Raw genomic sequence first — 124,837 nt, 5'->3', positions numbered from 1 at the left:
CTCTTACCCTAACCCTTACCCTAACCCTAACCCTAACCCTTACCCTAACCCTACCCTTACCCTTACCCTTACCCTTACCCTAACCCTTACCCTAACCCTAACCCTAACCCTAACCCTTACCCTACCCTAACCCTACCCTAACCCTAACCCTTACCCTACCCTAACCCTAACCCTAACCCTTACCCTACCCTACCCTTACCCCCTTACCCTAACCCTTACCCTTACCCTAACCCTAACCCTAACCCTAACCCTAACCCTTACCCTTACCCTAACCCTTACCCTTACCCTAACCCTAACCCTTACCCTTACCCTTACCCTAACCCTAACCCTAACCCTTACCCCTAACCCTAACCCTTACCCTAACCCTAACCCTAACCCTTACCCTTACCCTAACCCTAACCCTTACCCTAACCCTTACCCTTACCCTTACCCTAACCCTTACCCTTACCCTTACCCTAACCCTACCCTAACCCTAACCCTAACCCTTACCCTAACCCTTACCCTTACCCTAACCCTAACCCTTACCCCTAACCCTTACCCTAACCCTAACCCTAACCCTAACCCCTAACCCTAACCCTTACCCTAACCCTTACCCTTACCCTAACCCTAACCCTAACCCTAACCCTAACCCTAACCCCTAACCCTTACCCTAACCCTAACCCTAACCCTTACCCCTAACCCTAACCCTAACCCTAACCCTTACCCTAACCCTTACCCTAACCCTTACCCTAACCCTAACCCTTACCCTTACCCTAACCCTAACCCTAACCCTTACCCTAACCCTAACCCTTACCCTTACCCTTACCCTAACCCTTACCCTAACCCTAACCCTAACCCTAACCCTAACCCTAACCCTAACCCTAACCCTAACCCTTACCCTTACCCTACCCTACCCTTACCCCTTACCCTAACCCTTACCCTAACCCTTACCCTAACCCTAACCCTACCCTAACCCTTACCCCTAACCCTAACCCTTACCCTTACCCTAACCCTAACCCCTAACCCTAACCCTAACCCTAACCCTAACCCTAACCCTTACCCTAACCCTAACCCTTACCCTTACCCTAACCCTTACCCTAACCCTAACCCTAACCCTAACCCTAACCCTAACCCTAACCCTAACCCTAACCCTAACCCTTACCCTTACCCTAACCCTAACCCTAACCCTTACCCTAACCCTTACCCTAACCCTTACCCTAACCCTTACCCTTACCCTAACCCTAACCCTAACCCTAACCCTTACCCTTACCCTTACCCTTACCCTACCCTTACCCTAACCCTAACCCTAACCCTTACCCCTAACCCTAACCCTAACCCTAACCCTTACCCTAACCCTAACCCTTACCCTTACCCTAACCCTAACCCTTACCCCTAACCCTAACCCTAACCCTACCCTAACCCTTACCCTTACCCTAACCCAACCCTAACCCTAACCCTTACCCTAACCCTTACCCTAACCCTAACCCTAACCCTTACCCTAACCCTAACCCTAACCCTAACCCTAACCCTAACCCTTACCCTAACCCTTACCCTTACCCTAACCCTAACCCTTACCCTAACCCTTACCCTAACCCTACCCTTACCCTTACCCTTACCCTAACCCTAACCCTAACCCTAACCCTAACCCTTACCCTAACCCTAACCCTAACCCTAACCCTAACCCTTACCCTAACCCTAACCCTTACCCTTACCCTAACCCTAACCCTTACCCTAACCCTAACCCTAACCCTAACCCTAACCCTTACCCTAACCCTAACCCTTACCCTAACCCTAACCCTAACCCTTACCCTAACCCTAACCCTAACCCTAACCCTTACCCTAACCCTAACCCTAACCCAACCCTAACCCTTACCCTAACCCTAACCCTTACCCTTACCCTACCCTAACCCTAACCCTAACCCTTACCCTACCCTACCCTAACCCTAACCCTAACCCCTAACCCTTACCCTAACCCTAACCCTAACCCTAACCCTAACCCTAACCCTTACCCTTACCCTTACCCTAACCCTAACCCTAACCCTTACCCTAACCCTAACCCTAACCCTAACCCTAACCCTAACCCTTACCCTAACCCTAACCCTTACCCTTACCCTAACCCTAACCCTAACCCTTACCCTAACCCTTACCCAGTCTGACCGAGTCCACCCCTGAACAGCGTCTCCTGAGCCCTGCTTTGTGCCCTGGGCCGCGTCATGTCCCCTAGCCCAATCTACCTTACTAAACCTACCCACTAAGCCTATAAATTGCCTAAACCTACCCACCTTAAGCCTAAACCTACCCGTCTACACCTAATGGAGCCTAAACCTACCCACCTACAACCAATTGGAGCCTAAACCTACCCACCTAAGCCTACTGGAACCTAAACCTACCCATCTAAACCTATTGGAACCTAAACCTACCCATCTAAACCTAATTGGAACCCAAACTCACTTACTAAATGAACTCCGGAGCGGATAGTTGGGGTCTTGATGGTTCCCGCCGTGGGGGATGGATGGAGAGTGCATCGACCCTTCCACCCTTCGGGGATGGTCGGGTCAAAACCCTTAACCTACCCTTACCCTAACCCTAACCCTAACCCTTACCCTAACCCTAACCCTAACCCTACCCTTGCCCTAACCCTAACCCTAACCCTCTAATTTTTAATTCTAATACTTATTCTCTAACCCAAACCCCTTATTCTAAACCTACCCATTTTAACCCTTATGCCTAAACTTACCCTAATTAATCTCTATGCCTTAAACTCACTCCCCAACTCATCCCACCCCAATTTTGATTCAATATTAGCCCCTCAATAATATAAAATTTAAATCACAATCACCCTGCTCCATGATACTCTGCTGCTTTCCTTTTGAGTTGCCTTTTGACCACATTGAATATTTAGTTTACAGACGGGAACATCACGTCGTGCGATCGAGAATTTATGACGAGCGTTTATGGAGTCGTGTCTGGCCTGAATTCCAACTCCCCCACTTCTTTCTGCTTGTGACGGTCAGGTTTCCATGTCTTTTAATTACTTTATACATTAATTTGTTTTCAACTGCGTATTAAGAACGAAGGTGATCGAGACTGGAGATTGATGGAGTGATGTGTAAACAATGGGCATGTATTACTACTCCTCTTCTCTCCAGGGCGGATAGTGGGGGTCTGGACGGTTCCCGCCAGGGGGGATGGATGGAGCGTGCATCGACCCTTCCACCCCTTGCGGATGGTCGGGTCAAAACCCTCACCTACCCTAACCCCTACCCTACCCTAACCCTAACCCCTTCAATTACAGGGTTACAGGTGAATGTCATGTTCATAAAAATGCATATATTGACAATTTTCTTCCCTTTGAATTTTTCACAAAGTGTTACGGATAATTAATTGCTATAACACAGGTTTTATATAGCGCTTTTCACGGTACCCCAAGACTCTTTACAAAAACAAAAGAAAAAACAGCAGTACAGAGTAGATAGGAAATTAACAAGAAAGGATGTAAAATGTTTTTTTCAGGTGTAAGTGATCTTGAAGAGATGGTTTTTGAGATGACGTTTGAAAGACGGCAGTGAATCAGAATTTCGGATGGCCAGCGGGATGGACTTCTAGAGGGTAGGGGCGGCAAAGGCTCTGTCACCTATTGTGCGGTATTTGGTCCCGATGATGGGGGTGAGGGTGTTTGAGTCGGTGGAGCGACACTGATATTCGGTGAGTGAATGGGGCGATGGAGGTCTGTCAGGTAAGAAGGGGCAAGGCTGTTTAGGAAGTTGTAGGTGGTGAAGAAAATCTTGAAATGTATGCATCTAACCCTAACCCTAACCCTTACCCATGTTAAAAATGCCCTCTGGCAGACAAGTTTGACCAAATTGCCAACTTTGATTTAGAGCTGCTAAATTGTTGAAATAAATAGTAACTTTCGTGAGGAAAAAAAATTAGGTTGCAGACCCTGCCAGGCCATAAATAAATCATTACAAAACAGAACTGCAATAAACTGACCTCCGGTGGACAACGGTGACATTACGTGTAGATAAAAAATGTATTCAAAGCTGCTGAATTGTTGGAATGTGAGGAAAATTAGCAACGTCATTAGCAAACACACCGATGTGTTTAAGTCACTGCCAGCCCATAAATAACATGAGAAAACAGAAGGTTTCAGGCCATACAGAGTCACCGAGGGCCAGACTGTGGCACACATTTGTTCAGCGGAGTGAGTGTGAGTGAAAGAGCGAGAGACTTCAAATAAGTTAGTTATTCATTTATTTAACACAAAAGGCAGATTCAAGATGAAAAATAAATAAATACAAAGCAGAAAATAAACAAAACGGCATCAAAGAAACATATAAAGGTTAAGTAGAAATTAAAGTCAAACAATCACAGGCTCTTTTCTTCAACACAATAAAACACAGAAGAAAATACAGTTAGCTTTAAATAATAACTTATTCTTCATAAGCCCTGTTCGCTTTAAACCACACTTATACTGTGAATTATAAATGGAAAATAAAATGTAGGTTAACGTGTCAATCAGTCAATTTTTCAAACTTCAGTGAAAATAAAATAAAATTAGAGCAGTTTGATAACCTTAAGACAAAAAACTCTGCTTCACCCACTGAGGCTGAAGTGGCTGTGCTGTGATGCCCCCTGCTCGTTGGACTAAAACCTAATTTAATTTTAAATAAAAGGGGACTGGAAGGAAGAAAGGAAGCAATACAGTACATTAGAGAAGGAGAGAACACGGAGATGAAAGTAGGGATGGAGGAAAAGAAAAAAAAAGAAAAAATATAGGAGCAATGGCAAAAAGAAAGGGCTGAAAGACATGAAAAAGAATGGAAGGAAAGAGAAAAGAAAAGCAATAAAATAAATACAAGTTTGTCAACTCACACAGGGAAACCACATCAAGTCCAGTCCGTGAAATCCAGTCCATATTTTGCTGCCGTTTCTGGACACATGAAAACACATGAAGTGAAAATTAACTTGACTTTATCGTCACAACGACGACAAACAAACATTCAAACACATTAACATTTACTCAAAAAGATCAAGATTTCAAATAACTCACAAATGCCCTTGTAAACTTATCGTTTGCCGCCGTCGTTAGCGTTACCCAGAGTGCACCACGTGGAGGTGACAGTCGGACTTGCACTCCTTTTTTTTTTTTTTTTTAAATCATTCATAATATTACAGAGAAGAGAAACCCAACAATTCACACAATGAGCAAGCAATCGTGGCAACAGTGGAGAGAAAAAACTCCCTTTTAACAGGAAGAAATCTCTGGCAGAACCAGACTCAAAGTGTGCAGCCGTCTGCCTCGACCGGTTGGGGATAATGGGAGGGGGACAGAAAGGACAAGAGGAGGTAACTTTTGTTAGTCAGTGGTTTTGGTTGGACGACCACAAGGAGGCCATTTTGTGCAGTTCATGTTGGTTTTTTTTCCAGATTCTTGAGTTCCGTTCCTCCAGGTTTTGAATCCACTGATCCCATTTCCTCAAAGATCATCATGCAGATCCATCCATTTTCCAAGAGTAGATTCACTGAGGTGAATCAATTCATCCATTTGCTGCATCATCGTGTTGACAAAGTTGTCCAGAAAGTTACTTTTGCATTTTCAAGCCATGATTCCAGTTTGTCCATCCTTGTGAGCAGATTTTTGTTTTGCCGTCACGTTTGGAGAGTTCCGTCCAATCAGAGTTATCAATTCTCCGACACCTGCACCCGTTTACTGTCAACTAAGTTTTGCTAAGTGTACACATTTGTGTAACAACGACAACACAGGAAGATGAAACGACAGAACAAAGTAGAAGTGCATATTGACACAAAAAAAAAACACTCATCTTGTTTTGACAGCCGGTGTTCAGAGTTCGTCTAAGTTGTCCAGGACGTAGGAAGTCCACCAAGTGTTAGGGTCTCAATTCTGGAACAGATTAGGAAAAACAAAACTGAAAAGCAGTAGCAAAGCGTCATTGATGTCAAAAGGAGTCTAATATACTCACCACTGTAGGTTCTTGTGTAGTGGAAGTGGTTAACGAGCTCTGCAGAACTCTGATAACCTGTGCACCTGAACCAGGTGTTTTGGGGATAACTAACTAAGGTTAGCTAACCCTAACCCCCTAATTTGTTCCTGGTTGCAGAAAACGGCCCCTTGCCAAAAACTGGTGTAAAAATATCTTAATATTTATTTCCACTTTAAATGAGTCAGTCTTTTGAAGCTACTTCATCCTGAACTATGCATATCAAATATTAATATTTTTAAAATGTGAACCTTTTAAAAATAATATTTTTAAAAGGTTAACCTTTTAAAGGCCATATTGTTTATGCAACTACACTGTTTTTATTGGGGAAAAAAGAACTACAATAACTTTTGATTCTGATGCATTCTTATTTTTTGCAATGTCAGATTTTTCTAAAAACAGTCTCCTACAAAAATATTGTTCATATTTTTTTCAACTTTAAATTGTCACTCTTTTAACGCTACTTCAGACAGATATACTCATCAAATACTATTTTTAAAATTCTAACCCTTTAAAGGCCATAATGTTTATGCAACTCTTTAAATCAACAAAAAAACTACAATCCTTTCCAATCAATCATAAAATACCTTTCAAGGACTATTTATTATTATCAGGCCCCGAGATGGGTCAGTGATTGGTAGAAACATTGATTTTGATGCATTGTTAGTTTCTGTAGTGGCAGATGCAATTTAATAATCTTGTGATATGATGGATTTTGAATCGTCTCCTTCTATAAGCAAACTTTTTTCCAACTAAATAATTATTACCCTGTTTTGTTTTAAGATAAATAAACAAGAATAGGTTCAACCTGAACAAATATTTATTTTGCAAAAACGACCCTGAATGATGAAGACTGAAATATGAACGTTGAATATGAAACATGGGGCAGTTGGGTGTGTTGTTGGAGATGGGGAGAAAGGAAAACAGAGATGGTGAGTGAGTGCATCATGGGTGACTGAGCGAGCAAGTGAGGGAGCGAGCGAGTGAGAGTGAGTGAGTGAGTGACTGAGTGAGTGAGTGAGCGAGTGAGCGAGCGAGAGTGAGCGAGCGAGCGTGACTGTGAGTGAACGAGCGAGATTTGGAGTCTCTGCTCCACCTGAGCTGAACTCTCACATTCACAAATGAACTCACTCACCATCTCCATCTTTTCCCTTCTCCCCCATCTCCAACAACACACCAAACTGCCCCATGTTTCATATTCAATGTTCATATTTAAGTGTTCATCATTCAGTGTCCTTTGCAAAATAAATGTTTTTTCAGGTTCAAACTATTATTGTATTTATTTATCTTAAAACAAAACCAGGTTATAATTGGGTTAGTAGGAAAAAAATGTTTTACTTGTAGTCGGAGACCGATTCAAAATCCATCATATATCACAAAATAAGATTACATTGGATCTGCTACTACAAACAACTAATAATGCATCAAAATCAATGTTTCTACTAGTCACTGACCCATCTCAGGGTCTAACAACCAAATATTCCTTAAACCACACCAAACATTTCATTTCAAAAATGAAATAAACTTGAACCCTGAGTCTGTTTATATATCAAAAAACAACCTGTGTTTGAATCGTATTCAGTGCTTTGTGACTAAAGGGATTTTTGTACACTTCAAAAATAATGGAAAAACTAAATAATGAAAAGGGACGAGAGCAGCAGCAAACAAGTAACAATACTCATCTTCTTCTGACAGTTGGTGTTCAGATGTTCAAAGTTGTGCTGGACGTCAGAAATCCACCAAGCCTTGGGTCTCCATCCTTGAACAGATTAGGAAAAACGAAACTGAAAAGCAGCATCAAACAGTCACTGATGTCCAAAGGAATCTGATACACTCACCACTGCAGGTTCTTCTTGTGCAGTGGGAGTCACCGGCCAGATCAGGGAAGAGGCGACTGTAGGGTAGAATGTCCACCAAGCACCACCTCGAGGTCGATCATGTTGGGTCTCCCTTCTGGAACAGATTAGGAAAAACAAACAGATAAAAGTGACAAAAGCAGCAGCAAAACAACAATTAACAATACTCATCCTCTTCCGACAGCTGGGGTTCAGAGTTCTTCAAAGTTGTCCAGAACGTAGGAAGTCCACCAAGCGTAGGGTCTCCATTCTGAAACAGATTAGGAAAAACAAAACTGAAAAGCAGTATCAAACTGTCACTGATGCCCAAAGGAATCTGATATACTCACAACTGGAGGTTCTTGTGTTGTAGGAGTCACCGATGAGATCAGGGAAGAGGCGACTGTAGACGAAAGTAGAGGTCAACAACGACGAAGCAAACACAAATAAGAAATATCACCATACTCCTCTTCCGACAGTCTGTGTTCAGTCAATATGCATATCAAATATTAATATTTTTTAAATGTTAACCTTTTAAAGGCCATATTGTTTATGCAACTACACTGTTTTTATTGGGAAAAAAGAACTACAATAACTTTTGATTCTGATGCATTCTTATTTTTTGCAATGTCAGATTTTTCTAAAAACATTCTCCTACAAAAATATTGTTCATATTTTTTTCAACTTTAAATTGTCACTCATTTAACACTACTTCAGACTGAGATATACTCATCAAATAATATTTTTAAAATTCTAACCCTTTAAAGGCCATAATGTTTATGCAACTCTTTAAATCAACAAAAAAACTACAATCCTTTCCAATCAATCATAAAATACCTTTCAAGGACTATTTATTATTATCAGGCCCTGAGATGGGTCAGTGATTGGAAGAAACATTGATTTTGATGCATTGTTAGTTTCTGTAGTGGCAGATGCAATTTAATAATCTTGTGATATGATGGATTTTGAATCGTCTCCTTATATAAGCAAACTTGTTTTCCTACTAAATAATTATTACCCTGTTTTGTTTTAAGATAAATAAACAAGAATAGGTTCAACCTGAAAAAATATTTATTTTGCAAAGACGACCCTGAATGATGAAGACTGAAATATAAACGTTGAATATGAAACATGGGGCAGTTGGGTGTGTTGTTGGAGATGGGGAGAAAGGAAAAGAGATGGTGAGTGAGTGCATCATGTGTGACTAAGTGAGGGAGTGAGGGAGCGAGTGAGCGAGCGAGCGAGAGTGAGTGAGTGACTGAGTGAGCGAGAGTGAGCGAGCGAGAGAGCGAGATTTGGAGTCTCTGCTCCACCTGAGCTGAACTCTCACATTCACACATGATGCACTCACTCACCATCTCCATCTTTTCCCCATCTCCAACAACACACCAAACTGCCCCATGTTTCATATTCAATGTTCATATTTAAGTGTTCATCATTCAGTGTCCTTTGCAAAATAAATGTTTTTTCAGGTTCATACTATTATTGTAAGTTTATTTATCTTAAAACAAAACCAGGCTATGATTGGGTTAGTAGGAAAAAATGTTTTACTTGTAGTCGGAGACCGATTCAAAATCCATCATATATCACAAAATCAGATTAGATTGGATCTGCTACTACCAAAAACTAATAATGCATCAAAATCAATGTTTCTACTAATCACTGACCCATCTCAGGGTCTAATAAACAAGCAAATATTCCTTGAAAACCTTTGTAAACCTCATTTGTACAAACACCAAAAATGACACCAAAGAACACCACACAAATCAATCACCGGCCCAAACCTGTTTGACTTGAGGGGCCCCTCTACACACACCTTTGAAATCCTTTCATTGTTTCTAAACCACACCAAACATTTCATTTCAAAAATGAAACAAACGTGAACCCTGAGACTGTTTTTATATCAAAAAACAACCTGTGTTTGAACCGTATTCAGTGCTTTGTGACTATAGTGTACACTTAAAAAAAATTTAAAAACTAAATAATGAAAAGAGACGAGAGCAGCAGCAAACAACAATACTCATCTTCTGACAGTCGGTGTTCAGATGTTCAAAGTTGTCCAGGACGTCAGAAGTCCACCAAGCCTTGGGTCTCCATTCTGGAACAGATTAGAGAAAAAAAAAACTGAAAAGCAGTATCAAACTGTCATTGATGTACAAAGGAATCTGATATACTCGCCACTGTAGGTTCTTCTTGTGCAGTGGGAGTCACCGATGAGATCAGGGAAGAGGCGACTGCAGACGAAAGTAGACAACAACATTGACTCAAACAAAAATAACAAATATCACTATACTCATCCTCTGACAGCCAGTGGTCGAAGTTGTCCAGGACTTTCCACCAAGCACTGCCTCGAGGTCAACCATGTTGGGTCTCCATTCTGGAACAGATTTAGAAAAACAAACAAATGAAAAGAGACAAAAGGAACGGCAAACTACCAACAATACTCATCCTCTTCTGACAGCCGGTGTTCAGAGTTCATTGAAGTTGTCCAGGAATTTCCACCAAGCACCGCCTCGGGGGTCGACCATGTTGGGTCTCCATTCTGGAACAGATTAGGAAAAACAAACAAATGAATAGAGACCAAAGCGGCGGCAAACAACTACACCCAACAATACTCATCCTCTTCCGACAGTCGGTGTTCAGAGTTCGTCGAAGTTGTCCAAGACGTCGGAAGTCCACAACGCCTTGAGTCTCCATTCTGAAAGAGATTAGGAAAAACGAAACAGAAAAACAGTACCAAACTGTCATTTATGTCCAAAGGAATCTGATATACTCACCACTGTAGGTTCTTGTGCAGTGGGAGTCACCGACCAGATCAGGAAAGAGGCGACTGTAGACGAAAATAGAAGTCAACTTTGTCCCAAGAGGTAACTTCATTTAGTCAGTGTTTTTGGTTGGAGGACCACAAGGAGTCCATTTTGTGCAGTTAATGTTGGTTTTTTGTTTTGCTGTGGCAGCAATTTGATGTTTGAACAGTGTATTTGTGTGTGTCTGCACAGTTGCAGTGGGTTTTTGTAAGTTGAAAAGTGATTTTTGAAAAGAAACCCTAAAACCTGAAAAGAAAGTTCAGAGTCCTTCATTGACCGTTTCACCCCGAGAAAAGAAATCTCCATTGTGTTGATTTTTTTGTTTTTCCATCAGATTCATGTGCTCCGTTCCTCCAGGTTTTGAATCCACCGATCCCATATCCTCAAAGATCATCATGCAGATCCATCCATCCATTTTCCAAGAGTAGATTCACTGAGGTGAATGAATTCCTCCATTTGCTGCATCATCGCATTGACAAAGTTGTCCAGAAAGTTAATTTTGCATTTCCAGGCCATGATTCTATTTTGTCCATCCTTGTGATCAGATTTCTGTTTTGCCGTCACGTTTTGAGAGTTCCATCCAATCCGAGTTATCCAATCCTCCGAGACCCTGCATCTGTTTACTGCCAAGTGAGATTTGTTAAGTGTACATATTTGTGTAACAACGACAACACAGGAAGAGGAAACAAAAGACAGACGAAAGTATTAGAGTACATTGACACAAACAAAAAAACAACACTCATCTTGTTTTGACAGCCGGTGTTCAGAGTTTGTCTAAGTTGTCCAGGACGTCAGAAGTCCACCAATCGTTTCAAGGGTCTCAATTCTGGAACAGATTAGGTAAAACAAAACTGAAACGCAGCATCAAACTGTCATTCATGTCCAAAGGAGTCTAATATACTCACCACTGTAGGTTCTTGTGTAGTGGAAGTCACCGACCAGATCAGCTCTGCAGAACTCTGATAACAAGCTGTTCACCTGAACCAGGTGTTTTCGGGATAACTAACTAAGGTTAGCTAACCCCAACCCCCTAATTTGTTCCTCGGCCCCTTGTCAAAAACTGCTGTAAAAATATCTATTTTTTCCCACTTTAAATGAGTGAGTCATTTGAAGCTACTTCATTCTGAAATATGCATATCAAATATTTTTTGAAATTTTAACCTTTAAAAGGCCATATTGTTTACGCAACTACACTGTTTTTATTGGGAAAAAAATTACAATAACTTTTGATTTCGATGCATTCTTATTTTTTGCAATGTCAGATTTTTCTAAAAACAGTCTGCTATAAAAATATTGTTCATATTTTTTTCAACTTTAAATTGTCACTCTTTTAAAGCTACTTCAGACTGAGATATACTCATCAAATAATATTTTTAAAATTCTAACCCTTTAAAGGCCATAATGTTTATGCAACTCCACTCTGTTTTTTGTTTTGGTTTTTTAAATAAAAAAAAAATAAAAAAAACTAGAATAATTTCCAATCAATCATAAAATACCTTTCAAGGAATATTTTTTTATTATTATCAGGCACTGAGATGGATCAGTGATTGGTAGAAACATTGAGTTTGATGCATTGTTAGTTTCTGTAGCGGCAGATGCAATTTAATAATTTTATCTTGTGATATGATGGAGTTTGAAACTTCTACTATAAGCAAACATTTTTTTCCCCTACTAAATAATTATTACCCCGTTTTGTTTTAAGATAAATAAACATACGAGAATAGATTCAACCTGAAATAATATTTATTTTGCAAAGAAGGACACTGAATGATGAAGACTGAAATATGAACATTGAATATGAAACATGGGGCAGTTAGGTGTGTTGTTGGAGATGGGGAGAAGGGAAAAGATGGAGATGGTGAGTGAGTGCATCATGTGCGACTGAGCGAGCGAGAGTGAGTGAGTGAGTGAGTGACTGAGTGAGCGAGCGAGTGAGCGAGCGCGAGTCACTGTGAGTGAGTGAGCGAGATTTGGAGTCTCTGCTCCACCTGAGCTGGACTCTCACATTCGCACATGATGAACTCACTCGCCATCTCCATCTTTCCCTTCTCACCATCTCCAACAACACACCTAACTGCCCCATGTTTCATATTCAATGTTCATATTTAAATGTTTATCATTCAGTGTCCTTTGCAAAATAAATGTTTTTTCAGGTTCAAACTATTATTGTATGTTTATTTATCTTAAAACAAAACCGGGGAATAATTGGGTTAGTAGGAAAAAAAACATTTTACTTGTAGTCAAAGACCGATTCAAAATCCATCATATATCACATAATAAGATTACATTGGATCTGCTACTACAAACAACTAACAATGCATCAAAATCAATGTTTCTACTAATCACTGACCCATCTCAGGGTCTAATAACAACCAAATATTCCTTGAAATGTATTTTATGATTGTAATTGGAAATTATTTTGGCACTGCAAAAAAAATAGCAGTGCTTCAAAATAAATGTTTCTGCCAACCACTGACCCATCTTAAGGCCTTATAATAATCATTATCAAATTTTCCTTTAAATGTATCTTATGGCAGTTATTGTATTTTTTTTTTTTTCAATTAAAAAAACTGCCTCGAGGAACAAATTAGGGAGTTCTTAAAAAAAAAAAAAAGGAACTCCTGAGGGTTAATAAGATAAGGAAAGTGCAGACCAAACATTTCACTTGCCATGTGCTGCCTCCTATCTGTTGCTGCTGCTGCTGCTGCTGCAGGTGTGAGGACTGAAAAATTAAAGGGTTTTAATTAAATTAATCTCTAAATTAAGAACATTGTTGCCAAAAATGTTAAGTCTATTTAAACAAGCCAATGTCAACAGGCTAACTGAAACGCTAACAAACTAAAAGCTAATTCGCTAACATACAAATGCTAACATGCTAACAAACAAAAAGCTAATGGGATGACATAAGTGCTAACATGCAAAACAAAAAGTTAATGGGCTTACACAAATGCTAACATGCGACAGTCAGGACTTAAACTCAACCCAAGGGTTAGGGTTGAGTTTAAGTCCTGACTTGGGTTTGTCTTAACCCAAGTTAAGACAAAATAAAACATTAACGGCCTAACATTCAAAAGGCTAATAGACTGACATAAATGCTAACAATCATAAAGCTAATGGGCTAAGATGCTTTCATAAAAAAACTAATGGGCTAACTCATGCTAAAAGGTGACAGTCAGGAAATAAAATCAACCCAAGACAAAGTCAAGAGCAAACAAAAATCCAAATGACTGACCATGGCTGTGAGTCATGGCTGAGAATGAAGCACGGCTGAGTGTTACTGGTACGACGACAACAAGAAGACTAACACTGGTGAACTGAGTGGAGGCAATCACAGTAACATGCAGCAGGTGAGTTAGAGGGAAACCAGGGAAAGGGGTTTCTCTGGCCAACCTGCAGGGGCAAAGACAAGCTGACACACCCACTGACACACCCACCCACTGACAGACACACCCACTCATGCAGCCATTTAACAGGAGGGGAGGGGGCGAGCACCAACATGACTTTTAAATGCATTTAAATCTTTTATTTCATGTATTAATTCAGTTAACATCTGCTAAACAAACATGATTGTTTGTGTTGACTTAATGCTTTTCTTTAATGTTGATGATATTCACTTATCTTGAGTTGTCCAAACATAATTTTTGTAAAGTCAACATAACTTTATAAAAAGAGCAGAAAAAACATCCATAACTGATAAAAATACAACCTATGCACAACCTACACTGTAAAAAATGCTCAAAACATTAAAACTCCACTGTAAAAAACACTGTTCAGATGACCACACTGATGCTGCATACACACTGACAACACTGATGCTGTATTCACTGATCGCTGTTTTTATTTATGGTTGCATTTGGTCAGAGTGCCCACTGGTGAACAAAACTAACATTACACATAAACTGTGATTTACAGAAAATTTGAGATTAAATTCTTACTCTTTGAAGAAGTGTGGAACTATATTAATTAGAATAAACACAGAAATGGTTAATCTTTGACACTGCCCTCCTGTGGGCAAACCATGACATACCATGGTATGTTTGATCCAGTGCTACTACAGTATTTACACTGAGCTGCATTGAAATACAGTCACTGGAGAATGACAATGAGTATTTAACGTCCACTAAAGTCTTATCACTTATGGTGCTGGTAAAGAATTAAATGATAAAACTTGAATTATTACAGAAATATGTGTCACAAACTTTTTGACACTGTTTTACCATCTTTAGTCAAATGTTTCAAAGTCAAAATCTTTTTTATTTTAGACAAAAGACACTGTTTTCTTCACTTTTAAGTTATCACAAAGCATTATGGGTAATGGATTGGTTCACATGATGGAACAGCTTCCTGGTGAACCAATGTGTTTTTACAAAGAGGGTCACATTTGATTTATGGATGCTGAATTCTTTAGACTGCCCTCTGGTGGACAAACGTGTCATTACATGAAAGGTTAAATGTGATTTATGGCTGTTAAATTGGATGGTTAATTATTTAGACTACCCTCCAGTGGACAAAAGTGTTACTACAAGTAAGGTCAAATTTGATTTATGGATGGTTAATTATTTAGACTGCCATCTGGTGGACGAACATGTAATTACATGTAAGGTTAAATCTGATTATTGGCTGAGAAATTATTCAAACTGCTCTCTCGTGGACAAACGTGTCATTAGAAGTAAGGTCAAATCAGGTTTATCGCTGCTGGATTCTTCAGACTTGCCCTTCGGTGGACAAAAGTGTTACTACAAGTAAGGAGAAATTTGATTTATGGATGCTAAATGATTTAGACTGCCCTCCAGTGGAGAAAAGTGTTACTACAAGTAAGGTCAAATTTGATTTATGGATGGTTAATTATTTAGACTGCCCTCTGGTGGACGAACATGTAATTACATGTAAGGTTAAATCTGATTATTGGCTGAGAAATTATTCAAACTGCTCTCTAGTGGACAAACGTGTCATTAGAAGTAAGGTCAAATCAGGTTTATCGCTGCTGGATTCTCCAGACTGCCCTCCGGTGGACAAATGTGTTTTTACATGTTACATGTTTTTACACGTTTGTCAATTTTTTTTTCAAAAAAATTAGATTTTTCAAATTTTGTCTTTAGAAAAAATCAAAATGAATGTTTAATCTGAATCAGGTGTTTTTTTGGAGTAGGGCAACATCTAAATCATGGCATGGCCACGTTCCCTGAGGACCAGGGTTGGGAAACACTGCATTAATGTGACTTTCTGGGTTGTTTTTTCTCTCACAGAAACTGGTACGTGTTGAATCTGCTTTGATGTGTGTTAAACTGTACTGTATTAGCATTTTTTACAGTCCTGCTTATATTTAGTCAGGGTAAATATTTTATCAACCAAATCCAATGAAGTGGAAACTTTACTCATCATAAGGGAAGCTGGATTTTGCCTGACGAGGATCTTAAACACTTGCTCTGCTTCATCCACAGAGTCATTGTTGTGTTTGCAAAAATAAAGCAGACACATTGAAATTCACAAGAGCAGCCACAGTCAGATCTCTCTGGGGCTAAAAAATAAATAAATAAATAAAATGATTCGGTCTAACGAGCTGAAACAAAAGGGGACTTTATTGCGCAACAGTTGGACAGCAAACAAAAGAGGCGACTTAGGAAGGAACTCACTTTGAGATTCAGCACGTCTGGTTTCTGTGAGTCGACACAAACGGAGAAAATCCAGCTTATTCTGACAGAAAGTGTCCACCGCAAACATTATGACCTACGAGTGCTTCCGCTTTGTACTCGCTCACTAAGAACATTCACTCAACAGTCATCGATTTTTATGAGTTATTTCTGCTTTATCCTACAGTACATCAACGATTATATTAGTTGTCTTTCTGCTTGTATAAACATAGAAGCTTTACACAGGGAATATGCATAATTTATATGTGTATTTATATGTATATAAGATTTTCCAATACCCTGAAAAGAATCATGCTAAAACAGCCATTCTTTGTACTGTATTGTTGCTTTGAAATATACGAGAATGCCATTAATATTGCAGCTATTTTACCCTCGACTCCATTGCTGATTTGGAATCTTTCACAACACATATTGGCAGAGGAGGAAAAGTCAGGTCAATATGACTTGACTTCTGACCAGGGTCAATATAATATTTGAATATTTGAACTCTTTTGAACTTTGAGATTAGAGCTGAAACAATTAATTGATTACTAAATTACTCGTCAACTATTTTGATAACCGATTAATCGGTTTTTCATGATGAAATCAAGATTTTTGACTGTTTTAGCTTCTTACATGTATATTAAATGAATATTTTCATTTCAAGGTCACACAGAGTGGTCCTGTTGCACATATATGTTAGTTATGGAGGTCTACTTACAAACATTAACTTCTTTTTATGGTCCAAAACCTCCTAGTTGCTGTAAACGAGCCGATAGAAATCTCTCTTTTCTGACGCTGTCTTGTGGGTTAGAAGACAGAGTGTGTTGTGATTGGCCAGCCAGTCCAGAGCCTTCTCAACTGTCTTGTGATTGGCCAATACCTGGAAGTGACATAATTAGCACACCCACTCTCAGAAGCGCAGCTCCCCCCTCTGGAACGGTGGATGCACTGCTACTCATTATCAAAACATTGTTTTAACAGTGTTTAAAAATAGCTTCTTCACGACTCCCCGCCTCAGTCCCTTTTATGACTTTGACCCGGAGTCAGACCCAGAGTCAGAAGACACTGTCGCTTGTGAAACACCTCCACAACGGACATTATTCTTCTTCTGCGGTTCAATGTACGCAACCGGATGTGCCCGGACTAGTGCCCGGAGCAGGAGGATCTGCTGTTCAGGAGAACCGCTGTTTACGTAACCGGAAGGTTTTTTTCCGAGATCTCGCTGAGCCCGAGATTACAATAAAACACAGTTTCGAAACACAGTTTGTTTCGAAACTTCAGGGCTTTGTAAACAAGGTAATGACGCAGATACACACTAAAAAACTTCCGGTCTAGGTCCGCTTTAAAAACTGAATAATTTTGGTTTGTGGACAAAGACATGCAAGAACATCGTCATTTCCAGGTTTGACAAACACTGATCGACCTTTTTTGAACATTTTCTGACATATTATGGACCAAACGATGAATCCATGAATCGAGAAAATGATCGTTAGTTGCAGCTCCATTTGAGATAACTGTCGACACTGGTTTATACCAAGTCAGCTAACAGCTAAATATAAATACACTCACAACAAAGAAGAAATGTTGCATGATCTTACACAATTTTCCTCCGTTCCGCGGGCAATGCGACACTGTAAAAGACGACCCAATGCTTTTCAATGCTTCACATCATCTCAGTTTAAAGGACAACACAGAAGACTGTTGTGTGGAAAAAAAAAGCTACATATAAGTTAGCATTTAATCTTCCGTATCACAACTGCGGCAAGTTTATTATTTATCCACACATCACCAGACCAAAAACAACTGTCCCTTCATATATCAAAGAAAATTAAAAAAAAAAATGGAGGCACAAATATACGATAATCTCAGATGTCTTTCTGTCATTTTTTAAATGTATACATGCCCTCATGCTGTGGACGCTGAAAAACAACAATCCTACACTTATCGTATGACTACAGAGCAAAAAATATAAATACATTAGCTGCATACTTGAATACTTTATATAATATAATCCATCTACAATATGTACACAAAAACTGAACGGACACACACACACACAGCAAGTCCTTATTAAATAAATAAATCAATAAATATAACAAGTACAATATTCAACAGATAAGTCTTTGCAAATACGTTAATATTGTTGTCCATTGTCGCTGCAATATAAGAGATTACAGCTGATGGAAGGATTGTGCTTGATAATGACACAACTACACACTGTACAGATTGTTTTAGAGAATGAAAGCAACGGTCATCTGCACCATAATATCTGCACCATACTTCCAAATGAGAACAATTCACTCGATTGACCTCGATGCTACATCCATGTGTGGTCTGGTTTTAAGTCGCTGTTGAATAATTTCTTAACCACTTCTACTTGAAGGCATTTTTTTTCAGCTCTCAAAGTCTTCAGGACGCTGAAGAAGAGGTGGTACGATATACTCAATAACAAAGGAATAATGTCATTTAAAAAAAACTGAACCAAGTAAATAATGGAAAAGTGTTGTTTAAGACAAATCGATAACACTTAGGGTGAATTCCAATTCCTTGCTTAACCCTCGATCTCAAAAATGTGCGCTCCCTTTAGTGCAAGTGCTGTCCCGATTCTCAGGAAAATTGCGTTGAGGGGCAAGTTTAAGGGCTGTAACGCCCTCAATATTGAGATTTTCCGAGACCACCCTTGGGAGCAAGGGCTACCCAGAATGCATTACGTGTTTTGAAAAAGCACCGAAACGAGTACGCTAAAAATTAAGTATTTTCTTTGTTAATAGAGATATAAAAATGATGAAAACCATTGTATTATCTTACTTTAGGCCCATATTATGGATTACTGACGTCATTGTTGCGTAACATTTATTTTTATTTTACGATCTTTTGTCAATAGCCGGCCGGTACAGACAAGCGATCGTTTGTTATGGTTTACTTTTCAATAAGTCGTGGTGTGTGGTAACTGTCAGCTGAATATTTGTATGAGTATCATCTTATAACTAACTGACAACCTAATAACTTGACTGACAAACGGATCGTAATAAATAATCCTGACGTAAATGTGTTCTTCTTCTTCTTCTTTTTTGGAGTTGACAGACTGGACGCAGCTTTGGCGTTATTCTGCCCCCTACAGTCTAAAGACATATCTGCATTTAAGGGGTAGCCCATTTCTAAGTGACAAAATAACCCTCAACACTTGGTTTTGAGGCCAGTTAAGGTTAAGGGTTGGGCTTGAGGGTTAAGATAGGAATTGGAATTGGCCCTGAGACTGCTGTTTTTGATTTCTTAAAGGTCAAGTGTTTCATAATTAAAAGTGTGGTGGTGGTTGGTTGAGCTGCTTTGGCGGAGGTCTGCGCACTCCGAGTGCTTTTCTAGTTGTACTTGCTTCCCAAAGGAGCAATACGCGCTTTCACGTCAGAGTCTCCAAAAGTCTATAATAAGACCAGGAAAGGTCTCTAGATTTGTCTCCGCCAAGGAGGTTGTGTTTTGGTTGGAGTTTGCTTGTCTGTCTGTTAGCAACATAACTCGAAAAGTCACCGACGTGGCCGTGATCTGTAGATGCTATCACTGGTTACAACACTCGCTGTCTGACCCTGACGCGCCGGCAGCGTGTATTTTGTAGGCACTGAGCTGCCTTGGCGAAAGGTCTGCGCTCTCCGGGTGCTTTTCTAGTTTGAACAAGAGTCACTAGAGGGGTCTGAATACTCGCTAAATATAGAAACAAAGTCGCTAAACTAGCAACACTGAACTGTGTCCCACCAATCAGCGGTCTTCAGCACACAGCCCCGCCCCTTTGAAGGTACTGGTAATTTGAAAAGGTTACTTCTTTCAGGGAAAGTTTGGGGTCAAAATGATTTGGGGTAACTTCAGTGTGAACACGCCAATGTTTTTTTTTTTTTAATCCAGAGTAAATTAGTACTTGTGTTAACCCTATGTGAAGCAAGCCCCTTTGGCTAAAGGTTGGTCACACTTTAGATTAGGGAACACATATTCACCATTAACTAGGTGCTTACTAACATGCCTATAAGTAGCACACTAGCCCTTTATTAGTAATTATTTAGCATGCATTAACAGCTTATGTAGGAAAAATCTTAATTCATGTCATAATAGAGGTAGAATAAGGTTATGTAGAATAAAGTGTAATATATGCTTAATAATTACTTATAAAGGGCTAGTACACAACTTATATATGTTAGTAAGCACCAAGTTAATGGTTAATATGTGTTCCCTCATCTTAAGTGTTACCAAAAGGTTTATTCTAAGGCTATATTTATTATTTTTTCCTAATGTAATCATACAAACATATTTATGGGTAGTATATTACATTTCTGAAAAATAACTAAAATAGTTAAACTCAAAAGTTAATTTTAGTTTGGTGAGTTGACTTCCCGGTGAATTTCTTCCATTTCTGCTCCTTTTAAACCTTTCAGATGGTAATTATTCATTTATTCACAAGTGGGAAAAACTGCGTCCTTTGTTTATACTGAATTTGCTCGTAGATGCATTTTCACATTTTTTAGCATATTCAGCATATACCTGCTATTGTCTGGCTTCAATGCAAGACTAATCGCTACCATTGTGACCTCAATTAACTGGTAAATGATTTGATTACTTTCAGGAAACTTATCAGGACATTTATGTGCAGATAAGTAGAAAGTAAAGACCTGTAATATAAAGTGTTAGGGCTGAATATATATATAATCACAGTGGTGACATACTGACAGACACCACAGTTTAACTGAATACAGATGAACCTTCAGTTCACTTCATGCCTTGATTTTCTGAATCTCTCACAAGTTGAGTCTGCTGTCCAGATGTTTGTGTGTCCGTGTCCTCACTTTAACCACATTGTTGTGTCCACCTCAAAGAATCTCACTTCACCAGGCACAGTTCAGACTGCTTCGTCGCTGCAGAAGTCTGCTTCGAGCAAAGTTCACGAAGCCGCTCAGAGGGGAGCGTCCTCCTCCCGACAGCTGCAGAGAACCTAGTGAAAATTACTGACATGACACTTGACGTCGTCCAAGCTCAGCACTGTTCCCTGGTCGGTGTTGTTGTGCTTCTTATCGGAGCAGCGACACAGTTTGTACTTTATCACCTGAGAAGAACCAGAGCAGTGAAGGTCACCAACAACTTACAACACATTTAATGCGCACAGCTTATGTACACATGTGAAGAAGCCCTGTGGTTCCCAAACTCACTTCCCAAACTCGTACCCCTTCAGACATTTGAAATAAAATCTCACATCAAATAATTAGTCATTTATTTCTCAATAATAGATTTTTGTTTTTGAGAAATCTAATGCAAGGTTTGTCTGAATTATGTCTCTGCCAGTTTTTTGTTTTCTTTGTCTTTGGGAATCACTGGTGTAGCCTCTAATATAAATAACCACAAATTTGTATGGTATTCCTGTATTAAAATGTTTTGTTATCCACTTAAAGCTGTAATGCAGGGAATGGAGAGGTGTCAGTGTCTGGGTAGTTACTCAAACTTCCTCATGGGGGCGACAGAAGTTCCACACTGGAGCTTAAACTCGCTCAATGAACTATTCAGTTTAATTTTCTGTAAGTTTAATTTCAACATTAGGGTCAAAGTTTTGTAGGATCAGTTATCTTTACATCTTTACTGATGAAAAATGTTCTGAAAAATCCCTCCAGATTGTGAAAATTCCCAGGATAATCCCAGCAGACGTGATCCCATTATTCTCAGTGGCAGCTAAAACTCTGTGTGATGTAAATTAATTACATGTATGTACTGCATGTAAGGTAAGTAAGAGTATAAGTAATATTGCACATTATCTGTTTGTTTTTATTTAATTTTTTATTTATTTAAGATATGATAGTCCTTTAGCAAGACAGTAAAGATAATAAATAATAAACATACATTTACAAGAAAGTACATAGAAAGATATTAACAATAAGACAATACAAAAGTAAAAAACTACAAGAACAATGTACATTGTTCTTGTAGTTTTATAGTTTAAATTGTTTTTTTTCAGTTAGTTAATGTCTTTTGTCTCACTCCTATTACCGAGTTGTATAATGTTTTTATTTCATGTTTTATTCACTATATTTGCTTTGGGTTGAAGCAAATAAAGATGTTACGAGCAAATAAAGTGACTTGCATCTCGTTTTTCGTCGTACTTTGTGAGAGAAGTCTCACCTCGTAAAAGTAGTCAAACAGCTCCAGAATGGTGAGTATGCTTGCTCCAATAAAGAGTCCCATCTGACCACCGATATCACCTGGGATACAAACAAATGGAATATAAGACAAGAGAGTATTTGATCATGAAGTTATCTTATTATTCAGTAATAATAACAATAATAATAATATTGTACCTAAAAGTCCAGCCACTTCATAAGCCTTCTTTTGTTCAATCGTCTCGTAGTTGAGAGCCTCAAAAAATATGTCTAAAACCAGGATATTCTCCCTGGTGAGGAAAGAAAACAAGTCAGTCACAACATTAATGTTCATTTTTATAACTATACAATTCAGTTATTACTATTTATTAAGAAACACTTAATATCTATTTATAGGTGGATATAATTTTAATGGAATAAACACAATTTAGTAATTGTAAACATGGTTGTAAACACTGTAACTGTAAAACTGGTAAGTTAAAGGTGCCATATGTAAGAATGTGGCCAAAAACGGTTACTACATTCAAATTCAAAATACCGAGGTCTTTTAGGTTTCATTTTCTGACGTAACTGGCAACCCGTGGTTGCTCGGCAGCTGAGACTCTACTGACTGCAATGATTGGTAAACGGCGGTAGGTGGCGCCACATGCCAAAACATGATTTCAAAACATAAACATGATTTGCAGTCTGCAAAATATTCTTTTTAATGCAAATATTTTGTTTGTATTGTTGTTGGTGAGTTCAGTTTGTTATATGAACATTATTCCTGAGTCTCTGTGACATATTAGGAGGATTTTTATGGCCAGTTGCTTTAGATTTATTACATAATGCACCTTTAATTTTCCTGAAAAAAAAAATTGGATTTAAAAAAAAATGTGAACTTATCTATAAATACTTATATGGTTAGTGGAAACCTAATTAAAAACAAAACGGTAATAATCTCTATTTATTTATATCTGACCTTTCAAGACCCACCTGCAGTACCCTTGTGGTCCACTGGGGGGCTGCGGCCCACTCTTTGGGCATCACATTTTCACACAATTCGGATAGTTACTAGTCTACTCACTACTTACTTAATGTATTGCTCAGATTTGTTGTATTTCTTGGCGAGATATTTGGCCGAGGCCTTGCTGGGGATCTTGACAAAGGACAACTCTTTGTTGTATCTGGTCATGTTGCACGGCGTCTCACAGACACAGAAGTCGTTGTCTCTTTCCACCAGGAAATCTGGAGGGAAAGAAAAATTACCTTTGACCCTTTGACCTTTGGAACAGCTCAGTGTTGCTGTGAAGATTTTAATGCATGTGTGTGTGAGCACATGTTTGCGGTTTCTGGCATGAATCAGTTCTTCAGAGACGATGGACGGAGACTTTCTTACCGAGAGCTGGGTCGGCACATTCTTTGTACAACTCGGGGGTGCAGTACGGAGCATCGCCTGCAGCCAAAGCAACACAAGCTCATATCAGTCAATTTATTCATGATTGTTGTAACTCTGACTTGAGGTATAGACGCCATTTTGGCCATTTTGGCAGGAAGCAGCACTGTTTAAATCCATAGAGATATAAAACTGGCAGAATACCAGTGCCAAAGTCTTTGATTTGTTGTTTTAGCAATACTATAATGACCATATAGTACACTCTTAGAAATAAAAGTGCTAAGTAGAACCATATAAGGTTCTTCGGCTTGTCCTCATAGGAGAAACCCTTTTTGGCTCCAGGTAGAACCTTTATAAAAAGGTTCCACCTGGAACCCTTTTGGAGGGTTCCACCAAGAACCCCTTTAAAACCCTTTATTCAGGAAAGGGGTTTTAAAGGGTTCTCTGGATCAAAATGGTTCTTCCTGGAACCATTAGTGTTACCAAGAACCCTTGCAAAACCCTTTCTTCGGGAAAGGGATTTTCAGAAGCAAATGGTTCAAAGTAGAACCTCAGCCCTCGTAGAAGAACCCTTTTGGAACCCTTATTTCTAAGAGTGTATTATTATTTCTCAATAATTTGGAAAACATCCTGGAAAAAACTGGAAAGACAGCTTGAAACTGGCACTGTTGCCATTCATTTACGTAAAGCTTTTCCTGCCAACATGGTGGTGTAAACAAACCGAGTCCAGAGCCTGTGGCCCTCTGCTATTTCTGTATGTTCTCTGTTCCCTTCTCTGTTTGTTTTTGTGTTTTTTTTAAATTAATAGTTTTTATTGCAAACTATACATCGTTCTATATAAAAACAAACAGTTTTATTTTGAAATTCTATATATTATTGTCACAGATTTTGAAATATCATGAGCTCGACTTGAGGTGTGTGTGTGTGTGTGTGTGTGTGTGTGTGTGTGTGTGTGTGTGTGTGTGTGTGTGTGTGTGTGTGTGTTCCTACCAGGCATGTGCACCATGCGACAGTTGCAGTTGTCCACCAGGTAGCGCGTTTCACAGTCGATGCGACACGCCGTGATGCTGTAGCTGTCAAAGAAGTCTGAATCCATGGGCGTCACCTTGCAGTCGCCCCACGGTGGCGGCAGATATATCAGCTGCGATATGACGACACGTCATTAAAAGATCGTCGTTAAAACAATGGAAATCTTGTCTTTGTGCGTTCATCAAATGATCCAACAAACTACAGATTTGAGTTTTATTGCATTTTGACAAAATATACCAACTTTTCTGCAAACTTTTTTCCTATTTACCTCAGCTTTCCTCGGGTTTTAGTCGTAAATAACTGTTATGAAAACATGAATAAATCATGAATTACTGTTTCCGATATTTTAAACTCAGGAACTTTATATGAAATAATACATTTGTTTTATTGTGATGTTTAAAAAACAAAGAAAAACGGCAAATTTCAATACAACAGTGAATAAAATTAAATGCTTCGTCAGTCGAAAGCAGTATAATCTGCCAGATGTGGAGAAATTAATCTTACAAATAATAATAAAAATTCAGCTTTTTTCTCAACTAGAGACGAGTTTTAAAATAGACTTGTGACTTTAAAAGATAATGGCTGTTAATAAATTACCAAGTAAGTTAGAAGCAAGTTACAACTCCAACGTTGACCTATAATCCACTGCTGTCAATTATTTTAATGATCATGTCTTCATCAAGTCAATTAATCAACTCATATTCACATTTTCTGAAGCACATTACAAACAAGAATCCTCTCATTTGAAGTCATTAGAGTGTTTCATTCTCTTACATGTTAGGGAAGTCATTCTAACCATTTGGATTAATGATCATAATTTCATTATGCTTGGCTTTTGGATTATTATTTGGACAAAATTCCACACAAAATTGTGTTTGTACCCTTTGCTCTTGGCAGGAAACAAATGTCTGGAACCCTGGTGCCACTCCGAACCCGAGCTGGTCGATGAAGGACGGCTCATCCTGACTGTGGATCTGAACTTTGACCCCGGCTTCAAACGACGTCTCATCTGCAGGAAGATGAAGGCGGTGAGATCGGTGTGCGACACAAAGTGAAAGCTTATTTCTCTAGTGAGTCCAGACACTTGGAAGAGGGTTTTTTTTTTCTCCTCTGAGTTTCACACTCTGAGGGATTAACTCACACACACACACACACACACACATATACACACTGCTGGAGTGTGACACATAATCAGCTCTGAGTTGGAGTAAATGATGGCCCGTTCACCTGTTTCTCCCCACACTGGCAGATATTCATCTTGCTGAATGTCCAGCATGAGCTCCAGTCCATTACCCATACCTCCCTTGGTGGTGATGAGGGCAGAGCGTCCATCACCTGCTGCATTAAAGGTGTAACACTTCCCATAGCGAGTGAAGACCTGCGGTGACACACGAGACATTTTATTGACATTTTTTCCTGAAACACAAAAACAGTACGATTTTGACATATTTGAGCCTCCATTAATTAAACGAAACCATTCGAAACAGAAGAAATGGTTCAAAGGTCATTTGTAAAGTTGTCTTTTTGGTTTGGAATGAAAATCCACATCCAAAATGTGGTTTGAACAGAAGCATAAAATAGCTTTAAATACAGCACTTACAGTAAATATAATTATTTCTTTCCACTGTGGTATGAAATTACCAGAGATTAAGCGCCGTCTCATCACGTTAGTGAGCTTAACAGCGAGGATCCACTAGGGGTCAGTGTTTGTCTCTGATATATGCATTTATGTGTGTGAGTGAGTGTGTGTGTATATATATATATATATATATATATTAAAAAAAAGATTACATGGAAGAAAGGAGCGTGATTGGCAGAAAGAGAGGAGAGATGAGGAGAAAGAAAGAAAGAAAGAAAGAAAGAAAGAAAGAAAGAAAGAAAGAAAGAAAGAAAGCCAGCATGAGTTGATGGAGATTGACTGAATGCCCTTTATTGCACTTATAATGACTCTGATGTTACCATGGCGACCAACGCATCCCAGCCAGGAATAATGTATCCTTAGCTAAAGAGATGTCAAGACACCGATTGTCAGATTGGAGCTGTGTGTAAGGAAAAATGTAAATCACAAAAGCCCACGTGACATTTTCATGCAGACCATAAATAGACGGAAACCTAATTAATATGGAGATTTTCTTTAGCGGAGAATTAATCTCGCTTTAGAGCTTTTAGTGAGTGAGTGAGTGAGCGGAAGGGCCGTTTGGAGCAGGCTATTTTTCAACACGACGTCACAAAATATCATCATATCTACGGTTTGAAAATAAACAACAACAAAACAAAACAAACAAACAAGCAAACAAAAACAACCGCAGACAGAGTTTGGCTTCTGCCAAGGGCAGTTTAAACATTTCAGTCATCCATCACGAGAAGTCAGTTGATGCAAACATCAATCTGAGCGGAGAGGGGGGGGGGGGGGGGGCAAAAACATTCTGCACTATCAAGAAAGGCGAATGAAAGGCAAGACAGGTCTCAAATCACAGAGGGAATAATAAGAGGATTGTTTGTAGGGCGGCGCGGTGGAGTCGTGGTTTGAAATGGTGCCTCGTGGGCAGCAATGGGGTTTCAGTTTGATCTCCAGGTCTGACAAGGTTCCTTCCACAGTCCAAAGACATGTAAACTGGGGGTTAGTTATTACAGTAGTACAGAATTGCCTTTTTAAAGAAGCACCAATATTTGACTGAATGTACCTCTTGGGTCATTCTTTTGAAAAATCCCACTAATTTCTAAATGTCAATTTCCAAACTTTTGGTTTTTTTTACAATCAGAGTTTCATTTCCTGGTCCGATTTCAGTGATTTCAGTGAACACACAACCTTCAAGTTGAAAGACGACTTGCTAAAGTCGCACTAAGCAAGACTTCACGCTGCTGTACCGTGAAGTCAGAGTTTAACCATTAGAAAGACGACAAATTATGTAACATACAGGACCTGATTAGAATAAAACTATCTAAGGTTTCTAATCCGTCCAGAGGACAGATTTAGGGTGAATTCCAATTCCTATCTTAACCCTCAATCTCAAAAATGTGCGCTCCCTCTAGTGCAAGTGCTGTCCCGATTCTCAGAAAAATTAAGTTGAGGGGCAAGTTTTAGGGCTGCATCGCCCTCAATGTTGACATTTTTTTCTGAGACCACCCTTGGGAGCAAGGGCTACCCCTAACCCTCATAATGCATTGCGTGTTTTCACATAACAAAGATGGCGCCGAAAGCGGCGAAACGATTACACTACAAATTAAGTATTTTCTTTGTTAATAGAGATATAAAAATGATGAAAACCATTGTATTATCTTAGTTTAGGCCCATATTATGGATTACTGACATCATTGTTGCGTAACATTTATTTTTATTTTACGATCTTTTATCAATAGCCGGCCGGTGCGGACAAGTGATCGTTTGCTATGGTTTACCTTTCAATAAGCCGTGGTGTGTGGTAACTGTCAGCTGAATATGTCCATGGTTGTGGTATTTGTATGAGTATCATCTTATAACTAACTGACAACCTAATAACTTGACTGACAAACGGATCGTAATAAATAATCCTGACGTAAATGTGTCCTTCTTCTTCTTTTTTGGAGTTGAAAGACTTGACGCAGCTTTGGCGTTATTCTGCCCCCTACAGTCTGAAGACGTATCTGCATTTAAGGGGTGTCCCATTTCTAAGTGACAAAATAACCCTCAACACTTGGTTTTGAGGGCCAGTTAAGATTAAGGGTTGAGCTTGAGGGTTAAGATAGGAATTGGAATTGGCCCCAAATCTATGTATGGTCATAAATGTGGCCACATGGATTCTCAAGAACGTAAAACCATGTCAGAAGTTCTGCCATGCTCCACACCAGGTGCTGTTTTCTCTTCATTAAAACCTCTCCTCCCACACCTTTCTCACATCATAATTAAGAGCGAGGGGCTGCTGCCCGCCAACTCCTTCTATAACTTCCCCGAAAGCCGACGTTCGCGCCCACCCAGCGTTTCTATTATTATCTGATCTAATGTTATCAACCTGCTGCAGGTGGCCTTCTCTGCACAGTCAACCACATGTGATGTTGACAGCATGTGAAGCCCGGGGGGTTAAAGTAACATCTGTAGGAGGAAACCCAGCTGTCACGGAAGACGCCGCCCTGTCTCCGTGAATGAAAGCATAAATGTGTCAAATCATACAGCGCCTGCACTTGCTGTCGCGTCATAAATAAACCAATCCTTACAGTACATAGAATGTAAAGTGACATAAAACGTGCGTCCTTTGAACGATACGCAGATGTGAAGGTGACGTTAGGTCAGAGTACTAATAGTTAATGGTGTAACAGAGGTAGGAATTAAAAAAAAACATTTATCATGCATAATGCACACGCACACACGGCACGGTACATATACTGCAGCTGCATGTTCTGTTTGTCATGATGAATGAATAAATAATTGCCTACATATGGAAAATGTTACCCTACAGTAAGAGACACAAGCAGAGGCGATTCTAGAGTCTGTAGGGGCCCTAAGCAAAAATTCCCAGGGGGCCCTTCCAACCAGTGTTCATCACCATTATCAAGTGAGTTCAAAATATATATTTTTTTCCCCGAAATGAATGAAATAACATGGAAAACATTGTAATTAAAAATTATGTGAACATATACATGTAAAGAACAATAAAATACTGTAAATAGCTTTTAAAAAACTATATAAACTTAGTAAAAAAATACATTACACTGTAAAGAACCCACATTATAAAACAATATAAATATATAGAACAATAAGTACTGTAAATAACTGAAAAAAAAACATATAAATTAAGTAATAAAAAAGATATGCATTACACTGTAAATAATCCTCTTCATTTTCCAACTTGCAGAACGATAACTTCCCACAGGTTAAAGTGAGGTGGGGCCTCTTTAGGGAGGTTTCTACTGAGATGTCATTGCAAATAGCCCATTGTTTTTTAAGGGGGACGGGGAGGCGGCTGGTCACTGCACATTTCAGTAAAAACAGCCCTCACGCTCCGAGTGTCGGGAGTTGCCTGCCTTGCCGGTTCACAATCTGCGCCTCTGGACACAAGGGACGATAAACGGTCAAATAAGTGTCACAAAGTACAAAAATGGCCTGTTTAGCTGTGAAATATGACACATGCAGTATAATCTTCACACTGTTGTAGAGGTAAATAAAAAAGCAAACCAATCCCCCCCCCTCTTTTTTCCCCCCACTGAAATCAATACGTTACTCATGAACTGCTGTTTGCACACAGGCTGTAATCTTCAGAGCGACGTGATCAATAAAAGCTGCCACTCACACACAATTTCCCCATGTATTGAAAAGCACTCAACAGCGATGCGCCGCGCCGCCACTAATCAGTATGCGCGTCGCTATGCAGATCATGTTTTCAGAGCAACACTTGATTCTGAAAGAATATCTAAATCACAAATCCGTGCACTTTGCCATCCATTTAACAAGGTCTTAATACAGTTCTGCAAACTGCGAGCTACTAAAAGACGTCTCAGCAGGGTAAGTTCAATCCATTAGTGCTCTGTTGTTTTACGGGGGACGGTTTCAGAGACTTTAAAGCTGTCTGGGGGAAAGTGCAGACACTTTGACTGTTATTATGGCTCCTGTTGAAATGCACGTCACAGAGGAAGCTGCTGCGATGTAAATGCAACAGCAAGTTGGCGTAAAAAAAAAACATCCACAATTGTTGCGTTCTGTTGTGTGTGTGTGTGTGTGTGTTATGTCATTTAGGACTGTAATTCAACAAGGATTTTTTATCTGACCGCTGGAAAAATGGAAAATTTCACACTTTACTGAGTACCTTCATACATGAATTCACACTCTGAACATGAAGGGATTAATATTAATAAGAAGTATGCAGCCATGTTAGTGGGCAGAGGTGGGGAAAAACTCAGAATATTGAGCTACTGCTCAAGTTCTGTGCTTATGCTTCAAGGCAATTTTAGTGGTGTTTTTCTTACATTTTGATTTGGATAAAATAATTGACAGCACACGTAGATACACACAGATATGACATATTTACATGTCATATCTGTGTGTCAATCATGGGTGTCAGATTATCTTGGCCAAATGATGTAAGTGTGAGGGATTAACAGACACAAAGTCTCCCCGATTTCAAATCAGTATTAAACACATGTCATGATGTACAGTGATTGAGGATGTAATATTCTATCTATCTATCTATCTATCTATCTATCTATCTATCTATCTATCTATTAGCTTAAAGTTAGCTGAAAGAAGACATTGCTAGCTAAGAGAATACATTGCTATCTATCTATCTCGGGGGCCGCCATTGGCTCGCGGGGCCGCACTTTGAGAACCAATGCTCTAATGTGTGACCTGCTGCTAACAAGGGTGATGTTTGTGTGAGTGGAGTCAAACCTATGCAGCTCCGCACCACTGTAAAAAATGTATCACAGTAAATCTCGTAAATCTCACACATGATTTCAGCACAAATGCTAAAAAAAAACTCCGGCCACCCACTCCTCTACTCACTTCTGAATGAAACGTTGACTCACCACACTAATTGGAAGAGAAGAAGAGAAAATACAAACTATACGCAGCGACTGAAAAAACCAGAGGCACATTGTGTGAGTGTGTGTGTGTGTTTGTGTAATAATGATGACGTGGAATCAAACCCCGAGTCAGTGTTGTCTAAACTAAAGTTGAGATGAGAGGAGGGCAAATATACGTAGAGAAGAAACTGCAGGACTCCTCAAAGAGCATGGATCAATGAAAACTGCTTTTCTCAATTAGAGAGACGAGACAAAAAGACCAAAAACACCACTTTGATCCTGACTGAAATACTTGGATTGTTTGACGTTGGAAACATCAGCTGGCGTTTCCTTAAGCCAGGGGTCTCAAACTCAAATGACCTGGGGGCCAATGCGCATTTATTGTGGTCAAGAGGGGGCCGGCCTAGAGAACAAAAAGTTCAACTGTTCAAAATATTACATCATGATATCACACGTATACTTAATAATACTATTTATGATGCAAAATTAATGTGTTAATATCAAAAACAGACATTTATTTTAAATTACATTAATAACAGCGTGGACAACCGTAATTAAAATTCGTACCAGGAGCCATTTCGGTCACTGCCATTCGTGGCTCGGGCCCTAACAAGTGTATTTATATATGTAATTGAATGTTGTATATGATACATTTAATAATGGGATAATTATGACCAAATGTCTTATAATTACTATTAAAATAAACATTGCTAGCAAACATATATTATATTCTATCCCCTCGCTGGCAGCTGTGCCTCAGCTACACACTGTGTTTAAAAGACGGTGAGGTTGTGGGTGATGTTTTCATTATAACATGATATTAAGTGGGGGGCCGCATGTAATCAGTTGGGGGGCCGCATGTGGCCGCCAGTTTGAGACCCCTGCCTTAAGCCCAATGTATACTCCTGCATAAAGTGCTCTACGTAGGTTATGCAGAGCCCTCTGCGTCGATGGAGAGCCTGTAGGAGAGAGCCTCTGCGTCGTCTCCAACTGCACAAAATGTTTTTTAAGCGTCCGTCACTCAGTCAAGGGACAACGGAGACGGCAAGGGCTGCGATTGGTCCTCAGGACAGGCTGAGATAACGCTACTCTTTGCCGGCCACTGTGCGCACCGAGCGTCCACAGTGGCGGAGCTGATCACCGCCGACAACATCGCTGCCAAACTATAAATACGTCATATCTTAAGCACTTAAGAACAACCTTGCGTATCGACCCCTACTGATCGGGCAGGAAAGTGCAGTGCGTATCCGTTACCACGACGAAGAAGTATGAAGGCTCGCGGGGTCTCCGTGGTTACGCAGTCGGAGAAGTATAATGTGGCCTTTATACAGCGCCATCATGAGGTCAAAACTGTGGTTCATCCATTATTTGAAATAATGACCAACGATGTGCAAACATAATGGAATTGTGATTAATCAGGTGAAGTGTTTTCTTTCGTCAATCGTTAAAAGTAGTATTCAGATTATTCAGCCTCTTGAATGTGAATATTTTCATGACATATTCTGACAGTGTAACAAAGACATCATTAAAATTGAATACTTTTGGTTTGTGGACAAAATAAGACGTTCAAGAACATCATCATTTCGAGTCCATATTTTTCAACAATTTCTGATTTCTGAACAATCTGATTATAAAAATGATGAAAAACTCAAGATGACCTTTGTAATTCCTCTTGTGCTACTGCTTCTTCTTATTCTGTGAACACATCTATTTAGTTATTTGATTCTAAAGAGTCAGTACTCTGAAAATTGCTGCTTTACTCGTCACTAGTCACTAGTGTGTCTGTTTGTGTCGCGTATTAAACGACGTCACGGCGGTTTCATGCAGCTGCGCTACGATGACTCCTCCCACGTTGAGGAGCTACTATAGAAATGGAAAACGATACCAAACCGGGTAGAGTCGAACTGTGCGACTGAGTCTTGCTGGAACTGTATAGTGGAAAAGCACCGTAAGACCCTGCAGTCTCTGACTTTGCATTTCATAATCATGTTTGTGAGAAGCCAAAACTTGTGATTAAAATACGAATGTGGAGTCCTTCTGAACGTCCAAGTTTGTTTTTCGCAGAAGAAACCACCTCTAAAAGTTTTCATGGCTTCGCCGTCTTGGTGTTTTCAGCCGTAGTTGCTGTTGTGTGAAGCTGTGTCTCGTTTTACTCACGCTGTGTGCTTCTTCTGCCTTTCCTGCTCAGCCTGGAGGCTTTATCCCAAAAAGAGTAAATTGTGTATCAGTTTTTTGGGGAAGTGTCCTGTATCGATCATAAATGTAAAGAAGCAGAACTACTCCTTCTCCCTCCAAAGTCAAATTAATGAGTGAGCATTGATCAAGATCAAGTGGAGCTCATCGACTCGTGGACGACAGCATGGTGCAGCACAGGCTTGTGCAAACTCCACTGTAATGGTGAAGTGTGGATGGCACGTCCTCCTGATGTTGTTTGCCATCAAGAAGAAAGCAGGCGATGTTCGCCAAAACTTTCCCAGCGCTTGAGGAAATTGGGTGTTAAAACCCATTTAAATGTTAGAACTCAATATGCTATCATCGGTCTCTCTCCAACCTCGACCTGCTGCTTTATAGATAAAATATCATAAAACCTCCTGCAGCGTTGTGAGGGGAATTTCTTTTTTTTTTTAATCTGTCATATATTTGGGTTTTAAAACCTCCAGCTACCACACAATAAAAAAAAAATAATAATTCTTACCCTCCTACATTTTCTTCCTCCCTGGTCTGAGTTGCACTTGTTCCCTAGTGCCTCCTGAACTATGATGTTGTTTCCTCAGTGGACTCCTCTGCCTCTCCTGCCACACTACCTCACCCGCCCTTGCTTCATTTGATGAATATTTCACAGGCCAGTGGAGACAGTTCTTCTCCTCCTCTCTCATCTTATTCCCAGACACGGGGCACACACTCTCAGTACCTATCACCCTCAGAGTCTATGGCATCATCGCTGAGGAGGGCTGAGGAGTAACTCAGGGAGACCAGGAGAGAGTGCGTAGCATATCATATGAAGAGAGAAAAAAAATGGGACGTGTGCATTCACTGAGGTTATAAATGCCTCAAAGGGCTGCCTGTAAATCAGAACAATGCTGATCACTGCAGGGTATATTGAGAAAAAAAAAAACCCAGGTTAAATCAGGATCAGGTGTGCATTGAAATACTTTATGGAGCAGGGTAGATCCATTATTTTCTGGAGCATTGTTTTTTACTGTATTGCTTAAAATCCTCTTCACACCCTGATTGTAACCAATTTATTAATGCATTGTCACAAAAATCAAAAAAACAACATTCTCTCCTTACTGACATTTGTTTTAACAATGTTTAAAAATAATTTCCTCGAGACAGTCCCTTTTATGACTTTGACCCAGAGTCAGACCCAGAGTCAGAAGACACTGTCGCTCATGAAACACCTCCACAACGGACGTTATTCTTCTTCTGCGGTTCAATGTACGCAACCGGATGTGCCCGGACTAGTGCCCGGAGCAGGACGATCTGCTGTTCAGGAGAACCGCTGTTTACGTAACCGGACCAGGTTTTTTCAGAGATCTCGCTGAGCCCGAGATAGAAAACACAGCGTTCTCAGCAGTGGCTGAACTGTTTGTTTTGAACCTTCAGGGCTTCTTCAACAAGGTAATGACGCAGATACACACTAAAAAACAGCGTTAATTGGAACTTCAGGTCTACGTCCGCTTTAGTGCATTGTCACAAAAAAAAAACCCCAACATCCAATCATATTGAATGGCCCAAATTAATTAATTGGATCCATCAAACTGCCATCTGCCCCACCTTCCCGCCTAGGCGTGCACCCCTCTTCGTGTGCTAATCGTGCACGCTCATCTGTGCTCGTTGCGTGTTCCTAAGCACTGGAGGCGGAGCTTCAGAGGTCTGAAGAAAGGCGCTTGGACTCTTTCAAATTCAAAATGTAGCGTGCTCTAACTGGGACGATTAGTCGCTCAATTTTGACATTCTACATAATTAATAGTTGATATCATTAGTGATGCTGTATAATGTCAAACATTCTCAGAATCCATCTGTTTCTCCAAATGTGACGGGTAAATGATTTCCCTTAAAATTGTTAATGTCTACAGGAAATACCATAAGCTGCAATAAATAACATCGTTTAGAAGGGAAATGTCTCCTTGGTGGAATCATTACCCACTCTGACGTCTTAAATATCAAGAATCTCCAGCTACAATCACATGTTTAAATGTATTTCTGACAGGTATAATTATCTCTGCTGTGTTACAGTATATAAAGTAGGACAATAAAGAGTAACTCAATGTTCCTCATCCTAAAACTTGCATTTAGTGTAAACACAACAGAAACACCTGTTTTATTAAGTAGAGAAATATCATTTTAAGCCGAAATGTGTACTTCTATCATCTGTATTGCAAATCATTGGCAATTTGACAGACATTTCTATGACAGCGATGCTAATATTATTGGGTTGCGGTGACATTTGAATGAAAAATAATATATAATTGCAGCTCTGCTGAAAGGCCACTTTATTTGAAAGTGGCACCATCTTTTCGTGCCATTTAGACAAAATTCTTGAGCGGTAGAAATTTTGAAATCAGCGGTGAATAAAAGAGCGATGTCCTCTGAGAAAAAATGGTTGGCGAGTCACAGCAGAACAACATAATAACTGATCATGTAGTGGCAGAAGAGCCGGCGGGGGAAACTCTCTCCCTCTCAGGACAACTAATTGTTGGTTTGCAATCTCTCTGGTGGATGGTCTTGCAGTAGCTACACACCAACAGCCTGGGGGAATGTAGCCTGTAATTCCTCCCACCTATAACTGTTATTCTCTCGGAGGAGAGAGGAGACGAAGGGGTTCTCTCTTTTTTTTTCTGAAAACCTGCTTTAAAACTGAAAAATGACACTTTTAAAATTCCTCCAGGGCAGAATGTTCCCGGTGAATAATGGACATGGTCATGTGAGGTTTGGATGGGCAATATAAATGTCTTAAAACGGCGGCGTCGCATTCATTTAACGGCTTTTCAGCGTTTTACAGAGGCTCTGCCAGTTAGCAGATGCCTGCTTAGTCAACCTGTAAGAGAACAGAGAAAGAGAAGACTATGTTTAGATGATAAATAGCTGCTCAAAGGGAGTAGATAAACCTTTTTTTTCTTTTTCTTTTTCTTAAATGTGGCTGTGCTATACTGTATGGCATTGGCATATTATCAACACTGAAACTGAATTACTCACTCTACCGCACCAAAGTCCATAGAGAAAATCAAAATTTCTACATCGATGCACGCAGGAGTTGTTCCATCCATTGCTTCATGTCACTTTCCAGTCATGAAACTGAGGAACAGTAGCAACTATATTGTTTCATAGACATCACAGATTTAAGCAGGTGTAGACAGTCTTTAGTTAAAGCTCACATAGAGTGGTCCTGTTGCACATATATGTTAGTTATGGAGGTCTACTTACATACATTAACTTATTTTTATGGTCAAAAACCTCCTTGTTGCTGTAAACGAGCCGATATAAATCTCTCTTTTCTGACGCTGTCCTCAGTCGCGATATTTCAGACATAAATCTCTCACCCAGAAGACAGAGTGTGTTGTGATTGGCCAGCCAGCGTAGAGCCTACCCAACTGTCTTGTGATTGGCCAATACCCGAAGGAGTGACATATTCAGCACATCCGCTCTCAGAAGCGCAGCTCCCCCCTCTGGAACGGTGGATGCACTGCTCCCCATTATCAAAACATTGTTTTAACAATGTTTAAAAATAGCTTCTTCACGACTCCCTGCCTCAGTCCCTTTTATGACTTTGACCCAGAGTCAGACCCAGAGTCAGAAGACACTGTCGCTTGTGAAACACCTCCACAACGGACGTTATTCTTCTTCTGCGGTTCAATGTACGCAACCAGATGTGCCTGGACTAGTGCCCGGAGCAGGAGGATCTGCTGTTCAGGATAAATGCTGTTTGCGTAACCGAACCAGGTTTTTTCAGAGATCTCGCTGAGCCCTAGATTACAATAAAACACAGCGTTCTCAGCAATGGCTGAACTGTTTGTTTTGAAACTTCAGGGCTCCGTAAACAAGGTAATGATGCAGATACACACCAAAAAAACAGCGTTAATTGGAAATTCCGGTCTAGGTCCGCTTTAAGTGGCTAAAAGTCAGTGACAATAATATGCCAATACCTCATATACATCCACACTTTAAAAGCACTAAAACATTCACCATCAGGCAGTTATACGATGGAGTTATGGCTCACAACTTGCAAACCCCTTCTTTCCTCATCTTCCCCTTGAGCCCAGATATGCGACAGGACCATATGGGACGACGTTAAAACCTCCGCTGCCTGCCCTTTTTCGCTGTTGTTGTCTCAGGCATCACGGTCGACTACAAATCTCCTGCCTGCCCACGTGAGTGTGTGCCAACCATGTTGAAAGCCCACGTTACAACAGAGACTGAGACAGAGACTGAGAGCCAGCAGCCTGCTGTAACTCCAGTGTGTACCATTCACTTGTGTGGGACAGCTGAGCAAAACATTGAAGGACAAATAGCCCCCAGGCCGTGTCAGAGGCGCAGAGGCCTGACCACAGCTGAGGGTGTTTGAAGATGCAGACATCAGAGCTAACTACGATTAAATCCTCCTGTGTTGAGTGTGTGACCACAGCGTTTCACAATGTAGAGTCAGACAGCTACAGTGTTGCTTTGGCAATGTTTCAAAGACAACACGGTATAGAATCTGACTGACATGGCTGGTGGTGCCCTGAGACTTTGCAAACACCTATGCGAAACCAACCAAGCAAACTCTGGTCCGTGCGGAATAAGTGGGTCTTGGTTCGCTTGGTTCGGGAAATTCAATCAGAATATCCAACGAATCAAAGACAGGAAGTGAGGGTAGTCTGCTGCCTCACCTGCTGCTCATACTAGGCAGCTTCTTGTAAACAATCAGGCTGAAGGGGATGGATTTCCGTTTTCGGTCCTGGCCAATCGCTGAGCCGGGTTTTCCTTCTTCCTCGTGCTTTTATTCTCCATGGTCAGTGTTTTTTTTGGGGCTGTATTACCCCAAAACTAGCACTAACCAGGGAAAATAAAAGCATGAGGAAGACAACTCAACTTTTAACTGCGGGACATTGTCTCGGTTATCTGGTGTGTAAGTGACTGGAAAAGCCTCCGAAAGTGATCATAAGTTAAACATCCATATGATTCTGTGTTTATCAAAAAAAGCAGCGTGTAGGAAGTGATTGTTTTATGTCAGGACAGACAGAGGCAGCGTGTTCAGTGTGTCATCTCAGGGTGTCAGGGATAAAAATATATCCTTTTTTTTTCTCCCATAAGTGTGGCCATATAGTGACTCATCACAGGAGCCCCTTAAACATAAAAAAATATGGACGTCAGTCTGCGCTACCTCATGTAATTAACCATCAGGTCCTCAGCGGGGTGATGGAAGGCCAGAGCAAAGGCTGTGTGAACATCTGCTTCTTCTTCATTTGGAAAAAACATGATTTTTTTTAATCACATCAAAGTCATATCCAAGAGAAAACTAATTAACTTAAATTGACTTGTACATATCTGGAACAAGTTAACTTATAAGTTATTTGTTTAAACCTGTAGAGCTGAGACAGAGAACTTATGCCTTCACAGAGACAATGTTGTTGAGTTTTGATATATATATGAATATATCATATATAGAGTTATATATTATAATATTCCTTGAAGCCAAAACACATGTGAAAAATAACCATTTTAGACGAACACCTCTACTTGCCTGACCCTTATATTTGAGTCCCAGCTCGAAAATGACATGCCCAAACTAAAGTATATCTCTGCACTTACAAGCTCTTTGTGAATTATGTTTTCTTTACATGTGAAATGTATGTTCTGGTTACTGTGGGAACATGGAACTGCACGACAACAGCCTCCGTAAAGCAAGACCCTTGCTTTAAGTAATAACAACAATAATAATAATAATAATGCATTATATTTGGAGGTGCCTTTCATGACACTCAAGGTCGCTCAAGTACAGCATACGTATTGTATAAGAGGCTTATTCTAAGGATACAAAAACCAAAGCAAATATACATTCTGACAAACATTATAATTATGATTATGGGAAGCAAATTAATTTTTTTGCCAATGGGCCGTCCTAAAATGTTACAACATATGACCTTTTTAAATGTTATAACCCATTATAGCAAATCATTGAAAGAGGTTATCTAAACGTAAACGTGGCGTCACACGCGTCTATTTCCAGTCAGTCGTCATGGAAACATGTCATGCGTTAACGTGCTTTAACCTATTGCACAGAACTAATTAGCATATTACTAAATAGAAGATCGATAATAATCCAGCCCTATTAGTGACGTTACGGAAAAAACGCATGTAAACGCGCGTTTACCTTTTATATATATGTATATATATATATATATGAATGAACTACCGTTAAAAAGTTTGAGGTCAATTAAGGACACAGAAATGTCATTATTTTTGAAGGAAAAGCACTTTTTTCAATGAATATAACATTAAGTGAATCATAAATACACTCTGTACATTGTTAATGTCGTAAAAAACTATTCTAGCTGCAAACGTCTGGTTTATAATGTAATATGTACATAGGTGTATAGAGGCCCATTTCCAGTGTTCTAATGGTACATTGTGTTTGCTAACCATGTTAGAAAGCTATTGGATGATTAGAAAACCCTTGTGCAATGATGTTAGCACAGCTGAAAACAGTTTTGCTGATTCTTTGACGAAAGGGCAGAATGATTCTTTTGAATAAAAATCATTATTTGTAATCTTGTCAATGTCTTGACTATATTTTCTATTCATTTTGCAACTCTTGTGATGAATAAAAGTGTGACTTTTAATGGAAAACGCAAAGAAAATTGTATAGGTGACCCCAAACTTTTGAATGATATGATACTGTACTTTGAGCAGTATATGAACAAAGCAGCTCACACTGCAGTCATCCAGCCCCCGATGATGACAGGTCATTTCCGTCCATTTTAAATTAGTCCCGAGAGTCAGATGATTGCACGTCCATCTGGCCGCAGGGAGACCGGGGACAAAAAGGTTCGCCGTGAATTACACATGATTAACTGAAATTGCAGGAGTTCCACCTCGAGCGCATAACGAGTACGTACAGTTTACGTGCGCGTGCACAGAGAGAGGACGGTCTCTATATCAGCCGAGATGTTTGTACCTATCTTTTGTTCAGTCTCCTTGGTGCATGTCTAATCATATGCAGAGTGTAATAATGAGCTGTGTCACCCTGCAGCAGGAGGAGGGGAGAGAATTCATTTAGGAAAGCCACAAGCCTGTCACCCTGCATTTCACCTGACTTGAACTCAGGCCTCCTGAAATTCACTTTGTTCTCATGATTTACGCCGAGTCAACTCGATTACATCTTCACTCACTTAATGAAATACTGTGTCATGCCTACGTTCATTTTAATTACATTCTCTGAATATGTCATCTGAAAAAAAATAGATGAGAATCCACAACAAGCTTTGTTTTGATGCCAAGACGACTACGTATAACATGGGTTTTTAACCCTTAAAGGTACGCACCAAGAAAAAAGCAAAAGCATTTTTTATTATTTTATTTTAATTACTTATGATAACAATAACGTGAAATTAGCCCCTACAGTATTTCAGATACAGGCCTCTACCAAACGGTTGAGACGTCTGTTCATAATAAACCTGGTTTGCAGAATTCATAAAGTACAACATTCAGAACAAGTGACATTAAAGGTGCCATATGTAAGAATGTGGCCAAAAACAGTTACTACATTCAAATTCAAAATACAGAGGTCTTTTAGGTTTTCGTTTTCTGATGTCACTGGCAACCCGTGGTTGCTCGGCAGCCTAGACTCTACTGACTGCAATGATTGGTAGACGGCGGTAGGTGGCGCCACATGTCAAAACATGATTTCAAAACATAAACATGATTTGCAGTCTGCAAAAGATTTTTTTTAATGCAAATATTTTGTCTGTACTGTTGTTGTTGGTGAGTTCAGTTTGTTATATGAACATTATTCCTGAGTCTCTGTGACATATTAGGAGCATTTTAAGTATTTATTTATTACACAATGCACCTTTAAGTGTTAGTGAGTTCAGCTTGATGCATTATTCAATGAGATACAGTGACTTAAATTGTGGTCGACCAAATGGTTGAGTAGTAATATGAAGACGATTCACTGATCTGTTCTACTCGTCACAACAATGCAATGATGAAGAAGCAAGAGCAGGGATTTATTTTATCAGACCAAAGATGATGTAAAGCTCTCACTGAAAAGTGATTCAATACAGCTTTTCTTTCAAAATTGATAGTTAAACTGTATCCCTGGAGCTTTGTTTTTGAATGAAAACACCATTTTTAACTTCTCAACTACAAATACCCACAAGCATTTTTGCTTAATATAGCCCATGTCTGTGATCCAGAGCAGAATTTAAAAAAAACAAAAACAGAGTTGTTTGAAAGCCTGGAAATGCTCACCTCCCATTTGTTGGGAGACAAGAGGAGTCAGAGAGCGTCTTATAGGAAAGAAGCTGCATAAATAAGTCAGACACACGCGACGATGTTCTGTGTAGAGATGAGAACCCATAAAGGATGTATGGACATATGGTTATGTCAGAGAATAACAGTTACACACACACACACGCACAGATGCACAACAGGGACACAGGGTGACGGATGGTGCCATGACATACATGCATCTCCATTCCCCTCTGGACAGAAACTCACACATACACACACACAAATACAATACAGTACGCTCATGGTCTTGTTGTATAATAGAAGCACTCGCAGATTCATTTTTGGAAATAGTGGCGTGACTCAACACCTGAGTGGCTGCAATGAAGCGCTCCGGTTGTGCAGGATGAACTGAGACCAGCTCTCGTACAGCTGATCTGCTTGTGGTCGTCAGGCTCAAACCGGACGTTTGAAATGTACATGTCAAGACGTACAACACACCTGGATTAGGAGTGGAATTAATTCTGAATTTATACGTTCAGCCAGACTAGAATTGGACGTAAAGCGGCCTGGGCAAACTGCTAATGTGCCACAGTTCTCCTCCCCGGCGTCAACCCAGAAACAAATAGAAGGAGCTCATGAGAAGAGGAATAAGCAGAGGCGCAGCTTGTGAACAGGCAAGGCAGACAACTGCTTGGGGCCCCAAGCCAGTAGGGGGCCCCTGACAGTTGGAGCCTGAGGGCTGTTTTTACTGAAATGTGCAGTGACAAGCCGCCTCCCCGTCCCCCTTAAACAACAATGGGCGATTTACAATGACATCTCAGTAGGAAACCTCCCCAAAGAGGCCCCACCTCACTTTAACCTCTGGTTCTGAAAGTTGGAAAATGAAGAGGATTATTTACAGTGTAACATATCTTTTTTACTAAGTTTATATAGTTTTTTAAAAGCTATTTACAGTATTTTATTGTTCTTACAAGGTTTTTCCATGTTATTTCATTCATTTAGAAAAATAATAATATTTTGAACTCATACATTTTTCGTTGGTGTCAGATTATTTTTAACATAATGGTGATGAACACTGGTTGGAGGGGCCCCCTGGGAATTCTTGCTTAGGGCCCCTACAGACTCTAGAATCGCCTCTGGGAATTAGATCCTTGCTGGGACATTATTTAGACTGACAAGGAGAAAGCAGAAATATGCTCTGTCAGCTTAAAGAATAGGATATTTTAAAGGACTCATATTATACCCTAATTCTCCAAGTTAACCTAGTTCCCTGGTGTCCTAATGAACATGTCTGTGACATGCTTTGGTCAAAATACCTTAAGGATGAAGCACCATAAAGTAAAACGAAACTTAAGAGACAGGAAATGACATCAGCCACAGAGACTACTGGGAGCTATAGCATTTGGAAAAGTGATAATTTACAGGCTCTAGCAGGCACATTGTCGTCATATATAACATGTATCCACTGGACAGATAAATCCTCTGAGGCTGGAAGTTTGTGTAGAACTCTGTGCTGCACCGTGGAGAGTCACAAATATAAGGATTTAAATGATTAAATTTAAGTTGATTTTGCATAATATGGGACCTTTAAAGCTCAGGATGAAGGATGGTGGGAGACGTGCTAAACAGGAAAGTAGGGCTGTTCTATTACAAAACGGAGGCTTTTATTCTGAAAAAAAAATGCTTTTAATGTTGTAATGGTTTGTTTGACTTCCTTCCTAGAATCCCTGGGTTAAATATGCAATAATTTATCATTATTTAAAGGTTAATTCAAAAGGTTCATTTAAGATTTCAAGTTTAAAGCCATTTTTTTTTCTTACGTGCAATAAATTCCATTTGTTTCAAGATACCATTTTAAACATTTTTTTTAAGTCATCGAGCAGCCCTACAAGAAAGTACCTTATACTATCAAGCATAGCAGAGGCAGACACTTACAGTCAATACTTTGATCCCTCACTTAAGAAAACTGCACAAATATCACACTGTAATCATTTTAAACATGTTATTCAAATAAAATTGAGAATAATTGTGTAAAAATTACCCATCACAATCACAATTTCAGTCAAAAATAATCACAATTAGACTTATTCAAAAATCTTTCAGCCCTTTACTTAACATACTATCTGTATCCAGCCTCCATCTCTTGGTTAGTGGCCAATGTGATCACCAGTGGAGAACATCCCAACAGAGCAGAAGGACAAAGTGCTAACCCTCATTAATAAGAAAACATCAAAAGACAGATCTGGGCGCTGCTGGGAAGCGTTTTCCTGCTGTAGCAGAGCACCTTTCCACTGCTGTGCAGCTAACAAAGCCCTGTTTTCATAAAAAATGTCTGTCATTTTCCACAATTCCCAAAATACCACCCGGTAAAGGTGGGATGAAGGTAAATTAATGAATACATTCATGGCAGGGACTCCTGTCACGTTTTGGTGCAGTTTAGAAGACGGGAAATCTGTCAGAAGGGAGGTAAAGAAAAAAAAAACCCTCCTGCGGCGCTTCCCCTGGAGTGAACCTCCTCCATGTGACAAATTTCACACTCCGCTGAGAGAAATCCGCTGAGGCTTTAGATTTCCCGGCCTGTCACACGCTGTTGCTGAATAGCAGGAGATTAATTCTTCCCGCAGATAGCGTGCACGCGAGCAACTCCGACTTTTCAAACATCCCGTCGCCACCTGTGCAATCTCAAAGCGACAACAAGGCCAGATTCAGGCTGCGCGGCTGAGATAACACGCTCGCACAAAGGTCAGCGTTTTGTCAAAAGAGAATCTACCGCTCGTCGGAACGAATCGCGACCGGAGTAACGTATTATGTAGAACATCTGGGTCGTGATCATTTCAAAGAGGAATAATTGCACTTCTCTTGGTACTTCAGTACAGTTATAGTGAACGGTAGCTGTACAATACAATTTTACAATAGTCTAAATGCTGTAATATGTATATATATATTAGGGGTGAAAAAAAAAATTCACATAGGAATCGCAATTCTAATCATCCATGATTCTGAATCGTTTCATATACTTCAAAAAGTCGATTTTTGACAAAAAATTATGGTTTTTTTTTTAAGTTTCCATTTTGAAAAACCACAGAAAACACCACTTTGTGTCATTTGTGTACAGTTTATTTTTGTAACTTCTGGGAGAAAAAGGCAGTTGGCCGAAGCTTTTATTTATGCAATTTATTTTTTTGTGCAGTAAGTACATTTTTATTTGTTTTTAATGAATAAATGTTAACTTTTGTCTTAAGTTTGCCTTTGTGTGATCACATTATCTTATAGAAACTGTATTGTTTTGATGCCATAATTTGCCACTATGCATTGCATTAATTTTTGAATTGAGAACCGTTTGAATCGAGAATCGATTTTGATATATTCGATATAGGGATATATTTTAATTTCAGGTTTTTATGTGATTTCTGTGCACGATATGTTCCGGCCAAATGCATTCTGGGATACACGGCTTTCACCGAGTATACGCTCACGTCACCACCCGACGCATACTTGATAAAACGGGTGGTGCGAGAACACTTACGCAAGTACAGAGAAGTATGGATATTGAAGAAGACAACGGCGATGAACGATGGCGAGGAGGGGCTCTGACATCATCATTTTCCCACAGTTGCGTCTATGTTGTAGGATATGATTCTGTTTCCCAAAGCTAGTGTTTTAGCGCTTCCAAAAATGTCAGTTCCATGTGAATAAAAAGCTCCCGGGATACAAAACTTTTGCCGTTTCACTAGATCTCGTGTTTTCGTTTCTGGCCTGGTTTGCTCAGTCCTCCAGCAGAGGAAGCAGTCAAGCTACATCAGCGATGAGATGATAAGTGTTAAAAGACTTAAAATATGCATTTCTAAACTACACATTAACACCCTCTGGTTATTTAGGATACTTTTTTAAGAGGAGGGGAAGGCAAAGTCTAGTTTGAAAATAAAAGCTTTATTGTAGGGCATCAAAGAATGAGCTTTGTTTAGTGATTCCATTTGGTGTCGTGCACAGGGTTAGAATGAATCACTCCTTTTTCATTGTCTTTGGTCTGTTGGATGGATGTAAGAGTGTGAATTTGGGTGATTCAGATCCAAATCAGTTAGATTATACCCTTTTGTGGACAAAAAACAATTACTTTTATACTTACTTTAAAGGTGCATTATGTAATAAATCTAAAGCAACTGACCATAAAATCCTCCTAATATGTCACAGAGACTCAGGAATAATGTTCATATAACAAACTGAACTCACCAACAACAACAGTACAGACAAAATATTTGCATTAAGAAAATTATTTTGCAGACTGCAAATCATGTTTATGTTTTGAAATCATGTTTTGGCATGTGGCGCCACCTACCGCCATCTACCAATTATTGCAGTCAGTAGAGTCTCAGCTGCCGAGCAACCACGGGTTGCCAGTTAGGTCAGAAAACGAAACCTAAAAGAAAAGTATTTTGAATTTGAATTCATTGAACCGTTTTTGGCCACATTCTTACATATGGCACCTTTAACTGTAGAGGGAACTTGAAAATAGGAAAATATACAAAAAGAAAAAGATGTGAACAGGACTCTTTGTAGTCGTCCACAGTGGTCAGTGACTCTGCTTCACACTGAAGGAGGGGGAATCAAGGCAGAACACTCTTACTGTGTCACCACCAGGTCAATTTTAAGGTGAGTTTAGAGCTGCATTTTGCAAATTGCTTCTGGTTTCTTCTGGTTACAGTTTACATGTGGGCCTGAACTTTCTCAACCTCTGTGCACAACCACAACAAACATAAATAACGTCCAGTTTAAGAGGGACAAAATTTAACATCATTATAAAATAATTGGGGTTTGTCACATTCCTAAATAAATGCATAAAACATTGAATAATTGATGAGGACTTTGTTGATGCAAACTGCACCCATTCACAGCTGCTGTACCGATGCACTCACATTGTGTTTGTGCATAATTCATGCACTGATTCAAATCTGTTTGTGTATAACAGCACGCTGCGGTCACCCAAACGCATCGCGTCGCACCGTTGGAGTCGCAAGATCAAATTCATTCACATTCAAATCTATCTATGTTTTCTGTTTTCAAACGACCTGTTGACTTCAAACTCGATACGATACGATACTATACGATGCGATACGATGCAAAACGATACGATACGATACGATACAATACGATGCGATACGATATGATACGATGCAAAACGACATGTTGCAAAACGATATGATACGATGCGATACGATGCGATATGATACGATATGATGCAAAACAATATGTTGCAAAACGATGCGAGCCCTATTATTGACATTACTGACCACGCAGAACTCAAGCAGTAAAAAATATTCCGACTTATTCTCAAATGTTAAAGTTTTAAAGGTAAATCTCGACATGCTATTACAGCTTTTTTCTCTATACTTCCAGTTTAGATGTGTATATGTGTGTATGTGGTGTGGTCTGGTGTGACCACAGCATTAAGATCTCTGATACACATTTTTAAAGTCAAGCTGAAATTAGATTTAGCCACTCATTTTTACTAAAACTAAAAAATTATTTGCATGATGTGATATTTAATGTATTATTAATAGGATTTTAAATAAGGGAATCCTTGGGGAAATTCTGCTTTGCCTCTGATGGCGGGCGGTTTTTGTGTGTGTGTATGTGTGTGTTTGATTGACAGATACGAGCAGCTCTGGTGCCAGTGGAAAGGACATCGAGGACTAAAAGTTGCTCTCACACGTGTGAAACCTGACATTTTCTCGACATGACCTGCAGGAGTTTAGTTGAACGTGTGAAAGAAAACGTCTGAACCAGTTTAATTAAACACGCTCCAGCCTCCATTGAAACGTCTGTAACGTCCGGCAGAGCGGCTGTGTGAACAGAACATGGACCACGTCTGGGGAAAATGCAAAGCATGTTGAGATTTAAATTTTTTTTTGTCCTCTCTCCTGCAGAGACATTGATCGCCGCTGGTCTCCTGCACTCTGTACCTACAGTACATGCCACCCTGTGCATAAAAGCAAACTTTAGAGTTCCCATGGGGTGAGAACACATTCACCTCGCACTCTGTCTTACAAACACTTCCCCACTCAGGACTGGAGGAAACATATAAAGGTTTCAGGGGTGTGCTTCTCTTTAAAGGGGACACATTATGCAAAATTAACTTTGTAATCATTTTAATCCTTATTTTTGGGACTCTGGAGGCCCTATGAGTCGGCAAAGTGAGAAAAACATGACTCACTCATGTTTTTGTGGTCCGCCTCAGTCTAAGTACAGGAGATAAAACACGCGATGTTCACTTCCGCACTCATTGCTACGTCACAATGAGATATTCCTAGAGTTGTTGTCTCGCGGAGCTCCGCTTTGTCCCTTAAAAAAAACAAAAAACCGAGAGTGCAGACGAGGGCAATAGTATCCGGAAGAGCAGAAGTCCGTGAAACGTTCTATTCTTGGCTGCACGGTGCAGCACAGAGTTCTACACAAACTTCTACACAAATGACAGCAATGTGCTGGCTAGAGTCGGCAAATGATGGCTTTTCCAAATGCTAACTGCTGTTAGCTGCCGGAGCCTTAGTGACGCTGACGTAGTTTCCTGTTTCTCATTTGCATTTAAAGAGACAGGCACTCAAAGGCGAGCATTCTGAACAGGGCTGTTTTGGTAGAGTGCTGTGGTGCTTCATCCTTAAAGTATTTTGACCATGTCACAGACATGTTCGTTAGGACACCAGGGAAATAGGTCAACTTGGAGAAATAGGGTATAATATGAGTCCTTTAAACCTGTTGTTAGTTTGGTTTTTAAATCTTGCACTACATTTTTTTTTTTTTACTTTCATCCTTGAAATTGTTTTCTGTTCCTCTGATCTCACCTTTGTGTTGTTTGTGCACAAACTGTATCTTTGTTAATGCAACACAATAACAAAGTGTTGCTGCAGTGAGAAACACTGCTTACAGCGGCGTGAATGTAGTCGACGTATGTACAGTAGTATGTACAACTGTAATGGAATAAAGGCTGCTGCTGCGACAGTGTGTCTAAATGTCCTTGAGCAAAACTCGGACCACAACTGCTGCATCATCAGTGTGTGAATGTGTGTGCGTGAGGCGTTGTTAAGAGCTCTGAGTGATGGATACGCTAGATTAGAAATTGCTACATAAATACGGGGCCATTTACTCGGAAGCAAATGTATAGCGCCTGCCTGGTTTAGCACCCGTCGTCCATCAAAGAGCAGAGTATGCGGGAAACCGTCCTAAATTGGTGAGTTTTACTTTGAGTCTGATGTTGATTAATTTGCTGTTTAACGCGCTGGAGTTGAGCGGCTAATTTGCTGCGTTTAGTCTGCAAACTTGACGTCGTGACTTATCCAACCTGAACGAATATAACGGTCCATTTTCTCTAATCATCCGATGTGATCTGTCAGCTTCTCCTGCAGGGAAGTCCTTATGCCAGCAGGCGTACAAGAACTTTGTCACCGTGGTTACACAAATAAACACATGGTTTACACTATTGCTCAAAAGTTTGGGGTCGCCTAAACAATTTTTGTTGTGTTTGCCATTAAAAGTCACACTTTTATTCATCAGAAGAGTTGCAAAATGAATAGAAAACATAGTCAAGACATTGACAAGATTAGAAATAACAATTTTTCTTTCGTCAAAGAACCAGCTAAACAGTTTTAAGCTGTGCTAACATCATTGCACAATGGTTTTCAAGGGTTTTCTAATCATCCAATAGCCTTCTAGCGCGATTAGCAAACACAATGTACCATTAGAACACTGGAAATGGGCCTCATACATATTCCATTAAAAACCAGACGTTTGCAGCTAGAATAGTCGTTTACCACATTAAGATAAGATAAGATAAGAAGTCCTTTATTCGTCCCGCAGTGGGGAAATTTACAGTGTTACAGCAGCAAGACAGGGGATCACTCTATACATTAACAATGTATAGAGTGTATTTATGATTGATTTAATGTTATATTCATTGAAAAAAAAGTGCTTTTCCTTCGAAAATGAGGACATTTCTATGTGAGCCCAAACTTTTGAACGGCAGTGTAAGTTGTAAAATGGTTTAGACCAAAAACTACACTGAACAAAAAGATAAACGCAACACTTTTGTATTTGTTCCCATTTTTCATGAACTGAACTCAAAGATCTAAAACATTTTCTATAAAGAAAAAAAACACTATTTTTCCTTTGTCGAGATAATCCATCCCACCTCACAGTTGTGGCATATCAAGATGCAGATTAGACGGCATGAATACTGCACAGGAGTGCTTTAGGCTGGCCACATTAAAAGGCCACTCTGAAATGAGAGATGAGTGATTTTGTGTGTATGGAGAATGTTTTAGATGATTATCAGCTCATGAAAAATGGGAGCAAAAACAAAAGTGTTGCACTTATCTTTTTGTTCAGTGTAAGATTTAGATTTGGGAGATTGGGAATAATTGTAATAATGGGCTAATTCATGCTAGCTGCTGAGAGATGCTGTGGTCTACATCATGCAAATGTCAATCAAAAATGGTTCAAAAGCACATGCCCAAGACCTTCTTCAATGAAAAATCCAGCAAAGGCTGATAAAAAAAGACACTTGTACTTCATTTACACAACCAGTCATGTGAGCGACTCAAAAAACAAAGAATAATCCATCACAACCGTCCTTGTAACACTCGCTTAAGCCAAGAGGATTTTCTCAACGTGGGAGACCACAGACACAACACAGCTTTGTGACTGATTTTCAGTGTTTTAATCTTGAGAAATGACAGACTATAGACGATGCAGTCTAGACGCAGGACCACACACTTGGCGTTCGACTTCAGGGAGGAGATTCCAGGGATTTTGGGATCTCGCATGTTGACTTCAGAATATAAAGAGACTAAACAGAGACAGACTTTTGTGCTGAGAAACGCAAAAAAAAAAAAAAAAAAACTGCGGATGAAGTCATGGCCGAGAAGCCGGAATCAATTTTGTCTTGAACAAGTTACGGTTCTGCGGTTGCAGGCGACTCACTCTCATTGGTTGTTGCAGGTGTTATGCTCACGCCCACAATCGCTGTTCAGGCGTAAACATCTTACGATGTATCTTACTTACTTATGATTTGAAATCGGGAAGACTGTGACGCTTCCAGTGACGTTAAAATTGTTGTCTGTTAATCCCTCACACGACAGATAATCTGTTCAAAATCAGAAGACAACCACAATTGTTGGAAGGACATAAATCTAAGGGGAGATTTTACTTGACTTCTTCTGTCCTTCCACCCTTTTTTAAATTTTTTATTTTAACAATTACTGTCATTGACCACTTGACCACCACAGGTATGATGTATGATTATCAATCTGTATTGTCCCCTACTGGCCAGAATCATTGGTTTGAATATGGGGGAAAACAAATGGATTGATTTGTTAACCTAATACCAATAAAGTACCAAAAAAAGAGTGTGCTCTTCTGTTGCTGTAGTAATCTACTTAAAGGATCCACATGTTTCTAACATATTGAATCAGTCTGGTCATTCTCCTCTGACATCCTCTCATTTTCACTCAGAGAACTGCTGGAAATGTTCTCTCTTCTCTGTAAACCCTACAGATGAGTGTGTATGTACCAGTTTTCTTCTGTGTCTGGATTATGCTCATGTCAAATCCCACAAAGTCAGAAGCTGGGAGAAGAAGTCACACTAACCCCGGATTAGTGTGACTTCTATTCTAATCAATGAGAGCATTTCCACTGGGCGCACTGCGGAACGTCTCAGCAGCGCCCCAGAAGCGGCTCGCCGCGCCGAAGCGCTTTCGATAGGTAGCAGTTCTATTTTTGCCGCTGCTGAACCGCGTAAATTTCAACAGAGCACCAGACAGGAAGTCCGACACAGACTCAAAGGAAATCACTTCCGTCCCCCTTTCAAAATAAAACACAATACGCAGGTCATATAGCCCGTCACAACTTCACGTCAACATTACGTCATGACCGGTGCTACCAGGTCAACAGTCAATTAATCAGAGCGTCTCGGAGTCATAATGTACGACGAGAGACTGATTGTTGAAGTGAAGAAACATAAAATCATTAATGACACCAGATCAACAGTTCTTCCACGTCGGAGAATGAAAAGAAGCTGTGTTGTTGTTGTTGTTTCCTTTATACACACAGTCTATCGCGGGATCTCGCGAACTCGCGTCCGTGCGAGATTATCGCGTGATCTTCCGTGAATACCGCTGGCTCCCAAGGCACCACGCCGCTGCCGTAACGCGGCCGGTGGGGATTGACGCCGGGCAGAGGTCGAAGCAGAACCTGCGTCCAGTGGACATCCGGGATAACTAACCAGACTAAAAAAAAAAACTTATTCTGTCTGTGTCCGTTTGTAAAGCATTCAAACATAAATGGAAGCTGCTGAAAAGGAGGGGAAAAGCATTTCAGACCAAATTTCACACAGAAGTGAGCAATTATTAAACAAAGAACAACTCTGCGACAAATGGATATGAAAACGATTTGCATCTGTAAATGACTGGCTCTAATAAACTATGGCGCCAGATTCTTCTCTACGAAATGACTGTCATGGATTTCAATTCTTTTCTCATCATTAAAAAATCAAATAAAATAAAGGGTGGGCTTTTTTATTTTTTTTAAACCGGTTCATTTCCAAAATCACATCAAGTAGGTAATTTTGGTGAAAAGTAGTGGGTCAAGCCTGTACCACCACTCCACTGGCTGAGGTTGCCATGGTGACAAAAGAGGGGAAAGCAGGAGGCAGCCTCATTTAGACAGATAGTTCCTATAATCCTGAACACGGACGCTATGATATAGGAATTGTTTTCACTCCGCGATGATGCTCCGAGCACGTCTGCGTACGTGTGATCATCATCTTTGACAAAAGACAAAAAGAGAGGACAGAGGAGACAAAGAAGAGGAAGAAAAACAAAGACGCTGCCGTCATCATCCTTGTATAGAGAAACACAGGTAAAGAGGTGCAGCTAATGAGAGGCATTATTCAAGGCGATGGCACCTTTTTATCGAAATGCACAAAGCAATCAAATGATGAGCGCCGTGCTGCTTCACAAATCAGGGAGAAAGCCACGAACGCACATCGGTTTCTCCGGAGCAGCATCTACATATTGACATTTTTGCATGTGAGGCTCTTAATTAAGCCGGGACAACACACACACACACACACTCGGTAAAAACAACAAGGTGAGTTTGAAAGAAAACACATTAGCGACAAGTGTTGTTGTAGCAGCGCTAGCTGACGACTGAGCACGGAGGCAGAGATTCTGGAAACATTAGTTACTGTCCAGTGATGATAGTAATAGATAGTAAAACCTTTTATTTTATTTTTTTTACAAAGAACATTCTCTGTCTGGTTTATTTTAGAAACAAGATGAGCAAGTCCAGCTTGATTTATCGTGTTCTTTACCGTCATTGTCTGTGTGGTGTGATGACTCAGCGAAGAAGGTTTTTGAGGTTTTGTCCTCTGCCTCCATGGATACAAGTCCTGTTGCTTTCGTGTCCATGAGGTCACCTTCATTTCCTCCTGCTTCATTGTAATCATAAATCCTTCAAACTTCCAACTCATTTGAAAATATCTACACACATTTTCTTCTTTGGTTTCGCTGCAAAGCGAGAAAGCAAGAGAGAGAGAGACTATTTGTGTGGTTCTAGAAGAATGAATCTTACTTGTTTTCTTCATACACTCCAAAGATAAGCGGCGCAGCTAAAAGATGAAGGGTCGTCTCCTTAGACGTAGCGTTTGGTGACTCGCGATTGCAGTATTTTCTTGAATTTTATGGGCCCTAAATGGGCCTCCCATCAAGATCAACAGCTGCTTTCAGAAATATCTGCTTTTGAGCGCTTGAATAGTGAAAGATGGGGGACGAGGACCGCTGAGATGCGATCTGTGAAGAAATGCGTATAAAAGCTGCGGTGGATAACGTTTGGTGATGTTGGTGTTATTATTCTGCCTCAGAAACGATGGAACTATAATTCAAGTTATTTGTCCTTTATCTGGAAACCGGCTCTGTCAAGCAAAACTATCAGACCTGACAGAGGGAGAGTTTGTGTGTACTCGTTGTTAATTTCGTCAGGCGAGACTAAATACATGATTAAGACTGCACCGATGTCCTAAAACACTGAAGTGTTTTGGACAAAATAAAAAATAAGATAAAATCTCTCTTTATCTCTCAGCTTTCTCCATCAAAGGAAGTCCCATCTGGAATTCAATGTCTAATGAAATAAAACCGATAAAAGATTTCAAAACTGAACTGGCTGAAAACAAATCCTCTTTTAATACATAGACCCAATCTCTCTGGTTACAATATTTTGGACGAGATGAAATACATGATTATATAATCAAGCTCTGAAACTTACACTTGAATTAGCTTTGAAAAAAGTGGATCTTCTGATTTTTTTTAGCTGTTCAGGCTGACAAAAAACATAAATCTAAATACATCATTAATCTGGATATGGTTAACAATCTGAGTTTTAGGCCTTTAGTCATGACTGAGCCTGAACCCTGAAACAGTATCCAATGATTGTATTATCAAAACCTGCTGTAACGTGACAACAATCGTGGTAACACTGTGAAAACTGACCTCTAATTTAACTTTTACTTAATGGTAGCTCAACAAACTTTAATTGGACTAACTCTCTTTGTCCCAGAATACAAGCAAACTATTTATTGGCCAAATGCCCTGTTTCAGCTTGTTAGCATGAGGCAGTTAGCGGTTTACCTTAAGGCTACTTGTTAGCTACCATCTGTGAACTTTTCAATTATTATTATTATTATTATTATTTAAGGGTTTAATCTCATTATCTGGGAGCGATAGTCTGACTTTGATAAATTTCATTGAGCACCATGTGTACTAAAACATATGATTACAGTAGAACTAAGACACTTATTTATCATTTTATATTAATGTCATGTAGTGACAGTGCGTAAGTACAACATTCACATATCTGTACATTACTTTGTTATTTATATTTTCAGCAACTTTTACTTTTACTCCACTTCATTTAATTTCCTCTAACTGTCTTTGTTACTCGTTACCACCAGATAAAATCAGAAGAAGAAGAGTTGGTATTATGGTCTGTATTTATATAGAGCTTTTCTAGTCTTGATGAACTGTTTTACAACTACAGTTTTCACACATTCACATGCTGCAACATGGGGTTAAGTGTCTTCTTGCTCAAGGACACATATAGACTAGCAGGGCCAGGAATTGAACGCACAACTTTCCAGTCGACAGAGAACTTGAGCTACAATGGCGCAATCCTAAAACCACACTTTTTTTAATACTTTTACTTCTGCAACTTAAGTACATTTTATATATACTTAAGTACAGTAAAGGTCATACACTTTAAGACTTTTACTTAAAGGTGAAGTAAGTAGTTTATAGTGCCATCTAGAGGAGAGGCTGAAATTTACAACAACGAACTGCTCCTCTGCTCACCCCCTCCCTTCCCTGAGCGCTACGGTATCCTCAGCCGACGAAGTGGAGAGAGTGGAGGCGGGACTTCCGCTACAAGTAAAGCGATGCTTGATTTGTTCTCTCGCGTTTGTCCTTACAGGCTCCAGTAGAAACATGGCGTCTCGCTGCTAACAGTGTCTATGCAACCGCGGCCCGCAACCATATTATTTTACATGACTTTTTGAAACACTACGAAAATGAAACAAAAACTATTATACAGCGACTAGACAATGCAGGAGCACATAATGTGTATAAAAAAGTGGATTTTGGGTTATATAAACCCATAAATACTACACAGTGTCCCTTTAAGTAATAAAAAACAGATTTCAACCTCTACACTCTTAGAAATAAGGGTTCCAAAAGGGTTCTTCTACAAGGGCTGAGGTTCTACCTGGAACCATTTGCTTCTGAAAAACCCTTTCCCGAAGAAAGGGTTTTTCAAGGGTTCTTGGTAACATCCAGAGAACCCTTTAAAACCCCTTTCCTGAATAAAGGGTTTAAAAAGGATTCTTGGTGGAACCCTCCAAAAAGGTTCCAGGTAGAACCTTTATAAAAAGGTTCTACCTGGGGCCAAAAAGGGTTCTCCTATGAGGACAAGCCGAAGAACTTTATATGGTTCTACTGAGCACTTTTATTTCTAAGAGTGAACCAAAGTCATTTTCTAGTAAAGATACTCAAGTATCCCTTTAAGGTACTTCATAGATGACTGATTGTGTCTCAATCCTCCTCCATCCTTGCGTATCCAAACCTGAGCGTCTCACTCTGACAAAGATGGCGTTGTTTTGTCTGTCTAACGGATGCCACTCACAGTTATCTCCTCTCGCTGATATCGGTGCATAATTAAAACAACACTGTCCTTAATGAGGTGTCAGAGGTGATAACGCCAGGCAAAGAGCGCTCTTTAAATCACACACTTACACAATCACTCCCTTGTTACCAGGCAACAATAGAGTAATTATGAGAGGCACCGTCAGGCCAAAAGTAATTTTAAAGCATAAAGCCTAATGCTGTGGTTGTTCACTGACCGTCCATAAATAGGTTATTGGCTTCAGTTATTTATTATTTTTAATTAACCTTTTTGCCCACACTTTGCAATTAAAAAAAAATAATAATAATTCTAATCATTTAAAATAATAGCTTTTCAGCTTTTTTTCAAAGTGAATATCACAAACTTTATTAACAAGGAGTGTATGAATGTAAGAACAGAGAAACTGTTTTATTGACTCGAGTGGAAAATTTAGCAACAAAAGGAAACCAGAGATTTTATCTTTAGCAGAAATTACAACGACTTCAAATAAGGGATAATCTTGCACGGATTGATCCGACTGCTCAACACAACTTTAATGCTGCCTTCACATTTTATCCGAATTATGGTAAATACAAGTTTCCCACTGTCATTAAACACATGTCTGAATCAGAGCTGGACATTTAAAGGTTGATTTTATTGATTTTCTACACGTGTGAGGAACAACGTTTGCCACCTTTTATCTGCAGATGAACAAGCAAGAAATTGATTTTGGGCATTAATAATTCATGTTTTTTTGGTGTGTGTTAGTTCGTGTGCATCTATGTGCACATTGAGTTGCTTTTGGGTCAAACTCTGCACATTTATTCCTGCCCTGCAGCTGCTCTTGGTGCATGTGCCTGCGTGTGAGAGATAAAGTGTAAAGCTGCATTAATGCGACCATTTAAACCTAAAGCTACGACGTGTAACTTGTGTCACTGTAGCAAACGCGACACGCCGACAGCTGAGCTGACCGTTTAGAACGACGTCGCCATCTTTTTTTTTTTTTTTAAAGGTAAACTTTGCAAAGAGTTTCTTTAAAGGTCACATAGAGTGGTCCTGTTGCACATATATGTTAGTTATGGAGGTCTACTTACATACATTAACTTGTTTTTATGGTCAAAAACGACGCTGTCCTCAGCCGTGGTGTTTCAGACTGAAATCTCACACGCAGAAGACTGACTGTGTTGTGATTGGCCAGTCAGTATAGAGCCTTCCCAACTGTCTTGTGATTGGCCAATACCCGGAAGTGACATAATTAGCAAACCAGCTCTCAGAAGCACAGCTCCCCCCTCTGAAACGGTGGACGCACTGCTACTCATTATCAAAACATTGTTTTAACAGTGTTTAAAAATAGCTTTGTCACGCCTCCCCGCCGCAGTCCCTTTTATGACTTTGACCTGGAGTCAGAAGACACTGTCGCTCTTGAAACACCTCCACCACGGACGTTCTTCTTCTTCTGCGGTTAGGGTTAGGGGTTTTTCAGAGATCTCGCTGAGCCCGAGATTACAATAGATAAATAAAACACAGCGTCCTCAGCAATGGCTGAACTGTTTGTTTCGAAACTTCAGGGCTTCGAAAATCTACCGTCACTCAAAATAAAAAGGTTGTCAACCCCAAAGTGCCAGTTCCATTGCTGTTTTTATTGGATTTGTTTGTGTATTTTTTGTTCAAGAAAAAAAAACAATCTTTGAGCACTGTAACCTAACCTTAACCTAACCCCAATACAAATCTTAACCCTAAATTTAACCATCAACCACGTCCTGAAGAGGTAACAAATAGTACACAAACACACACACACACATGCACAGAGTAAGACAGAGTGCCTGACAACTCTGCCACGACATCAACTTCAGCTCCGCTCCACTTATCACAGCAGCAAAGACCAACAGGGAGTAAACAATGAAGGCAAAACCACAATCTACCTTTATATACCTGTCATTCTTAACCAGGCCACACAAACACACACACACACACACACACACACACACACACACACGCACACAGACACACAGACACACAGACACACACACACACACACACACACACATAAACTGCAGTGACTGCTGACCTCTATTCTGTGAGCGACACACACTAAGTGCCTGTGGTTATGTATTACCACTGTACTTTTATACTACGATGTAACTCACGTCATATTCAGAAGAAAGCTAGAAATATGATGCACTTAAGCTTAATCAAACACCACACATTGATTTATTGTGTTGTCAAACATAAATTGCATATATATGTTAGTTATGGAGGAATACTTACATATATTAACTTGTTTTTATGGTCAAAAACCTCCTAGTTGCTGTAAACGAGCCAATAGAAATCTCTCGTTTCTGACGCTGTTCCTCAGCCGCGATATTGAGACTGAACTCTCACACCCAGAAGACAGAGTGTGTTGTGATTGGCCAGCCAGCGTAGAGCCTTCTCAACTGTCTTGTGATTGGCCAATACCCAGAAGTGACATATTCAGCACACCAGCTCCCAGAAGCACAGCTCCCCCCTCTGGATCGGTGGATGCATTGCTACTCATTATCAAAACATTGTTTTAACAGTGTTTAAAAATAGCTACGTCACGACTCCCCGCCTCAGTCCCTTTTATGACTTTGACCCAGAGTCAGACCCAGAGTCAGACCCAGAGTCAGAAGACACTGTCGCTCGTGAAACACCTCCACAACGGACGTTATTCTTCTTCTGCGGTTCAATGTACACAACCGGATGTGCCCGGACTAGTGCCCGGAGCAGGAGGATCTGCTGTTCAGGAGAACCGCTGTTTACGTAACCAGAAGGGTTTTTTCAGAGATCTCGCTGAGCCCGAGATTACAATAAAACACATCGTTCTCAGCAGGGGCTGAACTGTTTGTTTTGAACCTTCAGCGCTTCATAAAAGAGGTAATGACGCAGATACACACTATAAAAAAACAGCGTTAATTGGAACTTCCGGTCTAGGTCCACTTTAAACAATAGACCTCCATGATGCTTTTTCCAGGCTTTAGGGGAAAAATATTCATGTTCTGTCTCCTGCTTACTTTGAGCAAAAGGTTTCAACCTTTTTCCCCCCGAATGTTCTGGAATGTTTTCCACCTGGGTCGGATTCAGTTTTAAGAGCCTGCCTCAATGATATGCGCGTTTAGGCGACTTAGTGGAGCGACCCCTTCCCCTCGGGCGCTCGGTATACTTTATGGATATTGGACAGAGCCAGTTTAAACTCACTCCGTCTCCTTCCCTCAAACTTCCACCCAACTTTGCCTTCTCTTTTTTTTTTGTCCATATTGTATTCCGTCTGTGTGATAAAACGTCATAATGATCTTTTTTCGAAACAGAGCGGCATAAAGAATACAAAGAAACACACATATACACAATGTTGATTTTTGGGGGGTTTCCTGCAGACACTTCAGACAGGAAAAAAAAAACCAAGAGAAAGAAATGTTGCCTGGACTGAGGCTGCTGCAGCCCGAGCCGCAGCCATCACTGCTTAACTGATTAGCTTGGTAATTGTGGTGGAAATGCCAGACTGAGGTTGATATAAAAGTGCAAAGGCACATCCAGGAAATACTAATCAGACTCGCGGCTGTTCTCCCACGAGGCTGCTGCTGTTGCCGCGAATGCCACTGCCTCCTCCAGCAGCACTTTATCTGTGTATATTGGTTTGTGTGTGTGTGTGTGTGTGTGTCTCTCTCTGTGTGTGTGTGTGTGTGTGTGTGTGTGTGTGTGTGTGTGTGTGTGTGTGTGTGTGTGTGTGTGTGTGTGTGTGTGTGTCTCTCTCTGTGTGTGTGTGTTTGCACCTCTGTTTGATCGTACTTGCTGGAAATTAAATATCTCCTTTGTTCCCAATAATTTCCCCTCCGACAACCATAAAACCCTTTATTATGACCAGAGTAAATTTGGGCAGGATCTTTCTGCATATTAAAATAAATGACTCATTAAAGCTGTGTCAGACGAAGACATAAGATGGATTCTTTTTTGTTCCGATCTCCTGCTGCTTTTCTCCTTCCACTCCTCATTATAACCTTCATTTTTTTTTCTCTCTCTCAATAACTTGCCCCCAAGGCTCATTTTCCGTCCCTCCCTCTCCACTTCCCGTCACCCCGTTTGTCCTTGTTTCCGAGCGTCTTTTGCGCCTACGGGACATGCAGTCTCCATCCTCACCTGTCATTACAAGTGCTCCCATCTGTCTTTTCTCACTTCTCCCACTGCCCTGCATCCATTTCTACAACCTCGTCGCACACAGAGCCTCCGTCTGGCTGCAGTTTACACACAAACAAAAGGGAGGTTCTGGAGGTGAGTGAATGAAAACTCAGCAGCTTCCTTGCTCTGTTTGTTTGTACTGTGGAAGGACAATTTGATTGTGCAGATTCACTTATCATTCCACTTTTTACAGAGCATTCTCTCTTATAATGCAGGGATATTGTGCACCTGATTTGACAAGCACACACATTTAACCCCGTGAAATTCCAACACGGTACAACAATATTCTGCACCTGCTTATTGCGGCGTTGTATTACAGAAATACCTCATTCATACTGGGAGAACTATTCAAATCCACTCTCCTATGAGATGAAAAGATGTTGATTGAGTCTGACATCATAACATTTGACCTGAATGAGACGAACTAGAATAACTACAAGCCTGTAAGTCACAGACCTGTCAAAAGTACATATTGTATAGTAATATTGTTTTATCTGCTTTTGCATAAATTGAAAAGTTGAAGAAGTGGATTCTACAACTTAAAATAAACACGGACACTAAGTCGGATATTTTAATCACAATTACACCAATAGAAGACAAAGCAAGCGCTTCCTAATGAACCGCCTCACCACATGCCTGTGTATTCAATCACAGCTGCTGCTGTCATGAACGCAGCTCCACATATACGACACTTAACTTAGCCAAGCACTGGAGAAACAATCATCAAATACTTTGCAGAAGAGGGAAATAACTTTCTCTGTTTATCCTCTGTCTGTGTGTGTGTTTGTATACAGGTGAGAGGGAGGATTTGGAACGGTAAGGACCTCGGTAAGGCTTGCGTTTCAATTGAAAATAGTACTTTTACTTGGTAGGCGGAGTGTGTCAGTGTCAGAAAAATATGTAGCATGATGACATAACGGTGTGCCGACAACAACAACACAACAGACAACAACACGACGGTAGACACCACGACGAAAGACAAAAAGATGGAAGACACCACGATTAAAGACAAATATGGAAGACACCATGATGAAAGACAAAAATATGGAAGACACCACGATGAAAGACAACACGATGGACGACGACATCAAAACCGCAATGAAAGACACCACAAAGGGAGACAACGCGACGGAAGACACCACGATGAAAGACGACATGATGGACGACGACATCAACACCGCGACGGAAGACAACGCGATGGAAGACACTACTACGGAAGACAACGCAACAGATGACTACTTCAACACCACGATGGAAGACACCACGATGGGAGACACTACAATGGATGATGACGTGAACGCCCCGATGGTAGACACCATGACGGAAGACAACACAGCAGATGACAACATGACAGAAGGCAACATGACGGACGACGACGTCAAAACTGCGACGGAAGACACCATCACGGAAGACAACACGACTGACAACAACGTCAACACCATGATAGAAGACACCATCACGGAAGACAATACGATGGACGACGACATCAAAACCGCAATGAAAGACACCACAAAGGGAGACAACGCGACGGAAGACACAACAATGAAAGACGACATGATGGACGACGACATCAACACCGCGACGGAAGACAACGCGATGGAAGACACTACTACGGAAGACAACGCAACAGATGACTACTTCAACACCACGATGGAAGACACCACGATGGGAGACACTACAATGGATGATGACGTGAACGCCCCGATGGTAGACACCATGACGGAAGACAACACAGCAGATGACAACATGACGGACGACGACGTCAAAACTGCGATGGAAGACACCATCACGGAAGACAACACGACTGACAACAACGTCAACACCATGATAGAAGACACCATCACGGAAGACAATACGATGGACGACGACATCAAAACCGCAATGAAAGACACCACAAAGGGAGACAACACGACGGAAGACACCACGATGAAAGACAACATGATTGATGACGACATCAACACCCCGACGGAAGACAATGCGATGGAAGACACTACTACGGAAGACAACTCAACAGATGACTACGTCAACACCACGATGGAAGACACCGCGAAAGAAGACACCACGATGGGAGACACTACAACGGACGACGACGTGAACACCGCGACGGTAGACACCATGACGGAAGAAAACACAGCTGACGACAATATCAACACCACAACAGAAGACACCATGACAGAAGACACTGTGACAGAAGACACCACAACCGAAGACAGCACGACGGACACTAACACCGCGATGGAAGACACCACGACGGAGGAAAACACGATGGAAGACACAACGGAAGACAACACGACAGACAGTTATGTCAGCACCGCGATGGAAGACAACACGGTGGATGACAACACGACGGACGACGACATCAACACTGCGACGGAAGACACCACAACGGAAGACACCATGACAGACGCCAACACCGTGATGGAAGACAACACGACGGACGATGATGTCAACACCGCAACAGAAGACACCGTGACGGAAGACACCATGACGGAAGACAACGCGACAGACGACGACGTCAACACCGCAACAGAAGACACCGTGACGGAATACACCATGACAGACGCCAACACTGTGATGGAAGACACCACGACGGAAGACACGACGGAAGACAACACGACGGACGATGATGTCAACACCGCGACGGAAGACACCATGACGGAAGACAACACGACGGACGACGACGTCAACACTGCGATGGAAGACACCACGACGGACGACAACACGACAGACGACGACGTCAACACTGCAATGGAAGACAACGCGACTGACGATGACGAGACAGAAGACAACAATCGTGGCTTTTGTCTCAACAAGACGTGAATCTTTCTATGAGAACAAACTCTGGGCGTTGAAGAAACACCGGTCACAAGGGAGTTCCATTTTTCAGTCGCCCAATCAGCTGACTGTCATGGGTGGAGCCGGTCAAGCTCTTCCCGGACCATAACGTACCATTTTACTCTGGTACCATGAGGAAGGGCACTGAAAAACTTAATAACGTACCAATATCGAACCGAACTGAACAGTTCACTCCGTAGAAACATGGTTATAGAGAAAGACACTGGCAGTTATTTGATAATTACTCTCTACAAGCGGTGATAGACAAAAAATTGGAACTGACAGTTTCATTTGTGTGTTCACATGACCCTGAAAATAAAATCAGATCTCAGTCACTTCAGCCTGGTTGTGTGAAAGTAGCCTATGTCTGCTAGTCCAACCTCTGGAAACACACAATTAGCCAAATCTGAGTCCAGAGGAGCTCGGCGGCAGAACTGCACCATCATTCTTCCTCAGTCTCCTCCTCCTAAACGCTGAGTCACTGTTAGTCTTTGCCAGTCTGCCTCCAATCCAGCCCTTCAGTCACCTGCACTATTCCTCAGGATAAATAAACCATGTGCAGGGCAGTGCAGCTAAACCAGGCTATTTTCAGTCACGCTGCACTTTCTTTGTCCCTCCCCCCTCTTTTGCCTCGGTCGAAAATGTCTTCTTCAAAAGTGTTTCCCCCCTCTCAGGCCTGGGCAAAAAGAGCGTGATTGAGCGCATGACGGATCACTCCAGGAATCAGCTGGAGTCATGGAGATGCTCTGCGTCTGTTCACCCTTGAAAATAAAACTTGGGGCTTTAAAATGTGTTGGGGGGGAAATTGTGTGGATCCTGCAGTAATGCTTATAGTCCATTAGTACACTAAGATGTAAAGGGAGACATTTTTAATGACCCAGATTATCATTTCAACCTTGATTTTCAAAAATTATTCTTATCATCCTGAAAACTCTCCGTAGATGTGTTTCTTTGGCCGTGAGACTGTGCGCCCTCTAATGGTGTGGAATCATTTTAAACGGGGGGTCAAAAATAAAATAAAACCATAAAAAAAGTTTATGTGCATATAAAAAAAAAGAGCGGTAAAACATGTTGTAATGATTAGTAACAAACAGGAGATTTAAATTCTGGGTAAGCAACAGGAGTCTTAGTTAAAAGGGTTTTCAAAAACAGCGGGTGACACCGGGGTAAGCAAAAATAAATGAGATGACATGTTGCAGCCTAAAACATCACAGGGAAAATGGTAACATTTACAAGAATAAATGAACCGGCAAAGAGAGAGAAGACAATAAATACACGAGGGAGTGGACCTAAGACACAGGTGAACTAATCAGGTAAACACAACTGGAGGGAAACTGAACAAATTGGGAGTGAAAAAGTAAACGACTACCTAGACTACAGGAAGTGTGCAGTCATTTATAAATGCCTGGACACATGATATTTTTCCCCCCACAAATGTCACCTCATAGGCTCTGTAAAAACATGACCAGACAACTGAAAACAAGGCCCACAACCAAACAACTGGAACCATAAATATGAAAAAACACTATTTCATTGTAAACTTATATTGCTATTTTCTGGTCTTGGTGACCAGTTAATGCTTCATAAACCATTAAACCGACTCATGCAGCGTCATCGACTGTACATGCAGCACTCTTTTATCAGCAATTGAGGGTCTTTACGCTTCTACAACAGTAATGCACTGTCCCAGCCTCCTGTACGGATGTGAAACATGGAGTATGAAAACTAGCCCTGAGAAGAAAATCTTGGGTATGAGATGGAGCAGCGCTTTCGCTTTACGTTTGAAGAGGCATTTTGACTGTCAGCAATTCAGTCTGCTTACATACAGAAGCGAGCCTTATGTGTAAAAGCCATACATATCGATATGTAACGTCATGAGTACTTTTACCGTAGCCCTACATATCTTCATGCTAACAGATAACAACGCCGACATAATTTCATGCCGTAACATGAAAAACATGTTGTGATAAAAATTGCTGTGTCTAAAACAAGTAAAGTTTATAGCCTATCCATGTGACTCCATGGGCACCATTATTCTCCGACTTCATTTTGGTGAAGTGGGCGTAGGCCGATCAGCCCCGACTTCGCGAGTAGGAGGTCCCACTTTGACAGGCATTCCAGTGCACTTTTTCTAGTTGGAGGTAGGATAAAGTACCACATCAAACTGGTTTGGATGGGCTCTGGGACACAGGATACGTCAAAGTGTCTTTACAAGAGACACCAAGGCAGTGTGTACTGAAGGACCAGACCTCCTTGTACCCACTGAACCCACTGTCCTCACAGAGAAAAAAATTATGTAAAAAAGTCCATCCATCCATCCATTATCTACCGCTTTATCCTCCACTGGAGGGTCGCGGGGGTGATGTGCCTATCTAAGCTGACATTGGGCGATAGGCGGGGTTCACCCTGGACAGTTCTCCAGTCCATCACAGGGCCACATATAGAGACAAACAACCATTCACTCACACTCTCACACCTACGGTCAATTTTGACCAATTCACCTAATCCCCATATCGTATGTTTTTGGACTGTGGGAGGAAGCCGGAGAACCCGGAGAAAACCCAGGCACACACGGGGAGAACATGCAAACTCCTTGCAGAAAGGCACTTGTTCCAAAGTTGTTCCGGGTCTTTTTGCTGCAAAGGCAAGATTGCTAACGACTTCACCAACCGTGGGCCCTGTAAAAAAGTGTCTATAAATAAATGCAGAACCTGAAATGTTTAGCTGGTTAGCTTCAGTGAAAAAAATTAGACAAATCATGCAATCGCAAAAAGGATCATCAATACATACATGAAACGTTTATAACCTACATTTGTTAACTGCATTGGAGTCTTTTTCATCTCTTTAAATCTTGCCTCGTTTGGAGGTTTCACATAATCACTGAACTTTCCTGAGGGAACTGAAGGAATTATGACCTTGACTCGCATTTATACCGCAGTTCCACGCACATATAATACGAGGGTTTAACCTACAGGGAGTTAAAAATGTTTGTCAAAGTCAGTGTTTTAAACTGTACTCGATAAACTTGCACCGGAGCTCTCCTGCTGTGTCTGGCAGTCTCTCTGCTGACAGATGGCTCTCCTGCACAGAATCACTTCCCATTATGAGCCCGGAGTATTCACCTGCTGATCTAATGTAGTTACTCAGCCCCTCAATCAGCGTTTGAAGGTGGTCAGCACTAAAATACCCCTCGTTCAGCAGTGTGAGCCAAATATTAATCTAATCCTCCGCGGTCATGTGTTCATCACAGAGGCGTCGTGGGATGCCGGGGCTGTGTAAGTGTTTTCTGTGGCCTTTTTGTTCTGTTTTTGTGTGTGTTTTTTCTTAAAAATATAGGGAGTGGAGAGAGGAGAGAGGGAGGGGGGGATGTCATGGGATTAAGGAGAACAAAGGGCACAAAAACAAGGGAGGGAAAGAGAAGAGAAAGAAGAGGAGTGAACATGACATGAAAACATAATGAGGACTGCCATGCCTATGGGGACTGATGTGAGGAATGCTCTACACAAGGGTTGAGACAAAGGAGGAATGCAGAAAGCTGCCTGAAAGAGAGAGAGGAGGGAGAAAGAGAGATAGGAGGAAGAGAAACGAGGATAAACACCGTGACCAGGAGGTGACATAACTTTGCTAACTCAGCTCATAGGAGAACGTGACTGATTCAGGAGGCAGTCGTGCTGACCCAGAATCTGCCGGCCGGTGGAGAAGGCGGTGTTGGTGGCTGTGCTTCACATCTGTCGCTTCAGGCCACAAAAGCCCGCAGGAATAAGCAGGCAAAAGAATATCCTTGCCAAGGTAAAAATGGGGCTATTATCTCCCAAGAGTCTGGTTCATTTCCAGCACACAGTGCAGCTGGGATTGTCACAGAGATCTGAGCGCATTGTCACCCTGTGGGTGACTTGTAAGGAGTTCAGGCTGGGGCTAAAGACCATTTTCTACATCAGCTTAACCGCAGTCAACCGGTTAATCAGACACGGAAGTGCACTGGGTTTGCTCGTATCCCCGCTGTCTGTTGACACCCATATGTTAGCGTTCCCAGCTTTAATATCCAGATCTTATTTTCCATATTGTCTGCTAGGGTCCATGTGAGGTCCATTTCCATCATTTGCTAATCTGAAGTTTGAGTTCACACTGACTGCACATGCTCCCTCCAGTCCAGTCCAGTTGGTGAGAAAAGAGCCAACAACCATGGAGACTTTCTTGAGGTTATGTGAGAGAAAAACTTTTATATTAGTAACTCACATTCCTAAAAGCACAAGCTAAACAAACTCAGGACAAGGCCAGAGCTGCAACTCTGTGTAACCCTGGCACACATTATCTGTCTACACAGTGTGCCTCATTTTATCTTTGTTCAACCTAACCCTACCTGAGGACCAATAACTCAAATGCTCAGTCCTCCACCAGGTCGACTGTAGGTATCAGCAGAAGAAGGAGCCAGACACCTTGACCTAACGTCTCTCCACTCTCCTTCTCCTTTTTCGCCAAAACCTTTTAAATACTATAAATCTGGGATTCACAGGCAGACTGACAGAAGACGCCCAACTGTTAACATCTCCTTGTTCGTGTTCGGCATTGTCTCCGTTCTCCTCAGATCTGAGCTGCTTCCAATAAAGCTTTTCAACTTCTACTCATCTCTGACTCCAGAAACCCCATCCTTGGTCTCCTCACCTGATAATCAAATCTGCGCAAAACACCAGAGCCCAAATATTATGTACAACACATCACTCAAACAATACAAGGACATGCAAATGAGGGCAAAACTCCAGGTGAGGATTTGCCATTACGAGTTACCTACAGTATATTAATATAGCAAGTGGCAACCAGTCATGACGTAACTAATAAGGATGTAACATCGCACGGTGAAGCCTCAAGATTTGAAATACGATCCATATAGGTGTGTTTCCTAATGTACTGCCCCGTGGTAGGAGAGATACAGCACCAGTTTTCAACTCAAGTGTTAGTTAGGGGTTAAGCCCAATTTATACTCCTGCGTAAAGTGCTCTGCGTAGGTTACGCAGAGTCCTCTGCGTCGATTGAGAGCCTGTCCGAGCGAGGCTGCTCTGTGCCGGCTCACAGTGAGCACCGAGCGTCCACAGAGGCAGAGCTGATCACCGCCGCCAACGTCACTGTCAAACTATAAATACGTCATATCTTAACACAAACAGCACATGTTTAGACTCTAAATGACCAATTTCTCGCCACAAATTATCTTAAAACTGCATTCCGTGACAGAAAAGTGAGAAACGGCCACTGTTTCAACAACAACAGTCTTTCTCTCTCTTTCTTTCTCGGACGCCATTGCTCACTGTAGCCAAAAGCACAACAACCTTGCGCAGCGACCTCTACTGATCGGGCGGGAAATTGCAGCGCGTATCCGTCACAGTGACGCAGAAGTTTGAAGGCTCGAGGCGTCTCCGTGGTTACGCAGTCATTTAACGCATCACGCAGTCGGAGAAGTATAATGTGGCCTTTAGGGTTAAAAAAAGACTTGTTACAGACGGATGGACTTACCATCAAACAACACTGGGTGTTGCATGCTATCGTAAAGCCTCGTCGCAGCTATTTGATTTACATCACAGCCAAGGTACCAGATTGCTATTATTTACGTGACCACTAGGGGCATCTATTTAAAAAAAAGAATGTAGCTATGGGTGTGGTAATCTGCTGCTGTCGCTGCAAACCACCTGTAGGGAAGTTTGAGCGGTGCCATCCAATCAGACACTGGCGTCCAATTTCCACGTCCATTTTGATCCAAATGTGAACATAATTTAAAAGACTGACATCTGGTTCTATTGAAGAAGACTTGAAACCATTAAGTCCTCAGGAAAATGTTTGCTGACTTAATAAATTAAGTTAGACGTGCAGGCTCATTTTCCCATAGGCTTCCATTCAAATTAAGTTATTTTTGCAACCAACAGAGAAGAAATGTCCACTTTTTATATACAGTCTATGGTTTAAACCTGGATTTATAAAACCTGCTCTGGAAAACAAATCCAACAGCGCGACCTTTTATTAACCTTTATGCATTTATTTCTTGTCAGAGCTACTTTGTCTCTGTGTTATCTCTGTATTGTGCAACGTTGAACTGCAACTTTTCTGCAGCACTTTGAGAAACGAGGCTCGTGACAGTTCACAAACTGTCTCCTAAGTCTCAGGCACAATTCCTGCTTAACTCTGAGCTCCACCGGGGCGCATTCACCTTTTTTATCCAGTCACAACCTGGCACATCCACCCTGAGCCAATTATTCGTGAGCTGTCAGCGTTTTAAAGAAATCCCGTCTCTGCCTGGTCTATACCTCCACCCCTGAAACCACCAGGTCACTTACTGTTAACTGTCCACACAGAAAGCCTTTAAAAAGGTGTCCCAACTCAATGCAACTTTATGTTGTTACAAATACCTGCAATTGCAGTTACTAACATTGATAACACTGAAATAACAGGCAGATTTTCATGACTGTGTTGGTCACTCTGTCCATTTTATTATGCAGCAATAAAAACGACTCAATTGAGATAAACAGACTGAATTTTATCTTATTGGATAAAAAAAAAAGACAAATTCTACTTCCTGCTTGGATTGAGATGCCAAATTGTGTTGTTTTCATCCCGCTATCACAACAAAGACATCTCCAGTGAACAGACTGCAAAGACTTTATTAATACGTACATATCCACCATGTTTGTAAATGATAAATACAAGAAGCGTCTCATGTACACTGATCTGTCTGTTCTCTTGTTTCATCTACGGAATCCTACACACGTGTGTGTGCTGCCGCCTTCATGACACGTGACGGCAGCGATCAAGGAGCAGAAATGATAACACAACTGTCAACGGCGGCGACAGAGCACTGGGAGCTTTGGCAACACATCAATTCCCCAGGTGGAGCTGTCAAAGCCCAGAGTTTGACAAACAAAAGGTGCCAAAGCCTCATCAGACCGAGGGAAGGGAAGCTCGTCAGAGTGAGACTCGCACACTTTATTCTGCACCGCTCTGGTTCACTGGTGGTGAACGGATTTTCTAAATAAGCACCGTTTGCTTGTCTATTAGGGAAATACCTCAGAGTTCAATTAGCAGAGATGACTCTCCTCAAGTGATGAGGGACAGAGGGCGCGTCCCATAATTCACTGATTAACTGTCATTGCCATTTATTTATGATACTAATAATAATACACATACTCACCATTTACTAGGTGCTTACTAGCATGCATATAAGTAGCATGCTAGCCCTTAATTAGTAAATATTAAGCACATATTAACACCTTATGTAGGAAAAATCTTAATTCATGTCATAATAGAGGTAGAATAAGGTGTTAATATGTGCTTAATGATTACTAATAAAGGGCTAGTATGATACTTGTATTTGTTAGTAAGCACCTAGTTAATGGTGAATATGTGTTCCCTAATCTAAAGTGTTACCAAAAATACATACAATACATTTTATTTGTAAGCGCCTGTCAGAGACACATCATATATAAGAACAGACAAAAGTTAAGATAAAACAAAAATGGTTGCCTTCCTGTTGGGTTTGGATCATAATTATTTTTTCTACATGTGCATGTACAATAAACCTGCTGTTCAGGGTGAATTTAAACCTCTCTCAGGTCCAATTTTCAACGCAACCACTTTCAGACGTAAATTCTCACCAGGTCTGATGGGGTCACAAATATCTGTGAGGTTTTAAGCATGGGAAAGCCCTCAAAAATGCAATTTACTTTGAGGAAAAATAATAATAATCTGAAAAAAACTCTTTCAATAAAACGAACAAATTCAACACAGTAGACGGAGTTTAAAAATGACAAATACAGAAAAAGATGGCTGGGGTGATAGTGGGAGGGTGGTCATGTGGGATAGGCATAGTCTGAGTTGGGATTTGAAAGTGGGGTTTGGAAGTTATTGTTCGGATGTGTTGTGGGAGTGTATTCAAGTACACAAAGTACAGGTGTGAGCTCAACCAATCAGATCCAATCACAGGATGGATTTAAAAACTACCACAATATTAAAGGTGCCGTATGTAAGAATGTGGCTAAAAACGGTTACTACATTCAGATTCAAAATACAGAGGTCTTTTAGGTTTTCGTTTTCTGTCATAACTGGCAACCCGTGTTTGCTCGGCAGCTGAGACTCTACTGACTGCAATGATTGGTAGACGGCGGTAGGTGGCGCCACATGCCAAAACATGATTTCAAAACATAAACATGATTTGCAGTCTGCAAAATATTTTTTTCAGTTTGTTATATGAACATTATTCCTGAGTCTCTGTGACATATTAGGAGGATTTTATGGCCAGTTGCTTTAGATTTATTACATAATGCACACGCAAACATGTGCAGTCAGACTCTAAAAAACGTCTTTGTTAACTCAGCAAACTATCATGTCAGTGTGTGTTTGAATGTGTGGTGACAGGAGACGGGTCAAGGACATATTTTAATGCCAGTCCTACTTAAGACAGTGCGGATGACTGAGGACAGATATTAATGCAAGGTCCAAATTGGTCCCATGAGTCTAATTGGACTTCCTGTCAGACTGTTTCATACAGTTATCACTTAACCAGGAAATGTAAATTGCTTCAAGAAACTGAAACTGTGCTTCAAGACTGTTACACCTCTATTAACAAGTTAGAAGTTGAAATTTTAAGGCTTATATTCGTTTGTTGGGAATTTCTTGCGAAGAAAGTGAAAAACTGAAAATCCTCTTTACTCAAAAATATTCTATAGTTGGGGTCATTTCCGTTGTGGTTCTCGGCTAGATTTCAAATTGATTTTAGAATTTATTGCAGACTTTTAAGGCTTTGCTTCCTAAATACCTCTCTGATTTACAGAGCTGGTGCGTGCTCACATCACAGCTGAGCGCTGCACATTACTCAGACTCTCACTTCTACTCCAGTTCACATCTCTTCTAAAAACACATCCCTCAATGCTACACCAGCATTTGTACCGTTCTTGTCGTCATCTTCCATCCTGTATTGTCTGGTTTTTGAGTCTGTATTGGAACTTCTTAGATTGGGTACAATCTGATTCAAGCAACGTTCCTTTGTACTCAGTACAAATACTCAGCTGGAGAGAAAAATATGCAGAATAATTGACATTTATTCTGTAATCCTGTATCAGGAGATGACAAGGTATTGTCATCAAACAATATCAAACTTTTTCCCCACAAAAAGAACGTGATCCCATCGGTTGAGTTAAGCAGGGAATCTGTAGTCTCATCAGAAGCAGCCTGATAGAGTTTCTCTTTTGATCTTTTCCACAAAGAACAGTCAGTTGGGATATACCTCTTTCCTTATTCATCAGGCACTTTGCAATGAAACAATGAAAAGATTAACAATGCATTGCATCAAAGACAATCTTCAAAGGAAGTGCATTTTCCAGTTTTCGGGCGCTGTGCACTGATGTAGATAACAAAGGGGAAGCTGAGAGGAGAGAAATAAAGGCCTTAACCCTCTCCGGGGGAAACACCTCTACGCCGACCACTACGGTCCGACCAAAATGCAATTTCCCGAGCACCACACTGCTCTTCAAAAGAGAAGAGAAATTGCTCTCTCGCAGTGGACACAGTGGTGAAGTGTGAACAGGGACAAGTGGGACGAGAGCACGGCGAGAGGGGAGCGCAGATTGAGAAACAGACTTGGACTTGTGCGCTAAATAAATGAACTATTGCATAAATGATCAAAGCTCATCAAATTAGAGGAAAATACACAGAAAGATCAATACATTGCTTAAGTGTGTTGTGCACACACACACACACAGAAACGACGTGTGAATGAGGTGTTAAAATCCCTGCTCCAGCCAGCAGGGTCAGTGCTGAGTATGGATTATTGCAAGTCTCCGCTTTGCTTATATATCCAAAAAAAAAGAATCACCAGAGTGTCTTAGACATGATTTTAGCTTGATTTAAAGCATGTCGAAGAAGGGAACTGAAAAATGTCCCATGTTCAACACGGAGTCCCCTCTTTGTGGGTGTGTAGCGACACCGAAGTCCCCTATTCTACTGGTTGACAAGTACACACACACGCACACACAAACATAGAAACGAGGTGTTAAAATCCCTGCTCCAGCCAGCAGGGGCACTGCTGAGTTTGGGTTTTAACACTCACACACTTGCAAGTCCCCACTTTGCTAAATATTAAATACAATTCACCAGCGTGTCTGAGACATAACTGTAGCTTGATTTAAAGCATGACAAAGAGAGGACCTGAAAAATGTCCCCCGTTCAACGTGAGTCCCCTCTTTGTGGATGTGTAACGACACCAAAGTCCCCTATTCTACTGGTTCACATGTGCACATATTGAATTCCATTAATGTGGACAGCCTTAACTAAGTGTCATCAATAACCTTAACCATTATCAATTTCATGCCTAATGTCATGTCTTTAAACTAAACTACGATACAAATCTTAACCAGTTCCTCAGAAATGAGTTTCTGCCTCATAAAGAAAGAGCAGGTTTCGGTCTCCATGACGACGACTGGTCCTGACAAGGTCAGTGTTTACGCCAGAAAAGGCAAAATCAAAACATCCTTCATTTGGCTTGTCTTTGTTGCTTTAGTTGGCAAATTTAAAAATGCTTTTTCCCCCCGATCACATGGAAGTAATGACTCTCTGCCTTGAAATACTTGTGTAACTGAATTGAATCAAACTGAACTGCATGGTAAAAACAGGGTTTATGAGCACTACAGTACAGCTACAGACATGGTCCAGACACACAGCAAAAATCAATTTAAATGTTCAATACGAGTGCATTTCTTCTTCTGAATTATTGAAACAGCACGAACCAAAATGTTCAAATGGTCAAATGTCTGGGTTTAGGAGCAGGACGTTATACTCGGCCAACAACATCCACATCATTACACGTCCACAAAGCCACAGCCATATTAACCTCTCACTATAAAAGGGACTTTTTTCTGAGGGCAGGATTTAATATTTTTCCCCTTCTCACTCTGAGGAGAACAAACCAAATGAAAGAAATGCCCTGTTGTGTTGTGAAGGTGAGCTCAAAGGCAATATTGGCTTGTGTAATTATGTCCTTATTTTTTTTTTTTTTTTTCCACAGCAAACATTTGTCACAGTGAGAAAAGCACAGGTGGTAATAACACAGTAAATCACGACAGTGTGCGACAGCATCAGCACCAGCTCATCTGAGTCTGGGTTTATTAGCAATGACGGAATCTGCTTCAGTTTCGAGGTCGGCCTGACCTCATAATCGCAATTTCCGTTTCATTTAACTCCATTTATAATCATTATTGTCTTATTTAAGTCATTCAGCACATCAAGTAAAAGTCTGAGGTGTAAAAGCAGACTTCAGCTGTGGCCTCAACCACATTTATACTCCGTCCTAATGGCTTGTCAGAAAGATTCAATACACTGTACTTCATCTGTAGCTGTCGGACTCTTTTCCCATTAAATGTACTATCTGTGGATTTGTGTCGAGTGCGACGCTGTGAATTATTTTCTCGGAGAGAGATTGTGTCGTGGGATTGTGTGCACCATTATCTTCAGATTCAAGTCTGGCCACAAACACTTTATTTCTGACAAAGGTGAACGGAACAAGTCTTAAGAAGTGTTTTTTGAGAGACCGCGTATAGGCCGGCTCTGACATCAATAGTCGCAGCTCAAAGAGACGTCTGCATGCAATTCATTCATTCATTTATCCTCTGAGTGAGGGTCACAGAGAGGCTGGAGCCAATCCCAGCTGACAAACACTTTTACATTGAAAGAGTGAGCATCATCCTGGACATTTTAAATGTGCGGTATCATGATGGCCTATCAGGATATCATTTTAACTTAAGTTTAGTTCATTTTGTCCGAACTGTGGAACTTTTTTACTTCGACCAGCCTAGAAGTTCACTGGCCCCCAGGTCATTTTGAGTTTGAGGCCCCTAACATAAAGCATTGATGTATTATATGAACTGGATAGAGCACCGCCCCTTCGCTTCTGTTCATTCCTATGAAGCTGCTCACGCAGCGCATATGACAAAAAAGCTATTTGACTTCCACATTTATTTCCAGGTTATGGGGCCCATGTGCAGTAGTGTCCATATAGTACCATATAAAGATCTATAAAAGCCAGTGTCCATGTCTCGAGGTGTCCTGTGGACACTTTTACAGTCGTCTATTTTACTATTGCGTTCAATGGGAAAATTGCTTTTTGGGCTTTTATGGGGTTTTCTGTTGCAGTACCCACAGTGGCCACCATGTAAAAATTGTCTTCAAGGCAGAGGGGGCGGAGCTCTATCCAGTTCATATTATACATCCATGACATAAAGTCATCTTGACAAGAGCTACTGCATCCATGGGGAACTTCCTTTAACCCTCTTATGACCACCAAAGATAATCAGGCCACCTTGATTTATTTAGGTTTTATGGCTGTAGAATTGTCAAAAAAAATTGTTCAATTAGTTATTCGACCGTTTAGACATCTCACATCTTGTCTGTGATTGGACGGTTGTTCCGTGGAAGTCCTGAGGTTCTAATTACAAGCATGGGTGCAAAGATCTATTTCTCTGCTTCCTGGTATCCATTCATCCATCCATCCATCCATCCATCCATCCATCCGTCTTCTACCACTTTATCCTCCACTGTGCCAATCTCAGCTGACATAGCTGTCACACTCTGGACAGATCACCAGTCCCATAGTTTTTGAATTACCTCAATATCACAAATGATAGAAGTGGTAACAGAAGATTTAACCATCATTTCTGGGTGAACGACCGATTTCAAACTACAAATCTCTACATATGATTCCAGTGGAATCAGTCCCTATTTACTACAGTTGTGTTTTCCTCAGTCGTGATTCTTACTTCACCATGGAAGTGAAGGTTTTGCCTTTAACTCAGCAAAGCAAAGGACAGATTTGGATGAAATCTGGATGAGATGTAGGTTATGGCCCAAGGAAGAAATGGTTGGATGGATTTTGGTGGTGATCTGTGTCCAGGAGTGTATTGTCACTGTGGAAAACTGATCTAATTTCTCCGTAGTGGTCAGTAATAGTGCCTCAATTTGAATGTGCTGTTTCCATGTTCTTTTTACATACACTGTCTCCATCTCACAGTCATGTAGATTACAGATAAAAAAGACTAGATATGGGCATTAATTGTGATACTGTGATAGACTGTCAATGTGTCCACTGTAACATGTGACCCTCAAGACATAAAAGCAGTATCGCTAAAGGATGGATTATAAAGGGACAAGAGAGTGATTTAAGAGCAACGCAAGAGCTTCCTTTACTGCAGCAAATGATTCATTAAAAAAAACCTGTAGCTCCGGTTAGCATTAGGTCCATGTTAGCCTGGGGGCAGACTGGCTAACTAGGCTTAAAATAATGTTAAACTATTACCAAGCACAGAAAATCACATCATAACGTTTAGTTTGACTGTGAAACAAAAGAGTCAATGTGTGCAAGTGTTTTGATTTATTCGGACTTTCATTATCCTATTGGTGTCTCATGTTTAACTAGCGTCTCTTGCTGACTTGTCCGTCTTTTATTTTACACGGTGTTTGTGTCTTGTTTCTTGTCGTCTTCCCAGTGTTGCTCATTATCCTCAACTGTGTTCAATCACACCTGCCTCCCTGGTGTATTCAGGGCCTGCACACACAAGAATGATTTAAGGAGTATCCACACAGGACCGACATTTTTGGAAAAGCCCTAAAATGCTATTTTTTGAAAACAGGTAAAGTCAACGAAAAAAAGATGCTAATAAATGCAAGACTAAAATCCATGGACGCATCCATCTTCTACCGATTATCCGAGGTCGGGTCACAGGGGAAGTAGCTTGAGCAGAGAATCCCAGACTTCCCTCTCCCCGGCCACTTCATCCAGCTTTTCTGGGGGAATCCCGAGGCGTTCCCAGGCCAGCCGAGAGACATAGGGTGAATTCTTTGCTTAACCCTCAATCTCAAAAATGCGCAATCCCTCTAGTGCAAGTGCTGTCCGGATTCTCAGAAAAATTAAGTTGAGGGGCAAGTTTAAGGGCTGTATCGCCCTCAATATTGAGATTTTCCGAGACCACCCTTGGGAGCAAGGGCTACCCAGAATGCATTGGATTACTGACGTCATTGTTGTGTAAAAATTATTTTTATTTTATGATCTTTTGTCAATAGCCGGCCGGTGCGGGACAAGCGATCGTTTACTTTTCAATAAGCCGTGGTGTGTGGTAACTGTCAGCTGAATATGTCCGTGGTTGTGGTATTTGTATGAGTATCATCTTATAACTAACTGACAACCTAATAACTTGACTGACAAACGGATCGTAATAAATAATCCTGACGTAAATGTGTTTTTCTTTTTTGGAGTTGACAGACTGGACGCAGCTTTCACGTTATTCTGCCCCCTACAGTCTGAAGACGTATCTGCATTTGAGGGGTGTCCCATTTCTAAGTGACAAAATAACCCTCAACACTTGGTTTTGAGGGCCAGTTAAGATTGAGGGTTGAGCTTGAGGGTTAAGATAGGAATTGGAATTGGCCCATAGTCTCTCCAGCGAGTCCTGGGTCTTCCCCGGGGCCTCCTCCCAGTGGGACATGCCCGGAACACCTCACCAGGGAGGCGTCCAGGAGGCATCCTAACGAGGTGCCCGAGCCACCTCATCTGGCTTCTCTCAATGCGGAGGATCAGCGGTTCTACTCTGAGCCTCTCCCGGGTGACCTATCTCTAAGGGAGAGCTCAGACACCCTGCGGAGGAAACCCATTTCGGCCGCTTGTATCCGCGATCTCGTTCTTTCGGTCACTACCCACAGCTCATGACCATAGGTGAGGATAGGAGCGTAGATCGACCGGTAAATTGAGAGCTTCGACAAGACAAACAGAAAATAGAAAATAATTCAAGTCAAAGAGGAAAACTGTGGAAGGTAAAGGTATATAGGGGAAGTTCAAAGGTTAAGGAACCTGAAAGTTTGGATATAACTTAGAGACTGGAGACATTCAGATGTTCCAATTATAAACTATATGATCAGCTAACAAGTTGGAGATTCTGTCCAAGACTTTTGGAAAGAGTTTTGATTAGGGGAGTAAGCAAAGGTCGGAGTGATGCTTCTCCCAAAAACCAGAAGGTTTGGCAGCCGGGAAGCAGTTATGCAACATGTTTTTGCAGAAATAACGAGGAACTCCAAATAAAATAATAATAATAAACCTAAACAAACAAGACAAAATGTAAATGGATTATTTCTAAAAACTGTTCGTTAAAGTGATAGTTCGGAATTTTGGACATAAGACCTATTTTCCAACTCAGCCGGTGTGATGGAAATTTCATTCAGTTCTTCTAATTGCCGAGTTCGCTGATGCTATGGCTAGCGCAAGTCAATGGTACAAGTTAGCATGACATTAAAAACACTCATACCGACTCCACAGTGCACCTGAGGCAAATCGATTGTAACGGCAGACAATCGGTGTAATCGGTGTAATTTTGATAGAATGTTTGAAATAAAACCAACCTTGCAATTTGAAGGATTTATGTCTCAGCAGCAGCGCGTCATACTTCCGGCAGCGGCGGACTGATGCCGCTGCCAGAAGTATAGTGCTGAGAAAGTAGTCCCTCAAAAATTCATGCGATGCGACGTTCGTTTGGTTTCAAATATTATTCTATCAACACAGACTCGTTCTGAATGTTGTACTTTATGAATTATGCAAACCAGGTTTATTATGACCAGACGTCTCAACCGTTTGGTAGAGGCCTGTATCTGAAATAGTGAAGGGTCTAATTTCACGTTATTGTTATCATAAGTAAATAAAATAAAATAATAAAAAATGCTTTCGCTTTTTTCTCGGTGCGTACCTTAAAGGTGAAGTAAGTAGTTTATAGTGACATCTAGAGGAGAGGCTGAAATGTACAACAACAAACTGCTTCTCTGCTCACCCCCTCCCTTCCCTGAGCGCTACGGTATCCTCAGCCGGTCAAATGTCGTCCTTGTCATTTTTCTCCGTGTCAGCAGATGAGGTTCTAGTGTTTATTCAGACAATGAGAGGGCGAGGACGAGGACGAGGGACAGCTCTTCGTGGACGTGGTAGAGCTGTCAGAGGCCGGCGAGGGAGAGGGCTAGCTACCGCGGCCGTAGCAGACGAAGCGGAGAGAGTGGAGGCGGGACTTCAGCTACAAGTAAAGCAACGCTTGATTTGTTCTCTCGGGTTTGTCCTTACAGGCTCCGGTAGAAACATGGCGTCTCTCTGCTAACAGTGGCTATGCAACAGCGGCCCGCAACCATGTTATTTAACATGACTTTTTGAAACACTACGAAAATGAAACAAAAACTATTATACAGCGATTAGACAATGCAGGAGCACATAATATGTATAAAAAAGTGGATTTTGGGTCATATAAATCCTATGCAGTGTCCCTTTAAAGGGTTAAATAAAGGTTAAATAATAAATAAATAAATACATAAATGAAATTATCTATGTCAAAGCTGTCAGACATGATGTCTGATGACTGACAGACTCAGCATTAATCTCTCCGCTCCACACATAAAAAGACACGCATCTGTTTTGCTATCAAAGATTTCATAAGAGGAAACAAAACAATTGTCCATAAGCAGAAAAATCGCCCTTTAAAGCTGTAAATGACACTGTGACAAGCTCATCTTTGTGTGTATGAATGTGCATTAATGTTCAACTCTTAGATCTACACATGCAACAACAACAGCAACAACAACAACAACATCCACAACTCACTCGCTCCACAGCAGCAGCCACAGATGTGAACTGCAGATAAACGTGAATCTTCCCGTGGGGTGTGTATAGGGTGGGGTGGGGCTAAACTACCATAAAACTTAATCCAATCTATTCAGTGAGGCCTGCTGTGTAGAATGATCAATGTTCAGCTCCAAATTAAAAACCACATCAGAGCCAGTGACTATTGGCAACTGTGTCTGGGTGTGTCAGCGCAGTAACAGCAGGGTTTTATGGTGTGGGCATTAGAGCCAGGGAACTTTTTTTTTTCTGCTGCAGGGGGAAAGTTCCTTGTGCATCAGTCAGTCACACGACATCAGTGGACTGTTTTAATACACTTTGACCAGCTCCTCTGCATCACTACACACATCTCTCCTCCAAAAGTGGTTTAATTTCAAGGGACAATGGCATCCTCGCCTCCCTCCCTGCCTTCCAACTGTTTCTGAAGCAGGAACGTCTTACAATGAGGAGATGAAAAGGTAAAAAACAGGAACAGAGAGCTGTGGGGAGTCAACTAAATAAATAAAAAGCTCAAAACAGTGTTTGATCATAAATTATAGCAAGGACGGTTTGGCACAGATTCAAAACAACACAAACAAGCTCGTAAATGGTTATCACAAAAGGGGGAAGAAAGGAAAATGTTAATGTTGAAGTGTAAATCTGATTTTGCACAGGAGTGGACGTACGTCTGCGCCGCTGAAAATAATAATAATAATAATAAAAAAAATAACATATGATCACATAACTCCTTTAAAGTGTGACAAATTAGCGACAGTTTCTATTTGAACCAACAGCAGAAAACACAGCAGGGTCAGAAAATGACATACGTCTACATCAGCCCATGATTTTGTGAAAAAGAGAGTTTAAAACACATAGTGTGACGATTTTCTAGATTTTAACCTATATGGTTTTGAAAATACAGATACTTAAAAATGACACTACCGTTCAAAAGTTTGGGGTCACTTAGAAATGTTCTTATTTTTGAAGGAAAAGCACTTTTTTTTCAATGAATATAACATTAAATGGATCAGAAATACACATTATTAATGTGGTAAACGACTATTCTAGCTGCAAATGTCTGGTTTTTAATGTAATATGTACATAGGTGTATAGAGGCCCATTTCCAGTGTTCTAATGGTACATTGTGTTTGCTAATCTTGTTAGAAGACTATTGATGATTAGAAAACCCTTGTGCAATGATGTTAGCACAGCTGAAAACAGTTTTGCTGGTTCTTTGACGAAAGGGAAAAACTATTATTTTGAATAAAGATCATTATTTCTAATCTTGTCAATGTCTTGACTATATTTTCTATTCATTTCGCAACTTTTGTTAATGAATAAACGTGTGAGTTTTAATGGAAAACACACAAAAATCGTATAGGTGACGGCAAACTTTTGAACGGTAGTGTATACCTGCGCGACAGGGTCCTGTAGTATCTCACTTCACCATCGGGTGGCGGTACAAGTCTGGACACAGGGAATAGGACACATTCCTACCAAGGCTACCACACGCACCTAACACGCTCTTTGAGCACGGTTCAAAAATCTGGGCATTTGGTGTCATGCACACCGTGTGTGGTGTGTGCTGTATGCGTAAGTATAGCAGGTAAAAAATATGATATTAAATGTCATCATAATTACTGTTTCACTGATGATCAAACATTCTCTTACCACAGTGAAGTCCTCCGCCCTGCACTCAGCGCCGTGGAAGTGGCAGGCGAGCAGCATATCCTTGATGTCGTGACCCGTGCGGTCGTAAAATTCCCGCATGTTGAACGGCCGCGGCTTGAAGTTGTGGAAGTCGGCTTTGACCTTCAGGCTCTCCAGGACACTCTCCTCCACCAGGTGAACGTCTCTGATCTCGTACCTGCACACACAAACAACAATGAACAATAAAGAAAACGTTATAATTAGGGGTCAAACACGGGATTTATTTAAAAGCTGAAGAATGTACCATTTTTGACTCATAGAAAGTGACGATGTCGTCACTTTCCATTTCCTGATGCCACCAACATGCGCGTGTCTTTTTTTGTTTACCCGCATAGTCGCAGAGAGAGCAGTGATACGTCACATTCTAGTCGAGGTCGGCCTCTGACTAGCGACTTCTCCAAAAGTGTTTGCTTGTTGTTAGCCTGTCATCTGTGGCTAGCGTTAGCCATGTGGCTAACTTTCGGCCAGTTGGCTTTTCATTTATTTATGATTATTTATTTACTGTTCTGAAATCTTCATCATAAAAAAACTGAAACTGAGAAGTGTAGACTTTGTTTTACAACTGAAAAACATTTTAAAAGTTCCGAAATAAGGTACCGTTTGCTACCGGTATGGAATTCCAGATATCGGTACCATTTCGGTTCAATTATGAACGGTACCCAACCCTAGTTATAATTTTCCAACTTTCCCCTGATTTTCCAACTCAGCCGGTGTGATGGAGACGTCTGGAGACGTTTTCAAGAAATTTCATTCAGTTCTTCTAGTTGCCGAGTTCCCTGGTGCTATGGCTAGCGCAAGTCAATGGTACACGCTAGCATGGCATTAGAAACACTCATACCGACTCCACAGTGCACCCGAGGCAAATCGATTGTAACGGCAGACTATTGATGTACATATCTGTGTTGATAGAATAATATTTGAAATAAAACCAACCTTGCAATTTGAAGGATTTATGTCTCAGCAGCAGCAGCAGCTCGTCATACTTCCTGTTAGGCTATGGCAGCGGCAGACTGATTTCGCTGCTGCTGAGAAAGTAGTCCCTCAAAAATTCATGCAATGCGAGTTAGTTTTGTTTCAAATATTGTTCTATCAACACAGATATGTACATCGATAGTCTGCCGTTACAATTAATTCGCCTTGGGTGCAGTTTGGAGTCGGTATGAGTGTTTCTAATGCCATGCTAGCTGGTACCATTGACTTGCGCTAGCCATAGCACCAGCGAACTCGGCAACTAGAAGAACTAAATGAAATTTCTTGAAATCTTCTCCAGACGTCTCCATCACACCAGCTGAGTTGGAAAATAGGTCTTATGTCCAAAATTCCGAACTATCCCTAAAATATTGTTTTTTTCACACTTGATGATTTTGTATCAGTACAGCTATTCATTATTATTGTTTTTATTATTATTATTTTTAAATAATAGAGTCCAGAATATTTTGCCTGCTAAGTGATGACACTAACGGAGTGTAACGCTTTATTGTGCAGTTTGTAATAAACGTCTCACCAAAGCCGTACAGGCCCATAAACCCAGTTGCCCGTTTAAATGCAGCAGCCTCAGGCTTCAGAGTCCTTCAGCTCCTGTCTGACTTAGCCCTGATTCACACTTACTATTAGAAAATAAAGGATGCGGCAAAGACACGACATCCAGAAAAATCCAAACAGTGATCTCAGCAGCAGGTCAAAGGTGTCCTTCAAACAGTCAAAGCCGTAAATAAATCCCCTCTATGCCGCATCCTTTTGTCTGCAGCGGGGAAAAGAATACAATCAGTGCTCCCTCTCAGGTTAAATGACTCCGCAATAAAAGCGGCTTTTTTTATTGGCTCTGGCTCTCGTTGGCAGCAATGATAACGTGACATGACACAGTGTAGATGCAGCTGACTCAGCGAAAGCACAACGCTTTATACGATGCACACTTTTCAAACAGTGAAGTGAAATTCAGCTCAGTATACAGTCAGTCAGTAAACTTCATTTTTCACTTATGCTAATGGGAAATGCGTCAATAGGCTTTTAAGTTGACTCGTGTGTGTTTTTAAAGCTCATATAAGCACTTGTTTCCACATAAAAGTGCTATTAGTGCAACTATGAGCTCATAGTAACATGTTTTAACAATTTTCAGAAAGTTTTCATGTTTCATCTCGCATTATCAACCCGTTTGACTTTATACACCCATCAGCCTTTTCTGTACTTAAAATGAACAATAATAAGATTATTTAAGAGCAGAGGAGTCAAACTGGTGGACCTCCAATCAATCAATCAATCAATCACAACGTAAATATAATGTTACAGTGAAAACAACCTCCTCTTCGACAGCGGCCAGTGAGGTCATAGATGGGATATAATACTAAATATATTTGCTGTATAATATATAATAGTAATACTAAGACATTTGGTTGCAATGATCTCATTATTAAATGCATTCAACACTAAATACGACATATTTAAGCTTGTTTGGTGTTTTACTTACAGTTACCAATGTCATCATTCACTTGATTTTAGATTTATGTAAAAACAAATTTATTTTGTATAACCCTTTAACACCTTAGGTCAAAAATGTCCGTCTGGACACATTTATTTTAACTTTTTTTTTTAACGTATTTTAACCATAAAAGGGTCAGAAAATCATCCTGTGACTCAGTGCTTTTGCCCATTTTCCAGAATAAATTTCAATATCTGGCAGTTATTTACAATTCACTGCATGTTGAAACAGTGTATTATATATATATATATATGTGTGTGTGTGCGCGTGTATATATATATAATGAAGAAAAACAAAAAGCTGTACTTAAAAAACAAAAAATACATATTATATCACATATTAAAAATGCGTCTCAATGTCCAAAATCAGACCAAAAAAATCGGAAACTCGGTATTCAGAAAAGATTCGCCGGCTTCCTGCAATGGCGAGAGTGAAATTATATTAATAACCCGTAATAACCACATGTTTCTTGACGTGCAACTTCTCAGCTTTCAGAAACAGCTGGAATTTTTCTGATAGCACAAACTGACGCGTAATTACAGTAATGCAAATGTGTGTGTTTGGGATATACGGTGTTCATTGGATAATTTGTTTTTTTATTGAGACATTTTCATCATTCCATTTCAAAACAAGCACTTTTACCTTGAAATTCTGTGAAATCAAATCTTTATTGCGATATTATGATGGAATATTGTTTTATAATATTGCCCACACCTCACTAAACAGCTGTTTTCCCCACTTTTTCCTCTCTACACTGACCCTGTCTTGACCTGTATAGACTGTCACTGGCCCACAGGTCATTTGAGTATCTAGATGTAAAGCTATACTAAACGTAGATAATGTGCCCTTCAGCCGAGTCACTAATGTCTGTTTGATTGCGGGCAGGAAGCCCACAGTCAATTTTTTTTGCCCGTTGCTGCAGCCAAACAAGATGCCATGAGAGCAGTGAGGGTGAAAATGAAGTTTCGGTTGAACAGTTCAACAACGAGCTGAAGCTAAGTGTGAAGCTCTGTGAGCAGAGGAGCTGCAGAGGAGCTGCGCAGTCACGTGACGCATCTCTGGAGGTTCTGGTTCTTTTCACAGCACAAGTGACCCCTTTTTATGTTGACAAAATGTTCACATTGTTAGTGTGAAAATATAAATTCACTGACTTAACAAGGTACACAGGACAGCTCATAAAGGTGCAGTAATGGCAGCCAGTGAGGAGTTCTGCTGCTGCGGTAGCTGAGTTTTTGTTATTCTCATTCTCTGACCTCTGGCATCAACAAGCTGTTTTCACACAGAGAACTGCTGCTCGCTGGATATTATTTACCCTCATCACACTGAAAACACTGGAAAATCTTGTCAGATCTTCAGATCCTGAAATACTCAGGTACAATGGCACATTGTACCATTGTACTTTTTCTCGAAGAAACCCTTTCTTCGAGAAAAAACATTTCTCGAAGAAAGGGTTTCTTAGAAGCAAACGGTTCCAGGTAGAACCTCAGCCCTTGTAGAAGAACCCTTTTGGAACCCTCATTTCTAAGAGATTAGATGTTTCAACGTAGTAATGGAAAAAAGCACCCTAAATGCTCAGGGTTCCTAAAACCCTTGATTTCCTGTGATTTTTGTGCTTTTGTGCCAATTTTTCCAGAATAGCTTTAAATATCTTGCAGTTATTTTTAGTTTACTGCATGTTAAAATAGTTGTACACCAGATATTGCATGTTAAATTTGAAGAGTATAAAACATATTTAAAACTAGAAAAGCACTCGGCGAGCACGGACCTCCGCCAAGGCAGCTCAGACCCCGTAAAATGACCGTAATAACCACACATTGGCTTCAATAGCACAAACCGTAGCATAATTGCAAAGTGTTAAAGGGTTAAGATTTACTCACTATAATACTTTATATTTAAGGTTATCTGGGGGGGGGGGGGGGGGGCAGGATAAATCCTGGACAACACCAGAAACAAGCAGTCATTCACACTCACATTCACACCTTTAGTCAATTTATAGTCTCAATATATTAAAGCGGAACTAGACCGGAAGTTCCTATTATCGCTGTTTTTTTTGGTGTGTATCTGCGTCATTACCTTGTTTATGAAGCCTGACGGTTCGAAACAAACAGTTCAGCCATTGCTGAGAACGTTGTGTTTATTGTAATCTCGGGGCTCAACGAGATCTCTGAAAATCCCGTAATAGTTACGTAAGCAGCGGTTCTCCTGAACAGCAGATCGTCCTCCTCCGGGCGGTAGTCCGGGCACATCCGGTTACGTACATTGAACCGCAGAAGAAGAATAACGTCTGTTGTGGAGGTGTTTCACGAGCAACAGTGTCTTCTGACTCTGGGTCTGACTCCGGTTTAAAGTCATAAAAGGGACTGCGGCGGGGAGTCGTGAAGAAGCTATTTTTAAACACTGTTAAAACAATGTTTTGATAATGAGGAGCAGTGCATCCGCCGTTCCAGAGGGGGGCGCTGCACTTCTGAGAACGGATGTGCTGGATAGTACTGGCCAATCACAAGACTCTGTCTCCTGGGGGTGAAAGTTCACTCTGAAACATCGCGGCTGAAAAACACTGTCAGAAAAGAGGATTTCTATCGGCTAGTTTACAGAAACTAGGAGGTTTTTGACCATAAAAACAAGTTAATGTATGTAAGTAGACCTCCATAACTAACATATATGTGCAACAGGACTAGGGATGCACCGATCCACCTTTTTTCACTTCCGATCCGATCCCGATATCTGACTTTAGATAGCTGCCGATACTATTCCGATATGGATGCTCTGTTTGCTTAAATATTATTATCATTGTTTTTGTCATCATTTTGATTATAAGCTGTAATAAACTCCTTTATACAGGCAAGTATGATATGTACGACTTTTACAACGTTTACAGCGACTTTACAGACCCCTGGCGACACACACACACACACACACACACACACACACACACACACATTGAGCGCATAGCAGCGCACACACAAACATAAACGGAGTCACAGACGAGCCGTGAATGTTCAATCTCCAAACACAACGCGATGCCGGTGTTTTAAATAAATAAATAGCGTCTCCGTGTTAATCATTGATTTCACCGGACATTTTGGCCGGCGATATTTTTTTCCGCCAGCTAAATTCACGTGACAACAGCCAAAAAACGGCATATATACCGGCTAACGTGAACCCTGGCTTGGAGGAGTGTGATTTTCATTGTATTTATGCCGCCGTCAGTACTGTTCTCCTCAGCGAGCAGGCGTTTTAAACGGTGACGGCTGGGATTACGTCGGCTCGGCTGCAGGTTGCGGAGCTGAACTTCCTGGTTAACTCCTGGTCAATCATGCTCGCCTGCTAGCTGGCTGTAAACTGTGGAATGGATTTCCTGAACGGAGTCGTGCATCATTACTCCTGTCTCATCGAGACACGCCTCGGTTCAGGAAACCCATTCCACTTTTTGCAGCCAGCTAACAGAGCATTCAGGGAATCACTTGAGGAGACATTTCAGCAGACACACACAGACGGATCTGAAAATTCCGATCCAACTGTACAGATTTCCGATCCGTCAATTATGTCTGTATCGGAACCCGATACCGATACTGGATCAGGACCACTCTATGTGACCTTTAAACCCCAACCGGGCATGTGTTTGGACTGTGGGAGGAAGCTGGAGAATGTGGAGGAAAGAAAACACACAGACAAAGAAAGATATTGGAACGAGGAAGTTAACATAACACCTGCTACAAATCAACACAACTGTGCAACTATATCAGGGGTTCTCAAAGTTTTGAAACCTGAGGGCCCATTTGTAATCATTTTAATGACCAGATTGCAGTACAGTTTACACTTATTGGTCTGTATCCAGTAATGTCCAATAAACATTTAAGAAGCTTAGAGGCTCATGGATTAAAACTATCAACTGTAATTCATTGCGGGCCACCAGAAATGTTTCTGCGGGCCGGCATTGAGTCGCGGGCCGCACTTTGAGAACCAATAAACTACATGCTCGCTTTATATAGAACTACAGTACATGGTATTTACCAATTTAGTTTGATTTGTTTTCTTTGTTGATGAATTAATTGCTAATTTTGTTGTGCCTGATTATTGGCGTTGTTTTTCTGAGATGTTGAAAATCAATAAATCTCAGATAACAGTGACACAATTTAATGTTCTGACCTTTTTGCGACTGCGTTTTTAATTAAACAAACAGTTAACTCCTCCTCGCGCTTCATCGTTATCCTCATTTTCCACTAATTATGCACATTCTTAACGATCGTCTTAGACACCACGTTATCGATAGCCCGTTGCTATATTTCTGTGGTATTTCATTTCGTCTATAACACACACACTGCTGTCTTTAGTCTTGGCTGAGAATAAAGGGCTGTGAGTGGAAGGGTCACAGTGTGTGTGTGTGTGTGTGTGTGTGTGTGTGTGTGTGTGTGTGTGTGTGTGTGTGTGTGTGTGTGTGTGTGTGTGTGTGTGTGCATTGGCGCTGCCACTACCAAATTTCCTTTTAGTTAATGGAGCTCACACAAACCCCAGCCGTGCAGCCTTGTATAATAGGAGAGCAGAATAGCTGTAAATGTGTCCGCTCGCTTCCCTCGCTGTGACCCCCCCATTGTGCTATTATTAAAAATGTCACCATTTTAATGGACTCACCAAAGAGCAGATTGCTTGTGTGTGTGTTTTTTTTTTGTCTGAAAGGCCTTTTACAAGTTTCTCATATGAGTGAGGCTACTGTTACAGGAATGTGGCATTTTTATTGATCTTTTTGTGTAACGTGTTTACATGCACGACATGAATAAGAATGAGACTAACTAAACTAAAACTACAGACAATCAAAGTTTTAGAGAACGAAAAATGAGTGTAAAGTTACACAAACGACAAATGAATCAGTCCATCCCGGACTAGTACTTAGATTTTGCTATCCGAGTACAAAAACAACATGTATTTATGCGAATCAATCTATAAATATCACAAAACCAGACAACACAAAATAAAGTAAAACATAAATTATAATCTGTACAATATATAAATAGAGTTTAATTCAATGTCATCCCATCACAAATATAGTTTGTTGTGTTTTTATTGTGAAATATCTCTTCTGTTTATGCCAAAAAACTGCTAAGAAAAAAAGTTTAGTAATATATTCTATCAATACTCGATACATGGTGCACGATACCAATAATATCACGATACAGCGATTATGTGATAATCAATATATCGCAGGACAATTACGTGGCGATACATCGCGATATCTATCTAAAAACGTTAACGTGAAAAGTTAAAAAAAGTTTCTCTATTTATTCACAACTTGGAGAACAAAGTGCATAAAACATACATGTATTGAACGTGGACTGAGCGTCTCTTAGCGTAGCTTTCTCCACCGTTCAGACATGAAGTAGAGACGCCTAGCGTGTGAAACTAGTCAGGGACTGTTTACTTTAGAGCGCCTTCATTTATTAATTAAAATATCAATATTTGCCTTGGTGTATTGACCGTCTTGTAAAAAGCGATACTTGAGCAAAAGTATCTTGGTTTTAGGGTGAGGGTTAGAAATGGGTTTAGGATAGGGCAGTGTTTCACAATTCTGGTCCTCAGGGCCCCCTGCACTGCATGTTTTAGATCATGGCTATTCAACTTAAGGCTCGAGGGCCAGATCCGGCACCTCAAGCAATTTGGACCGGCCCGCGACCCATTAACCCATAAACAATGAATGTATTATTAAAAAGCCCCAAAAATGTAGCGTTGCCTATTTCTGGCACTTTGCGACACTTTTTGGCAAATACTAGTACAGCTGTAATTGTACGCAGTCTATGTATATACTAGAATATTTTGCACTAAGAGCCAACTGTACCAATTGTACCTGAATATTATTGGTACTGTTACTTATATTTCTGCAAAAATAGCCTTTTGTGGCCATTGCACCTTAATGTTGTTGATATTGTTACCTCTAATTTTGTAAGAGCCACTTGTGACTGTTATACCCAAATGTTGGTGGTACTGTAACTGTTTATATAATGTTGTATCTATTTGTATCCGTTTACTGCAACACAGAATAGTATTACAGGGGTTGTAGGGCCACTGTCTGGACAGCCTTTCGAAAAGCTGGCCCTCCGGAAATTTTAGTTGAAAAGCCCTGTTTTAGATGCTGCCCTGCTCCAACACACCTGCTTGAATTGAGAAACACTGGGATAGGATGATATTTCCAGAATTTCAAAATAAAATGTTTTGTCTTGATATATAATTCATAATACAAACATACAGAAGTAACTCATAATAAGTTGATATTATGTGGCCGGCCACATGAAACCTTTTTTGAGCCACGGTACATTTTTTTCATTGAAGCACACCATCAAACAAAAATGTCTCTGTAGCCTATATTAACAATTTAGTCATTCTTATCAAAGTGTCTTGAATATTTATATCCATATTATTTGCAGATAATTAATTATTTGTTTTCAAAAAATGTTTTTAGACCAATTAGGTGAAATTGGATAATTTCCCACGGCACACCTGACGATCTCTCACGGCACACTGGTTGAAAAACACTGGGCTAGAGAATGCCTTATGTCTATGAGGTGTCCTTACTAGGATATAAAAACAAGTTTGTGTGTGAATGCTCAGATCTCCATTGATGTGAACCTCTGACGGGCTGTCAGTTAAAGAGATGGAGGACAGGACTCTGAGGCGCGCTGAGCAAAAAGCCTCCGGTGGTTTCTCTTTTATGTGGATATCTACGGCCAACGTGGACTCTAAATCTTTAATGCAGATCCCAGTCTGAGCACCAAAATTAGCCCCCTCTTCTTCCCTGTAACATCGGGGTGTGATGATCAGCGCTGGCCATCTGGGTTTGTTACATCAATACATTCACTGCTTTCCAGGGACATGTTCACAGGGAAGATTTGCCTCAAATTTGGAGGATGAAAAACAGAAGGAAGACTGGGTTTTTTTCTTTTCCTACTCATCTTCACTCTTGCGCTCCAAAGTAGGTCTAGTGCTCATTATCCGGCTTCTCTCGGCAAAAGGTAGCGAGGCGATGAAACAGCACACACTCGGCTATAATACCCCCAGCCAGAAATGAAAGTGCTTGTGGCATGAAATCCATTTAAGATTTCTCTCCACCCACTACTTCCACTGCTCAGAGCCACTGGTCTGGGTCGACGTCGCGTGGCATGATATTTTTTCGGCCGTACACATGCTGAATGAAGCGCCCGGGTCCTCCTCGATCCCGGCTCATATGTTGGGGATTTTATCTGGTAAAGTGCCTTCTTGGCAGGTTTTCGTCCACTACACAAACAGCGGGGAGCAAATGCCTCGCTTCAATTAAGTTCCCTCTCAATCAAACGAAAAAAAAACTCTCTTCGCTTGTGCCACAGCGGAGCCTGACCTAATCATGATGTCAGAGAAAATCTATGAACTAATTTTTAAACCTGAGTGAGGTCAGTTATTATTGATTTAATGTTTGGAAAATTCAATTTGGAGTGTTAAATGACCCTTTGCCCTCGCCAGAATGAAAAAAAAACCGCTGCACATTTTTCTTCTTCTGCTGAGAAATAAGTACGAGCGGGAGAAAAAGTGGAGCTTTGACACACGACCAGTATCTATTTGATGCTAAGGGAGAGTCAACATATGGATTTGGTGATGTATCATTGCTCTTCCTAATGCAATACTGTAATCAGCACACAGGGTTGTAATTAGGGCTGCAGCTATCGAATATTTTTGTAATCGAGTAGTCGACCAATTATTTTTTTAAATAAAAGTGTGGGATCATTTCACGCACAAATATATAAATATAAGTACACACAGAGAGACAGCTATCATTTTTAAGGACTCTACATCGACTTGTATTCATTTTCATTTGGACCCCTTTACCATAACCATGACCAGTTAAGCCTAAGCCTAACCTTAAAGGTGCATTATGTAATAAATCATAAAATCCTCCTAATATGTCACAGAGACTCAGAAATAATGTTCATATAACAAACTGAACTCACCAACAACAACAGTACAGACAAAATATCTGCATTAAAAACAATCTTTTGCAGACTGAAAATCATGATCATCATAAAAGACCTCGGTATTTTGAATTTGAATGTAGTAACCGTTTTTGGCCACAATCTTACATATGGCGCCTTTAACCTAACCACATTTTAAATCAGTCCTAAATTTAACCACTAGATTCTGCATCATTTGGACCAGGTTTTGGTCTCTATTAAGGACTACTGGTCAGTGTTTATGCCAGTCAAGGACCTAAAGGGGTGACACACACACACACACACACACACACACGTTTACCATGGTAACAGGGGACTGTCACTCTCCACCATCGACAGTGGACTCGTGTTTCTGGTAATTTTTAAATAATAAAAAAAGACTGTACATTTTTATTTCAAGGTCATTTATCACAATATTACTTCAAATGTGCTTTTTAATATATATATATATATATATGTATATATTTTTTTTTTCTTTTTAATTGTCAAGAAGAAACCTGAATCGCCCTCAGCGCCCTCTACCTGTCAAAGAGGGGACGTCCAAACATTCCAGTATTATAGTATGTGTGATATAAATATGGCTTCAATGCACATTTTGTCCAGCAGAGCGCACTCCAACAGAAGACTAACTGTCAAACTAGTCACATAATATAAAGCTTTCAATAAAACCTTGTCTATGTCTAAAATTCAAGCTGTAAATAAAATGCCTTAAAATCCTTAATATAAAAGTTAGCTACGATGTAGAGAAACAAGAGTAAATCCATGTCTACTTACATGTATAAGTGTTAGCAAATTTAGTGTTTTATATTGTTCACTGTCCTTGTTGATGTGTTTTATTGCTTTTATAGGGAATTTTTCATTTGTTCTACAGATATTTTTCATTTGGCTACTAAAAACTATTTCCTTGGCTTATAATAACATGTCCTACAAGGAAACTATGGCACATTACCACGTGTTTAAAGGGAATATACAGGGAAAAAAACACTGTGTTGATTAGGGATATTAACCCTTAGTGTAAGTTGCTGTGGGAATAATACACAACTCCTCATATGGACTTCCTGGGTGTGTTTATAGGTCACATACTCAGGCTTTACAAAATGCATGTTGTTTTTTTCGTCTTCTTCTGTGTAAAATTCTTTAGGAGTGATAAAGTATCAATAATTGTGCAGAAGTCACAAAACTAGACCGTTTTTTCTTCATAAAAGTGAAATTTGAACTGTGACGAATGTCTGAAAATCACAATTTCACTCTCATTTTAAAAATGTTGAGTACTTTTTTGCTTCGGTGTGTTTGTATAGTTGGTGAAATTATACTTTTTTTCTTTTTTTTTTACATATTGTCTAGATTGTGCTGAAAAAAGGATACAAGAGGCTCCATATGGCACATTCTTATAGCCTCTGTATACACTTTTAACATAATAATGGGAATAAAGCAGCATAAATGCTCTGTGTTGTAAGGATTAAGTTAATCCGAGAGAGAATGAGTGTGTTCTTTTTTTTACCTCTGGTTGAGCAGCGCGAGCAGCTCTCCCGCGTGGTACAGGTCGTTGCGCGTCACGCGGCTGAAGCGGAACGCGTTCAGGTTGCAGAAAGTGACGGCGGGGAACGTCATGATCGGGGCCGCGACCTCGTCCAGCTTGGTCACGTGCGGGTACTCCAGGTAGAAGTGGATGCGGTCCACGCACACGAACAGCAAGAAGGCGAGCGAGCCCAGGAAAAACACCACCCACAGGCAGCGTTTGACGCAGAAGCGCTCGTAGGTGAAGATGTGCGAGATTCCGTGCAGCGTCGACCTGTGCGCGAAAACTTCTAAAGGTGGAGGCTGCAGGTGCGAGTCCGGCGAGTCCTCGCTCTCCGCTTTAAGGTCCATTTTGAGGTCACTGCAGTGCAACAAAAAAAAACTGATTCACACACTCACTCACACACACACACAAAAAGCCCCAGAGTCGCTGCCGTGAGAAACTGCGCAGACGTTCATTCACCTGTGGCGCAAACTGTCATTATCCATCCGAGCAGGTGCGGTGTTAGGTTTGGTCGCCATCTGTCACGCGCGCGGAGCGAGAAAGAAACATTTTTAAAAAGTCCGACGCGAGAAAAAGTCACGCATTTTGCGTGTGTGTGTGCGTGTGTGTGTGTGTGTGTGCGGACTCCTCCATCCAAAAGACACGCATTACGCACGCGCTCATCAGCGCTGTTTTTCTCGCAGAAAGAGCTGTTTCATCAGCGCGAGAATCCGCAGGTCGCTTTCAAGTCCCTTAAATCCCGCATCATCACCATCATCCTCCGACAGAAGAAAACCCTCTGACACTTGAGCTCATTCATCAGGAGTTCTCGCTCCTCTGTGGCTCCTCCGCGCGCGCACGCACACGCGCACGCACGTCACTCTCCTCCTCTCCGTCTCACAGAGTCAAGTCAGACAGAGATGTTCTCTGATCAGGAGTCTGGACGCGTGTGTGGAACAGTCAGACGGTCGGTTTGTGTTGGTCGATGGTGAGTCGTGAGCCGAGTGTGTGTGTGTGTGTGTGTGTGTGTGTGTGTGTGTGTGTGTGTGTGTGTGCGTGTGTGTGTGTGTGTGTGTGTGTGTGTGTGTGCCACAGAGTAGAGAGAGTGGAGGTTTGTGTTCACCAGGGATTTACGTGTAGTTTCACCTCACACTGGAGAGAGAGAGAGATTTTATCTTCACTACCGTTTTTATGATGGTGGCTTTTTAAAGGTCCAGTGTGTAACATTAAGGAAATTTTATTGGCAGGAAGTGAATATAACTAATGCCCATAAGTATGTTTGTATATTTGTATAATGGCCTTAGAATAATGTAATGTAATAAGGCTCTTTATGGAGACTGACACCTTGGTACTGGTGTGAAAGAAAAGAGTTAAAACTTGTTTGTTTAGCCGTGTTTCCATCACGGTACAGTAACGGTAAAGCCCTCGTTCAGGCTTGTGTTTCGACTGAGAGCTGTCGCTTTACTTTGGTGGGCGAGGTGTGAGCTGTAACGTAACGTGACAATGTATCATCAAACATCCAGCTGCTCGTTTTTGTCCTGCTCAGTTTGTCTCAACAAGATGTCAAGCTTTTGCCGCTTTTCCACTACACAGGCAAGGCAGGCAACTGCTTGGGGCCCCGAGCTGATAGGGGGCCCCCGAGCTGATAGGGGGCCCCCGACACTCGGAGCCTGAGGGCTGTTTTTACTGAAATGTGCAGTAACAATTTGCAATGACATCTCAGTAGTTAACCTCCCTAAAGAGGCCCCACCTCACTTTAACCTGTGTGAAGTTATCGTTCTGCAAGTTAGAAAATGATGAGGATTATTTACAGTGTAATGCATATCTTTATTACTCAGTTTATATATGTTTATATATGTATATATGTTTTTTTCAGTTATTTACAGTATTTTATTGTTCTTCACATTTATATTTTCACATACTTTTTAATTACAAGGTTTTTCCATGTTATTTCATTCATATCGAAAAAAAATGAACATTTTTTCGTTGGTGTCAGATTATTTATATCATAATGGTGATGAACACTGGTTGGAAGGAAGGGCCCCCTGGGAATTTTTGCTTAGGGCCCCTACAGACTCTAGAATCGCCTCTGATAGTACCTCCTCAATGTGGGCGGAGTCATCAAAGCAACTGCTACACACAAACGAGTGACTTGTAAAGCAGTTGTTTTTCGGTGTAACTGAATCATTAGATCGGTTCATTAAAAAGATTTGGTCACAGAATTGTTCAGTATTTCCGGCTCGTCGCTTGCAACTCCTTTGTTAAATGTTGAGATTTTAGACATTTCCTTGCTAAACGTTGCAAATAAACGCATGTTTTTAGGATTTTTAAGTTCTTTTATCTGATCTACAGTTCGGTAGTTTGATTCATGTATCAGACGTCGCGCTCATGACTTTTCCAGAATCCAGAGTCGACACTCTGGCCTGACATTCTGTCTACGTCACACATAGTATTGGCTCTGCTCGCTTTGACCCTCATCAGAGCAGGTATCTAAAAAAATAGTACCACGTACTATCGCTAATGGAAAAGCATTAAAAAAAAAACCTGCCGAGACGTGCCGTGCTGGAACCGGGTAGTGGAAAAGTGCCATTTTTATGAGAATAGACTGCAGGCAATGAAAGAAAAAACAGTTGTGAGGTAAGTTTTTCTTTCGCACCAATCAGCTGACTGTTGTGGGTGGAGCCAGACTAGCTCCTGCCATACTGTACCATTTTTACTCTGTTACCCCAAGGTAAGGGTGCTGAAACTTGTTTGTGCTTGCTTGTGTATTGTTTTTAGTGACTCTGTCTGTCCGTCTGTTTGTATGTTTGTGCTTCCACACTTGCACTTACCTATATGACCAGCAGAGGCCGCCAGAGGCTTGTTTTGCGTGAATGGGGTGAAGTCTGAACCAAACCGAACCATTCCACCAGGTGGAAACACATCAGCAGCCTCACGCCAGAGCACTGTGGCGGCTTTACTATGCAAACAAAAGACGACATGAACGTGTGTCGTAAATAAACCAGTGACAAGAAAGAGAAAATGGCAGAGTTGGAGTCGTGAATGAGTCAAGGCCAACGTAGTTTCTATGTTTGATGCATTCTGCAGTCTCACCATTAGGTGTCACTATGTTTTTTACACACACTGCACCTTTGGATGTATGAATGTAACAATGATCATGATAATAAGTCAAAAAGCACTTAAGAGAGACAGTAAGACAAAGCAGCACGGACAGAAAATAAACAATTAAAAGTCAATAAGAGGAAACTCACCGTCTCTGCTTCTCCTGGTCTCGTCCAGCAGGTCATTCCACAGCCGAGGAGGTCAGAGGTTTTTAAAGGTTAGTCCAGTAACGATCTGTGCAAGAGACAAAAGATCTCAGTTTGCTGTTAGGTTTATATCGAGGTGAGGAGTTCATCCTTGTTTTCTGGAGCTCACTCTTACACGTCTTTAAAAAAAGTGATCATTAAAATTTCACAAAAATGTCTTCTCAAACGGATTCAGTGGCAGCCAGAGAAGTGTTTTTTAAAAAATGTCTTCCCCTCCATTTTGACCCAGCGATGGATGAGTCCGTCTGTATTATTCATGTTTTTGGTTTGCAAGAGGCGGAGACATAAGTGCATAACAGTCGTCTAATCTGGATGATGACGTGAATGAATGAATGAATGCGTGGATTATTGTTTGTGAATCACTGATTTGAAATTTATTAATTAGATTTTTTATATCGGATGGATAATAATGTACATAAAAATCAGCAAAAGCATTTTAGCCGAGTCATGTTTGGCCTTTTTATTTTCTTCTTTTTGGGGAGAACAATATTTGTGACGCAGTTGGAGAATTGTGTCTTTGAAATGACTCAGCAAAAATGTGTCGTTAACAGCTTTATACGTTCATAAATAGTCTAAAATGACTGTGACGGACTAATATCTGTATCTGTAGAGTTTGTGATATCAGTATTGGTATCGGACACACACAAAAAAGTGGTATTTTCCATTCGTATAGTTACAACCAAAGGAAAGACTTGATGCTGTAGATTGATATTTGGGTCTAAACAAACAACAGCAGAGAGAATATACAGCAAGAGATTAACCCTTCACTGACCATTGGCATCAATACCTCTCATTACCGTAACTCCTAGACCGTTTATGATGTCTAGAAAATTCAAAAACTACCAGGAACTCGAGGAAGCCGGGGAACCCAGAGAAAACCCACGCACACACGGGGAGAACATGCAAACTCCTTGCAGAAAGGCACTTGTTCCGAAGTAGTTCCAAACGGGGGCTCGATCCCAGGAACCCGGGTACACCAACCGCAGGCCCCAGGCAGAAACTTGAAAACTAAAAGTTCAGGACTTACAAAATGTGTTGTACATATGTAAAATGGTTCAAAGTTCAAATTGTAAATGTGAAATTGTTTGTTTATGTCATTTTAGAGCTCCTATTTTGTTATAAAGTTGAAAAACCCAAATTCGTTTTTTTTATCTTATAGTAAAAACTGTTATAATAACTGTTGGAATATTGAATAACGGACAGATATTGAAAGGTGAAGTTATCTTGGACAAAAGGGGACAGAAGCACTCACTCAACACTTCTATTCAACAGCCATAAAATCTAAATAAATCCAGATGGCTTGATTATAATTTTGGTCATAAAAGGGTTAAATCCAACACTTATGTTGTAATAGAAAAATAGAAGGTCAGAACTGAAGCAGGACAGGATCCTTTTTGTTCTTTAGTGCAACTCGACAATGTCTTTCAACTAAATATGAAACAAAGAGTTGTGAGACTAATTATAGAAGTCAATACTTTTATGATTTAAACAAGTCTTCTTCTTCTTCTTTTGTGTCATTAACATGAATGAACAAACTTCATTCAGGGAGTGGGCGAGGTCTACAACTCCCCCAAAAACCCTGGATTATAAATCTAACATTTCTATTTGTATGGGTGAGTGTGTGTGAACTACAGCTCTCTAGACTCCAGTCATTACTGGGCACAAGTAAAGAAAAAGAGAAGGAAAAAATTGATGATACTGTCTTGACTGTGTTTAGATTGGACCATGAATAAACAATGACATTTAGTCCCCAGCTGGATACTGGCATGAAAAATGGATCTGGCAGTGCAACGGGGGCCGAATCAAGCATTGTTAATATGACAAAATATTTATTACACTTCATAAAAGATTCATTACCCACCGTGAATACATCAACATAAGGTTAGAAAAAAACAAAACTTCCCTGTGTTGCCGTTGTACTCTGATCTCTCGCTTATGATTAATGCAGAAAAGTGAACAAACAAACTTAAGTAAACATTTCCTTAAGGTGTTAACGGTTTCATTTGCTTGGCTGTGTGATGCTTTGAAAATACATTAATATAATAATATGCATCTATAGCTTAATGGTACACAACATCAGTGATGAATCTTACCTGGTGCATGTGAACAGAAAGACAAGAGGACACACGTGGGAGACACATGTCCACCGTCACAGGTGCATCCAAAGTGGACAAAGTTCCACAAACCTGTTGGGTAAAACAATTAAAGTAAACAAATTATTGGTAATTATAAACAAAAATAATACCACTGAGTCACTTGGCCACTGAGTGTCTAGTTTGGTCCGTAGAGGGCCAGTTAAGTGTAAAAATAATAATAATTAAAAAAAAAAAAAAAAAATACAGCTAAATAATAATATTTAAGATCACATTTCACATAATTTTTACATAAAACGATTAATAATTCACAATACAAACATAAAGTGACCAAACTGTTAAATGTAGGATTATTTATTTTAAATTGTTTAAATCGTGGTTTTAGGTTTTGTTGGTGGACAATAAAGACATATTCTATTCATGATGCTAAATAAATATGTTAATAAAAAAAAAACATATGGAAATAACTAATTATAATAGAAAGTCATAAATAGCATTGTGTATATTCAGTAAATTGCATGTAAGTGATCAGAGTAACGCAGTTGACGCGGTGTGAGCGCTGTCCGTGGTGCTGATACGACACATGCGCTTCCTCTCCAGATCTGCAGGTGGCAGCAGAGAGCGCGCTGACACATACATGAGCAGCTGCAGCAGCAGAAGAGGAAACGTGAGCAGCAGCAGCAGCAGCGTCAGTGAAAACATGGCGGTGGTTCGCTGCGCCGCTGTCCGTCTCTGTCCTCTGGCAGGACGAACTGTCACCTTCGTGTCCGCCGCTCACAGCAGGCGGACCGTCAGCCTGTCAGCGAGGAGAGGCTACGTGTCCACCACACCGTGGAGCAGTGAGTTAGTGTTTTATATTAAAGTGAAGTAAATAAATAAATAATAAGCAAACACGGTGTTAGCTGTTAGCTTGTAGCCCAGAGGCCAGTGTCTGTCCAGGCGGAGTGTTTATAACCTTAACTCACACGGGTTAAACGGATTATAACTCCAGAAAAAACACCGTATTTACTCACTAATATGCAGCAATTTTGTCTGTAATACTTAAGACTTTGATATGATGCTTCTTTACACTTAAAACACTGTATGTCAGGGGGAATTTACTTTGTACAACAGTTTTCTGAACTTTGCAGCTTGACCAAAACATTACAAACACCTTCATAAATGATCGTTAAAACATGTATTTTTACCCTATTTGCAAATGTTTTTTACACTTAAAATGTAAAGTTTAATTTTTTGCAACTACGAACGTGTTAATAACATTAAAAGTTGCAAGAAAAACTCTTGATGGAAATTATTATATATTTTTTTATGTAAAGTAGATAAATCACAACTGTTTATTCAGCATCAGTCTAATAATATTTGATGACTTATAATAATAAACTTTAAGTCTTTATAAACGCTAATTTAGCAGCCAATAAAGAAAATACATACTAAACTGAAATAATAACAGATGTTCTTTTTTATATTTAATTGTTCAGTGCAGTAAAAATTTCTTAATATCTTGGATTTGTTTTTCTTCTATCTGAAGTCTTTTGTATTGTCTTTTTATTTCTTTAATTTAATATTCCTAAATTATTACATTCGAAGACTCACAGCAGCAAATTAGGCAGACATCTTAACTAACACCGAGTGTCATATTTAATGATTCTGAAACAACTGTGGGACACAAGTTTACACAGTTTGATGAGGGACCTATTTTTCTTCTTCTTTTTTTAAATGTGTAGAATATATGCAGTCATCATTTAAAAAAAATCAATTCTACTACTCATTAAATTACTATTTTTGCTGATTTTGTTGTTTTCCCCCTGTAGATCTGCAGTTCAGACTCGATGAGCGAACAGCCCACAGTAGCCTGGACCTCTTCAAGAAAGACACGGGCGTCATCTACCGCATCCTGGGTCTGGACCCCAGCAAGGTGCAAGACAACCCAGAGCGTTTCCGTGACTGGGCCGTCGTCTTGGGCGATGAGAAGATCGGCGGCGGGCGACACTACTGGGAGGTGACGGTCAGGAAGTCGCAAGAGTTTCGCTTCGGAGTGGCCGACGCAGCGATGTCCAGAGACGACTGTGTGGGCACCGACGCCTCCTCCTGGGTGTTCGGCTACGCTCAGCGCAAGTGGTTTGCCATGACCAGCAATAAGGTAGTTCCCGTGATGCTGGTGGGAAAGCCGGACCGCGTCGGCATCCTGCTCGACTGCGATGCGGGGCTCCTGGGGCTGGTGGACGTTGAGAATCCCAGGATCATTCACAGCATCAAAGCTAAATTCAACGCTCCTCTCTGCCCTGCGTTTGGACTTTGGGACGGGGAGCTGCTCACACACTCTGGTCTGGAGGAGCCTGCAGGCCTGAAGTGAGGCTACGATTGTGGGCTGCATTTGTTTCGCAGGGCTTCATCGATCACGGTGTCATTTTTGCAGGAAAACGCAAATTATCGTCCTTGGGAATGAGTCACGGAATTACCAGAAATAAGTGGTGGTCATGTTTCTGTGGGCAACAACGGACTCTAGGTAGTGTAGGTAACACTTTATAATAAGTGCACAGTATTAGCATTAGTTAAGCATTAATAAATATTGAATTCATCATTTATAATGCATGAATACTCATTAGTATGTAGTTTACAAACACAGTTGTAAATGTTTTACTCATGTGCTGAAGTGTTGGCATGTTCTGAGCGACTGCTGGACGCAGAGAGGTGAGAGAGCAGGTTAGTTGGAGGTGGATGCTGATTGGCTGCTTGAGTACAGCAGCTATTTGGACACTGTAAAACATTTAGAACTGTGTTTATAAATTACATACTAATGAGTATTCATGCGTTATAAGTGATGAATTCAATATTTATTAGTGCTAATGCTAACTAATGCTAAAATCTGAATGCAGTGGTGCTTTCTTACTTGACGGATGTTTTTCAGCCTCAGGCATTCAGAAGTTTTCATTTGTACCTCATATCTGATGTGAAGAGGGTGTGTGTTCTTTTGTCTTTTCTTTTTTTTTTTTAAACTTCATCACGTTATCACATTTCAGTCACAAAACTTAGGTCTGTACAAACCCTTTTTCCCAGCCTCATGTTCATACTGTACTGAATATTGTTTTATAAAACAAATCACTGAAAATACTCTCACTCCTCTTTTATTTACAGCAGCACGATACATATTTACAGTGACAGTTCTAATGAATGATTAGAAGTCATTAATCTGAGATTATTTGAGTATGTTGTATGTATTTGAGAAATTGTAAAGTAATTGCTATAGTTTTGCGCTAAAATAACCTAAGTGCATGTTTTCCCCTGTGAACTGAGACATGAGGGTGTTTCTGTGACACAGTAACATTTAAAAAGCAGGAACAATGTGTGTGAACAGAAAGAAACAACAGGCCTATGTACAGTAAACCTCAAACTATCATTACACTCTTAGAAATAAAAGCGCTAAGTAGAACCATATAAGGTTCTTCGACTTTTCCTCATAGGAGAACCTGGAACCCTTTTGGAGGGTTCCATCAAGAACCCTTTTAAATACCCTTTCTTCAGGAAAGGGGTTTTAAAGGGTTCTCTGGATCAAAATGTTTCTTACTGGAACCATTAGTGTTACCAAGAACCCTTGAAAAACCCTTGAAAAACCCTTTCTTTGGGAAAGGGTTTTTCAGAAGCAAATGGTTCCAGGTAGAACCTCAGCCCTTGTAGTAGGACCCTTTTGGAACCCTTATTTTTAAGAATGTACTGAGGCACAAATTCATCTGAATCTCCTCCTGTTTGAGGAATTATTTATTCACTAACTGCTTAGCGGGTAAATTAACAATGTGTTTGTATGTACGCATGTATTTATATAGGTCGGTTAGAATAACAAAAGCAAAACTAGTTATTAAATATAAAAACATAAGCAAAAAAAAAAGTGTTATTTACATTTTTGTTGAAGCCAAAATCGGTGCATAATTTTGCGCCAAGCAAAATCAAAAAACATATTTCTCTATCTACACATATTGCACGTTCACATAATGCTTATTATATATCTGCAAAAAATGCACAAAGACGACAAACTCATCACTTTTCTCTAACGTCCCGTATCCTTCGTAGAGGTGCAAATAAAAAAAATATGAAAAATGACTGCATTACAAACCCTTTTAAGGTTCCTTGTAGTTTAAACAATACTCTTCAGAGTGTCCAGCGTACTCTTCTGCTCCTCTGTGTCACTCGACAAGTCTTTCTCAGTGAACTTGCTCTGGTATTCTTGCAGGACTGAGACGACGGCGTCGTGGCCAAACTGTACAGCGTCGTCCACAGGTGAGTTCCCCCATCTGACAGGAAGACATGAAGATGGATGGATTCATTTAAAGATAGAAATCCCATCCCGTATTCGATAACCACTTTCTATTTTTAAATCCCTACCTGTCTTTCATGTAGGGATTCACTTTGCATATTTCAGTCAGGAAAATTACAGTTTCCACATGACCTGTAAGAGAAAAATGAAGGACGATCGTGTTTCCAAACCGCACGTTCTTGACTGAATACACTGTGTATACACCTATGTACATATTCCATTAAAAACCAGACGTTTGCAGCTAGAATAGTCGTTTAACACATTAACAATGTATAGAGTGTATTTCTGATTCATTTAATGTTATATTCATTGAAAAGAAAAAGTGCTTTTCCTTCAAAAATAAGGACATTTCTAAGTGACCCCAAACTTTTGAACGGTCGTGTATCTAAAACGAGATTATTCAAGAGTAACGAAAACACGAGGAAGAGTCACCTTCAGCTGCAGCGATGTGGAGAACTGTGCGTGAGTCGTAGTCTCTCTGCTCCATGTTCATGGATGAAAGTGCAAATCTGGAGGGAAAAACAGAGGAGATCAACACAGACACGTTAACTCAAGTGATGGCAAACAGGAAGTTTGCTGAGTGACACAAACCATGTAGTTTTAAGTTGTTAAATAACATAACTTTAGACAATGGACGCCAGGTTAATATATCTGTAAATGATGAAGCTACAGAATAATTAGATCATCTTAGCATGAAGACACTGCTGAGAACAACATCTTGAAGCACAGGATGAAAACAAAAATGTTTTCCTGCTGCACAGAAACCACAACTCCTACTATGTTAAACTTTCTGTCACCAAAACATGCAAATATAATAAAGGTTAAAGGTCCAGTGTGAGAATGAGGGAGATGATTGATGAAGAGAGGGGGGAACCACGATGGACTTCACATACCAGGATGGCCGTTCTTCTGTTTTTCTCTCTCGCAACATGAAACGCATGCTCTGGCTGTTTGGGTCGCTATAGAAACAACGATGGCACAAGATGGCGTCCTTCGTAAAGCAAGATCCTTGCCTACAAGTTTATTTATTGAGGTTAATAAGGCTATTTTAAAGGGATTATACACTTCTACAAACATATTGGTCGTATATTCAATTTAAAATCAACAATTAGAGAAAAAAAACATCCTTACACTTTAGTCTGTCAACATGATCAACAACCTGACACTGCATTTTAAAACATTTAAAACCTGACATCTTAAAACCAGGGCGAGCAGCAGAGAGAAAAACACAAATGCAGGACTCTTTTTGACGATGTTTGGGTCATGAAGAAACTTAATATTTAAATATATGAGCCCTTTAATTTCCCCTGGTGATCGATAACCTCACCACAAGATGTCACTAAATCCTATGCTCTGGTCCTTGATATAAATAATATTGCACTTACCTCCTGAGAGCAGAGATGTCACCACTGTACGCCGCAAACATCAGCTTCACCACGTCCTTGTTCTGCCAGAATCAAATATAAAGATTAATGCTTCAAAGAGGACAGTTTCTGAAACTTTTTATGTCGTAATTATTTAAAAAAAAAAGGAGGATTGTAATTAGAGAATCTGCATTTGTGACGCTGCACTCACTGGATCATCGTCCGATTTCCTTCTGGGGTCGTGTTTCTTCGTGAAGTGTCTGAGGTTGTCGTAATTGTGGAAATTGAAGTGCGACACCAGCTCCTAAAAGTAAGCGCAGCGATAAATAGTTGAAACATATGAAGATACAGTCAAACACTAAGCATCGATGACCGCAATACCAACCTGACAGAAGTGAATTCCACGAACACTGTTGCCAAGGCGATCTAAGGGCGGAGACCAACACATCATACCCATGACATTGGGGACGACCAGCACGACAGCACCTGAAACTCCAGATTTAGCAGGCAAGCCCACCTGGACAAGAGGTCACGTTAAATGTTATTGACCACAATGGAGAAAAATGATTTTGATTCCATAAATAAACACAAAAAACTAAATTCCGCTGCTTCCTCTTCCCACCCAAGTTTGGCGCGTAACTCCTCCCACACTTTTGAGAAAACCTCCACACATCTTATATCAAAACGTGCGGTTTGATGGTTAATCGTGTTCTACGACTTTTCTAAGCACTTCGAGTAACCATGGTGACAAAAAAACGCAGAAAAACCTCACAGTGTTGTCATATTTAATGTAGAGACCTGAAACTTGATATGTGAGACCAGAGACCTGTACAGAACATGTCTAACAAAGATGACCTCCCAACAGGAAGTGGAACTTCCCTGAACACTTTGCCTCAAAAAATCGGCAGCAAGAAGCAGACATGATCAACATTTTGCAGCGGAATGTTCTAGTTTAATAATTGAATTGTGGGCCACACTGTTGGTGTAGCGGTAAGCACTCTTGCCTTTCCAGCAAGAAAACACGGGATTGGGTTTCCTCTCACAGACCAAAAACATGCAATATGGGGAATAGTTAAATTGGACACACAGAGTGGGTGGTTGTGTGTCTCTATGATGGACTGGCGATCAGTGCAGGGTGAACCCCGCCTATCGCCCTATGTCAGCTGAGATTGGCACACCCTCATGTGGAGGGTAAAGCAGTAGAAGGTGGATGGATGTGTAATTGAATTGCATTTGGTGCAATATATTTCTTGCACACATTTTCTGTGGATCACCGGAGTGTGAATCACCTTCCTGAAGGGTGCAGTTCAAATGTCTCTTTATAACAACATGGATGACTTCAACAATGATTTTTAAAAGACGCTTGATCTCCTCCGGGACTCACGTGGAAAGCAAACTGCCCGGAGAAGTCGTACATGCCGCAGGAATGCATGAGGCTCAAGGTGTTCCGAACCGCTTCGGCGCTCAGCACGCGCTCTCCCGTGATCGGACAGATGCCGCCGTTGGCGAGAGTGGCAGCCATGACACTTCCCGACTCGCAGGTGACCTCAATCGAGCACAGCTGTAATGGAAAAGTAAACAACATCTCAGTGACTGCGACCTTTCGTTGTCAGACAAAGCTGATTCAAGCTTTTTTTTCTTTCTTTATATGAAAGTGCTTATCTCCTGAGATATTGCAGCGACAGTGGAGGATTGTGGGACTGATGTGATGGTGTGTGGATTTTCTTTTTGTTTTCCTCACGTCTGCTGAATAGAAATCAATCAGGGATTGAATATCACTGCCTCTCTGAGTATTGTTGCTGACCATGTGCATCCCTTTATGGCCCGAAATTTACAATCTGTTAATGGCTGCTTCCACCGTGAGAATACATCATGTCAGGAAGCGAAGGTCGTGAACGTGGCGCTGACAAATCTTTGTCAGGGGGCACAAAGAACTGAGGCTGTTTTAAGAGCAAAGGGAGGGTCCGGCTGATGATTAGAACGGGGGTTTCCTTTTTAAGTGCTCTTTAATTTTAGCCGCTTCCATTAACATATTCTGCATCTGTTGTAAAGCAGGGCTGCAAGCTTGAAATTTGATGTCAGTTCATAAAAACAGTGTGGCGCAGCAGACAATGCCAAGTCGCAGAGCTGCAGATAAATCATAAATACGGGTCAGTGGGTTTCTGTTTTGTTTTGGTAAAAAAATGTTTTATCCTTTTTGCAGATTTTCAGAGTCATATTAGGGGGAAAAAGATGCTGATGATGTTTGTGAATCGATTCGAAGACTTCGCGAAACACATGTTAAGACTTTGAATGATCCGCAGATGTTCACGTGCAATATATTAGAGCAAAATCAACTTTTTAATCATGTTAATACTTATATTTGGTACTCTGGAGGCCCTATGAGTAGGCAAATTGTGGAAAAAGATGACAGTCATGTTTTTGTGGTCCTCCTCAGTCTAAATACAGGAGATAAAACACGCAATATTGACTTACACACTCATTGCTACGTCACAATGAGACATTCCTGGAATTGTTGTCTCACTGAGCTCCACTTTGTCCCTAAAAAACGCGAGAGTGCAAACGAGGGCAATAGTATCCGGAAGTCGGCGAAGTGTTCTATTGTTGACTCCACAGTGCAGCACAGAGTTCTACACAAACTTCCAGCCTCAGAGGATTTACATTTTATATATGACGGCTATGATGTGCCGGCTAGAGTCAGAAAATTATGGCTTTTCCAAATGCTAACTGCTGTTAGCTGCCGTTAGCCTCAGTGATGCTGACGTAGTTTCCTGTGTCTCATTTGCATTTAAAGAGACAGACACTCAAAACCGAGCATTCTGGGTGATTGAACTGCTGTGGTGCTTCATCCTTAAGGTATTTTGACCAAATCATGTCACAGACATGTTCATTAGGACACCAGGGAACTAGGTTCACTTGGAGAAATAGGATATAATATGTCTACTTTAAGCAACAAAAGGTTAAAAAGCATCTATTCAAATGGATGTGTATTCATGCCGGTGAAACAAATATTATAAATGCAGCTTCTGATCATAGAGTTCTGTCCCTGTAATGTTTCCAGGGGGGCATTGACACCAGCAGAGGCATGTGACTGAGTGCAGCTGGATGCTGTGTCTACTTTGCATAAAAGCTCAGTAATTACCGTTACATCTAGTTTGCTCAATCTGTGTGTTTAATCTGGGAATAGCCGGCTTGTTACGAGCACAAGACTGTCTCACCTGAAAGTAGAAATCAAGGGCTGCAATCATGTCCACATTGTCAGGGAAGCACTGCAAGGACAAGAGCTTACAATCAGACACAGGGCTGTGTTACGTGAGCCCAGCGGGTATTTCTGAAAGCCTGATTAATGAGAGTTTATATTACGGAGAGATTTTATATCCTCACCTTTTTCTCTTTGAGGTAATAACCGATTGCATAATTCCGATCGCCGGTTTCCCTCTCCGACTGGAAACTAGCAGAACAAAACGAGTGAAGTGAAAACACTGCAGTACTCGCAAGGAGGCTTCATTTTCAGAATCATGGCACACTTGTGAGGCTTTTTTTTTTTTTTTTTTAACTGTGCAATTAGTGCATGAACAAAAGAGAGCAAAGGTATAAACTAAACACAAACAAGTCTCTTCATGACTGCGCTCCTATAATACTCTCTCAATCCTCTCCGAGAACACAAATCAGTATTAAAGGTCCAGTGTGTGAAATTAGGTCAAATTATTGTTTTCTATTTGGAAGAAATTGAAAATGAAATAATCATACTTTCTGATGGTGTATAATCACCCGATTTAATGCACTGCTGTTTTTCATTATCCCCGAATGAGCCTTTCATATTTATCTCAGTAGTCGACTCAGCTCAACAGACGCCCGCAATCGATGAAGTAAACATCTTTTGAGTTTTTTAATGGACGGTTAGAAAGGAAGGGCGAGGTGAGAGATACTTAACGACAACATGAAACTTCACAAGTCAATGACAGACGTGCTGGTACACAAACACATCCCTACACACCGGTATTGATGTAACGTAACATGAACAGGCTTTTTTACATTTGCATGCTGAAAAGAAACACAGAAAAAGAAGAAACTAATTCACAGAATATCATCAAAGTCAATGGTGAAGATCCACTGAGAGAGAGACAGAGTCAACAAATGGATCACTCACGTAGCATTGCTGAAGCCCACGTACTCTGTACCAGCCATGCTTTTCAAGAACTCCATCACCTACAATAACATCACATTTATTTATTTATTGATATCCAGAGGTGGAAAAAGTACTCAAATATTGTACTCAAGTAAAAGTACCAATACTTTGATGAAATATTACTCAAGTTGAAGTAAAGTAGTCATCTGAAAATGTACTCAAGTAGAAGTAAAAAGTAGTTCATTTGAAATGTACTTTAAGTAAAAGTTACTTAGTTACTTTGCGTGGGGTGTGAGGGTAGTAGAAATATGACAAGGTCAGAAATCCAAAACTATTTTGGAGCTCAAGCGCCCGACGGGACACTGGATATTACGTCACTTTTGGCCACGCCCTCTATGTTCACGCTCCAGTGCTGGTGATAATCACATCATCAATCGTCTGGTTCTGGTCTATATTTTCCCCTGTAGGTCTTCATTGTGCTGAATTTTTATTTTTTCTCAGTAACGGATAGGATTTATAAAGTAACTAAGTAACAATACTTGAGTCAATACATACTCAAGTAAAATACAAAATCCTGATTTTAAATTGTACTTAAAAAATACAAAATACACAAAAAAAAGTATTTAATACAGTAACTTGAGTAAATGTAGGTTGTGTAAATGAAAAGCGTTTACTTACATGGTCGAATCTCCCGGCTTTATTTGAATCTGGCTGTCAACAAAGGAGGAAGAAAGGATTATTCTGATTATTCTCATGAAGTATTATAGAGTATTTCTTCCCCTATGTCAGTTGTACGAGTGTGAACTAGACGTTGAGTCCGTACAGATGGCAGTGTTTGAGTACTTTGACCCATCATTAGCGGTGAAGTGTTAAGGCACGATGCGTCTCACTCGGTGACATTTCGTGCATACGGCGCCCCCTGTGCTCGCTGCACCGTTTATGACTGTGCTTGAATTTCACAGAAACTGTAACGGTGTCACAGCCCCAAGCTGTTACCAAACAGGGACGGGCGGTGGGACTCACATTCATATTTTATCACTCCTGACTATGAAGCGTGAAGATGGTTTAAAAAAAATAAAAATAAAAAAAATAAAGCACTGAACTGAGGATTAACCTCATGGATGGAAAAGGTCCATTTTGTGTCTTTCCAGGTAATTTCTCATGATTTGTCGACCTGAATGTTACTGAAAACTGCAGGAAGTCAAGTTAATGTTGCCCTATGTCTATGTTATTATTGCCCCTTTGCAGAGGCGATTCTAGAGTCTGTAGGGGCCCACAGCAAAAATACCCAGGGGGATATGCATTACACTGTAAAGAACAATAAAATACTGTAAATAACTGAAAAAACATATATAAACTGCATAATGCAAATGTAAATATATACATTACACTATAATCCTCTTCATTTTCCAACTTGGAGAACGATAACTTCACACAGGTTAAAGTGAGGTGGGGCCTCTTTAGGGAGGTTTACTACTGAGATGTCATTGCAAATCGCCCATTGTTGTTTAAGGGGGACGGGGAGGCGGCTGCTCACTGCACATTTCAGTAAAAACAGCCCTCAGGCTCCGAGTGTCGGGGGCCCCCTATAGGCTCGGGGCCCAAGCAGTTTCCCGCCTTGCCTGTTGACAAGCTGCGCCTTTGCCCCTTTGCCTCTCTGTGTCTTTTACTTGATAATGAGGGTCACCCTCTCAGTGATTTCTTGAGTATAAATAAAGGTTGTATGGAGGCTCACACACACACACTCACACACACACACACTCACACACACACACACCTTCCATTCCGAGGGCTGTAATTGGCCAGAGGTTCACACACGCCCCTGTTGTCAGGCCCAAACACACCATCCTTCCCTCCCGGCTAAACTTGACCTAAGAGACGCCGGAGTATCTCGTCTGCCAAGCTGAGTTCAGAAAAACTCACAGAGGAAACACGTAGAAGGCCATATATGGTAAAAACAACAACAAAAAAAAAAAACGCCCCTCCCTCATCTAAAAAAAAACAAATAAAGTGTTATGATAAGACCAAAGCTCACAGATAAGTCTGATGGCTGGTCAGTTACATGCTGATGACCATAGTCCAACTGCTGTGGTCATCAGTGAGTGAGTGATAAGATTATAGCTGAGGCTGATGTCACTCCTCATGAGTATTTGCTCATCCCCCCCAAAAAAAACCAAGATTTTTGAAAATGCATTAGATCTAAAGGTTGTTTTGTCAACATCAGCAACCGTTTCAAGCTTTAATTAACATCTACAGATTGTCACTGGGTTTGAACACAGTCGATAGTGTTGACACAACTTTTCAGCTGGATGCTTACAGCCTCGTCTGGCGCGTTTTTATAGCACTCAAACTTTATCATCGATTCAGGCCTGTTTACACAGAAAGGGCAAATAGTGGCAGAGCCACATTTCACAATGACTGTTTCTGTTAAATATCACATAAACTGGCCTCATTGTGTTACTTAAAACTTAGAATGCAAGTCTCTGTTTTAAGTGTTTGGAGCCACGGGTCAATAATGTTTTTAAATGTTGTTTTCAGACGGTAAACTGTTAGAAGTCAGTAAACAGACAATTAAGTGGCATGAAGTGCGAATGAATACATTTATTAACACATTGGGTAAACGTTACAAGGGCTGATTGAACAGGAAATGTGTTAGAAGTTGTGTTTTGTGAAGAAGTTAGCGCTTGTTTAGCATGCTAACTGGTGCTGGTGTCTGCTAGCAAAGCTAATTCAGCTGGATAGCTACGAGTTTCAGTTTCAGTACTGTTGCAAAGGTGCATTATGTAATAAATCTAAAGCAACTGGCCATAAAATCCTCCTAATATGTCACAGAGACTCAGGAATAATGTTCATATAACAAACTGAACTCACCAACAACAACAGTACAGACAAAATATTTGTATTAAAAAAATATTTTGCAGACTGTAAATCATGTTTATGTTTTGAAATCATGTTTTGGCATGTGGCGCCACCTACCGCCGTCTACCAATCATTGCAGTCAGTAGAGTCTCAGCTGCCGAGCAACCATGGGTTGCCAGTTACGTCCTAAAAGACCTCGGTATTTTGAATTTGAATGTAGTAACCGTTTTTGGCCACATTCTTACATATGGCACCTTTAAATACCAGTATTTTATGTGTTGCACAATTATCACTACAACATTAATCATTACATAATGTAGTCAAGCCACTATTAATTTAATTTATGTTGATAGAAATGGTGACACACACACTTAAAAAAGATAGTTCATGATATTTTGAACATTGTCACACTAACTGGGTTAAGCTGGATTTCAACTTAAGTCAATAGTTACATTTTACAGTGTCTCGTGAGTAAACTGTTCAGACAACATTGTTGTTTATTTGGGAATTATTATTAAACAGAACATTTTGATGCAAAACCTCAGATCATAGTTAAAATACCTGTCAAAATAAGTGCAAAATTAATTTGTTTGACCACATTGTGCAACTCCACTGTTTAGTTTCTTGCTTTTTATCATAACTTTTAAAGGTCTGATTGTTAACCTCACTGTAATTAAGTCAAGGGAGATGCTGCAGTGTAAGAGTAATAACTGATGAGGGTCTAAATAAAACAGTCTACCTCCTGAGGTAGTGTGTCTGGCACTCTTTGTTTTGCTCCCATACCCTGATTAATGACAATGAGCTGTGTGATGTATTGTGTGTGTGTGTGTGTGTGTATTGTAAAATAGAGACATCAGTGTTAAACAAGCATTTATCATATCAATGCAGTCGGGCGCTGACAAGCTGCGAGATTGTTACCTTAATCAAAGAGCTGATGACGATCGCTCCAGCGTTCACCATCGGGTTGTGAGGTTTATCTGCAACAAGAAATGACAACACGTCTTTGCCGTTAGCAATAAACTTCTGAGATTAGAGGGATTTAATCTGGGAAAAGTCAACTAACACCAGCTAATAGGGTGAACAGATGCAGCTCATTGTTGCTTCAGAGGGCAGTGCGTTACAGCACCTGGTTACAAAGGTGAGGTGATTAAATAGAACACCGTGTCCATTTTGGCAACTTTTGATGGCTTTTGGCCGACTTGCGCTACTTTGATTTTATCACCAACTTTCAGAAAATGACACATTGAGAACAAAGAGTTTCCAGGATTTCTCAATAGCATGTTACTAGCACAGCAGTCGCTCACCATCCTCGTTTAGTGACAGCTTGTTGAACCTGAATCCACTGGGTTCTTTGCCCACAAAGTGGTGGACGTCCTCACTTCCGAGCTCGTGCACAGCGATGGCGTATTCCAGAGGCTTCACGCAGGACTGCAGACAGAAGGGAACCTTGGTGTCCCCCACCGAGTGTCTACACCGCAGGAGGACATACAGAATCAATGAATGAAGCATGTTTCATATAAAAAACATTCACACACTGCTATACACTACTGTTCAAAAGTTTGGGGTCACTTAGAAATTTCCTTATTTTTGAAGGAAAATCACTTTTTTTTCAATGAATATAACATTAAATTAAATCATAAATACACTCTATACATTGTTAATGTGGTAAACGACTATTCTAGCTGCAAACGTCTGGTTTTTAATGGAATATGTACATAGGTGTATAGAGGCACATTTCCACTGTTCTAATGGTACATTGTGTTTGCTAATCATGTTAGAAGACTATTGATGATTAGAAAACCCTTGTGCAATTATGTTAGCACAGCTGAAAACAGTTTTGCTGGTTCTTTAACGAAAGGGCAAAATTATTATTTTGAATAAAAATCATTATTTCTAATCTTGTCAATGTCTTGAATATATTTTCTATTCATTTTGCAACTCTTTTGATGAATAAAAGTTTGACTTTTAATGGAAAACACAAAAAAATTGTATAGGTGAGCCCAAACTTTTGAACAGTAGTGTACGTTTAGAAAGTAAATGAAATAGGGATTGAACAAGATCAAATAAAGTGATGTAAAATACCCACACGTATATAAATAAAAGGGAAAGATGGATAGATGGAAAATCCAGACTTATCTGGATCTGGAGTCTTGCTTTCAAAAAACACTCTTCAGAATGGCTGTTTCACAGACGACAGCCATAGTAAGAAAATGATGCCTCACACTGGGTCTTTGTTCAAAGGTTACTACCAAACAGTGGAGGGTTATAATCAATCTGTTGTTATGTGTGCTCTCTTTCTCGTCTTCATTGACATATACGTGCAGCAACGTTTTTGTAATAACTACAGTTTACATACACTACGCTGGGTTTGGGAGGAAGGAGCAGCGTTGAAATACTCGAAATCGACAAGTAATAAAAGCAAAAGTCTTTGCACTGGCTTGTGATACAACTGGTAATATTCTTTCAGGTGATAAAAACACAATCTTGTTCATATTTCTATCGTGCCGTTCAAAGACCGAGCATAGAGAATAAAACACTGTACCTCTGTCCGTCGATTGTGCACAGAGAGACTCCCCAGAGATCAGGGCTGAACTTCGCCAGCTGAGGAATGTAATCAGCTACCTGGAAACAGACGTGCATGTGTGTGACAAATTCATTCATTTTAAGATAAGAAGTCCTTTATTCGTCATATTGTTAAAACAAGATTTATGATTGTTTTAGCTTCTTAAAGGTGCATTATGTAATAAATGATAAAATCCTCCTAATATGTGACAGAGACTCAGGAATAATGTTCATATAACAAACTGAACTCACCAACAACAACAGTACAGACAAAATATTTGCATTAAAAAAAATATTTTGCAGACTGCAAATCATATTTATGTTTTGAAATCATGTTTTGGCATGTGGCGCCACCTACCGCCGTCTACCAATCATTGCAGTCAGTAGAGTCTCAGCTGCCGAGCAACCACGGGTTGACAGTAAAGTCGGAAAACGAAACCTAAAAGACCTCAGTATTTTGAATTTGAATGTAGTAACTGTTTTTGGCCACATTCTTACATATGGCACCTTTAAATGTGAATATTTTATTCGTTTCTTTGCTCCACTTAGCAAAGAAATAATTCAAACTGAATCATCATCAAAATCAACGTTTTTTAAGATTTTCTGACATTTTCTGGACCAAACAATTCATCAAAACAGACTCGGCACGTGTGCGACTTACTTGTCCTTCCTCCTGCTTTTGTGCGTCGTTGTACATCCTGTCAATCTGCTGCGTAAACTCCTCAAAGTTTGGGATGATGAACTTCTTCTGGAACGCTTTAGTGAGTAGTAAGATGTTGTTGGCCACGAACCTACAAGAGGAAACGCAAAGACGGCCGAGATGAGAGATAAAACACCGTGGACAGTCAGTGAATTTAAAAAAAATAAATAAATCTTCTTAAGAAATTGGAGACCAAATCTGTGGTGGAATTTATTAGATGAGTCTTTTGTTTAGTCAGTGTTGATATACTCATGCAAACACTTATAATGGTTATATTGCTACATGATAGAGACTGAACTAGAATTCCAATAAGAGTTATATGCAAAGGTTTGGCTAATTTACATATTTTGGTCTTAAATAAAACAAGTCAACGCGACCCCACAGAAATCTGACACCAAACATTCAGGCACCACACGTGGCTATGTACTCTGTGTGTGTGTGTGTGTGTCACACAGGTTAAAAATAGGAAGTGCAGTGATCTTCGGGGCAATGAGCCCTGTCTCAAGATTTGAAGGACTCTTAAAGCTGATGACAAAACATGTTTGTAGTATATGTACTAACTTAGAGACAGGGTTATTAAGTCTGAAAGTAAAACTAGCATTGAGAAAATAATTTACTTCACTAAAATCAAAATCAAAACTACAATAAAGCAAAGCAAAACTAACAAAAAACGAAACTGAATTGTAGAAAATTCAGCTTCGTTTTTTCCACAACTTCCTTCTGGAATACAGACCATTCGAAGTTGTTAAAGGTTAATAAATGAAACTAGAAAAGCACTCGGAGAGCGCAGACCTCCGCCAAGGCAGCTCAGCCTCCCACAAAATAGCGATAAAAACAGTGTTAGCGTCTACGGATCACGCCCCAAAATGTAATCACTTGTTCCTGATCACAAACACTAACGAAAACAACAATTAAAGGATTTGATCATCCATATTTGGTGTCACACATTCTTTCATTCTTTTCAGCGTCTACAAGACTTTCTCTTCATACCTGAAAGACTAAGACTAAAACTTAACTGAAACTAGTCGATTCCTCAAAATAAAAACTAAATTAAAACAAAACAAAATCATTTGTTGAATTAACTAAAACTAAACAGAAAGAAAACTAAATAAAAATAAAAACTAATGAAAATACCAACACTATAATAACCTTGCTTAGAGAGCACGTGTTTCCTAGATTTGAAGTCAACATTCGAAGATATTATACTCTGTTTTATTCTGGGTGAAAATGGCCAAACATGTCATCACAATGAAAAGGTCTCGATAAAGAAAGTTCATGTTTTTAACCACTATTTTGTCACATAATGTGTAAAGTGGAGACACTGCATTTGCTTCACATGCTGCATTGATTAAAATAAACGTTTTTAATTAACAATTTCACTGAACTATTTCCCTTTGCTTCAACACCTGAAAAGACTCGAGTCGCCAAAGACTCTTTGCATGAACTGCAAAGTGCAGCTCTTTCAAAGCCTTGCATCATTTTTTCATCACACCTGGTTTAAAGTGACCACCACCATCATCAGGAACTTAAAAAAACAAAGGTAAATGAACACTCCTGCTTATATCAGCAGATTGTACGAGTTGTGAGAGATTCACACTGCTGTAATTGATCAGCAGCCGCTGTGTGTGTGTGTGTGTGTGTGTGTGTGTGTGTGCGCGCTCAAGGAAAAATAAAATGAAGACTCCGTCACAACTGAAACTAAATATCTGGCCTACACTTTTCACTGATCCAAGGCAGAGCTCGAGCAACGTTTTTCAGACATGACGAGGAGAAGAAGAAGAAGAAGAAGAAGAAGAAGAGGAGAGTGGTCAGAGTTTGCATTATTTATGTGTATAAAAAAGAAGAAGATAGCGCTCTTTTAGTTGTGTATTTATAGTGAGCTCTTGAGTGTTTCCAAGGAATGGATTAACTCACGAGTGTCAGGAAACAAGTCAAAAGAAGTCCAAATGTGACCAAATTAAATCTGTCAAAGATAGTCAGACAAGTTAAAGGGGACTTTGAAAGTGTTAGAACATGAACTAAACAGCAGTTCTTGTACAGCAGAGCTCACAGATCTGTTGAGTCTGTGGCCACAGATTGGATCTAATCCAGAATAATGGTTAAAAGCAGCAGAGCCTGCTCGCTTTTTCCCACAGCGTCGACTGCAGCGGCTGCTGCTGCTGCTGCTGCCATGTGTGCATGTGAGCAGCTGTCAGTCATAAAGCTCTCGTCTCCGTCAGTCTCTGGGACTCAAATAGTGACGAACTTAGTTCACCTCATAACCACTAAAGAATTGGTCACATTTTCTTTAATGAACTGTTTCATATATTTAAAATTAAGTTTTAAGTTGATGCTGTAATGTGTAACGGTTAGTGATTTTGTCGTTGTTGATTGGCCTCTGCTTGTTGGCCGACTCTGTCAAGCAGTACTATCAGACCTGACTGAGGGAGCATTTGTGTGTATACAGCAGCAGTGCAGGAGCGAGCAGGAACAAGAACATTTTATCCCATCAAACTGTTTTTTTGAGCAGTAGAATTCACTTCTGCGACTTTTCATGCAGCGTTTCTTTATGTTTTCACTGCAGGCGTTTGTGCTTTACTAGCGCAACATTGCTGTTGCCTCCGTCTGTCTCAACATTAGATTAATGTCTTGCAAGTTTTTTTTCTTTTTCAGGAACAGTTCTGAAAAGCTACACTACCGTTCAAAAGTTTGGAGTCACTTAGAAATGTCCTTATTTTTGAAGGAAAAACACTTTTTTTCAATGAATATAACATTAAAGGTGCATTATGTAATAAATCTAAAGCAACTGGCCACAAAATCCTCCTAATATGTCACAGAGACTCAGGAATAATGTTCATATAACAAACTGAACTCACCAACAACAACAATACAGACAAAATATTTGCATTCAAAAAAATCTTTTGCAGACTGCAAATCATGTTTATGTTTTGAAATCATGTTTTGGCATGTGGCGCCACCTACCGCCGTCTACCAATCATTGCAGTCAGTTGAGTCTCAGCTGCCGAGCAACCACGGGTTGCCAGTTACGTCAGAAAACGAAACCTAAAAGACCTCAGTATTTTGAATTTGAATGTAGTAACCGTTCTTGTACACTGTACATTGTTAATGTGGTAAACTACTATTCTAGATGCAAACGTCTGGTTTTTAATGGAATATGTACATAGGTGTATAGAGGCCGTTTTAATTTAATGCTAATGGCGTTAGCAGGCTATTGGATGATTATAAAACCCTTGTGCAATGATGTTAGCACAGCTGAAAACAGTTTTGCTGGTTCTTTGACGAAAGGGCAAAATGATTATTTGTAATTAAAATCATTATTTCTAATCTTGTCAATGTCTTGACTATATTTTCTATTAATTTTGCAACTGTTTTGATGAATAAAAAGTGACTTTTAATGGAAAACACAGCAAAAATTGTATAGGTGACCCCAAACTTTTGAACGGTAGTGTATCATTGAACAGCAGTGACAAACACCCAGTGTTTATTTAAGAAAAAAACAACTTTTCTCACCTTCTGAAGAGCTTCATGTCCATCACGAGTGGACCGAAAGTGTCACGCGAGTATTCTCTCATCTGACGGACACAGTCCCGCAGCCGAGGGTCAGACGTCAACAGGCCTATTTTTCTCAAAGCCTGTGGAGGAGAGTTAACGGTTAATGGCTCTTTTTGAGCTAATTAATACACAAGGGAAGAAGTGGGGACGTTATAAATGAAAGGCTCTGTCACAGGCGTCATGAGTCATTCACAGCTAGAGTGCATGTAATGTCAATTTGCAGGGTATTAAGTGCAGATGAAATATATAGTTATGGGACTTGGAAGGCTCAGCAGTGCCCACAGGGCAAATCAGTGGAATAGCTCTCTCACTAGTCACACGACACACTGACAGTGACTGCATGAACCACGTGCATCTATTTTTGGGGTAAGACATGTGCACGAGCGACCTGACCAGAGTCGCTTCAGCGTACGCGAGCGATTCTTAGCAGCAGGCGAGGAAATGGTTACTCCGGGAGCTTATTCTTCAGCCGAGTGTGTTTTGAGTTCAGTTTTGTTCAACTACAAACACACAGGCATGAATCTCTGGATATTACTGTCTGGATGTGTATGTTTAAATGTAATTATAAGTAGAGCTGAAACAATTCATCGATTATTCATCGATTACTAAATTAATCGTCAACTATTTTGATCATCAATTAATCGGTTTGAAGCTTTTTTTCATGATTAAAGATTTCTGATTGTTTTAGCTTCTTGGATGTCAATATTTTCTTTGTTTCTTTGCTCCACATAACAAAGAATCATTAAAAATTGAATCATTTTGGTTTGTGGACAAAACAAGACGAGAACATCATTATTTCCAGGTTTGACAAACACTGATCAACGTTATTTTTAAAAACATTTTCTGACATTTTATGGACCAAGCGATTCATCGAGAAAATAATCGTTAGTTGCAGCTCTAATTATAAGTAAGTATGATTTAATACAGTCATGAAGAGACTGAAATAATCCGTTGATGGCCACTTTATTAGGTAACCCTCAATAGCAGGACTGACACCTGGTGTGCTCTTCAGCCGCTTCACGTTTTGATGTGTTATCATTCATTCAGAGATGATCTTCTGTAAACCTTGATCGTAATGCGTGGTTATTTCAGTTCCTGTTGCCTTTCGAGTCTGTCCGTCTCCAATACTCATGCCACATTGAAAGTCACTTAAAAAATGGCTTTTCTTTCTCCCTCTGATGCTCAGTTTTAACTTCATCAGGTCATCTTGACCATGTCTAGATGCCTAAATGTATTAAGTTATAGCCATACTATCGGCTAATTAGATATTTGGGTATATAAGCACTTGAAAAGGTGTACCTAATAAAATGGCTGGCTTTTTATAATTTTATTTTTTTTAACCTTTTATCTCATTGCACTTTCTTTGCAAGCACCATAAATCAATTAAAGGTGCCATATGTAAGAATGTGGCCAAAAACGGTTACTACACTCAAATTCAAAATACAGAGGTCTTTAAGGTTTCATTTTCTGACGTAACTGGCAACCCGTGGTTGCTCGGCAGCTGAGACTCTACTTACTGCAATGATTGGTAAATGGCCGTAGGTGGCGCCACATGCCAAAACATGATTTCAAAACATAAACATGATTTATAGTCTGCAAAATATATTTTTTAATGCAAATATTTTGTCTGTACTGTTGTTGTTGGTGAGTTCAGTTTGTTATATGAACATTATTCCTGAGTCTCTGTGACATATAAGGAGGATTTTATCATTTATTACATAATGCACCTTTAACAGTACTGAAACTGAAACTCGTAGCTATCCAGCTGTATTAGCTTCTCTAGCAGACGCCAGCACCAGTTAGCATGCTAAACAAGCGCTAACTTCTTCACAAAACTTTTAACACATTTCCCGTTCAATCGGCCCCTGTAACTTTTACCCAATGTGTTAATAAATGTATTAATTTACACTTCATGCCACTTAATTGTCTGTTTACTGACTTGTAACAGTTTACCGTCTGAAAACAACATTTGAAAACAACACATTCACCGTCCCTGTCCCTGACTCGTCACCTCTCCAAACACATCTAGCCATGCGTGATGCAACAACAAGCCACCTGTGTTGACACATATCTCTTCTGTAAATGAGTGCTTCTCTGAAAAAAAAAAAAAAAATCAGTTGCCATAGACACAGAGGTCTCCAGATGTCCATGTCCACGTTTTTTTTTTACGAGCCTATTTGAAAGGTTGCACCGCACGAAGCTAAATGAGGGTGCAGTATTTAGCAGCAGCCTGGTAGTTGACAGAGTGCACACGCAAAAAAACAACAAAAAAAAACAGACTGTTTGTGTGTCTGTTCATACCCTGAAGACTCTTTTGGAAACATGGGTACGGGGGGAGTGCAAGTTGTGTGTTTTCTGATTGTCTGACAGACGGAGAACAGGGTGAAAGTGTTGTCGACTCACAGAAATAAACTGCGAGAGGGGGATCGTTTCTTTGCCGTCAGTGATGGTGTAGAAAAGCATGTCCTCCATGCTGGACATTAGTCTGCCTCTGTGAAGAGGTAAACAGAAACAGCACACACACACGCACACACACACACGCGCGCACACACGCGCACACACACACGCGCGCACACACGCGCGCACACACACACGCACACACGCGCACACACACACACACACACACACACACACACACACACACACACACACACACACACACACGCACACACGCACACACGCGCACACACGCACACACACACACACACACACACACACACACACACACACACACACACACACACACACACACACACACAGTGAGCTTTAGAAGTGGGCTGGTTCTAGTCAGAAGCACGAGTAGTGCGTCATTGTGCATTGTGTCAACAACTCAACAAGGTGAGCGGAGCAAACGCCGGCAAATATCCAGCTATCGATCCACTTCTGACAAATAAATACTCTCTAATACATATCAAACTGCAATCATAGAGATATATGTTTTCCTCTATGCTGACGATGCAATACTGTACCTATACACATTTTCTTCTTAATTGAGGAGCTATTAAGCAGAATTTAATAATAATAGTATTTAATAATACATATTAAATTACAATCATAGAGATATATAGTGTACATAGAGAGTTTTCTGTAACACTAAAAATACTGGTGTATCTGCAGTTAATTTTTTACACCAGTTCTTTATACTTTACCCTCTATGCTGATGATACAATACTGTGCCTATACATAGTTTCATTTCAATTGAGGAGCTATTAAGAATAATTTAATAATAATAGTATTTAAAAATACATATTAAATTACAATCATAGAGATATATAGTGGACATTAAGATTTCTGTAGCACTTACATACGTTTGCCTCTATGCTGATGATACAATGATGTGTTAATACAAAGTTTCTTCTTAACTGAAGAGCTAGGCACCTTTAAACTTAAGTTTGGTGATATTTTGTGCAAATACAAGTTGAAAAACAAAAATATTCTTGTCATTAAAAAAGAATAACAGAGAATAATGAAAAGGAAACATCATGTTTGGCTAGTTATTAAATACATCTTGCATTACAAATCCTGTTGTTGAGGAATTATGAAAAGGCCACTAATGAAAACAAACTTTGGCTTAATTAATGTTGATTTATTCATTTACTGCCTAGTGTGACCTACTTGGCGTGTCCTTGGTCCACATCAGGGCCCTTCTGCTGATGAAAGGCTCTGTGGGTGTTGGGGGATGCTGCCATCCAGCAGGGGAGAGGAACAGGTTGCTGTGTCCTGGACAAGACAATGTTGTCAGCTCCAAGTCGGGCAGAGATCCCTGCATTTTTAAACAGCTGCAAGATTCCCACGTTAGCCGGCCTCAGACTTTTCAAGCAATGCATTGTGATAAGAACAACTTAATGGTTATATATTTTTAAAAGAGCTCCCTCCCCTCTCCACTGTAACTGATTTGGAGAGGTGTTTTTTCTTTTTGTGACCAGTGTCCTTGGCCCTCAGAGCTTTAATAGCTGCTACTGTCTTTCAGACTAGATCAAGTATAGGCTGTCGCTCGGGGGGTGGGGCTGTGACACAGGAGGCAGCATGGTGCTTCAGATGGTGGGGGTCAACCGTGTCCACTGTCGGCTCACTTTTAAAAAAGGAATCTTCTGGTGGTGTAAGCCTGTGGCAGGTTACATGTAAAGATCAGAAACTATAGACATAAATGATTGCAGATAGATAAGATAAGGCTTGCTGAATCAGTGTCTTCTTTTAAATCACTTCTTAAAACCTATTTTTATAGACTGGCCTTTATGTGATGCTATCTTTTTATCATTTAAAAAAAAAAAAATCTTTTTATCCTTTTATCTAATTTCTCTTTCTTTGTTAGCACCGTAAATCAATTTAATATTTGTTTTATTTATACAATATCTGTATGTATTGTTATGTAATGTAAAAGCACTTTGTAAACTGTTGTTTTTAAAGGCGCTACACAAATACAAATAAACGTATTATTATAAATGACAGAATATACAGGGTTTAAAGTGAATTCACAATCTGGGAAAAGAGGCTTTATCAAAAATCACTGCTTAATTAAACCTCCTGTGGTTATCAGGAGTGTGTACTTTTATATTTTGTGGATACTTTTAATATCCTTTTAGATTTCCAAAACATCTTTGTACGAGAGCCTTTCATTTAATTTTAACACAGGGTTTTATTGTATTTTTTTTGCTCGTCTCATTTGTTTTTATCGTGTTTTATTTTATAGTCCACTTATTTTATGCTGTTTCAAGGATTAAACCAGGCAGTATACTACGGAAAATTGAGATGACAGAAACATGTTTAAACTAGTACTGACACAAGCTTATGTCATTTTAATAAAGTAAAAGGGGTCGGCATAAATAAGCTTTCAGATTAGTTTCATGTTCTTATTTCGCTTTATATATTTAGATATTTTTGTCTATTAAAAAGGAACTAAAGTAAATAAATATAAACCAATCAGTCCAAACAGTAAAGCACTTTGTTTTGAAAAGTTTTACACAGTTTTTTTTTATGTGCAACACAACAAGAAAAATCCACTTTTACTAGAATCTGTTTCCTTCTGTCATTAATCAGATTAAATCCACGCGCTGGTGTCAGTGATACAGTGCTGTTAATGTCCAGTCTTGTGAGTAATGTCATAAGTAAGAAGTCAAGAGTGTCACTCACTATATCCCACTGTGGGATGGCGACCCCCCTTGGTGAGTTCCCTGCACTTCCTCACTCAACTAGACACCGTCTTGTCCTCTAGGTGGCGTACTCACTCCAGGAGCCTGAACTGGGGTCAGTTTGTTCTCTGACTCAGCTGGTTTTTTTGTTTTTTTTGTTGACAGTTGACTCAGTCATGTGTCTGAGATCCTTCCTCTAGGGGAGGGTTTTGTGGGGGGGTTAAGGAGGGAGTCGGACAGATCTGATGCTTCAAACACACTTTATTGTATAATTTTGTGATTCTTCTATCTCCTTTGAAGCCGGGCTTCCTGTCTTTTGATGTCAGTGTATGAGATCCTGTCCTCAGTAAGATGACGACAGATGGTGATTAAAATGTTCATATTTACACTACCGTTCAAAAGTTTGGGGTCACTTAGAAATGTCCTTATTTTTGAAGGAAAGGCCCTTTTTTTTCAATGAATATAACATAAAAAGGATCGGAAATACACTCTATACATTGTTAATGTGGTAAACGACTATTCTAGCTGCAAACGTCTGTTTTTCAATGGAATATGTACATAGGTGTATAGAGGCCCATTTCCTAATGGTACATTTTGTTTTCTAATCGCGTCAGGCAAAATATTATTTGGAATAAAAATCATTATTTCTAATCTTGTCAATGTCTTGACTATATTTTCTATTCATTTTGCAACTCTTGTGATGAATAAAAGTCTGACTTTTAATGAAAAGCACAACAAAAATTGTATCGGTGACCCCAAACTTTTGAACAGTACACTCTTAGAAATAAGGGTTCCAAGAGGGTTCTTCTTCGAGGCTCTACCTGGAACCATTTGTTTTTCAAGGGTTCTTGGTAACATTAATGGTTGTAGTAAGAACCATTTTGATCCAGAGAACCCTGTAAAAAACCCCTTCCTGAATAAAGGGTTTTAAAAGGGTTCTTGGTAACACTAGGAGTTCCAGGTGGAAAGGTTCCAAAAAGGGTTCTCCTATGAGGACAACCCGCAGAACCTTATATGGTTCTACATCACACTTTTATTTCTAAGAGTGTAGTGTATCTACTTTTTGAGCTCTATTTCACTTTCCTTATTCATTTTTGGAGGAGCTTCTTCCGAGGAGTTCAGGAAATGGCCCTGGATTTTTTGGGGACAACGCACCACACCCATGTTCAGTTTGCACACATGCAAATCATTCACATTCTAGACTTCCGTATCCTATAACCCTTCCAGGCAGACTCGATAAGATGCAACATGAAATTAACTTCATTACCCAAATATAAATTAGGCCTCTCAGGTTCTGGTGGAAGCCACTTTTCTGAGCATGTGACTTCTCCAAAAAAGCTCACGTTCACCCATGGCCTCTCTGCACTATTTCTGCCATTTGTAGCTTCTCTGTTTTCAGGAGGAAAATGTTTTCCATTCCTGGGCCAATGAATGCCACCTTTGTCCCTTCATCCTCCATCTTGTGTGTGAAAGCCCCCCCTCACTGCACAAACTTAACCTCTTCCCCCTCCACCTCACACAGGAAAAGAAACATACCGGGTCTGGAGCTTTGATTCAGACTCGCTGATCTCCAGGTCTGGGTAAAGTGTTTGGCTCA

At 40.3% G+C, this 124,837-nt stretch overlaps 3 protein-coding genes across 3 annotated transcripts; 1 reads left to right on the top strand and 2 right to left on the bottom strand.

The window, feature by feature from the left end:
• Positions 1–21,228: 21,228 nt before the first annotated feature.
• Positions 21,229–93,603, bottom strand: LOC310931894 (acid-sensing ion channel 1-like; the record flags this gene model as incomplete). The annotated part of the gene is made up of 10 exons (XM_083895136.1): positions 21,229–21,339; positions 22,404–22,483; positions 22,580–22,671; positions 23,455–23,608; positions 23,760–23,816; positions 24,747–24,897; positions 25,667–25,794; positions 26,013–26,163; positions 81,250–81,445; positions 93,236–93,603. The coding sequence occupies 10 exons, from the start codon at positions 93,601–93,603 to the stop codon at positions 21,229–21,231; spliced, it is 1,488 nt and encodes a 495-aa protein (XP_083751262.1).
• A 5,616-nt stretch (positions 93,604–99,219) lies between these two features.
• On the top strand, positions 99,220–101,608 carry spryd4 (SPRY domain containing 4; the record flags this gene model as incomplete). Its single annotated transcript, XM_083895572.1, has 2 exons — positions 99,220–99,475; positions 100,448–101,608. The coding sequence occupies 2 exons, from the start codon at positions 99,220–99,222 to the stop codon at positions 100,987–100,989; spliced, it is 798 nt and encodes a 265-aa protein (XP_083751698.1). The 3' UTR covers positions 100,990–101,608.
• Positions 101,609–101,745: 137 nt separating this feature from the next.
• Positions 101,746–122,049, bottom strand: LOC310931545 (glutaminase kidney isoform, mitochondrial-like). Its single transcript, XM_083894722.1, has 18 exons — positions 121,727–122,049; positions 120,515–120,602; positions 118,070–118,191; positions 114,521–114,650; positions 113,840–113,919; positions 112,602–112,765; positions 112,216–112,274; positions 109,117–109,149; positions 108,460–108,518; positions 107,694–107,760; positions 107,528–107,578; positions 105,694–105,870; positions 104,695–104,826; positions 104,521–104,613; positions 104,331–104,392; positions 103,378–103,454; positions 103,014–103,077; positions 101,746–102,922 (listed from the first exon to the last, which is right to left on the bottom strand). The coding sequence occupies exons 1-18, from the start codon at positions 121,936–121,938 to the stop codon at positions 102,766–102,768; spliced, it is 1,827 nt and encodes a 608-aa protein (XP_083750848.1). The 5' UTR covers positions 121,939–122,049; the 3' UTR covers positions 101,746–102,765.
• Positions 122,050–124,837: the final 2,788 nt, after the last annotated feature.

This window comes from Microchirus variegatus, assembly GCF_963457635.1.
Source record: "Microchirus variegatus genome assembly, chromosome: 9".
Taxonomy (NCBI): Eukaryota; Metazoa; Chordata; class Actinopteri; order Pleuronectiformes; family Soleidae; genus Microchirus; species Microchirus variegatus.
Note: the sequence above shows the minus strand (reverse complement) of the source record. Positions and strands in the feature narration are given on the sequence as shown.

Coding starts and splice junctions, on each gene's coding strand:
- LOC310931545 (XM_083894722.1), bottom strand. CDS start 121,938: ATGCATTGCTTGAAAAGTCTGAGGCCGGCTAACGTGGGAATCTTGCAG. Junction 114,651..118,069: donor GACATGAAGCTCTTCAGAAG/GTGAGAAAAGTT, acceptor TTCCTCTTGTAG/GTTCGTGGCCAACAACATCT. Junction 104,827..105,693: donor CCGGGCAGTTTGCTTTCCAC/GTGAGTCCCGGA, acceptor CCTCTTGTCCAG/GTGGGCTTGCCTGCTAAATC.